General features: G+C 35.8%; 1 long non-coding RNA gene across 1 annotated transcript; it reads right to left on the reverse strand.

Annotated features, from left to right (window-relative positions):
* Positions 1-34,383: 34,383 nt before the first annotated feature.
* Positions 34,384-109,875, reverse strand: LOC138923957 (uncharacterized). The gene is made up of 4 exons (XR_011438335.1): positions 109,856-109,875; positions 109,491-109,608; positions 35,955-36,010; positions 34,384-34,521 (listed from the first exon to the last, which is right to left on the reverse strand). It is a non-coding gene; the product is annotated as an uncharacterized lncRNA (long non-coding RNA).
* Between the last annotated feature and the right edge of the window lie 31,255 nt (positions 109,876-141,130).

Here is a 141,130-nt window from a genome sequence, read left to right on the forward strand (position 1 = left end):
ATTTCAAATATAAAAACAAAATTTTTGAATTAGTCTTTCCTTAGAGGGGCATCACTGTTGAAAAAAAAAAAGTACTGAAACATTGTTAATTAGCACAATTGCAAAAAAGATTTTAGAAACTAAAATCCCATCTTTCAAGGATTACCTGAAGTTTCAAAGGCAAATAAATTCACTTAAACACACACAAACACATACACATTGCTATGGACACAAAAAGGGGAGTGAAAATACATTCAATTCTATTATCGTTAGTAAGTATGAATGAGTACCTACTATGATCCTAGCACTCATTCTTCTTGGTAATGCCTATCGTTTGCTTAGGCTCACAACAAATCTTCCAGATCGTTACTTGCAGTCCTATTTTACAGCGGAGGACCCTGTGTCTCAAGAACTAATAAATTTTAGCAATTCCAACCCAGTTTCTATCCATCACACCGTCCTAGGCTGTCTTGCTTTCTCTTGTGATATGAAAATTAATGAGATAATATAATTTAAGGCAAAAAAGGAAGATCAGGGTGCTGAAGTGCACCAGCTCCAGTAGAGGAAGAAAATCAAAGCTTTGCTCTTCGCAATGTTTGTTTTTTTCTTCTTCTTTTCCTGAAGAAGGAAGTGACAAAGTCCACTCTCCAAAAAGTATGTCTAGAGTAATTACCCATTAGATAATCAAATCATTTAATTAATGCTTACTGTAAATATTGCTAGCTAACTTTTTATTAGATCAACTAAACAATAAACATATAATTTAACAAAAGTAACGGAACATTTTTGTTCCATTGAATCCAAGTCCTGAAGGTATTTCCACCATTAACATAAACTGTGCAGTACAGTTAAGACACTTTCAGCAGCAATTCACAGAATCACCAACACAGATCGCCTTTTTCAATGAAGAGAAATTCCCTATCACATACTAGAATGTCCAGAGGTTAGTCTGGTGGGAAGCCATAGGCATAATATAATCAGCTGCTTTAAAATGTTGTTGAAAACCATTTTGCTTTGACTTGAACTAAAATGTTATAATTTAGTTTGAATAAATTTTATGCACTGTGACCATACATTTAGGAAGAATATACATCCTTAGCTATATCACTCAGTATTGGTGTGATATTGGGCAATTTGTGTACACTTTCTGCCCATTAGTTTTCTCATCTGTAAATACTAATGATACATACCTTATAGATCACTGTGAATAATTAATACAATCCATGAAGGGCGTTTACCACAGTTCCTGGCAAATGGTAAACAGAATTTAAAATAAGATACTATAATTGCTACCAATTTAATTTTCTAAAGTGATTGTATCAAGGTATATTGTAAACATATAAAATTCACCCATTTCAACTGTATGATTCAATGATTTTATTAACTCTACTGAATGGTTGCAACCATTACCATAATCCATTCAATTTTAACACTCTTATCTGGAAGTTTTTGGTTCACATTGAAAATCTGTAAAATGGAAAAATAGGATGGTTGCCAATATTAGAGATTTAATATAGAGATGTGCGTATGTATGTATATATATATATATATAGTTAGCTCAAAAGACAGATAACACACATAAATATTAGAACTTAGAAAGAATTAGCTAAAGTTTAGTCTCTCTACCATATCTGAATTGAATTTGCGAAATAATTGTTTTTTCAATGATTTAAAAATTTATCTTTCTCTGTTCCATAATGTGATAAACATAGTTTTCACTAAGATATACTCAAAATTGTGTGTGTGAGTATGACAACAACCAACATTTTTTTCCAAAATGAATTCATATATTTCACACCGGAGAAGCCAGAATTTGGTGTTTTCCATTGCAGAATATCCTGAAACTATGTTTGTTACTCCATCCTGTTCCCCCTTTTGCACTTCTTATTAGTAGTAAAAACCGTAAATAATTCTGAGATGTGGGCATGGAAAAAAGGGGGAAATTTGCATGTTAATTTTAACATCTGTCCTTTGATATACATGTCATTAATTATTATATATAATATTTTATATAATGCATAGCAATTATTTGGGAAACTAAGCAAATGAGGCTGGAAAAGCATTTATTCAGGACCCAAAGTGTATAAAATCCTATTAAAAATGCAGCTGTTTGCTCAGTTTTCCAAGGTTAATAATTCTCACTATTTTATGAGACATGGTTGCTTTTTTTATGCTATTATTACTGCTTTATTGGTACAAGAACATTGAAAAAAAGAATATTCAGTGCCTTATTTCCAGTAAATGACACAAAATGTAAGTCCTGAAAAATACAAAATATAATGGTAAAACAAATGTAGAATCACACAGACCACCCCATGAGTTCAATTTTACTGCCTGTTTCAAGCTTTCTTTGAGAGTTCTTTAGCTCTCTTTTAAATTTCTTCTTCTGCTGTGGTCAAAGTCACTAGTTATATTTAAGATTATCCTGCTCCAGCAAGGATTCTAATTATAACTTTGAGTACGTTAAGTAAATAGCAATTACACGTTAAGGGCCAAATTCTGGCCTTGAATTTAAACAAAGAATTTACACTTACTTCAATTAAACCAGAACATCTAACACATTTATTACAAAAAATCTTTAACGTTGAGATTCATCCACACATGTAATGATATAGCTGTCTAGGGAAATAAAACATTTAATTAAGTATGATTTGAACTGGCATCAGGTGTCACCAAAAAATATTCCATGAGCATCTTTCTATTTTACATTGAGCCCCTCAATGCTAAAATTCAAAGGCTAGTGTGATTTAGTTATAGAGAACTAAATATCATAAGTGTCACAAATTTTGTTTTTGGAATATTTTTCCTTGTCTTCATGTCTTGAGATTCCTTTAGCAAGAATAAGAGATGAATCCCATAGACAGAAAGGACGAGTCTCTCTTCTCACAAAACTTACAACTTAAAAAAGAGAATGAGACACATGAAAGGTGAAAACACAACAACTTGTACACTAATGCTCATAGCAGCACTATTCATAACAGCCAAAAGCTAGGGGAAAAAAAACAGTGTCCATCAACTGATGAATGGATAAATAAAATGCGATAATGTAGAAAATGGAATATTACTTGGCCATAAAAAGAAATAAAGTATTGATACTTGCTACAATATGGATGAAACTTAAAAATAATATGCTATATGAGAGAAGCCAGTCACAAAAGACTACATATTACATTATTCCATTCATATGAAAGTTCAGAAGAGGGAAATCTATAGAAACAGGAAGTAGATTCGTGGGTGCTTAGGACTTGTGGATGGGGTTAGAGGATAAGGGTGTGATAGCTAAAGGATTTGGGGTTTCTTTCTAAGGTAATAAAAATGCTCTAAAATTGGCTGTGATGACAATTGAACAAACCAGTGTATATACTGGAAATCATTGAATGGCACAATTTTAAACAGATGAATTGCATATTATGTGAATTATATGTCAATAAAGTTGTTACAAAATAAAAAGAATTAGAAAAAGAGTCAGTTACCTGCTAATAGTCTGATCCAAGTTTGATTTACAGCAATGTCCCAGGACATTAAATGCAGCCTTAGAGATTGTGTATGTGTTTAATTTAGTTGTTGGTGACGTTTTCCAGAAGTTGAACTGGACTTCTGTTCTGAACTATTGACTATTATGAACTATTATTTTAATACAGTGTTTCCATTTTATAGTCACCTATTTTTAGACTAGAATTCATTGAAAAATGACTTTAGATGTTGAATTACATCAAAATGACCTAAAGTGCTTTTCACACATAAATATTATTCGTCAACATGTGCTACATTCTACGTAATAAATTATCCGAATCTAATGCTCTGATCAGTTACACCACACCACACTATTTAAAGCTTGAAGCCCAGCAGGGCATTTTTTTTAATTTAGTATAATTTTAAACATTACAAAAATAGGTCTCTTCCAGCTCCCCTGCTGTGTCTTAGATTGTTGCCAAGGCTTTTTGTAATATGTTATCACTAGAGTAACATCCTTCTATAAATATTGCATCCTTGATTCTAATGTCACCCAAAATAGTAACATGATATACAGGATACAGAAAGAAGAACTGTAAAGAAAGAAGCTCAATTTTTCTGTATTTTATAATCATCATAACTTCCATATCATCACGCCTTTCGAAAGATCTGCATACCTTCTAAGTGTAGAAGTCTCCCATAGGATTCAGGATGTTTTTTTTCAAGGCCAAAAGACTTTTTCTTAGAAAATTAAGCTCAGTTAGATAGCTGATGTGTCATTTGAAAAAAATGTCACTGAACTTTGTTGAGTACTTCATAAAAACCCTACTAATCTCTACAGCTTGGAGATTTCTCATTTCAATGACCCATTTCACGAAGGAATTTCTTCACTGTACAAATTTTAAAGACATAAACCAAAAAGGCTTTGGGTACAGTCTGAATCTAGACATGAATTCTAGAGAGAATGGAATTGACATAGTTTGCTTTCATTTTTTTCACTCCCAAATTTTAATCCTTTATGTATTATGAGGAAAATGTAGTCCACATGTGACTAATTGTCAATCATACTTTATTCATCAAACTATATTTTAAAAGAGCTACTTGAGGCTCTAACTCAAATAGCTTTTGAAATAGACTTTGGACATTGTTTTTTAATAAGCTATTAAAATATTGTTCTTGAAAAAGAGAAAGTCATTATTCTGAGCCCAAAAGACTCAAGTTGAACTTAAAATATTAAACCCAAAATGCTCAATAATTCCTATATTTAATACAACTAATTTAAGTTCCCATTCTGGCAATCTGCCCCTTTGCAACAGCCCTCAGCACATGCGACCATGTGAACTGCCAACTTTTGTATGGCAAGAAGAAAGTGTTTTGTGGCGACTGCAGACTGACATTTAATCCCTGGATAATAACCTACTGATTTTGTCAGCTTAATTAGGCAGCTACATAGGCCAAAATATTTTCCTCAAGTTCCCATGGAGCCCCTAATAACTCATTATTTTGGAGCCCCTAACAATTTATTAGCAAAGGCAACCGAAAAAATGCAGTCAGAAAATTAATTCTTAGATGACACCATCATTCATCCATAACATTAGACTGAATTCTAGGAGCAACTGTATGCTTATTTGAAACCCCATCACCACCATCTTCCTGCACTTTATGAAGTAAAACTATAGAAGAATGGCAATTTTTAAAGTCCAGGAAGTGAAGGTACAGTAGGCAGGGAAAAATTAGGAGGGAGATGGGAAAGTGTTGAAAATAAGTTTGAGATTTAAAAAAAACCTCAACAACTGTAGGCATAAAAATAAGCTAGAACTGTAAGTTGTAGATATTTTACACACTGGAGAAAATTTGAGAATTGATAATAACATACCCATAAATAGTAAGGAAAGATGTTTCTTGGTTATAGATATAACTGTCATTTCTGAAGGATCTAATCTAGCTCATAAAAGCAGCAAAACCAAAATCAGTTTCCTATATTTGCTCATCCCACACTCCAACTTTCTTGCTCAAATGACAATTCCACATACATCTTTAAGGGTCTTAAATCCCATGACATTGAAGTAGTTTTTAAGTTTATTTTTTTCTCCTTACTTTTGGGCCTTTATTGTTTTTACAACACACCTTCTATCTTTTACTAACTTTAGCTACCTGACACTCTCACCTCTGAATGTTTCTTAGTTTCTCTGCATTTCTGCATCCCACGGGACCCACACTGCAGAAGCACATTGGCCATACCACTGCATATGCCAGAATGAATATGGTTTCTAGAATGCCATGACTTTTCCATGTTAGTTTCAGTATCTCCAGGCTTAACCTAATTCCAATAGCTGCCTTCAATTTTTATTTCTGAAATACTGAAGTGAATGTCCAAAGTATGGGAGAAAGAATAATGCTATGAAATTAGGTTTAAGTTTTCTTACATTCTTTATGAAGAGTGACATCTCAGAGAAATATTTTGTACTTAGGTAAACTGTACCTCCCAGAGTTATTGTTTATAGATGTGAAAGTGCTTGAAACTGCAAAATATGAGTTACAGAAACTGAAGACACATTTTGGAGAAGACTGGTCTTATCTCCGTAATACACACAATAGTGTCTTAGCCCAGGTTCTCCTAAAAACTAAGCCTGAGACAAAATTCACAGGCTCACGTTTTAGTGGGAAGTTGTAATCTCTGGGACACAAGGAAGGAGGAAAAGGGCAATGAGGTAAAGCAGAAAGCAAAATGAAGCCTCATGGATCTGACCAGTTTCCACAGAAAGCACATTTCGTTGCTCCATCATGCTGATGTCTGTGTCGATGTAGTGTGGAAAGGCTGTTTCTCTGAACATTCTGTTAGGGAAAGAAGATGGGAGTATTTATTCCAGGCACATTCCCATTACTGGCCTTTCACTGATTAAAGTCGTTACAGGGCTGTTAACTCCCCACACCTCTCCACTGTGTTAACTGGCTCCTTTGGGCTATGGAGACAACATCCCCTGAGAGCAGCAGTGCCATCTTCTTTGTTGTGAGTCATAAAGAGACAGGGTGAGCCAGCAAATGGCCATAAGTCAGTAACACTACTAGCCTACCTGAAGCCTACAGTTTGATGCAACAGAAGAGCATTAAGGATAGAGGCCCTTGCCACTGTGAGGTCATGACCTAGGTACCTGGATCAGCTGCTGCAGCAGGCCCCACAGACTGAGCAAGCAGAATACTGCAATGGATGATCTCCTCCATGATGACAGTGATGCCTCTCAATGAACTTCTCTAACAAAAATCAATACCTCCTCTCTACAGACTGCAAGAACGTGGCTTATCCCAGGTGACCTTCCTACAAGGCCATAAGAGTTATCAGCAAAACGCAGCCATGAAAAAATCTAGAGGGTGTTTGGGGAAAGACTTTAGGAATAAAATACAAGGAAAAAAATATTTATTGAAATTATTTTTTTTAAAAACCTTCAAATAAGAAAAAATAATTCCATTGACCATTCTACAAAAACTACAACCTGTTGACCCGCTACCTTCCACTGTCATCCAGCATTTCTAATCCTCTTTTCCTCAGTTTCTCTTTTTGCCATGACACTTAATACTTTCTATTGTACTATGAAATTTACCTAGGATCATGTTTATTGCCTGCCTGCCCCACTACACTATAAAGTCCACAAGGGCATGGAATTTTGTCTATTTTGTTCGCTGAATGATCCAAGAAACCAGAACAGTCCCTTTAACACAGCAAACATTCAATAAGTATTTATTAGTAAGTTCACGTGAAGAAAAATATTGTATTGAAAAATAGACAGATTCTGCTGGAAATAGAAGAAAACTCTACCTACAATACTTAAAGAAAATGGGGATTCATTTGCTCATATGGCTGAAAAATCCAAAATAGGCTTAGTTTCATGTAGAGCTCAAGAAAAACTTGAAAAGCTGTCATCATGCTCTGTTTCTATCAGTGTCTTCATTCCCCCTTTCCTGCATTTTCATGGTGATAAAATGGCTGCAATAGCCTCTCACAACTTTCTGGATCCAACTCCACTGTGAAAGACAAAATGCTTCTTTTGTGATGCTCAAAAGCCCCAGGATTAGCCATGATTTGGATTTGACTCAATTCCTTGGGGCCAGGACAGTATATAATGTGTCATCAGAGGCCTTGGCCACATGGCCCATGTGCCAGGAAAAGGGCAGCAGCATCAGAAATGCATGAATTTAGAGTGGTGCATTAGAGACTTATATATTTCGAATGTTTTGAATAAAGTCATGATTAAGAACACAACAGGAGAGGAAAGGCTTCCTAGTTAAAATAAACTACAAATTATTTCAGAGGTTGAGCAGAAATACCATGGAAAAGGGTATGCAAATAGGGAGGTCTCAACCAGCCCCAACCTCCTCGACCCTGGAAACCTCATATTTCATCCATAGTGTAACCTCATATATGTGACTATAAAAGCATTATACACGCAGTATGAAAATGCAAAAGAAATTGTAGAAGAACATAAGACTAGAAATTATAAAGAAAAAAAAATTCTATCCAGCGCAGTATTCTGCCTGAGTATAAAAAGAAGAATTTCAGTAGGATATTGTTTGCATTTCAACGTATAAATATATACTACCAAATATATGGTATATATTTATTGCCATCAAGCTCTATGGACTTCTGATAACTTGTTAATCTAGTGTTAAGAAAAAAGAACTCCTGATTTAATTTAAAGTGTATGTAATTTTACTAAAATCTTAATAAAAATTTTATTAAATTCTTAATAAGAAATATATAAATGATACATGTGACAAATTTTTCCCAATTCACATTTAGTCCATCTGCTATATTTACCCTTTCCTAATAAAGACCTTAAACCATTTTTGGAACAAAGCAAGATTAAACAAATAGCATGGGCAATACTTAATTTCCTCGTATGGTTCCCAGTAATGGTTCTCCCATGCCTTCTAAGGTTTTGCTCCTTCTAAACATTTATAAGTAAGTGTGCCCGCACAGTTGGAATTTCACCTTATACTATTCTATTTTAAGGCTACATAACCAGAAACAGATTGCATCTACATATAGAGAACAGTGCTATTATATTATCTTTAGCTTTAAAACTACCAATCAAATTAGAATTAGGAATCTATTTATTTATCTTAAAGTAATATAATGTGTCAGCTAAAGAGTTTTTCCTATATGATTGTCACATTATAATCAGCTAAATAAGGATGAATTCTTTTGGCATTATCTCCCACAGTTAATACTTAAATATAAGCCTCTGTTAAAACTCACTGCCCTTGTTAAAGAGTGGTTCTCTGTGTAGCTCAGTCACATCACATTAGCCCTTGAATGGACCCACAAATCATCTACTTGGAACTTATTCCTCTGACATGGAGATAACTTGTATTCACCTCTAACGGAACTATAGCTAGAAGCCAATTCTCATAATCTCATGCTATTTCCAATAAAACAGATTTCCTTCTTCTGACATTCCATCACTTTATAAAGAAGAGTAAAACCTATAGAATGTATTCAAGTCTCTTTAGATTTGGTTGGTAGTTTAAAAACAAAGTATCTACTACTTGATTGATATATAATCAAATATAACTCAGAGTTTTTCTAGGCCCTTCCAGACCAGATATCTTAAGTGGATCATGCTGCCAAGTGCATAACATCAGAACTTCACTTACTCTAAAATCTCACTCAGATATTTCTAGGAGTCCCTGGGGTGTCACATGAAGATGACTGAGTGTTTGTATACCCACAGGGTGTGAGCATCCCCACATGAAAACCACTGTGCAATGTCAACACCCCCCAACATACACACAAACATACACTACATACTTCCCCACCTGGCCAGACTCTAAGTAGATTTAGAATTTTTGCTTGAATACATATTCAAAGTTCCTTTTACTAGGCCTATGTAAATATTATTCACACCTGACCATGTAGCATATTATGACGACTCTTTCTTGGACAAACTTATGTGAGACCCAAATTTTTAAAATATTTTTTATTGAATAATAATAGACATATAGAAAGGTACATACGTTATAAGTGTTTATCTCGGTAAATTTTCACCAAGTGAACAATCTGAAAACCTAGAAACTATATCAAAAAATATAACATTACCAGCACCCAAGAAGACTCTGCATGCCTCCTCCCAGTTATTACTACCCCAAGAGGTAGTAATGACTGCCTTCACTTCAAAAAGAAAACCTTCTAAAATTTTTATCAGGATTGTATGGAAGCTAAGGATCAGTTTACAAAGTATTGACATCTTTTCAATATTGACCTAGCAATCCATGAAAATGGTATAACCTGGTATTTATTTGTATAATCTTTAATTTCTCTAAATATGTTTTATAGAGTTATAAATTTTCTACTAAATTTCATTGGAGATATTTAATATTTTTATTGTTACTATAAATGTTATTTTTCAAAATCATTCCATTTGCAATAACATGGATGGACCTTGAGGGAATTATGTTAAGTGAAATAAGCCAGCTAGAGAAGGATAATCTGTGTATGACTCCACTCATATGAGGAATTTAAAAATATGGACTAAGAACAGTTTAGTGGATACCAGGGGAAAGGTGGGGTGGGGGGTGGGCACAAAGGGTGAAGTGGTGCACCTACAACACGAATGACAAACATTAATACACAACTGAAATTTCACAAGATTGTAACCTATCATTAACTCAATAAAAAATAAAAAAATTAAAAAACAAACAAACAAACAAAAACAAAAAAGAGAAAGAGAGTTGGGGGTGGAGACTAGGAGAAGGAAGGAAGGGAGGAAGCGTGGGCAGAAGGATGGAAGGACAGAAGGAAGGATGGATGGACAGAAGGATGGGCGGAAGGGAGGAAGGATGAAAGGGAGAACTGGAAGGAGGGAGACCATCCAATCCCTGTGACCAGTTAAATGGATATGAATTAACACAATGTCCATAGAGCAGTTTCTCTGGTTCATTGAAAGACATAGGGTTTCCTACAGGGCCTTAAATCTACACCTGGTGATATAAATAAATATCTGACTTGTGTAAAAAAAAAATGTTATTTTAAATTTTATTTTCTACCTGTTTGTAGCTGGAATATAAATATAAAATGATGTATATTTGTCTGCTAAATTAGCTTTTAGTTTCAATAGTGTATGTATAGGTTCTTCGGACTTTCTACTTACCTAATCACATTCACCTGTGAATAATGTTGATTGTATTTGTTCCTTCCCATCCCTTATACTTTTTCATTGTTTTTCTTGTCTACTAGGAGCTATGACTCCCAGTACCATGCTGAATAGAAGTGGCAGGAGAGGGCATCCTTCTATTGTTCCCAGTCTCAGAGGAAATTTTTTTGAAATTTCACTATTATGTATGGTGTTTTCCAAAGGATTTTTGTACATAGTTTTTCAGATTAAAAGTATTCTTTTCTTTTCCTAGTCTGCTAAGAAATGAGAGTTGAACTTTATCAAATGATTTTATGTTTATATTTACTGTATGATTTTTCTCCTTTGTTGTGTAAGTGTAGTAAATTACATCGATTCATTTTCAGACATTAAACCAACGTCCCCTTCGTGAAACAGACTCAGTTTGTTGTGACATATTACCTTTTTTATGTATTACTGGATTCAGATGGTTATTTTGGAGGAGGGCATCATGAGAGAAATTGGCAAGCACTTCATTTTTCATAGCAAGCTAATTTAACACTAAACACACATTTTTAAAACTTTACTTGATCCTGTAAGAAGCCTTGACTGTCAGTCAACCGGTTTGCTTCATGATAAAAATGCTATCTTAAAAAAACAAAAAGACTTTCAGCAACCCCAAAGTTACTCTTGCAAGCATAACAAGATTATAAAAATGAAAACTCTTATCAGTTTAAAAATTTCTCTTCTTACTAAAACCATAATAGTTATTTTAACTCCTGGACACACATCTTTCATCTGCAGTTGGTGAAACTAAATAAATTAAAATATTGAGGCATAAAAAAGGGTAGAATTTGGTAAGGTTTTTTTGCAAGAAATTCAATATAACAATTTTTTTTAACTAAATTATGAATAGGAAGCGCTCCAAAAGTAAAAAACCTTATAGGAAAGATTGATATACAGTTTTCACTAGAAATTATTTAAAATGTTCTTATGATTAAAAAAATACCAGAATAAATGTTAAAGGCAAATTGCACACTGGAATATTTCCAACATATGTGACAGAGAAAAGGTAAATGTTACTCCTAGGGGATAAACAGCTTTACAAATACATTTTAAAAATTAATCACACGAGCAGAAAAACGAACAGCTGAAACAAATCAGTGAGACATTAAATAGCTAAATCTATGTATGAAATATGTTTTTAACAATCAAAGAAATAAAAGTTAAAGAAGAGAAACACCATTTTTTTAACTACCAGATTGAAAAAACTGTGTCACACTGTTGACAAGTAGAAAAAAAATGAACTTGTTCAAATTCTGATACAGATGTAAACCGTAAGAACATTTTTTTGCACCAATTATGGAAATTTGAACAGAAAACCTTAAAATTTTTATACATGTAGCTCTATCCAGTAATGCCACTTACAGAAACTAATCATAAGAAAAAACCTCATTGAAACTTACAAAAGATAGTATGAAACCATTAAGAGTAACATAGCTGAAATATATGTATCAAAATGAAAAAATACAAATACTATATTATAGCATTAAAAAATAAGATACTATTTTAGTTTTTTATTGCTGTGTTACAAATACCACAAATTTAGCAGCTTAAAACAGCATCCATTTATTAGCTCACAGTTCTGTAGATCAAAAGTGTGGCATGGCATTACTGGATTCACTGCTTAAGGATATTACAAGTCAGCTATCCAAGTGTTTGCGAGAGGCTCTGGGGAAATACCACTTCAAGCTCATTTGTGTTGATAGCAGAATTCAGTTCTTTGGGACAGTATTACAGGGTCCCTAGTTTCTTTACTGTTTGTCAGCTGAGGAGTGGGGGACACACTCAGCTCCAGAAGGCGCCCCCTCCAACTTCTAGCCAGCAGTGATGTAGCGAATCCTTCTCAGGCTTTGAATTTCTGACTTCCCCCTACATATTTGGATTTTAAGGACTCAAAGGATTATGATATACTCTGCATCTTAAGATCAATTGATTTTGGATCTTAATTACATCTGCAAAATCCCTTCACTGCAGTGGATAAATTAATTTTTTGTTGAATAACTGAGAAGTATGTGCGCCATTGGCAGAAATCTTGAGAGTTATTCTAGAATTCTTTCTACTACAAGCCCAAAAGAGAATGGTTGTGACCCCCAGTTATATATATATAAAGTTTTCACATGTCTGCCCAGTTTCTGTAAAGATAGATTCAACACTGTTAGCAGTATATATGTATACTATCAAACGGTGTTACCAATGTTATATTTCCAAACCAGAGACCAAATTGGTGGTGTCAGAGCAAGCTTATATGGGGGCGCAAAAATACACTTAGAAATTTTGCAGTTACTTCGAGCAGTTTTTTAACTGCATGCTCAAATGAAAATTAAAAGTTCAAATATTGATTTGCATAGGAAATTAGCAATTAAGTACCCATATAATTAACTCGCACCTGCCAATTGATACACCAATTAAGTTTGCAGATACCTTAAAAGAAACTTCTTAAAAATAAAGTTTCTAACATTTTTTGACATTAATCTGTTGTAGATGTTTGAAAGTACACAATTCTACAAAAAGGTACATGTGGTGGCCAGGAGAATGTTACCAAGTACAGGGAGGATAAGTGACCAAGGGCTCAGCTGCCATGAAATTCATCAACAGGTTGGCACAGAGGACAGACTTCCCATAGGCAGCTCGCTGCCAATGAATGAATACAATAGGGATGCTAAGGCAGATCTGTCCTTGGAGACTCAGGGCTTCAACTGCTGGCTTTAGCTCAAGGACTACCCAAAGGCCTTGCCACCTGTATTTGGCAGAGTTGAGTCCCCCCAAAAATATGTTGAAGGCCTAATGCCCAATCCCTGTGAATATGACTTGCTTTGGACATAGGGTCTTTGCAGATGTACTCAACTTAAAATGAGGTCATGCTGGATTAGAGTGAGCCTTAAATGCAACGACTAGTGCCTTTATAAGAAGAGAGATTTTCAGACACACACAAAGGAAAGATGCCCATCTGAAGACGGAGACAGAAATTAGCGTGGTGCAGCTACAAACCAAAGAATGCCAAGGATTGTCAGCTGCCACCAGAAGCTAGGAGGAGGCAAAGAAGGATTCTCCGCTCCAGCCTTCTGAGAGATCCTGACCCTGCCATCACCTTCCTTTCAGACTTCAAACCACCCGAACTGTGAGAGAAGAAATTTCTCTTTACCTGGGTGCTCACACCCAGTTTGTGGTAAATTGTTAGGGCAACCCTAGGAAACTAGTGTGCCACCTAACCTTCCTTTCTTCTGTACATGGTTCAGAGTTCAATTTCTACAGTGGTTTGACAACACTCCCAGCCTTGCTCAGCCCCTGCCCCATTTTCTCTCACACAGGTCTTTCCCCTAATACTATCCTTATGTGTTTAATTTCATTATGATATCTGTTTCTCGGAGATCCTGGACTAACACAGTACACTACACAGAAAATGAAGCAAACCATATTTAAGTTGTGTTAAATAACTTTTAAAACCATAAATGTGGAACAACTGAATTGGATTTAAAATATTTTTTGCATTTTCCTGATTCTTACTGAGGTTAAGTATATCTACCTTTGTGGGTAGGCCATGAGTACGAGTGTGTATTAGCAGTATACCGAAGTCAGGGCTATAAAGCAGGAGCTTGGAGTGGGGACACAGGCACTAATGGAAAACAATACCAAAAACAGATAAAGAAGGAGAAATACCGTGAATCCTTCCTCTCTTGCCATCCTCAGTCTTCTGCTAGTGCCTTCAACTGGCCAATCTACCCCCATCTTGCTATAAGGGAGTATGAGAAGCATAGTTTGCAGAAAAAAGGCAAGGAATAGATCTGATACAAAAAGGAAATAGCCAACAACTAGACCCTTTGCCCATTTTTATATGGAGTTACTGCTCTTTTTTTCCATAATAATTTGTATGAAATTTTTCACAAAGTTGCAGATGTCCTAGCCCCAGTGATTTTTTTCTTCAGTTTATTGAGATATAATTGACATTTAGTCCTATGTAAGTTTAAGGCGTACAGCATAATGACTTGACTTACGTATATTGTGTAATGATTACCACAATAAGTTTAGTTAACATCCATCATCTTATATACTTGCAAGAAAGAAAATGAATATTTTTCTCTTGTGATGAGAACTTTTTGGATCTTCTCTCTTAGACAATTTCAAATATACCATGCAGCACTGTTAACTATAGTCAACATGTTGTACATGACATCCCCAGTACTTATTTATCTTATTACTGGAAGATTGTAGATTTTGACCATCTTCATCCAATTCTACCACCCCCCACCTCCACACCTCTGGTAACCACAAATCTGATCTCTTCTTATGAGTTTGGCTTATTATTTACTTATTTTTATTTATTTTAGAGTTCACATATTAGTGAGATCATACAGTACTTGTCTTTCTCTGTCTGACTTATTTCACTTAGGATCTTGCTCTCAAGGTCCATCCATGTTGTTGTAAATGGCAGGATTTCCTCTTTGTTTTTAATGGCTGATAATATTCTATTGTATGTATGTACCACAACCTCTTTATCCATTTATCTGTCAATTGATGTTTCAGTTGTTTCCACGTCTTCTCTATTGTAAATAATGCTACAATGAACAAGGGGTGCAGATATCTCTTCAACATAGTGTTTTGTTTCCTTCAGATATATTCCCAGAGGTGGAATTGCTGGATCATACGGTAGTTCTACTTTTGATATTTTGAGGAACCTCCATACTTTTTTCCATTGGCTGTACCAACTTATAATCCCACCAACAGTGCACTAGGTTTCCTTTTTCTCTACATCCTCTCCAGAATTTATCTTGTCTTTTTGATGACAGCCATTCTAAAGGTATGCAGTGATATCTCGTTGAGGTTTTGATTTGCATTTTCATAACGATTACTGAGGTCGAGCACCTTTTCATGTACCTGTTGGCCATACATGGATCTTCTTTGGAAAAATGTCTATTCAGATCCTTTGCCAGTTTTTTAATTGGATTGTTGGGTATTTTGCTATTGAGTTATATGAGTTCTTTACATATGTTGGGTATTAACTCCTTATCACATATATGGTTTACAAATATTTTTTCTTAGTCCATAGGTTGTCTTTTCATTTTGATGATTGTTTCTTTTGCTGTGCAGAAGATTTTAGTTTGATGTAGCCCCACTTGTTGATATTTTATTTTGTTGCTTGCGCTTTAGGTGTCATATCCAAAAAATCATTGCTAAGATCCATGTCAAAGCCATTTTTTTCTACATTTCCTCCTAGTTTTATGGTTTCAGGTCTTACATGTAAGTCTTAATTCACTCCAAATTAATTTTTGTGAGTAGTGTAAGATAGGGGTCTAGCTTCCTTCTTTTATATATGAATATCCAATTTTCCTGGCACCATTTATTGAAGAGACTGTCTTTTCTTCATTGAGTATTCTTTGTTCCCTGTTAAGTATTAGTTGACCATATATGCATGGGTTTATTTCATGGCTCTTGGTTCTGTTCCTTTGGTCTGTGCATCTGTTTTCATGGCAGTACATTACTGTTTTGATTGCTATAGCTTTAAAATATAGTTTGAAATCAGGAGGTGCAAGGCCTCCAGCTTTGCTCTTCTTTCTCAGGATTGCTTTGGCTATTCAGAGTCTTTTGTATTCCATATGAATTTTAGGAGTTTTTTTCTACTTCTTTAAAAAATGCCATTGGAATTTGATAAGGATTGCATTGAATCTATAGACAGTTTTGGGTAGTATAGACATTTTAACAATCTTAACTTCTTTCAATCCACGAACATGGGATAACTTTCCATCTCTGTCTTTTGGATAAACATTTTCATGAAATTTCTATGTTTTACTTGACAATTTCCAGAGTTTGTATTTTACATAAGAATGCCATTCTGACATCAAAATTGTAAAAATATTATCCTTTGTTTATATATAGTTACTTTAATAGTTGATAGAATTTAGTTCACTTGGATTTAGGTACCCACAAACACACACAAACACGCACACGAAGCTTAAGCTTATTTCTTACAAGGACTGGCATGGCAGAGACAGTGGAGCTCATTAAATATTTTCTGTGCTCTCCTATACCTCTCAGTCTCCATAAATTTAGTTTTGACCAAGGGACTATGATCAGAGGTGACATGCATCATTTCTGGTCCCTGTTACTTAGGACTCGGTGGGAGTCCTCTGTGCACTCTTTTTTTCTCCTAATACAGGAACTTGGAAATCATAAGCTAAGATAGTATCATCACAAGCTGGTGGCAGCCTGAATCTCAGAGGCACCAAGTGGAATTGAACTTGCGTCAAATCGCATGGAACTTTATATAAATGAGAAATAATCTGTTGCTGTATTAGGCCATCTTAGACTCTTGAGAATCAAGCCTACAATGGGGATTCTTTTATAAGTGATTATTGAATGAGTGTCCTGGCGTGAAGCCTGTAAGGGAATGAGGAAAGAATAGTACGTGGAAAGAAGATAAGACACAGCACAGATATAGTTAGTTGGCATCTAACCTCAGCCTAATCCATTAATGGCACCATAGGGTTGGACTACCCAAGGTGCCCCCCATCTGAAGTTGAGAGATGTTAGGAGCTAACACTAACAACAGCTAGGGATGAGTGCACCACTGGTAAAGCAGATCTGGGCTATGTCTCAATAGAGTTTATTATAGTCTCTACTAAGGTTAATTTTCTACCATGTTGCAGCCTACCCTATCCTGTGTTGGCCAATAAAATTGCCAGTTTTCCTGAAGACATTAATTGGTAGTCCATTCTATCCACCCTGACTTGAAATGACACCCTCAGCATACATGAAATCAAACATGTAAGAGTGTTTCTGGGCTATCTACTTTTGGTTATTGATCTTTTACTTCTTCTTTTGCCAAATAATATTGTTTTAATTACTGCATGTTTCCAGTAAGGTTTTACATCTAGTAAGGCATTATAAGATCATTAGTCTTTTTCAAAAATTTATTGGTGGTTAGTATGTACTTTATCTTTTAAACAAACTTTAAACTCAGACTGTGAAGTTATATCAAAAATACCATTGGATTGGCTTGAATTCATAAATTAATCTGTGCAGAAGTTACATTCTTACAATATGGAGTATCCCTATCCAGGGACATAACATTGTATTTATTTAGGTCTTCTACATGACTTAAAATTTTACGTGTTTGTTGTTGTAGTTGCTTTATTAGTTCCAAATGGATTTATCAATTTCCATTGTTAGTTATTTTCTAGTGCTCATTATTATTTTATATGACACAATATGTCCAATTACATTTTTAATTGGTTTTGCTAGTTAGGGCAAATACCCCACTTATACATCATAATCACTTATAATCACCCAAAGTCCATAGTTTAAGAGAAGTGTTATACATTCTATGGGTGTGGACAAATGTATAATGACATATTTCCACCATTATAACATCATACAGAGGATTTTTCATTACCCTAACAGTCCTCTGTGCTCCATCTATTCAGTCTCTGGCAACCACTAATATTTTTACTCTCTCCATAGTTTAACTCCTCCCAGTGTCATATACTTGGAATCATATACAGTATGTAGCCTTTTCTGATTGAATTCTTTCACTTAGTAATATGCATTTAAGGTTCTTCATGACTTTTTGTGACTTGATGGCGCATTTCTGTTTAGCACTGAGTAATATTCTATTGTCTGGATGTATCACAGTTTGTGTATCCATTCACCTACTCACGGAATCTTGGTTGCTTCTAAGTTTTGGCAATTATGAATAAAGCTGCTATAAACATCCATGTGCAGTGTTTTGTGTGACAAAAGTTTTCAATTCCTTTGTGTCAATACCAAGAAACATGATTGCTAGATCATATGGTAAGAGTATTTTTAGTTTTGTAAGAAAACACCAAACTGTCTTCCAAAGTGGCTATACCATTCTGCATTTCCACTAGCAACGAATGAGAGTTTCAGGTGCTCCACACCCTTGTCAGCATTTGACATTGTCAGTATTCTGGATTTTAGCCATTCTAATAGATGCGATATATCATTGTTGTTTTAATTTGCATTTCCCTGATGACATATGATATGGAGCATGTTTTCCTAAGCTTGTCATCTATATATTTTCTTTGGTGAGGTGTCTTTTACGGTTTTTGGCTCGGTTTTTAATTGGGCTGTTCGTTTTGTTATTGTTGAGTTTTAAGAGTTGTTTGTATATTCTGCATAACAGTCATTTCTTACATGCATCTTTTGTAAACATTTTCTCCCAGTCTGTCTCTTGTCTTCTCATTCATTTGATGGTGTCTTTTGCAGAGCAGAAGTTTTCAATTTTAATGAAGTCCAGCTTATCAAGTATTTCTTTCATGGATCATGACCTTGGTGTTGTATCTAAAGTGTCATTGCTAACCACCAAGTTATCTAGATTTTCTCCTATGCTATCTTCTTGAAGTTTTGTAGTTCTATATTTTATGTTTAGGTCTATGATCCATTTTGAGTTAATTTTTGTGAAGAGTATAAGGTCTATGTTTAGATTTATTTTTTTGCATGTGGATGTTCAGTTGTTTCAGCATCATCTGTTGAAAAGACCAACTTGACTCCATTGTATTGCCTTTGCTCCTTTGTAAAAGATTTGCTGACTATATTTATGTGAGTCTATTTCTGGGCTTTCTATTGTTCCATTTATATGTCTATTCCTTCACCAATACCACACTGTCTTGAATACTGTAACTTTATAGCAAATCCTAAAGTTGGGTAGTGTCAGTCTTCCAACTTTATTCTTCTCCTTCAATACTGCATTGCCTATTCTGGGTCATTTGTCTCTCAACATAAATTTAGAATCAGTTTATCAATATCCAAAAAATACTTTGTTGTGATTTTGATTGGGATTGCATGGAATCTATAGATCAAGTTGGAAAGTACTGACATCTTGACAGTACTGAGTCTTTCTATCCATGAACATGGAATCTCTCTCCATTTAGGCAGTTTTGTAGTTTTTGTCACCTAGATCTTCTACATATTTTGTTAGAATCATACCGAAGTATTTCATTTTTGGGGTGCTAAAGAAAATTATATTGTGTTTTTAACTTCAAATTCCACTTGTTCATTGCTGGTATATAGGAAAGTGATTGACTTTTGCATATTAACTTCTATTAATAAGATATAATTGCTTATTAATTTCAGGATTTTTTTGTTGTTATTCATTCTTTCAGATTTTCTACATAAATGATCATGTCATCTGTAAACAAAGACAGTTTTGTTTCTTTCTTCGTAATCTATATACCTTCTTTTTCCCCATTTCTTGTCTTATTGCATTAGTTAGGACTTCTAGTATAATGTTGAAAGGAGTGAGAGGGGACATCCTTCTCTAGTACCTGATCTTAGTGGGAAAGTTTTGAGTTTCTCACCATTTAATGTGATGTTAGCTGTAAGTTCTTTGTAGATATCTGTTATCAAGTTGAGAAATTTCTCCTCTATTCCTACATTACTGAGAGTATTTTTTTAATCATAATACGTATTGAATTTTGTCAAGTTATTTTTCTACATCTATAGATATGATTTTTTTGTTGGATTAAATTAGCTAATATTTTTTCAAGGATGTTTGCATCTTTGTTCATGAGAGATACTTGTCTGTAGTTTTCTTTTCTTGCAATGTCTTTGCCTCGTTTTGGTATTAGTGTAATGCTGGGCTCATAGAATGAGTTTTGAAGTATTCCCTCTGCTTCTGTCCTCTGAAAGAGATTCGAGAGAATTGGTATAATTTCCTCCTTCAGTGTTTAGTAGAGTTCACCAGTGAACCCATCTGGGCCTGGTGCTTTCTGTTTTGGAAGGTTATTAATTATTGATTCGATATCTCTAATAGATATAGACCTACTCATGTTATCTATGTCTTCTTGTGTCAGTTTAGCAGATTGTGTCTTTCAAGAAAGTGGTCTATTTTTATCAAATTGTGAGCTTGTTCACAAGTTGTTCGTAGTATTATTTTATCATCTATTTAATGTCCTTGGGATTTGTAGTGATGTATCCTCTTTCATTTCTGAGATTAGTAATTTGTGCCCTCTCTCTTTTTTTAATGTTTAGCCTAGATTGAGGCTTACAAATTGTATTGACCTTTACAAAGAACCAGCTTTTGGTTTCGTGGACTTTCTCAATTTATTTCCTGGTTTCAATTTCATTGATTTCTGTGCTAAATCTTATTATTTCCTCCGCTTACTTTGGATTTAAATTTTTCTTCTTTTTCTAGTTTCCAAAGTTGGAAACTTAGATTATTGACTTTAGGTCTTTTTTCTTTTGTAATACACGCATTCAATGCTATAAATTTCCCTCTAAGCACTGCTTGCACATCACTACACAAATTTTGATAGTTGTATTTTCATTCACTTCAAAATATTTCTAAATTTTTCTTGAGATTTTGTCTTTGACCCATGTGTTATTTAGAGGTATATTTTGGGATTTTTCCACTTATCTTTGTGTTACTGATTTCTAGTTTAATTCCGTTGTGGTCTGAGAACAGACATTGAATGATTTCTATTCTTTTAAATTTGATAAGGTGTATTTTATGGCCCAGAATGTGGTCTATCTTGGTGAATGTTCTATGTGAGCTTGAGAATAATGTGTATTCTGCTGTTGTCAGATGTTGATTATATCCAGGTGACCGATGGTGTTGTTGAGTTCAACTATGTCCTTACTGGTTTTCTGCCTACTGGATCTGTCCATTTCTGATAGAGGGGTGTTGAAGTCTCCAACTAGATAATGAAAATATCTATTTTTCCTTGCAGTTCTATCAGTTTTTGCCTCATGTATTTTTGATTCTCTGTTGTTAGGTGCATACATATCAAGGATTATTATGTCTTCTTGGAGAATTACCCCCTTTATCATATGTAATGTCCTTCTTTATCTCTGATAACTTTACTTGCTTTGAAATCTACTCTGCAATTAATATAGCTACTTATGCTTTCTTGTGATTCATGTCAACATGATATATTTCTTCATCCATTTACTTTTTTTTAGATTCATAAAATATTTATTTAATCACATCTTTTTAGGTGACATAGGAGACACAATGATGAATATGATTGATATAAATGTTGCTTTCATGAAGCTAAGGCATTTTTAGGAAAGACAGATAAACACAAAAGAAGGAAATAAAAGGACACAGCAGGAGAAAACAATGATTTCATAACTTGTATTGGCTTTTGACAAAGCCCTTCAATTAGGATAGCAGAATTTAGAATTTAGGAAGAATCTAGACTAATAGAGATCTAAACCCAGTTACATTTTGTTACATTTTGTGAATGACATACACAAAATATCAGAGAGGAGATGTGAGACTGTTGTGTTATTTTAACTCCATATATGGAAACTGGAGTAGATCCCAGGATGAGAGTGTAAGAATTTGCATGAATAAAATTTATATGGATTAGTGATGTTAATAAAACTAAAAATCTATGGAAGATAGTATTTCTCAGAAAGAGTTTACACATTATGGAATGCTTTGCACTATTAATGTTTTCTATCCAAATACAGAAAAGTGCTGATGCACATTTTTGTCACTGTTAATTTTCATTTCAGCTTATTTGCCTTGAGCCCAAGTTACATGATCCTTTGTTTTTTCTAGGTGAATGGTATCAAAGTCTTATGATAGTCAGAATTTAGGACAAGAAATTATTTATAATGGAGCACATTTTAATAGCGGAAAGAGCAGCAAATTTTCCCTTATTTTAAATTTGAAAACTTTAGGTCTCGGTACACTTGTAAACTGTTGGAATCAATGGTTTATTCTGCTTACACATGTTGATAGGCCAAGGTAAGGGAGGATGTTATTCCCAAAAGATAAGAAATATGACTTTGAAAATTGTATTCGGCTATAAAGATCATCATGTGATAGAAAATGGGAAAACTAAAATACACACTATTTTTCAATGACATTTTCAGAATCACTAAAAACATAATACTTTAATTTCAGTTTCTTTTTTTAATTGAGGTATAATTGACATAACATATTAGTTTCAGGTATACAACACAATGATTCAATATTAGCATTTATTGCAAAAATGATCACTACAATAAGTCCAGTTAACATCTGTCACCATACACACAGATATTTTTCTTTTGATGAGAACTTTCCAGATCAATTTTCCTAGCTATTTTCAAATATGTAATACAATATTATTAACTATAGTCACTATGCTGTACATTAAATCCTCATGACATTCATTTTATTAACTGGAAATCTGTATCTTTTGACCCCCATCATCCATTTTTTTCATCCTCCATCCCCTGCCTCAGGCAACCACCAATATCTTCTCTATATCCATGAGCTTCAGATTTTGTTTTTTTTCTTTTTTTTAAGATTCCACATATAAGTGAGATCATATAGTATCGATCATTTTATGTCTCACTTATTCACTTAACATAATACCTTCAAAGTCCATCCATGTTGTCACAAATGGCAAGATATTATTCTTTTTATGGCCAAATAATATTCCATTGTGTGTGTGTGTGTGTGTGTGTGAAAACTTCTTTATCCATTCATCCATCAATGGACATTTAGGTTGTTTCCAGGTCTTGGCTATTGTAAATAATACTGCAGTGAGCAGGAGGGTGCATGTAACTTTTCAAATTAGCGTTCACATTTTCTTGTGATAAATACCCAGAAGTGGAACTGCTGGATCATTTGGTAATTCTACTTTTAATTTGAGGAAACTCCATACTGTTTTCCAAAGTGGCTGTACTAAGTTAACTTTCCCAGCAGCACTGCACAAGGTTTCCCTTTTCTCCACATCCTTGTCAACACTTATTTTTTGTCTTTATGATAATAGCCATTCTGACAGGTGTGAGGTGATATCTCATGGTTCTGATTTGCATTTCCCTAATGATTTGTGGAGCATCTTTTCATGTAGCTGTTGGCCATCCATATGTCTTCTTTGGAAATATGTATATTCAGTTCCTCTGCCCACTTTTTAATTGGACTGTTTGGTTATTTGCTATTGAGTTGTATGAGTTCTGTGTGTGTATTTTGGATATATGGTTTGCAAATATTGTCTCCCATTTAGTAAGTTCCCTTTTCATTTTGTTGATGGTTTTCTTTGCTGTACAGAAGACTTTTAATTTGATGTAGTCCCAATTGTTTATTTTTGCTTTTGTTGCCTTTGCTTTTGGAGTCAAATCCAGAAATCATCACCATGACTAATGCCAATGAGCATACTGTCTATGTTTTCTTCTAGGAATTTATGGTTTCAGGTCTTACATTCATGTATTTAATCTATTTTGAGCTACTTTTTATGCGTGATTTAAGATAGTGGTCTACTTTCATTCTTTTACTTGTGGCTGTCCAGTTTTCCCAGCACCAATTATTGAAGAGACTGTCTTTTCCCTATTTGTTATTCTTGGCTTCTTTGTTATAAATCAATTGACCTTCTACACCTGGGTTTATTTTTGGCTCTCTGTTCTGTTCCACTGATCTTTGTGTCTGTTTTTATGCCAATACCACACTGTTTTGATTACTATAGCTTTGTAAAACAGTTTGAAATCAAGGAGTGTGATGTCTCCCGCTCTGTTCTTCCTTCTCAAGATTTCTGTGGCTATTCGGGGTCTTTTGTGGTTCTATATAATTTTAGAATTGTTTGTTCTATTTCTGTGAAAAACGCTATTGGAATTTTGGTAGGAATTGCATTGAATCTGTAGATTGCTTTAGGTAGTATGAACATTTTAACAAGATTAAGTCTTTCAGTCCATCAACATGGAGTATTTTTCCATTTATTTGTGTCTTCAATTTCTTCCATTATTTCTTATAGTTTTCAGTATACAGAACTTTCATCTCCTTGGTTAAATTTATTCCTATGTATTTTATTCTTTTTGATGCAATTATAAATGGGATTTTCTTAATTTCTCTTTCTGATTATTATTAGTGTATAAAAACACAACTGATTTTTGCATTTTGACTTTGTATCCTGCAACTTTACTGAATTCATTAGTTATTTCTAATAGTTTCCTTGTAGATTCTTTAGGGTTTTCTCTATATAATATCATATTATCTGCAAATAGTGGCAGTTTTACTTCTTCCTTTCCAATTTGGATGACTTTTATATCTTTTTCTTGTCTAATTGCTCTGGCTAGGACTTCCAATGCTATATTAAATAAAAGTGGTGAAAGTAGGCACCATTGTGTTTTTCCTGACCTTAGCTTTTCACCATTGAGTATGATATTAGCTGTGGGCTTGTCATATATGCCCTTTATTATTTTGAGGTATGTTCCTTCTATAACCACTTAATTGAGAATTTTTATCATAAATCGGTGTTGAATTTTGTCAAATGCTTTTTCTGCATCTTTTGAGAGGATCATATGAATTTTATCCTTTATTTTGTTAATGTGTCTAACACATTGATTGATTTGCAGATATTGAACCATCCTTGCATCCCAGGAATAAATCCCACTTGATCATGAAGTATGATCTTTTTAATATATTGTTGAATTTGGTTTGCTAATATTTTGTTGAAGATTTTTGTATTTATATTCATCAGGTATATTGGCCTATGCCTTTCTTTTCTTGTGGTGTCCTCCTCTGGTTTTAGTATCAGGGTAATGCTGGTCTTGTAAAATAAGTTTGGAAGTGTTTCTTCCTCTTCTGTTTTTTGGAAGAGTTGAGAAGGGTTGGTATTAATTATTCTTTGAATGTTTGGTAGAATTCACCAGTGAAGCTATCTGGTCCTGGACTTTTGTTTGTTGGGAAGTTTTGATTACTGTTTCATTCTCCTTCTTAGTAATTGGTCTGTTCAAATTTTCTACTTTTTCCTGATTCAGTCTTGGTAGGTTGTACATTTCTAGGAATATATCCATCTCTTCTAGGTTGTCAGATTTGTTGATATAATTGTTCATAGTAGTCTCTTACGATCCTTTGCATTTTTGTAGTATCCATTGTAATGTCTCCTCTTTCATTTCTGATATTATTTCTTTGTGTTCTTTTTTCTGAATCCAGCTAAAGTTTGTCAGTTTTATCTTTTCAGTGAACCAGCTCTTAGTTTCACTATTTTCTATTGTCTTTGTAGTCTGTATCTCATTGATTTCTGCTCTGATATTTGTTATTTCCTTCCTTACTTTTAATCTAGATATATTTTATATTTAAACTGGTTTTCTTTTAGACAACATATAATTGTGTCTTGTTTTATCCACCCTGACAATCTCTGTTTTTTAAGTGGTGCATTTAGATCATTGACATTCGAAGTGATTATTGATAAACTTGTATGAACACCTACAATATTCATTACTATATACTTTTCTCTGGCTTTTTACTTTCTTCCCATTTTGTTTTCTACTCGTTTTTTGCCTTTTGTGGTTATAATTGGGTATTTTATATGATTCCATTTTCTCTCATTTCTTAGCATATCAGTTATGCTGTAGAGTTTGCAATATTCATTTACAACTAATCCAAGTGCACTTTCAAATAACTATACCACTTCACAGGTAGTGTGAGTACCTTCTAATAAAATAATCTTAATTCCTCCCTCCTCTTTCTCTCATTACTGTCATTCATTCATTTATATATAAGCACACATAAGCATGTACATATTTATATATTAATTCTAATAAAATAATCTTAATTCCTCCCTCCTCTTTCTCTCATTACTGTCATTCATTCATTTATATATAAGCACACATAAGCATGTACATATTTATATATTAATGTATACTTAGCATACATAATCTAATAAATTATTGCTATCACTATTTTGACAAACTGTTAGAAGAATTAAGAATTAAAAATTGAAAGTTATTTTTTTACCTTCATTTATTCCTTCTTTGCTTTCCTTTCTTTATGTAGGTTCAAGTTTCACACCTATATTACTTTCCTTCTCTCTTAAGAACTTTTAACATTGTTTACAAGGCTAGTCTACTGTCTGCAATTTCTCTCAATTTTTGTTTGTCTGGAAAGTCTTTATTTCTCTTTTACTTTTAAAGGATAATTTCACAAGGTACAGAATTCTAGAATGATTTTTCTCTCTCTCAACACTTTAAATATTTCAGTCCACTGTCTTCTTGGTTGTATGGTTCCTGAGGAGAACTCAGATGTAATTCTTATCTTTGTCCCTCTATAGATAAGGTGCCCCCCACAACACTGGCTTCTTCAGGACTTTTTACCTTTGACTTTCTGTAGTTTGAAAATAATATACTAGGTGTAATTTTTTTGGGCACTTATCCTTCTTAGTGTCTTCTGTGCTGTGTTTTGGTGTCTGACATTAAGTTGGAGAAGTTCTTGGTTATTATTGTATCAAATATTTTTTCTTTCTCTTCTTCATCTGTATTCTCTTCACATGTGTGTTAGACCTTTTGTAGTTATCCACATTCCTTGGATATTCTGCAGGGGATGGTTTCAGTGTTTGTTGTCCTAGCTTTTCAGTTTTAGAGGTTTAATTGGTATAGCTTCAAACTCAGATAATCTTTCTTCAGCTGTGTCCAGTCTCCTAAGAAGCCCATCAAAAGCATTCTTCAATTCTGTTACAGTGTTTTGGGTTCATTCTTAGGATTTCTCTCTCTGCTTACATTGCCCTTTGTTCTTGCATACTATCTATTTTATTCTTTAGAGACTTTGGCATATTAATCATAGCTGTTTGAAATTCCCTGTCCGATAATTTCAACATCCCTGCCACGTCTGCTTCTGAAGCTTGCTCTGTCTTTTCAAATTTTGTTTTTTAAACTTTGGTATGCTTTGTAATTTTTTTTCTTGATAGCCAGACATGATGTACTAGGCAAAAGGAACTGCCATAAATAAGCCTTTAGTAATATGGTAGTGAAGTGTGAGGGGAGGGAAAACATACTATAGCCCTATGATACATGATTAGTCCCTAATGAGCCTATGCCTCTAGATTGTGAACTTCACAAGAATTTCTCAGTTTTTATTCCTTCCTTGGGTAGGATAGGATAGCTAGAGTGGGCTGGAGTTTAGTATCTCCCTTTTCCCACATGGAAGGCTAGAGCTGACTAGAGTTGTATATTTCCCTTATCCCAGATCAGTTAGGGTATGAAAATACCCCAGAAAGTTAGGCTCTGGTTAAATAGTTTCTCCTGAGAGCAGGCCTTATTAAGAAGAAGAGATGCTCTGGTATATTTCAAAATGGTTCCTTTTCCCCTCCCCCTGTTAGAAGCACGAGGTGATTTATCTCCAATATTTACTGTGAGAATAAGATTGAGCTCCTAAAGATAAATTTCACAATGCTGTGAGGGACCCCCTATGATTGAGTTCCCCTAGAGTGTTTAACTCTCAGACTTGTCTGCACCAAGCCTCCAGCCATTCGTCAATTATAATTCAGGCTCTCCTACACTGGCACTGGTTCCTGGGGAGGTTTCCACTGTTGAGTCTCTGTTTTGTAAGCTACAAAGGTCGGTATTCACCTGTCTGTCTCTCCAGTCTTGGGGGCAGTAGTTTGCCCTGTTTCCTCCCCTTCAACAACAAGAAGAGTTGTTGATTTTTCAGTCTGTTCCTGTTTTTACTTGTTAGGATGGAGTGTCAACTTCCAAGCCCCTTACATGTGGAACTGAAAACTAAAAGTCCTAATGCTTGTTTAGAATTTTACAATTTGCAAAACTCCAGTGCAATATACTTCACACTGGCCTGCCATCTCACCTCTATAGTCTTTCCAGGAAATTTTTTTAAAGACACCTGGTAATATCACTTCCTACTCTAAAATCTCTTCAGTCTTCATTGCCCTCAAAATAAAGTCCAGTCCTTTTATGACCACATAAAAGATCCTTCAAAACTTAATTGTAGGTGATCTTATAGTCTCAGCTTCCATCATAAACCTCCCTTCTATGTACATTATAATCCAAGTTCTCTGAAGGAACTGTGCATTTTAATACCTCTGGCTTTTTCATCAGGTGCTTGGTATGCCTAAAATTCTCTTCCTATTCCTCATTGTTAATGACCTCCCATCTTTAAAGACTCATTTAGAATATTCTCTCTTCAGAGCAGTTTTCTATAATCCCTAGAAAAGTCTATTCCCTTAGCCCTTTGTAAATTTATGCCCCAAAAGGTATTTTGTAATGCATTATTATCTCTTTATGTGTCTATCTGTTCCACTAGGCTATGATCATCCTGAGGTGAGTCCTTATGTCTTCACATCTTTTGTGTCACCATTCAAACATGCTTCATGAATAAATAGATGGGTGCTGCTTACTCTTATGACTTGGACTTTTAAGTATAAGAAGGAAGTATGACTTGGTTTCTCATTTCATTACAAAACCATGAAGTGAAAGAACAGAGGCTACCTGAGTGTGTGCCCATTAACTGCCTATAAGAAACCTCATGTAACATTAATAACTTGAAAGTTCCTGACTTAAATAGTAATGACAGAGGAGGGATAATGATTGGCATAAAACCATGACTTTCTAAATGTCCAGGTTTCCTTTAGTTTGGAGGGAAGCAGATATTCTTTGGAAGTAGAATTTCCTAGTGAAGTATTGGAGCTAGACATGATTACTGATACTATTTGAACAAGAAATTATTTAAAGGAATATCTGTTCTCAAGTATTCTTATAATCCCCTTATTCTTTTTTTTTGTTTTATTTTTTTGGTGAGGAAGATTGGCCCTGAGTTAACATCTGCTGCCAATCTTCCTCTATTCTATCTGAGATGTCACCGCAGCATGACTTGACAGGTAGTGCTAGGTCCATGCCCAGGATCCAAACCTGTGAACCCTGGGCCACCAAAGTGAAGCATGCAAACTTAACCACTATGCCACTAGCTGATCCCAATCCCCTTATTCTTTTAATCCCTCCTTTTTTTATTGAATATAATTAACATACAATATCCTAGTAGTTTCAGGTGTACATTATAGTGATTCAATATTTATATACACTAAAAATAATCACCACAATAAGTCTAGTTATCTTGAAGCAGAAGAAACTATCATAGGCCTTATGTCCTTAACTATTTACCTTCCAAATTGTGACACAACTCCAATAGAAAGCTTTCTCTCTCCATCCTGGCCTGAGTTAAATGATCTCATGTCAATATGTAACTGTAATGTTCCATTCACATTGCTATCACTGTACTTACTACTTTATAACATTGTTTATACATTGTAGATTTCTCAAAAGAGGCTGGGTCTTAGTCATCATTTATTCCTACTTCCTAACACAGCTCCAGGCAAATTATCAGCATTCATTAATATGTGTTAGATGAAAGCATCAATCAATTGATCAATATTATAAAATTTAAGATCATAGACCAAGGATTATAAAATCTACCTAGCTGCTTAAATTAATCTTCATGAAAAATTTTCTGTACCCTTTCCCATGTCTAGAATAAAAAACAAACATTAAAAAATTAGAATTCCTAAATGTAAGAGTTAAAATTTCCACTTTCAGCTCTACACAGCATATTATTTATCATCCCAATGCTTTGGCTAGAGTACTTAAACAGGGTTGAGATATTCTGTTGTTAGGAAAGAAAATATTCAAAATAACAACGTATAGAGAAAATACATGGAGAAAAACAAAAATCGCTACATAAGCCACACTCTTTCTAGATGCTGACACAGTCACTGACCCAGAAATATTTTCACAGCTTGCTAAATCTTTGAGTATTTGGTGTACTGTTTCATTTCTATTTTCTTTTCTAAGTATTCTTGGTTTTGTTGGCTTTTTGTTTGTTTGTTTACTGTGTTCTATGATGACTACAGTAACCTTTTGGAGCTGTTTGTATATCACATTTGGACTTTATAAAAAACTTTGCTATAGCAGAGAGGCTAAAATTATTTTTGAAAAACAAGAACCTTAGAATAGATAAGCAGTTTCTATGAATAAGACTAGAAATATATATTTTTAAATCTTGAGCATCCTTGAAAGAAGAAAATGACCATGGATTTGGCACCATTTCTTTCTGCCAGAACCAATAAAACAATGAAGGAGTCTGTTCTCAGATAATCCTGTTAAAAGATACTAAAAAGGTAAGGATCTAGAATTCAAAGATGTGAGTGAAGCACCATAGAAATATTGCGAGTATATAAAAACAAGGTTGCATTGTTCTCAAGTTCCTGGTAGGTTAAGACTGGGATGTACAGAATAAGGAGCTGCCTTCTTTCAAAGTTTCAAATCTGAGAGGAACAAGACCTCTTAGCAGACACTTTTGCGCTAGCTGTTGACTCCTGCAGTAAACCCGTACTATTAGAGAGATCTACCAGTTCTCTCTAGCTCTTTTTTCCTCAGTCTCTTACCCAGCACAAAAAAAAAAAAAACAAAACTTGTTTTCTCTTTGAGGGTTAGTGCTCTGTGATATACTTCAGTCAGCCTCCCAGATGTAGTTACTCCCATGCTTTGCATATCATGAGTATTCATGAATATTTGCTACCTTTATAACAAAAAAGGTATAGGTTCAAGTTTAAAAGGATTTGAGCTGGATTTGAACACCAGCTCTAACACTATTGAGTAATTACTCTCATGTGGTTGAAATAAAAGCAAAGATTATATTGTTAGCAAGTTTAAAATTATTGGAATATTATTTTATAGACTTACTGTGATAGCTAAATGGATAGTACATGTAAAAAGTCATGCACATAATAAACAACAGATCCTTGTTATTGTTGATATTCTGGAAACACTTGTGTTAATCACTTGGAACTTAGAGCAGAAGTGCAATGCCTGTAGAAGAGTTCTCTAGAAATGGAGATGAGAAGGACAAGGCCCAGTTCTTTCCTTGCATACCTGAGAGGTATTGGGTTCACTTTTCTGTAGGGCGCAGTAACCACTGTGACTCCAGTTTACTCTGACACGAATTTGGAAGCTGTCACTCTTAGTTTTAAAGTGGCTGTGAAGTACAGAGATGAATGGCTCTTTTAGTACTGAATGGCTTTAAAGATATCTTTGCACAGGATAAACTTATCAGGAGTGGCAAGTGATAAATGAGGGTTATAAAAATTTAGGAATCTTTTACTTACCCTAATTGATGGCTCTCGCAAGAGGATTCATAACTTTTTTGTTAGTTGCTCTTTACTTTCTTCAATGTCTGAAGTCTTAAAATGGCAGAGAGTTTGGAGGGGTTTTTGTAAAGTTAATTAATGTTAATTGTGTCATGAATTACTTTAAGGGGTCTGTTGAGTGATGGACCCAGCGAAGGGGGTCGATACCATTTAATGTTCAATAGGGGATAATGCTGGTCTTTGGCACCGTTTTACGATCATTAGGGCTGTGCAAGAGCTTGTCAGGAACAGCTCGAAAGATCAGTTGCTCATGGCAATTAAAACAATTGAAAATGACCTGGTATTACATTATACATGATGCAACACTGCTCCCAGTATGAACAAACTTTCATTCCATTAGTGATTTTCAATTTCATACCAAGCACTGCAATTTATTTTTCTTAGTTACCTTACTATGGCTGTCTGTGTGCTTCTAACAGGATATTATTAATATTTATCCTATTATCTCATACAACATTTCGTGCTTAAAGCACTTTGCAATCTTAACTAATTAATCTCTATATCCTGCCTAAAAGGATGGTAAATACCCTTTTAAAGTCAGGGAAACTGAGTTGAGAGTGGTTAAAAATTGGCCATCAAGAAAATGACCTGATAAATTCCAGAGTCTGGGTTTAAGGCTTTTTTTTTCCCCTTGGAACTAAAATTAACGAAAATTCGGTCCTGAAGCCCAAACTCTGAAGTCTAGATGCCCCTCCCTCCACCCCTAGACGAAAGGTAAATGGAATGATTTAACAGAATTTACTCTTTTTTAAAAAAAATCCACCATGAGTAAAAAGAACAGAAAGAAGTTTAGTCATTTTATAATGTTAAAACCATTATCTAAAGGAACTCGGGAACCAAATTTTACTTAAAGCACATAAAAAAAGTACAAGTTTTTCAAAACATTATGTTCTGGAGCATAAAATAATGTAAAAATTGCCTAATAGCCAAATGACAGGTACTTTAAAAACATTATTAACCCATGCCAATAATTTGCAAATTTGGTACTTAACCCAAATTTACTGATAAGGCAACTGAAGCTTAGGGAGTTAAGTGACTTGCTGATTACCACACAGCTAATAAAAGACAACGCTAGAATTAAAGCCCAAATCTGCCTGATTCCAAAGTCCTTGGTGCTTACAGTACAAGAGCGCCAGTTCTCAAGTAAACAGAAACTAACGCCCAGCTAACAAATCCTGTATTTAACTCATTGATGATCTGCCTTTTCCAATCCACTGGAACGCTAGACACATGACTGAAGACCACTCTAGATGCCCTCAATATGCCAACTCTAGACAGAGATCGTGCTCCTCAACCCAGCCAGAACTCCTGCCTCCCTGTATTTCATCCTCCAGTATTCTGAAAAAACTGATACAAGATCCCCTCCTCTTAAAAATCTGATTTCTTGGGGCTGGCCCCGTGGCCGAGTGGTTAAGTTCGCGCGCTCCGCTGCAGGCGGCCCAGTGTTTCGTTGGTTCGAATCCTGGGCGCAGACATGGCACTGCTCATCAGACCACGCTGAGGCAGCATCCCACATGCCACAACTAGAAGGACCCACAACGAGGAATATACAACCATGTACTGGGGGGCTTTGGGGAGAAAAAGGGAAAAAAAAAATCTTTAAAAAAAAAATCTGATTTCTTCACTCCCGAGGGAGGCCCCCACTCTAACCTGAATAGGTTTGTTACCTTCATGGGGAAAGGTGTCCAAATTTCAAACAATGGACTTAAAATTGTGAAACCAACCTTCCCATGAACTGAAAACATACCGATATAATTATGTTATTGTCCTTCTCCCCCGCCTCATTCTTCTCTTCCACCTCTTCCTCATCTCATAATTCCAAGCTTCTAACATGATGAAATTAAGAAATGTTATTTTATATGCTCAGAGGTATCAAATTAAATAAATTTTATCTAGATAACTGATATTTATTCCAGAAGGACCCCACTTTGTGTTCCCTTTGGAAATGTTAAATAATGTGAGGCACACTTGGGAAAAGCCCTACTGCTAGTAGGGGGACTTGTCATTAGGAGACCATGTGCTGACAACAAATCTTGTCATGTTTGTAGGGTAGACAGTTGAAGCAGGTCAAGTGAGAGAACAAAGGAACACTGATAAGTCAATAGAAACCACTTCTATACAAGGTGGTTCCTGTTACCTGTAGATCTCTAATTCCTCCAGATTCAGTTATGTAGAAGCTAAATGGTTCTGCAACATAAAAGACCCAAGAATTTCAGGTAATGGGGGCAATCCGGAGAGATGGGGAAACCCAGCAAGGTTGGTGGTGTGTGGAAACACAATGAAAATGCCAAACAAGTAAATAAATAATCCTCATGGCTGTTTGGCCAAGGGGAAATTGGAAAGAACAAAATTGTGGGTTACAGTATTCTTCATAAAATGCTACATATTATGACATATGACTAAACTCTTCCATAAAGACTACAAAAATAAAATTCTTGCTGTGATAGTATATTTTTTTCTTCCTATTCATTGAAGTTCATTTTGACTATATCTACACAAGGTCAAAAGTATAAATTAAAAGGCAAAAAATGTAGCCAATAAGACAAATGCTTCTATATATGACATTATACTTTTTCAGTCTTCTCTCTTCTTTTCTGGTAATCCAGTTCTGTTTCTCTTATTCCTACTTAATTTACCCATTTTTTTTCACCTGCGGGGTACTGTTACTACTTTTATTTTTGTGTCTTTTTGGCAAGGAAGAAGGGAGAGCTGAGGAGCCATTTTCAATGTGTTTAATTAAAATATTTGGAGAAGTTAACTGTTTTGAGACCTACTATATGCATGACTCTTTGTCAAGCACAAAGAAGGATTATAAATGAGCAAAAGCCATATTTAAGCTTATTGGTAAACTTCATGCTTGCCTGAGTCAGCCTGGGCTGCCAAAACAAAATACCATACACTGGGTGGCTTAAACAATACGAATTTATTTCTCACAGTTCTGGGAGCTAGGAAGTCCAAGATCAAGGTGTTAGCCAATTCAGTTCTCAGGTGAGGGCTCTCTTCCTGGCTTGTTTGCATCTGCCTTCTGGCTGTGTCCTCATATACTAGAAACAGAGAGGAAGCAAGCTTTCTGATGTCTCTTCTTCTAAGGGAGCTAATCCCATTATGGGCACTGGTCACGACCTCATGACCTCATCTAAACTTAATTATCTCACAAAGGCCCAATAGGGAAGGAACATAATTGTCCCTCTACCCTTCTGAGTTCTTAGAGGAGGCCCTTGTAAGAAAAGACAGATTTACAAGAGAAAAACAAATCAAAGTTTATTAACGTGTATATGTCATGTATACGTGGGAGATACCCAGGGACAAATGAGTAACTCCCTACAGGTGGCTTAGAACTCAGGCTGAAACATCATCAATAATAGAAGAAGAGAAAGGAGAATGTAGCCCTCTTAGAGAAGAGCAAATGGTTTTTAAGGAAGATGAATGGGCCCTTAGAAGACTAGATGGGAGGTATGATAGTTTGTGACAAAGTTTATTTGGGTGTGGTGTCGACTTCTAGTCTCCTCTCCTGTGATAAGAGTCTTCCCTGGTTGGGGAAACTTTCAAGGAGGAGATCTATGACAATTGAATTCCTTTTGAAGGATCTGTCTTTAGGCAGATAAGGGGATTTCAGAGAAAGCCGCTCTGTGCATCTGCTGTTTCTCAAGTGCCTACAGCTCAAGATAATCAACATGCCAAAGTGCATACTTTGGGACAGCATATTCTGCTACCCTTCAGCCCCATCTGCAAACACCATCACACTGGGAGTTAGGGCTTCAAAGTACGAATGTGAGGGACACAAACATTCAGTCCATAACAATGCTTATTATCTACCTGAGACAATAGCACATTGAAATATAAAACCACAAAGAATGATTCTAATAAATAAGTGCCCGAAATGACTATTAGAGTCAGGGACTACTCTAGAAATCCTGAAGAGGCATTCTCATGACCCTTCTATGTTTTCACTTTTAAGATCTATTCAAGACAAATTAAAAGATTCAAATATATTTTTAGTTTGGGGTAATTGGGATAGTGATCCAAATTTTAGAATCATAGCTTATATACTTTCTGTGAGAAAATATACATACATTATCATGTCTGTGCCCATTGAGATGTTAAGAAAAATAATGAGTCTAATGTGATTGGCAGATATGCAACTATGTTTTGGATTTGCATCTACTTTTTCCAGCTTCTGGACTTGTGTAACCAGTAAGTGCCACAGCTCTCTAAAAACTGTGATAAACATGCCAGAGCATTACACAGGTGAGTCGTAAAAAATCAGTGCATTATCTATCACTGTCTTACCATTAGAGTAACCATGTGAAAGTAATTTTTCCTAATTTATGGATATCTAATGAAAGAGAAGTGATTTTGAAGAAAGCGCTCAGAAACATTTTTGGCTTAGTTCACTTTTTAGACAGTAGAAGATGATATTTAGATGTGCCATGACATAAAACATTATTATTATTGAATCTGACATTCCATATTATACCTGTTATTCATGAAAATGAGGTTGGACATTGCTTTCCTGGGCGACTGTTGACTCATCTGAAAAGACAAGTACATATGCCATAGTTATCTTCTAGCATGTCACACAAAACAGATGGTGTTTGAGCCTTCTGACACCATCAAAAATCAGGCCAGCTAAAGAAAAAAGGAGATAAATCCCAAGAAATTCACTTATTTTTGTCCCCATATCTTCCAGCTTATATCTTATATCAAATTATTCTATTTTTCCTATCAGCATTCTTCCATTCAAATTTCTTTTACAATTCATATTAAATATTAAGCTAATGGTCTTTATACATGGGTTTATATTTGATTTCCTACAATGTACTAAAGTAGTAGATTTCTACTATTAGATATGTTACTTCTTTTAAAGTCCTGCTTTCTGGTAAAGAGAACAAAATAACTTTTAAAATTACATCACAGAACAACATGTAAATTACTGAGAACAAACTAGTAGAACTCATTTTCTGAGTGAATTTAGAGCTGCGTATTTGTTCCTTCAGCAATACCTAGTAATGCACAAACAGCTCTGTATTAGATTATTTGTCAATGTTATTTTATGAAGAAATTTAATAAAATTTACTACTCTGCAATCCATTGAGCACTTCCTAACTTAATTGTCATATTCTGCATTTCCTGAGATTTACAATTAAAATTGTGATGAGCCAGACATACAAACCATTCCTTGTGTGACAAGACAGGTTATTTGTATTTTACCAAAATTATCTGAGATATTCACTTATAAAACAAAAGTTCTATGAAAAATTGATTTCACCCATTTATAAGTACCTGTATGGGATGCATTTTAAGTCTGAATATTTTTTCAGCCCAATTTTCTCTTAATGCCCACTACCAAAAAAAAAGATAGCTCAATTTACTATTTATGCCCATGCCAGATCCAGTTAATAAAAAATAATGGCTCTGACATTTTATATTTTCCAAGGATGATCAAATAAGAAATGGTCTCCAGACCAATATAAGCATTTATTTTGATTAAGAAATGTTTAGTCTTCCTATATTATTGTCACTAGTCACCAATATTACTTCCTAAATTTTTAAGACTACATTAGGCAATGTACTAACTTATAATATTTTATGCCATTGTTTTTTAAACCTAAGTTTAATTGGTAGAAAGACCAATAACAACATGAGAGACCACATTACTATTGGTCTTTTGCTATTTTGTGTGATAATTATGTGGTTTGTAAATAAGAAACAGCACAGGACTGAAAATGAAGGACTTGTTTTTACTATTTAACTTTGAAGATAAATTTATCTTTAAATATTTGTGACAATTTCCCACTGACTTTAACAAAAATAAGCTATCCCTTAGTGATACAAAAATCCATGTTTCCTCATATTCATTCTCCTGTTTGTTCTTTCCAATATCCTGGGTGAATGCAGTGGGAATGAAGAATATGGAAAGATTGATGACTTTGTAAGTGATCTCATACAGGCATTAAATTGAGAGTCAACTTTAAAAATCATTTGTTTAGTCATTTCACTAGACTTTGAACAAATACTGATTGAGTTCCACTACTGGACTGGGTGACAGGCTGATTAAGACAATGATAGTGCTGTTATTAAGAAATTTGAGAAAGGGAGACCATTTGCAAGTAACACTCGAAGGTCCATTTTACAAGGGTTTCTGACCAGTTTTGGACTTGCTTGGAGAAGTTTTGGACATGTTGAAATATCTCTGTGCATGACATCTGAATATTCTTTGCTTATTTAACTTATTTCATGACTTAGAAAATTAACTTCTCCGAGAGTCAGTATCCTAAATATAAAATAGAATTAATACCACATACCTTACATTATTGATATGTGGGAAAACAAGTACCTGCATAGTATATACGAAGGTGCTTCGTCAACTACACAAAATTATACAAATTAATTACATTGCTGTTAAGATATTTAACCGGAAATATCCTGAGGGCATTCATGTACATGGAAGCTGCGGGTACAGGACTGTAGATTCATAAATTTCAGTTAGAAAACAAAAAATATTTAAAAGAAGTCTTAGGAGCAATTGACCACTCCTAGTCAGAAAGGGAAGGAAAAGAAGCAGAAACCAAAGACGGAATCTTAGAATATATGAAGAATTACAAGGTTCATATGTTACAAGGTAGAAAGATAAAAGAACTTAGATGAAAAGTGAGGCAACATCCAGGATGTGAGAAAGAAATAAGACAATGAAGTCATAGAAGCAAGAGACACCAAACTAACTGAGGTCAGGGCCATGATGGAAAGCCACACACCTCATTGACGGATGTATAGGTATTTGTTTATATTCAAGAGGTTGTTTTCAGAAGAATAATCATGAAGAAAGATTAAGAATTTCAGAGGGAATAAGGGGTGTTGTCTTTCATAAGTCTGTTCTCCTTTATCTCTGAATCCAATCAACTTGCCAATTCTAATTGTGTCTATCTGAACAAATATCTCTTTAATCTACTCCTTCTTTTCCTCTCAACTGCCATGAGAACTTGAGAGGACTGATATTCTAATCGATACTTCCTGGTTTCTCATGCCTCAGACTTGAAAACCATATTCCTAGAGAGCGAGAAGAAAGCAATATGGAACTTGAAGACAAGAAGACTTTACTCTAGGCCTGTAGTAATTAGTCTGCTCTGGCGACCATAATAAAATACCATAGGCTGGATAGCTTAAACAAGAGAAATTGATTTTCTCACACTTCTGGAGGCTAGGAGTCCAAGATCAAGGTGACATCAGGGTTGGTTTCTGGTGAGACCTCTCTTCCTGCCTGGTAGATGGCCATCTTTCACTGTGTCCTCACATGGCCTTTCCGCTGTGTGCTCAGAGAGAAAAATCTCTTCCTCTTCTTATGTGGACAGCAGTATTATTGTATTAGGGCCCCACTTCTATGACTTCATTTAATCTTAATTATCTCTCTTATGGACTTTTTTCTAAATACAGTCAGATTAAGCGTTAGGGCTTCAACATATGAATTAAGCGGGAGGGTAGGGGGGTGGGACACAATTCAGTCCATAACAAGGCCCAAGATTATCAAGGTTATGTGGGACTAATGAATGATGAAAGGTGCTCTCATCTAACATCTGGGACATTGGTTACAAAATAGTGTTGAATTAATAAAAATACTTTTATGTGAAGGAAGCAATTCTAAACAAGATATCTATTTTTCTCCTACTGAAATGTCTAACTAGCATTTCTCTCATATTTTCTATCTTTGACTTTCCAACCTGTCCTCTACATAGCTATGAGTTACCTTCCTAAACTTTGTCAGAACTTTTTACTCTTCTCTTCAAAAACCTTCAGTGATTCCCCACTGCTTAATGAATAAAATTTAATGGTTTAATTATTCCTTCAGCTCTCAATAGCCTGGCTCCAACACGAATTTTCAGTCTCATCAATCACTCTACTCTTCAGCCACAGAGGATTTCTCTTGCTACCTAGACTTCTCATACTTTTTTATGACATTCTGCCTGTGCTAACACTGTTTCCTCAGCCCAGAATGTTCTCTCCCTGAGGGTTCACTTCTAAATTCTAGAGCTTCATTGAAGCCTTCCTTGATCTCAGTGAGAAGAAATCATTCCCCAAACTCTTTAAGCTAAGTTAACTGCCTTCATATCTGTCTTTCCCAAATACTCTGAGCTTTTTAGGGCAGGGAATGTTTTATTCATAATTTAACGAACGTAACTTAAAACACACACAGACACATACACACACACCCCATCCCATAGGAAGTGGTGAATAATTGCTCAATAAATGAGAAATGATGAGGAAATGGGAGAGGCTATGTAGAGTATTTATACAAAATGTCTCCTCGCAAAGAAAGGTCAAAAATAGAAAAGATCCTAAAGATGTACATGAAGAGTTGTTATTTTCTCCAAGAGCAGAAACTGTCTTCATTTTATAAAAAGAAGCTATGAACATGCTTCCTATGACCATCTGTATGGAATGGCCCCATAAATGACAGAGAACCAGACTCTAATTCACCAGGCATTACAGAATACAGCTTGATTGAAGAAGGTTTATATATCCATTTTCCTTTTCTAGCGACAAGAACACCAACAACAGAGGTAGGGATAAGAGGAAAACACTTAAAATATGCCCCAACTTCCTTGACCACATAAAGCAAAAATCTCTGTATGTCTCTTTATAACCCAGGAGAGAGGAGAAAAGTATTCTGTGAACAAATAGTCTATTGTACTAAAAAAAAATAAAATAAAAAAATCTTGTTCAGAGTTCACACTCAGTATCTTTTCATAAGAAATTTTATAGCAGCACAATTAAAATGAAATACTAATTGTAACAAGAAAAGATGGTGGCTGCAGACTGTAACTCAGCCTTAATAGATTTTCTAATGCCTTTCTTTATATCAAAGGGGAGTAGCCCTTTAGCCAATAAAGTAAATTTTCTGATCTCCAAATGGGTACTTTATCCTCATTCAGGCTGATATTGCAGCGACATCATGAATTTCCCCGACAGCTTTGTGAATCAGCAGAGTATTTCAGAGGAGAGCACTGACTGCTAAAAGCAAAGTCGTTATTTTTTAAACAGCCTTTAAACTAGTAGATGAAACATTTCATTTTGGGTCAAGGATGCATTTGCTCCAGCAACCTGGAAGAGCCAAGAGGGCTGAACCGGTTGGGTAGGAATAGAATAATGTTACTGTATCAGCCAAACCTCAAATTGTGCGGTTCTGCAGGTCAAACATTTTTGCCTTTTTCCTTTTAGTATCCATGTCTATAATTCTTATTTCCAAAGAGCTTAAACATTGATATTCCATGAACTATCACCCTATATTTCCAAAGAATCTTTGAAAAGCCATTAACTAATTTGCTCATAATAAACTTTGAGTCTAGAAAAAACTGTTCTCTTTCTATTTAAATAACCTCAAAAAAAGGAAATTAAGGCAAGAAAAATGTATGCTTCCTAACGCATCCATTCAACAAGTGTTCCAAGGGCTACCATATGCCAGGCACTGAGCTTGGTGCCGGGAATCCTGAAGCAAGACACAGTCCCTTTCCTCACTCCTAGTGATACCAGAAAACAATGACTAATGACAATATACAGTGTTCAGAGACCAAGCTAATTGAACTCAAAATATCCCCATTCTTCTCTCTTTCTTTGTTCTGGTGCATTTATGAGTGTTTTTGAATGCTTTCATGAGGTAAAATTGAGATTTAAGTCTGACTCAGTGTTAAACAACTTAGTATAGACTTGACTTAATCAAAACTTTGGATATATTTTACTTTCCACTTTTTACTGATGTAAATATATCTTAGTTTGGGAGCTGTGGTTTCATCAAGCAATATCTTTAAAATGTTATATTGTATATGGAATAGGATTGAGCGTATAGCATAGGCTATCCACAAAAATATCTAAGGCTGAAATTATGTGCATTGAGGGAAAACATTTTCTTACACAGAATAATTTTCCTAGATTACTGGTAAGTACGTTGATTGATTGCTATAGCTATGTGTATCCTTCAGTCTTTATATGCATGTATTCTTGCCTCTACTCACTCATGTGTGTCTGTATATATTTAGTATGGACAGTTTAACCCCCAGATTTCCTGTGGCCACAAACAAATCTCAGTCTTCAAATCACCATTCTATGGTTTTACTGTGGCTTACTGCCAACCTTTGAAACTAATCTAAAATAGAGAGAGGCTAAACTGCAGAATGTTTATTCTTAAAATAGTTTTGTCAAGTTAATTTTATTCATAATTGTCATATCTATGTCTCACCTGTACCATTGTTTATATATATTTTCAATTCACATTCTATTCTTTGTTTTATTATTGAGGTAACATTGGTTTATAATATTATATAAATTTCAGGTGTACATCATATTTTGACTTCTGTGTAGATTACATCGTGTTCATCACCCAAGGACTAATTACCATCCATCACCATACACATGTACCCTGTCACCCCTTTTGCCCTCCCCCCTCCCAGCTCCCCCTCTATTAACTACCAATCTAATCTCCTTGTCTATGTGTTTGGTTGTTATTGTTGCCACCTTAAATAAATTTAGATTTATCCAAAACAACAATAAATTGAAATTGATTTATTATTATATATGTGTGTGGATGTATATACATGTATACATACATATATAATACACATATATAACACACACATATATATTCTATTAAACAATAGCATTAATATGTGCCACTTAAGCCAAGGATCAATGAACTTTTTCTGTAAAGAGCCAGGTAACACGTTAGGTTTTGCAGGGCATACAATCTCCGTCCCAACTACTTGACTCTGCTGTTCTAGTGAAATGGAGACTACAGACAACAATGTAAACAGATCGGCATAGTTATGTCCCAATAAAACTTTATTTACAAAAGCAGACAGCAGGCTGGATGTGGCCCATGGACTGTAGTTTTTAGACTCTTGATCTAGACATATCCCACATCACCAATGATAGGCACACCATTCTTCGTGAAACAATGCTTTCACATAATTCTTGGGAGTTATGATGCTAATCTATATATAGCCCTTTTCTATTCCTTGAGTGGCATTCCTATTGCCGTAAGTATGGTGGGTTTCTGTCAAGTTTTGCTCAACAGTGAGGAGGTTGAAAGAACCCATGCTGATATTTTGGTTAGCAAAGGACAAAGCATGGTTTGCTGATTGGCATTTTTCCTGCTGGTAGATTAAGAAAAAGCGGTATAAGTGAGCAGGCTTAGAAATCTTAGGGTACAAATTTTTTATAATACTATCACATTTATTACATTCATTGATAAAGTGTGTGTGTTGGCTACATATCATGTCTTCATTATTAAAACGTAGATTCGTTAAGGGAAAGGACCTTGAATATTTTTTCTCGTTTCCCATGCATTCGCCCATATAGTAATTTTCTGACAAATTCTTAATGAATGAGAGTGATATTGAATAGGGAAGTAGGAACACAGAAAATGAGAGTAAAAGAAACGTTTAAGTAAGTGGTGTTCCAATTTATTTACAGCAGTAGGATTTCTGGTTAAGAAAATGAAGATCAGTCATGGCATTAGACAAGGACTGTAAGGATGTGAAAAGCAATAGGTCAGTTTTGTGAATTAGGAAGCAAACTGTACATAGCAGTTAACATGTGTCCCCAGAAAAATAGTGAAATAACATCTAAATGGAGACTTTACTATGATTAAGTTGATGCAATTTGAGCAAACTTTAATTTTCAACAGAATGGGAATATCTGAAAAATTAAGTACATTGAACTCCTACTGTTCTTTTAATTCAGTTTTTAACATGGCATGTAATTTTCTTATTACATTAACTAACATCTTATTCTTTTCCTTGTAGCAAGAATTAAATTTGAGTGACTATTTGAAGAAGCACAATATTTGTCAACTAAATGCTAAAGTACCAGAGGGTTTTTGTTAAAGTACTTTTATAGTTTTGAATGATTTTTAATATTATCATACATAACCCACCTAAGTTATAAGAAAATCGAGTTTTAAAAAAGGAATTCGTTTTGTAGAAGGACTGTTGATTGTGTTTCATTAAAATTGTATTTCATTTTTCATACTATATGCATATTTCCTACTACTCTAAAACTGCTTTTATGGTTTGTTAGGCAACTAACATAACATTTAAAACAGATAGAACTCTATTTATGCAAGATACTATATCAGTTTTAAATAGTTATGGGTAATGGTTAAAAAGCAACATAATTTAAAAGTAGTTTTCATAAATATTTACAAGACTGGGCTCTCAGGGAGCTGACAGATACTTCCACTAAAGGATTGTTTTGTTTTGATTTTATCTGAGGAAAAAGCTAGCACTAAAAATAAGGTAGAGAATATATTGACAAAAACATTAAACCAGCATTGCTCTCTACATTTTAATATCGTATTTGATGTTTAAAGAATTGACCTTCATTTAGTTCACAGTTACAAAATATTACTTGAACCAAGTGGTTAGAAAATAGAGTATTGGAAATAGTAATAATCTCCATTTCCTAAGAAGTACAGAAATGCCAAAATCTATAAAAATTAAACAGCAAAATTTTTTGTGTGTCTAAAATTTGAAATGTGAAAATGGATTGGACTATTTAGGGAAAAAGTGGAAAATTTAAAAACAACAGCACTAATAAAAAAGGATATTTTTAAATGAAAATGTAATACTATAATTATTAGTGAAATAGTTCTTGTAATTCATCCACTATATGTATATACGCATGTGTAGTATATATATATAAGATGTATAATTTGTAGAAATGCAGAAATATGGTTATACAAATACATATATATTTTATATATAGTTTGAAAAATATACATAATACAGTGATATATGTCACTATATTATTTCAAGACAATTGAACAGGACTATCTTTTTTAAAATGAACAATATATTCACAATTCATTTGCTGAACAGTGCATTTAGAGAGAATTTTCTGTTTCCTTTTTTTGCCTACCTACCTTTTCTAAATTTCCTACACAGGAAATATATTACTTTATAACAAAATGGGTTATATTTAAATACACATCACATTTCTTAAAAATGTTCACTAGCCACCTTTTTTTTTAAAGCATTAGTTAATATATCAAGACCATGACTGGCAGATATGACTCAAATGTTAGTGAAGTGTAAGATTTATCCATTCTTATTTCTGTCAGTAATACTTTGAAGTATTACGAAATTTACAATGTATGTTTAGTGGAATTAAACACTCAAAAAGTGTATAATTGTTGATATACAATTTGCATTAAAAATCAATTGATCCAAGTTAGATAACAGGACATCTCGTGGCAGCTAGTATCCAAAAGTATTCCTAGGCAGATGGTGAATACAAAAAAAGTTTTAAATAAGATCTTTACTGAAAAGCTCAAATAGGTAGCACTTGAGGAGTCAGCTGGTTGCTTTTGAACCCCACATCTACACATGCAATATCCACTCACAGGAGTTCAGCTGAAGGTATTAAGTGAAAGTATAAACCCATCTCCAGGTTTTGCACTAGTATTTATTTTAAGGTTGCACGTGCAAAAATTATTAAGTCGAAAGCTTAAATGTTTTTGACATTTACACAATTAGTTAGCAGACACCTGGACTTTTCTCTAATTAAATATTTAAGTTTAATGTGTGACACACAGCGGGAAAATATCCCAAAACAGGCCTAAGCTTCTGAGTAGTCCCAGGTCCTTGCCAGGACGCTACTTTCATCACTCTGGGTCCCATTTCCTCTCTGTAAGGGAGACACTGGGATTTAATTGCTAAAATTGTTTCCAGTTACAGAATCCAACGCCTCGGTGAATGATAAAAGTGTTGCCACTAAGAAAAATGCTCCTCTACCATTAAAATAAAAACATGTAAGTTATTCTGAAAACCCTTCCTTAGAAACCCTTTTCTAATTTTCAAATTTCAAATGTACAAAGTAGATGGTGTTTTCCAGCTTACATGTTAACTTGAAGAAGAAGGAAATTATTGTCCTTGAAGATTTATGAGATCATTTTTACCTAATGTTCAATCTTCACTCTGGATGAAGGCAAATCTGACTGCAGTAAGCAAATTGTTCAGACTCGTGAGCCATTAGTGGACACACGATTGAGCTTTCTCTCTTATCTCATGTCACTCCTTTCTCTAACATGGCAGTTTAGATTGGGAAGGGTGACGATAACAAGAACTTGTAAAACAAAATGATAAATCTTTATAAAAAGGAAACGTGTGTGTAAAATATGTGACAAGCAATATTTATTTTAGCTAAGCCAAAACCTGTTTAAATATAACATATCAAAGAGCTTTTTTCATAAAGTTTCTATGATGTAGAGGCTCTTAAAATTGACGTCTTAATTTATTTGATGAAAAAGCTTTTGTATATTTTCAAGTTCTTCTTGACCACTAAGTTTTTTGCCTACGTACCCAAATCAAGTCCTCCTCCAGAAGATCTACCAAGTTCAAACATACACATCACAAAATTATCTTTTTCTCATAGATTTCTATTTTGTACTATATAATATTTATTGTTGAAAGAGTAGAAAATAAAGTACATGAAAGAAAAATTTTAAATTAATTAAGTCTTGCAAATATGCTATTTTTCATCCTATAGAAACATATTTAAATACTGTATATTCAAAAATAAAGCGTATATACACATTATTAAATAAAAATATTGGATATAGTATTTGTTTCCTACTGTATTCATCATTTTATAATCTGCCTTTTCATTTATAATATTTTTCCATGATATTAAATACCACTTTGTTCATTGAATGGTTATTATACAAAAGGCACCATGCTAAAAGCTGATGTATATTTTATCATTTACTCATATGAACAATCTCTTAGAGCATTAAATTGACTTGCTGAAAGTTAAAGCATCAGGTGATGGCATTGGAATTCAAACCTAGGCCTATCTTCAAAGGCTAAATTCTAAAGCCCTCTCTATATTTCCTTCATTTAAAAAAAAAAGGCTCCACAATTTTCCATTATATCAATCTATTAAATTTAACTGATTTCCACTTTGGGAGATTCTGCTTGACTACATATTTCTTTTAATTGTCTCAATGTTTTTTATAAACATTTTATCATAAATTATTTTGTGACTATCTGATATTTCTTTAGACTGAATTTCTATACTACGCATATACTTTGTTATTTATATATAACTGTCCCCCAATTTGCACTTCCATCCATAGTTATATATTTAGAATTCAGAATGATTCATATCCCATGCCTGAAAACTTATATTTATTAAGAGCAGTAATATTTTAAACACAGGGTTAGCATCGGGCAGTATAAGATATTCTTCCTTTTTGTCCCCTCTTTTCAACAAAGAATTAGATAGCATCCATGAACAAAAGCACTTGTGTGGGAGCTGTGGGATCCAGCATTACACACCTAGAGACCCGAAAAGAGTCTTGCCTTCCTGTGCATCTGGTAATAGGCAGACAGAGCTCAGTAAGGGCTGTGGAACAAGCACAGCAGCAAACCTGCCCCAATCCCTCTCACCAGGGTGGAGAAAAAACCTAGAGAGTGCTGACCTGGGCAGAAAACCACAAACAAGACAGAAATAGAAGTCCAGCTTTCCCAAAGGCGAATTCAAGCATACCACTGGAGAAAGACAAAAACAAAAACCCACAATTTGGACATGGTGGAGATGGTAAGAAGAACCTTATCATCACTGCTCACCACGCCCCAACACAAGGCAACACTTCACAGAGCTGTACTATCCAGGCAGTGGCGACCTCTCCCACAAGGGAAAAGGAAAGCCATGAGTGAGTGCCCAGCTACTCCAGTGGTGTCGGATGCAGTTGGAAAAACCCATTTCTCTCCAAGAGCACTCAGAGTACTAAGGGAGGAGATCTGGAAAGAGGCAGATAAGAATATGAAAGGGCATTAAAGGGACACAGTTTCTGCTGATTGAGCTGAATATGAAATCCACCATGAGCATCAGGCAGTACCAAACCTGAGGATCTCCCTACCTGGTCCGCAAACACACCTAATGCCCTGGGTGCTAAACCCACACCTTTTCCCACTCTGTGGCCAGCTCCTTGAATGTGCTTCCAAGTGCAGCTGTGAAAAGAAGCTCTGGTAGACAGAGAGTTAGCTCAGAAAAAAGCCAGGGTCTGTGGGCAAGGGAGAAACCACAAACTTGAGCTATAATGACACCTTCTAGGAAAAAAAAAAAGTTTTCCAGTAGCCACACCGATGAGTTGCAAGAAATGGAGAAGAGATAAAAGCTGAAGAATTCTGCCACAAGAAGTATGGAGCAACTTATCCATACAAGGTTGGGGAAAGTAACAGATATAAGCAGGACAAACAGAATATCTCCCACCAGAAGACAACAAGTACAGATTTGAGGAGGCTACTACTTCAAATGTGAAGACAGTAATGCCAAGCTCCAAGGAACATGAAAAATCAAGGAAACATGTCATCACCAAAAGATAACAATGATCCTCCAATAATTGAATTTAAAAGCATGAAATTTTGTGATTTAGCTGATAAAGAATTCAAAATAGCTGTTTTGAGGAAACTCAATGAGCTACAAGAAAACACACAAAAATCAACAAAAAGAGGAAAACAATTCATGAAAAAAATGAGAAATTTAACAAAGAGATAGAAATCATAAAGAAAGAACCATATGGAAATTCTGAAGCTGAAGAATTCAATAAACAAAATAAAAAATGCAATAGAGTGTATCTACAGCAGAAAAGAACAAATAGAAAACAGAATCAATGATCAGAGGATAGGACTTTCAAAAAACCCAGTCAGAGGAGAACAAAGAAAAAAGAATGAAAAAGAACAAAGGCAACCTATGTGATCTATGAAACACCTTCAAATGTACAAATACTAAAATAATTGGGGTTCCACAAGGCAAAGAGGGGGAGAAGGTGGCAGAAAGTTTATTTAAAGAAATAGCTGAGAACTTTCCAAACCTGGGGAGAGACTTGGACATCCAAGTTCACAAAGCTAGCAGCTTACCCTATTATCTCAATGTCAAAAGAGCCTCTCTGAGACACATTATAATGACACTGTCATTATCAAAGATAAAGATAGAATCTTCAAAGATCTAGTCATCAAAGATAGAGAATTCTAAGAGCAGTCAGGGAAAAGAAGATTGTAATGTATAAAGGAACCCCCCATTAAGCTATCAGCAGATATCTCAAAAGAAACTCTATAGTCCAGGAGAGGGAGAAATGATATATTCAAAGTGTTAAAAGAAAAAAATTGCCAGAGGTAAATAATGACATCAAAAATATAAAAGGTAGAGGGTAAACGGATGAACCTTTTGTAGAGAAAGTTAAGTTGCTACCAGTTTAAAATGGACTGTTCTTTCTGTGGAATGCCTTATGTGAGCCTCATGGTAACTGCAAAGCAAAAACCTAAAGTAGATGTCGAAAACAGAAAGAAAAGGGGAAAAGATGAGGGAAAATCAGCAATTTAAAAAGGTAGGCAGTAAAACTGACTGACAGGAAGGACAAAGGGAAGGGAATTTGGGAGAGGGAAAAACGAATATCGAAATGCACCCGCTTCCACAGTTAGCAGAAGATATTTGGTTTTACAGCATTGATTTGTGGAAAGTGTTCAACCTCATTAAGTCCAGTTTTGAGATTTGGGAGAAAAAAATCTCTCCATCCCATCTTGGATTCTGTAGGATGCTCAGATGTTTGATTTTAGAAAACTTTTAAATGAAACTGTTATTAACCCTAGTCATCTTGGCCTTCTTTCTCTTCCTAGTGCTGAGAATTTTATGCCAGTGGTTGGAAAGTTGTGTCCCCTTGGTACTTGAGGCATGTGTCAGAGGAAGAACTACAGGGCTGCTGATGAGAAGAGATGGCAGCAAAGAAGCTTGGAGGTGGTCAAGGGAAAGATTGGATTTATTTCAGTCTTTTACACTGATGATACAATACTGACATCAAAACTGTTTTTGTATGTTTGTGTGCTTACATGCTATGAGTTGGAGCAACTACAAATCAAGAACAATTTAGGAAAAATAACATAATATTTCACTACCTAAGAAAAAAAAAGATAGGCAGAAACAGAGAGAAAAAGAAACAATGGAAATCTAAAACAAACAGAAAACAATAAGATGGCATTAGTAAGCCCTTAAATAGCAATAATAACTCTAAATGTAAATGGATGAATTCACCAATCAAAAGGCACAGAGTGTCTGGAAGGATAAAAAAAAAAAAAAAGACTCAACTATATGCTGACTACAGGAGACTTACTTCAGCTTTAAAGACACATAGACTCAGAGAGAAGAGATGGAAAAAGGTATTTCATACATGTGGAAACCAAAAGAAACCGAGTGTAGTTATACTAATACCACACAAAATAAACTTTAACCCCAAAACAGTAATAAGAAACAAAGATAGTCAATATAAAATAATAAAGGAGTCAATTCATCAAGAAGATATAACAATCATAAATAAATATGGACCAATGTAAAAGTACCTAAATATATTAAGCAAGTGTTAACAGGTCTGAAGAGAGAAAAATATATCAAAACAATAATAGGAGGGGACTTCAATACCCTCCTTTCAGCAATGGATAGATCATCCAGACAGAAAAGCAACAAGGAAACACTGAACTTGTATCATACATTCGAGTAAATGGACCTAAAGGACATTTACAAAATACTCCAGCCAATGAAAGGAGAATACACATTCTTCTGAAGTGCACATGGAACACTCTCTGGGATAGACCACATGATAGGACGAAAAACAGGTCTTAGCAAATTTAAGAACACTGAATTCATACCAAGAATCTTTTCCAACCACAGTGGTATGAAACAAGATATAAACAAGAAGAGGAATGCTGGAAAATCTACAAATATGTGGAAATTAAACAAAACTCTCCTGAACAACAAATGAGTCAAAGAAGAAATCAAGAGATATAAAAAGAATCTCAAAACTAATGAAAATAAAAGCAAAACATACTAAAACTTATCCAATGCTGCAAAAGCAATTCTTAGAGGGAAGTTGATAGTGGTAAATGCAGATAGTAAGAAAATAGAACTCAAGCAATCAAATATTACACATCAAAGAACTAGAGAAAGAAGATCAAACTAAGCCCAAAGTTAGTAGGAGGAAGGAAATAAAGATCAGACTGGGGGAAAAAAAATAGAGATGAGAAAAAGAATAGGGAAAAAAATCCCTGAATCTTAGAGCTAGTTTTTCAAAAGGATAAACAATTGAAAAACCTTTAGGTAGGCTAACCAAGAAAAAAGGAGAGAAGCCTCAAATAAAATAAAAAATGAAAAAGGAGACATTACAGCTGATAGTACAGAAATAGAAAAGATCATAAAAGACTACTAGGAACAACTATATGTCAAAAAATTGAATAGGTTATAAGAAATGGATAAATTCCTAGAATAATACAACCTACCAGGTCTGAATCAGGAAGAAAGAGAAAATTTGAACAGACCAATAACAACTAAGGAGGTGAAATCAGTAATCAAAAACCTCCCAACAGACAAAATACCCTAGGACTAGATGACTTCACTGGTGAATTCTACCAAATATTTGAAGAATTAATGCTAATATTTCTCAAACTCTTCCAAAAACTGAAGAAGAGGGAACACTCCCAAATTCATTTTATGAGTCCAGCATTACCCTGATATCAAAGCCAGGTAAGGACATTACAAGAAAATAAAATGATAGACCAACATCCCTGATAGATATATGAGTAAAAATTCTCAACAAAATATCAGCAAACAAAATTTAACAAAACATTAAAAAGATTATACACCATGGCCAAGTGGGGTTTATTCCTAGTGTGCAAGGATGGCTCAACAAATACAAATCAAGTTATGTGAGACACCACATTAATAGAATGAATGATGAAAATCCTATGATCCGATTTCTGGTCACTATGATGGTGACAGGTCATTTCTCATTTTGCTCCCTCTCACAAGAAGAACAACTAACAAGTATTCACGGACAAGACACTACTGAGGGAATCCTACAGCATAGGGGTGAGGCTGAGGCACCCACTGCACCACAGAGACCAAGACAGACTGCATTAGAAGGATAATAGGAGCAGCTACATGCTGACAAGATGACATTGCCCCTTTCCCAGGCCAGTGCAGCACCATGTGGAGAGGTCTCACCTGAGTCTACAATTCCTCCAATGGGAAAGAAAACTCAAGGGGGACATCCAGTTCCCCCAGCATTATGGGTCACTTCTTGGGAGCCACACTTTGATCTTACCACACAGGGATTGCAGAGGAATCTGAGGGGCTTGACCACTGGGAATCTGATTGTGACAGAGAAGAGGTGAGGAATTTACAGCAACCAGCACTCAGCTCTTGGCAGACTGAATTCCTACTTGGAGAGCCCATATAGTAATTCCAACCAGTGGCTTTGCTCATCTACAGAACCAGGTCAGTGGTGCAGTCTGACCAGGAAACTAGAACCCAGCACACTACTGAGCATAGCCCCTGGCCCTGTTTGACTAGAAAAGGTTGGCAAGTTCTCCTGGAAGCTGAGTAGCCCAGCAACACACAGAGTCCAGCAGACAGAGTTGATTGCCTGCAAAGTCAAGCCAGTGCAGGCATGGAGGATCCTCTGCTATACTCAAACAGGGGATTTGATTCAGATCCCCGCTAGCTGCTGAGGTTAGTTCCCAATCCCTCTCAGGAGCCTGATCAGGAAAATTTGGGAGGTGCTTGAACCTGCCCCTCCCATCCTTCTCAGGTAGGAAAGCTGAGTCAAGTCTTCACCCACTGCTAAGTAAAGCGCCTGATCCTGCCTGACCAGAAAGGCTGATCAGAACACTTGGAAAACTACATAGTCCAGGAATGCTTAAACAGAGTCCCACAGGCAGGGCAAAGCCACTGACCCTATTTGGCCAGGGAACTTGGGGCATGGGTCAGCTTGAGTTAAGACAAAGAGCCTTAGTAGCCTTGGAGCTGGTTCTCTTGTTGTGCCCCAGCAGGAAAACTAATTCATATCCCTGCTTATTGCTGAATACAGTCTTTTACAGTCCTACAAGAGAACCTGAATAGAGCACACAAGAATCTGCACAGCCCATCCAACAGCCCTGCTAACAGAGGTACTTGACTAGGGAACACAGCCCATGGTTTTCCCCATCTGCCAAGCAAAACTGGTGGCCTTGCCCGGCCAGGGAATTTCGTGCACACTCTTATCTGATTCAGGTCCCCAAACAAAAAGGTGTGCAGGCCCTAGTCCCCTTCCTGCCGCCCCACCAGGACAGTGAAGCTAATTCATAAGCCCCACCTACTGCTGAGTATAGTACCCAGTCCCAACTGTCTAGGAAGCCTGAGCAGAGAGTCCAGGAAACTGTGGAGGCCCTCCTGTAGCCTTGTTTGGGCAGGGCACCAAGTCAGAAGTCCTATCCAACTGTTCTCAGTCTGTACCCCTCCCCTCAACCTCAGAGCTTGGGCAGTGGTCTTACCCCAAAATAGACTCTGTCAGCAAGCCTCACCTGCCCAAGGACATTATCAGCAGACACATCCAGTAACCCAAACTGAGCTGACTGGTGAAGAACTGTCTCTGCCAAAGCAAACCTGTAAAGACTGGAAGAGGGGACCACCTACTCAAATGCACAGATACCAAGGTAAGGAATAAAGGGTCATGAAAAATAAGATAAATGTTACATCGTCAAAGAAAACTAATAAAGCTCCAATAACTGACCCCAAAAAATAGAGATTGATGAATTATCAGACAAAAATTTTAGAATAATCCTCTTAAAGAATTTTGGTCAACTACCAGAACACACAGACAACTAAACAAAATTAGGAAAACAACACATGAAGAAAATGAGAAGTTCAACAAAGAATAAAAACTGTCAAAAAAAAAAAACCAAGAAATCCTAGAGCTGAAAATACAATGACAGAACTGAAGAATTCAACAGAAAGCTTCAAAAGTAGACTTGATTGTGCAGGAGACCTAAAAGACAGGACATTTGTAATTACCCAGTCAGAATAGCAAAAAGAAAAAAAAAATGAAAAAGAGTGAAGCAAGCTTATGGGACTGATGGGACACAATCAAAAGAAACAATATTCACATTATGGGAATTCCAGAAGGAAAAGAGAAAGAGAAAGGAGCAGAAAGTATATTTAAAGCATTACTGGCTGAAAACTTCCCAAAGTTTATGGAAAGAGAAATCTATGAGGCCCAAAGGACCTGAAACAGTTGAACCCTAATAGGGCTATAATGAGAAACATTATAATTGATGTGTCAAAAGTCAAGGACAAAAAAAATTTTGAAAGAAGCAAGAGAAAAGAGAGAAATTACATACAAGGGAACCACAAGACCATCAGTGGATTTCTCGACAAATTTTTCAGGCCAGGAGAAAATGGGATGATATATTCAAAATATTGAAAGAAAAAGACTATCAATCAAGATTTCTATACCCAGCAAAGTTGTCCTTCAGAAATGAAGGAGAGATAAAGACTTTCCTGAACACACAAAAGCTGAGAGAGTTCATCACCTCTAGACCTGCCTTACAAGAAATGCTAAAGGGAATTCTTTGAGTGAAAGTAAAAGGACACTAATTAACATCATGAGAACCTAAAGTAGCATAAAACTTACTGGTAATGGCAAATACATAGTCAATGTTAGATTCTATAATATGGTAATGGTGGTGTATAATTCACTTACCTAGTTTAAAAGTTAAAAAACAAATGTAGTAGAAATAACCATAACTACAGTAAACTGTTATTAGTTACACAACATAAAAAATATGTACACTATAAGACCAATAACCCAAAATGAGGAGAGTAAGAGAATTAAAAGTGTAAACTTTAGGAATTCTATTGAAGTTATCAGTTTAAAATAGATTGTTACAGTTTTACAATATTTTATGTAAGCCTCATGGTATACACAAAGGAAAAACCTATAGTAATTACACAAAAGAACATGATAAGCAAGTCATAGCATACTGATACCAAAAGACATCAAGACACAAAAAAATACAGCAGGATAAGAAACAAGGAACAATGGATCTACACAGAGGCCAGAAAACAGCTAACAAAATGACAATAGTTAGTCTTTACCTATCAATGATTACTTTAAACATAAATGGATTAAATTGTCCACTTGACACAGAATGGCTGAATGGATAAAAAATATGATCCAATGATATGCTGCCTGCAAAAGACTCACTTTAGCCTTAAAGACACTCATAGACTGAGTGAAGAGATGGAAAAACATATTTCAAGAAAATGCTAAGCAAAAACAAAAGCAAAAAAAATTGCTATATCTTTCAAGAAGATATAACAGTTATAAATATTTATGCACCCAACATCAGAGCATGTAACCATACAAAGCAAAAAAGAACTAAAGGAAAAATAAACAGCAATACAATAATGGTTGGGACTTTAATACCCTGCTCTCAACAATGGATTGATCATCCAGAGAATCAAGAAAAAAACAGATTTGAACAAAACTGTAGAACAGACCTAACAGAAATCTATAGAACATTCTATCAGGCAACAGCAGAATAGTCATTCTTCTAAAGAGCATATGGAACATTTTCTAGGATAGACTATATGTCAGGCCACAAAACAAGTATTAGCAAATTAAGGAAGACTAAATTCATACCAAGTATCTTCTCTGACAACAATGGTATGAAACTAGAAATCAACAACAGGAGGAAAACCATAAAATTCACAAGTACATTGAAATTAACCAACATTTTCCTTGGCAACCAATGGATCTAAGAAGAAATTAAAGGAGAAATAAAAGTATCTAGAGAGAGAAAAGAAAAAGAAAACATCACAAACGCAACTTATGGGATGCAGCCAAAGCAGTTTTAAAACGGAAGTACATAAAAATAAATACCTACATTAAGAAGCAAGAAAGATCTCAAACAATCTAACTCTATGCCTTAAGGAACTAGGAAAAGAACAACAAACTGAGCCCAAATTTAGCAGAGAAAGGAAATAATAAAGATTAGAGCGTAAATAAGTGATAGAGAGAACAGGAGAACAATAGAAAGGATTAACAAAACTAAGAGTTAGTTCTTTGAAAAGAATATTCTAACGAACAGAAAGCCCAGGACCAGATGGCTTCACTGGTGAATTTTACCAAACATTTAAAGAAGAATTAACATGAATCTTTCTTAAACTCTTCCAAACGAAGTCAGAGGAAACACTCCCAAACTCATTTTATGAAGCCAGTATTACCCTGATACCAAAGCCAAAAAAGAACTATACCAGAAAAGAAAACACGAGCCAATATCCCTAATAAATAGATATGCAAAAATTCTCAATGAAATACTAGCAAACCAATTTCAGCAGCACATTAAAAGGATCTTACACCATGACCAAGTGAGAATTATCTCTGGGATGCAAAAATGATTCAACATACACAAATCAATCAATGTGATACATCCCGGTAGTAGAATAAAAGAAAAATAACTCACACAATCATCTCAATAGATGCAGAAAAAGCGTTTAACAAAATTCAACATCCGTTCATGATAAAACTCTTAACAAATTAGGTATAGAAGAAACATACCTCAACATAATAAAGGCCACCAATGACAAGCCCATATGATACTTAACAGTGAAAGGTTGAAAGCTTTTCCTCTAAGATCAGGAATAAGACAAGGGTGCTCACTCTCACCACGCCTATTCAAAATAATACTGGAAGTCCTAGCCAGACCAATCAGGCAAGAAAAAGAAATAAAAGGCATCAGAACTTAAAAGGAAGAAGTAAAATAGTCTCTATTTGCAAAGGACGTGGTTTTTGTTTTTTGAAGAAGAAGATTAGCCCTGAGCTAACTGCTGCCAATCCTCCTCTTTTTGCTGAGGAAGACTGGCCTTGAGCTAACATCCATGCCCATCTTCCTCCACTTTATATGTGGGATGCCTACCACAGCATGGCATGCCAAGCGGTGCCGAGTCCGCACCCGGGATCTGAACCAGTGAACCGAACCCCGGGCAGCTGAAGCGGAACGTGTGCACTTAGCCGCTGTGCCACTCAGCCGGCCCCTCAAATGACATGGTTTTATATGTAGAAAACCCTAAAGACTCCACCAAAAAACTGATAGATCTAATCAACAAATTCAGTAAAGTTGCAGGATATAAAATTAACATACAAAAAATCAATAGTGTTTCAATACACTAACAACAAAATTGTCTGGAAAAGAAATAAAACCATCCATTAACAATAGCATCAAAAACAATAAACTACTTAGGGTTAAATTTAACCAAGAAGATGAAAGATTTCTACTTTGAAAATCACAAGACATTGATGAAAGAATATGCAGAGACACAAAAAAATGGGAAGACATCATATGTTCATGGATAAGAAGAATTAATATTGTTAAAGTGTATATATGTAATTGAAAGCCATGCATATATTCAATGCAATCCTTATCAAGATTCTAAAAGCATTTTTTACAGAAATAAAAAAATACTAAAATTTGAGGTTCCACATAAAAGACCCCAAAGAGCCAAAGCAATCCTGAACAAAGAACAAAGTTGGAGGCATCACACTTCCTGATTTCAAGCTATTTTGTGAAGCTATAGTAATCAAAACAGTATAGCAGTGGAATAAAAAGACACATAGACCAATGAAATAGAATCGAGAGCCCAGAAATAAACTCACGCATATATGGTCAACTAACATTTGACAAAGGAGCCAAGAATACTCACTGGAGAAAAGACAGTCTCTTCAATAAGTGGTGCTGGGAAAACTGGATATTCACCTGTAAAAGAATAAAATTAGACCTCCATCTTACACCACTCACAAAAATTACTCAAAATAGATTAAAGACTTAAATATAAGAACTGAAACCAAAAATTTCCCAGAGGAAAATATAGGAGAAAAGCTCTTGGACATGGGTCACGTCAATGATTTTTTGGATACGACACCTAAAGCACAAGCAACAAAAGCAAAAATCTGCAAGTGGGACTACATCGAACTAAAGAGCTTCTACACAGCAAAAATAAAGATCAGCAAAATAAAAAGACAACCTACGAAATGGGAAAAATTATTTGCAAGTCATATATCTGCTAAAGTGTTAATATCCAAAATATTCGGAGAACTCATACAACTCAATAGCAAAGAAACAAGTGATACATTTAAAAATGGGCAAAGGACCAGAATAGACATTTTTCCAAAGAAGATAGCCAAACAGCCAACAGGTGCACTGAAAAGGTACTCAACATCACTAATCATAGGGAAATGCAAATCAAAACCACAGTGAGATATCACCTCACACCTGTTAGAATGGCTAATAGCATCAAAAAGACAAGAGATGACAAGTGCTGATAAGGATGTAGAGAAAAAGGGAACCCTGGTGCACTGTTGGTGGGATTGTAAATCGGTACAGCCAGTATGGAAAACAGTTATACAGGTTCCTCAAAACATTAAAAATAGAACTACCATACGATCCAGCAATGGGGGTGTCTATTAAATTCTACTGTTCTCATCTCAGCATTGCAAATTGAGTTTGTCAGGGTCAGATAAGTTGTCTCCTAGTTTATAGCTCTTTATATCAAAAGGAGCCTGAGGAACCTCATCCACACCTGGACCTGATTTAGATAATGAGATACTGAACTTTGAGCCCAAGGCAATTATGGGATGTGACTTTGGGAGTCCTAGGGAGTGGTGGGAATATTTTGCATCCAGGAAGAATTTAAGTAATTTGTAGCTGCACTAAAGATGGCCAAAGACTTTTTATTACTCTTTCCATCAACATGTGGAGTTTATTTCCCTTCCTTCTTGAATCTGGTTTGGCCCTGTGACAGCTTAACAAATAGAATGTAGCAGAAGTGACACTGTGCCAATCATAGACATACTTTTTAGAAGAACTTATAAGCATCTATTTCCTCCTTCTAGGAGTGTTCTCACTCTTGGAACACTTCTTGGAACTCAGCCACCATTCTGCGCAAAGCCCAAGCCACATGTATATGACATATGCTGATGTTCCAATTGACAGATGAACTCCCAGCCACTAGCTAACATCAAACGGCAGCCATGTGAATGGGCCATCTTGGCTGCCCAGTACAACTGAGCCCACAGATGATGCAGCCAAAGCTGATATCATATAAAGTAAGAAAGCAAAGCAGCTTAGCCTAGTCAACATCAAGACTAGTGAGAAATAATAAAATAGCTGTTGTTTTAAGCCACTAAATTTTGGAGTAGTTCATTACACAACAATAGGTAACTGAAATAGGAGTCTTCCATGTGTGGGAGATAATGAAGTCATGGGAATGGATGAGACTTAATAGGCAAGTACGTGACATGGAAGAAAAGAGGCTTAGAATAGAACCCTGCAAACTCCAAAACTGCTAGACAGAGGAAAAGAAGCCAGCAACAAAGTCTGTGAAATATGTCCATGAAGGTAGAAAGAAGTCTAGGAGATTGTCAGTGACCTGTAAGCCAATGGAAGAGAGAGGGGTCACAGAGGTGAGTGCTAATGAGAGATCAAATGAGATACAGCTGATAATTGCTCGTTACATTTAATGACATGGAAGTCAAAGGTGGCCATAGCAAAAACAGATTTGCAAACTGACGGAAGAAGTCAGGTTGTTAGAGCTAGAGGTAGTTGAAGAATGAACAGTAAATGAGCAGAGAGAAACAGAGTAGAGATTCTGTTAAAGAGCCAGGAAAGATGACAGGAGAAAGGTGAGGTGTGTGTGTGTGAGAGAGAAAGAAATCTGGAAAGATTGAAATTACTTTAAATGCTGGTGAGAAGGAAAAAAGTATAGAAGTCAGAGTAAGAGGAAAATATAAGTGAGTAATATTTTACTCTTTCCAGAAAGGATCCTCAAACCACAGAACATCCATTTAGGCGCTATCTATGTCCATTGTCCAAACACACAGTAACCTCAAAAGAACATTTGCTACAAAGCAGACTTCGTAATAACTTAACTGTATCGTGGATCCAAAGGAAATTATTTACTGACATATCAAAATGACCTTGTTAAAATGTATGTAATGGAATCTATAGTGCAGATTTAATCTTAAGATTTTATAGCTAAAAAATTATCTTTTTAAATTTTAGGCAAATTCTTCCTTCTGAAGCAAACAGTGAAATTTATCTTTTGATCAGATCATCTCTCATTTTGAGAGGAATTGTTGGAGTAATATTCAGCAGTACGAAAAATATCCACTTACTGGTGTGAAAGAGAGCATACAAAATTTGTGATTGAAAGGCTTCTGAGGAAGACTGCGGGTACACAGGTTAGATGTGGGTAAAGTTAGATGTCCTTCCCAAATGTACGTCTGTTCACCCATGAATTTATACGCACATAGAAGAGCCTCCTGGGAGCCGAATGGCTTGTACCCTGGTTCTTTCTCTAGGTGTTTCAAAGATGTGAAAGCAAGTTCGATAGAATGGCTTGCTGTATTCAACTAAGATCAAGGAGTGGCAAGGAAAAATGGTGCTGAAAGAATATACAAGGGAGGAAAGATGCTAGACAAGCGCCTTGAGATCAACCCCAGGATGGGGCGGTTAGAAAGAACTTCCTAAGCACAGAACGTGACTTGATGCAAGAAACTGTCCTGATCTAGATACGCCAGCAGTGTGAGGAGGGACCTTGGAGAAAGCACTGTGAGGGTGTGAAGTGAAAGATATGTTACACTAAAGACCAGTAAGTTGTTCTTCAAGATAAATGCAGTTTTCCTAGAGAAATCCTCACAGAAAAGAGACTCATCCTCCCCTTGAGATTCCTTGCAGTCTGAGGAAATCATATGCTTGAGCTTGGGGGAGTCAGGCCACTGGCCCACTTTGTTTTCTGTATCTCGCCCTTGTTCTAATTTCCACTTTCCTTGGTCATAATTTTCTTTGCCAACCCATTTTCTTCTTTAATTAAGTGAGTCCTACAGGAAATTAGCAAAATACAGGATTTTCATCCTGTTCTCTTCCCTCTTCCAGAATTTGGAAATTTCAATTTTTAGGAAACCACAAAGAACAAGAGAAGTAAAATTCTAAGACCAGTTAACAGGACTATATATGCTCATTTGTTTCTAAGATAAGCTTATGAGGCAAAAACCCAAACCAGAGCAGAATTTTTCATAATGCATAAGCAACACCTGCTTAGTTCCACCTGCTGCAGTTGAAGAAAAGTAAGCAAAGGGAACATGGACAAAGTAATTCTTGCAAGCAATCAAATGTCCATTCATTGATTTCTAGCCCAAGGAGAGCAAATCAAGAAGTTTCCATAAGCTCAGTGAGTCTCCAAAATATGTCTTTGTGCTGGCTCAACTCTTGCCAATTCCTACACTCCCTAAGCATCCTCAATTCCTCAATATTTTGACAATAATTGTAAGTGCTTTCAAAGTTAAAATATGTACTTCAAAAAATATGTGCCAGATAACTATACCAGAACACTTCTCACTAAGTGCTAAAAGATTTTAGTTTTGTGTCCTAATTGTTAACATGAATCAAACGCAATAAATAAAAACACAATTGCAATACCAAAAATGTTGTCTGGCTCACTTAGCACCAAACCATCAGTAATGAGAGAAAAACTTTAAAATAGTAACCAAATGCTCCAAATTAAAATGAAGCCAATCAATTTCCAAATTGTAGAATGTGTATATTTAGACAGTGGTTCCAAGCTGGGAGTAGTTTTGCCTCCCAAGAGACACTTGACAATGTCTGAAGACATTTTTGTTTGTCACAACTGGAAGGGGTGCTATTGGAATCTAGTGGGTAGAGACCAGGGATGCTGCTAAACATCTGGCAATACACAGGCCAATCCCTACAAGACAAAATTATCAGCCCAAAACATCAATGGTGCCAGATTTGAGAAATCCTGAGTTAGAATTATCAGAAAGTCCAATTTCGTTTTGTTTATTTATGAAGCCCCCTTTGGTTTGTAACAATAAACTAGTAGCATAGGCATGTAGGAAGAAAATGCATCTTCCAATCCATTCTGGTTTTCAGGGAGTGGAGAGGAGAATACTATTGCTATACCTGAAAACAATACCAGGTCATTAAAAATTTAAGTGAAAAGACAGTGCCCAAGACACTGGAATCTTTGTACAACTTGATCTTTTAGATAAATCTGAAGTCTAGGAATGCTTTGAAATATGGATAAACTCTCCAGTATTCTGAGTTTACAATAAACTTTCTAGAATTTTCTAAGAGTTGTTTTGCTAAACAAGATATGAAGGTACTTGGAAACAAACTGACTCCAGATTTCTATAAATGAGTCTAAGATCACCATGGTTGTTTAAAAGTTCTAGACTAAAGAAAATTAATAAGGGAAACTAAAGTAAAAGATATACTATTTAAATTAATTCAGGTAAATGTAATTAATTGGTACCCACTTCCATTAATTTTATTTTTCCAACCATTCAGACTTATATGCTAGTTTTCAGAGGCAACAAAAATGGAGAAAATGTGGAAATTCTTCACAGTGATTCTGTGAAAATGATCTCAAAAGGCCCAGTGGCAACAAGCAAATTTAGGGAGATAAGGGAAACAAACTGACTCTCTGGGAACTTTATCAGGTAAGAGGTAGACAGGCTTGGAAAATGGCCCTGGCACTGAAGAGAAGGAAAATCTTCTCTGGTGATGTTTTCTTTCACTTTCCAATCATGTGTTTTAAAGAAAATTCCATGCTCAAAATCATGGGAACAAGGTCTATGACCTATGTGCTTTATCATACGATAGGCTAAGGGTTAATCCATATTGAGCTTTATCAAGGATGTAACCAGATTACAAAACTTCAATTCTTTTTGTAATTTTGAATTTTAAAAACTCCACAGTGAATGGAATCATTGTTTTGGAATTCATTAAAATCTCCATTAATAGAGATAGATTTTTTCTGGTTAAAGCCCTATTCTTCAATGTTATATTAAAGTAAAAATAATCCAGAATGTTTAACACATTTTCTCCCAGCAACCATTAATATCAAAACTTAATTTATTCAACGAGCTCTAGTAGCAGATTCCTAGTTTGGAGAGAGAAGGGTAATGATTTTTAAACTAGGATGATGAATTGACCCAAAAGTTCCTTTCCCAAAGGGGATTCCTTAGAACACTACTTTCTTAAGTTGCCACATGGAAAAAAATGGTTCCAAAGAAGTTTGGGGCATAGTGCTTATGTTAATTCATGTTAGAGATTCACAGAGCATATTGGAATAGTAAAGCCTTTGAGAAATTTACTTAACTGTTAACTGCAAATCACGAGCTTTTCATTCAGTTACCTAGTGTGGTCTGTAACACCAATTAACATACATTGGTATTAATGTCCTGAGCAAAATTTAGGAAATAGATATCTAGGACAAGACGAGTAGTGTTGGATATATGCGTTATCCACTGCTATGTAACAGACTTCATTATATCCTAATTTCCATAGGTTGGGGGTCAAGGAACAGCTTAGCTGGGTTTACTGTTCAGGGTCGCATAAGGCTGAAATCAAGTGTGGATGGGGGCTTGGGTCATGTCTGAAGCTGAGGATCTTCTTTCAAGCTTGATTGTTAACATAATTCATTTCCTTGTAGCTGCAGGCCTCACAGTGGCTTGCTTCCTCAGGGCCAGCAGGAGAGGGTAAATCTCTGCTGCTTCAGGTCTCTGACCTCTAGTCCCTCCCACCTTTAGAGGGCTCACTTGATTAGATCAGACCCACCAGAACCATCTCCCTTTTGATTAACTAAAATCAACTGATTAGGAACCTTAACTGCATCTGCAAAATCCCTTCACCTTTGCCATAACTCATAAACTAATCAGTGGAGTGACTTCTGTTATATTAACAGGTCCCACCCACACTCAAGGGCAGGGGATTCATGGGGCCATCTGGGAATCCAACCTACCACATTGGGGAACTTCAAGAAAAGCAATAAACATAGTAGGGAGCTCAAAGGAGAGGACAAAATATCATAAAAGGACCTGAGACCCACAATTAGCCTGTTTCCCAAAGGCCTACCCATAGCCAGGGTCTCAATAGAAAACATTACCATGTCACAGACTGCATTCTTCACTCTGCTTCATTTAAAAAACAAAGTAGTCAGTTTTACTAAGACTAATGGCAAAATAGAGCACATACCTATTCAGGTACTTACTGCTGAAACTTTTAAGCCAGGACTGAAGTAACAAACAAGGAAATAGCAAATATTTTTCTAGCACCTTTTCAAATTTTCTAAGATAGTGTCTTTCTGGCATTTTCTTCTAATAAACATTTAGGCCATTAAATCACTACACAAAGGAGGAAAAACATATTGTGTCAAGCCTGGCCTGTAACGAAAAAAATTGTCATGCTTTCCTTAAGAAATAGAAACATAGGTAGATAGATAAAAGATCCATAAGTAAAAAGCTCAAAAGAATTTGTCAGAATTAATTTCTAGCAACTAGAATCTAGATTTCAAAAGTCTTTTTTTGTTAAAATTTATCTTCACCAAAAGAGTGTAAAACTTTTCTGATTATAATCACCATTTAGAATATTTTTACTATCTTGGCATTTATTAAATAATCCTTTTAAAATAATTTGCCTAACCCTTACATTAATAATAAAACTTGAAGAAAGAACATGATAGAAAAAGTGAGGAGATAAAATATTATCTTTATCACAATTAACTTTCTTCAGTAAACATTTTTAATTCAGAAACACAACCAAAGAAAATAACATAGACCAAAGCCTATTACTGCTTTTGTTGTTTTATTAAATTGTACATAATATGCTTTTCAAGTGAAAGTAGCATCTCATTCCGTATTTACAATCATGGTTTTTAGCTTATTGATTTAAAAAATATTTTGCTTCTCTTTTCAACAGGAAGTATGAGATCACTGATAAGCTTAAGCCCATATGTCTTGATAGAGCACTATTGTTTCTACCAGTTACACTCTGTACTTATTGCATATTTTAAATTATTTATATTTCAAAGGAAAGGGTTAGCTAGGTGATTTACATACTACTAGTAAAATCCCAGGCTGCAAAACTAGCTGTACAGAAGACAATTGAAACTCGCTTCTGAATATTTATAAATAGTTCCAGAAGTAGAATAATAATGTTATTCTCAACAATAACCGTGAAAAGCAAGAAAAGTTCCTTTTGGAGAAATAGAACAACAGATCCAAGTTTCAAATCCCACTGGACTAGAACATAAATCAAGTAGAAAGATATAATTTCATACAGAGACGATTTTCTATTAGAAAGGGGATGTGGGTTCTGGAAGGCATGCACTTAATTCTGACTTATGCACCACAGTGTTGTCCATGGAATTGTACAAATCGCCCTGTGAAAAAGGTTAATCAAATGTGTAGCGTGACTTTGGAAAAAATGCCTGGGATGGCTGACCAATTCGATTCATATCTCCAGGTGGAGATCCATAATGTCTCAATTCTTAATTATCTAGTCTTTTGTGCATTAAAAAAGTGGCCAATAAAATGTCAGCCAAGAAACACACTCTTCATTCCTTTCAGGTTTATTTTAAACCTATTGCACTTAGGCTCGAGTTAAATCAATTTTTCATGAATATCTACCCTGGTAGATTGCACCTCAAGCCAGTTCAGATCCCTGGAGAATTTGAAAAAAGAGATTTATCAAGTAACAAGTAACACCTCAGGAAAAAGAAACAGGGTTTTTAATTGCTTTGTGCGCTCCGTAATTGAAGACAGGCACCTTCTTGAGGCTCTTGCTGCCAGGAGGAGCGAGACTCCAGTTGGCCCTGCCTAATTAATCCTGTGATACAAACCTTCTGGCTTCAATTTTCACATTTCTGTCTCTTTTTAGAGGTGATAATAAAACTAAAAATTTATGTTGGTTACTGTATGACTATAACTGTGCCAGCAGAACACAAATAAAACCATATGGGCTAAGGAGACCTTGTCTCCACATTTCTGGTTTCACTGTGGTATGAGGCACAGGGCAAGCTGTGTGCTAACAAGGAAAGGTAGGGAAAATTCAGCAGCGGGCGGAAGTGCAGGTCAACTCCTTCTTGTGAGTTTGCTCTGTTAAGATGACTCATTCAAGCATATGCCTTTTTTATTGACAAAAAAAAATTTCTCAAAATAGAATTGTACGCTCTGAAATCTCGACGGCTCAGTGACTACAAATCACAGAACTGCACCAGAGCTTTTAATGAAAGACAAATTGGGCAGCTTAGCCTTTTAAAACACTGTCAGAGCGACAAGTGCAAGGTCTTTTATCTTAATAGCTTACATATTAAAACTAGTATAAAACACCCTTCGAAACGTTGTCTGTGATACCAGCAATGTCCGTAGTTGATCTGTGATGCATAATACATCTCGCATATGAATGGGCTCCATTGTTGACACAGGTCAAAATTATTTTGCTTTTTATGGAGAATCTTGATTTGTAATGTGACATTATTGTTAACTGCTCTGTGGAATGACACATATAAAGAAGCAGTGTCTTTAAAGAAGATGGTCCGTCAATAACGCATACGTAGACCCAGGACAAAAATCTGTAAGCACAAAAGCACATGATTTGTGCTTATACTAATTATTGTGTGCTTATATTATATATTAATATAAGTATGTCTTTTATTAATTATGAGGTACAACATTATTTAAAGCATAATATGAAAATACGAAAACCATTCTATCATATGACATTGTAAGCAGTTTTTCTTACGTAATATTTATTTTTCCATCTTGAAATACCAATAGCATGTTATTTTCAAAAATTGGAGTAAAAAACTTGAAAGGTACATTATATCATGCTGTTCATGTACACTTTATACATTTTTGGGACTTCAATGATTTTCATGCGCTTAAGAGTTTCACAGGTTATGTCACTTTCTTGACCATATTCCTTTGACCACCGCATTTATTTATTTTGAATAGAATGTTCACTCTGCTGAATTTTTAAAAATATGGGAGCCATCTGGTGGTCAACAATTATATTTTCTCTTAAAAATAAAAACAATTTTGTGTCTGCTGCAAAATAAAGTGTTCTATTTTAAAATTTGTTTTTTTAATAGAAACATTTTAACAAAGGCACTAATTCTCCATTCCCATATGCCTAGTTAAATGGACTTTGAATATGAAACTAACTTTTCAAAAACTCTGCTTTCACTGGACCTGCCACCCACTTGTTATAAATATCAAATGAACTATTCTTTCGAGATATTTTGTGTATTTACAGATACGAGCTGTGAATTATGCAAGGAGTGGAGAAAAATACAAATGTACTCTTAAAAGCTTTATAATAAGGAGGGTTTTCACTTTTTAAAACAAGTGATTTTTATAGAATATTCTTCATAAAGGGGAAGCTTTGGGAACTAGGTTGAAGATTCCATAAATATATACAGATGTAGAATGAATTTAAAAAGGAAAGATTGAAATGTAAAAACTATAAAGGTTCAAGTTCTGGCCAGTGATATGGAAAACATCAAAACAGAGCTGACATTAATAGCAGTTGTTGAAATTCTACATGCCTGTTCATACAGATTTATAATAAGCTGTTCACCTTCTAAAATAGTATATTGAATATATATACATATATATATACACATTATATAAATATATATGTACACACACATATATTATAAAATGAGGCCTGTTGTGAATATATTAGTAGATGACAGTTTCACTACCTCTATCTTATGACTAAAATATAGAATTCTTTTTGTTGTTATCATTAGACTTGGTTAATTGTTTTTAATGTTAACATGCATTGATTATTTACTATATGGCAAGTTCTTGACTAAAAGCTTTTATAAATGATCTCATTGAATCCATGTAAAACACTACCTCATAGGTGCTATTATTCTCCCATTTAACTAACTGAGGCATACGAGGCTCAGAGAAGTAATGACATTTCACTAAGGTGAGTGGCCTTGGATTAACTTCAATTTTAACTCCAAATTGTAGACTTCTATACTTTTATCTATCATTCAAAACCAAAATGACAGCTAGACACTTATAGTTTTACTATGTTTTTAGCAACATAACTACGTCCTCAGTCAGCTTCGAATTAGTAGGTAAGGCACCAACATTATAAGCCAAATCTGTTACTTATCTACCAAGTGATGTGGCGAGTAAATTAACATGAAGAAATCAAAAGATGCCCGTGTAATTGTCAACTATCATTTTAGTCCATCGAGCAGGCTTTCTTCTTCATTTTCTAGAACAAACTCCTCCCTTCCCATTCAGGCTCAGGCCCCAACCCCCATCTCTGGAGTTTGGGGGAGAGTGTCAGTCCTAGGACCCTGGGGATTGGGCATGTAACCCAGGCCTGGCCACAGTGACAGTCCAAGAGAGAGCACGGGTCCCAAGCCAGAACAAGCAGAGGCATTCTTTGGGATTTTTTCACTTTGATCTTGGAATAAGGATGGTGAGAGCTCTTGCCTGTCAGCTCCCTAAATTTAGATGATATAGACATGAAACTGTCCTCATCTCTGGGCCTCTTACCACCCCCCTTCACCACCCACACACACACACACACACATACACACTCCTCAGTACTTGAAGGAATAGAAGAAAATGAAGTGAACACACATGGAAATACAAGAAACAGAGAAAAACAGAAAGCCTAGAGCAGATATAGCCTGCTTGTCTGTCTCTAAGATCTCCAAAGCAATATCACTCTTACCACAGTTCCTTCAGTGTTTGAGCTACCCCGGAATCCTTCCAGTAAACCTGTGGTGGTTGTTTATTGAGGGGTTTTTTTGTAGTTGTTGTTTTGGCTTGAGCTAGTGTGAGTCGGATTTTTGTCACTTGAACACAAGATGCCATTAGAATTGTACAACAATTACAGAATGCTAGGTTCCGTATGGCAGAAAACAGGGATAACCACTGTTTAGCCAATAGTGTCTTCCGAGAGTGTTTTAAAATAAACAATTTCCCTAGGAAAAGAGCCAATGTGCCTGCATATGGCAGGGAAGTGTGACACAAAGCACCAGACTGGTTGCAGCAAACATAGGAATGAGCCAATTTCCAAAAGCTCAACAGTTTTAATCCTCACCAGCATGCAATTTTTGTTTTTATCTCACCCTTATCTGTGTAAAACCAGACTCAAAATTTGCACACTTATGGAACCACACACACACACATACCCCTCCCTGATTTTGACATGACCACATTCAGACCAGAAAGGAATTCCTCTTTGAACTCTATCTTCACAGTCTACTGATAAGTGACAGACCTATTAGAAGGAACAGTGTAAATCTGGATGAAGTCAGAACAAATTTAGCTATTGTGACTAGAGACACAGGATGAAAAAAGCCAAAAAGCATGCTTTCAAGTTGGACAACCCTAGCTTAGTGTCCCAGCTTTGCCACTTATCAGTTATGTAAGTTGGTTAGTCTCTCTGAAAAGTTTATTTCCTTTTCCATACAAGAGGAGAATACCAAAGTCAATTTCAAAAATAGAGATAATCTATGAAAAGAACCTAAAATAGATGATCAGGAAAGGGCAGGCGTTGCTGTGGTTATAGCTATTATTATTAACATCAGTATTATTGTCTGCTTTTGCTAACTAAAGCACTGAAAAAAAAAGTCAAAGAGAAAAAGGACTTTGATTCCTTATTTCCTAATTTTGCTTTTTCTGAATATTCTAAATAAGCTTCTTCTAAAGGCACTAACAATGAAAACTAACAGTGGAAAACAGAGCTGAAGCGTAACATACTATTGTCATTATTGAAAACATATTAAATATTCTATTGTAACTATTTTTTCCAGTGAATCTTATTTAAGCTTATGTTTCTCCAGATACTCCATTTATTTGTCTTCTGTTTTCTAAAATATGGTGAGAGAAATTTTACGGTCTCACAACCCAGCCCCAGGACATTCATTCATAAGACGCACCATGTATTATATAATCTCTATTCAATCACTGTAATGTATATATTTGGACAAAACTATTACATGAAAATATTTAAACTGAGAAGGATTTATTTTAAACAGAGTAAAGCCAAGTTTGAAAGTGACGCCCATTATATATGATAAAATAGCTCCGTGGTTCCCAAGCGTTTTTTGCTCATTACACTCACTGGGAAACTTGAAAAAGTACTGACAGCTGAGTCTCACTCCCCTTCTACCCGAGAGATTATCATTTCATTGTCTGGGGTGTGGCCTTGGCTTTCAAATCTTTAAAAGACCACCTGGTGAGGGGCTGGCCCCGTGGCCAAGCGGTTAGGTTCGCGCGCTCCGCTGCAGGCGGCCCAGTGTTTCATTGGTTCGAGTCCTGGGCGCGGACATGACACTGCTCATCAGACCACGCTGAGGTGGCTTCCCACATGCCACAGCTAGAGGGACCCACATCGAAGAATACACAACTATGTACCGGGGGGTTTTGGGGAGAAAAAGGAAAAAATAAAATCTTAATAAAAAAATTAAAAAAAAGACCACCTGGCGATTCTACCGGGCCGCAAGTTTAGGAAACACTGGACTAGCTTCCCTCCATGTCTCATCGTTGCTTAAGCAGTTTCTAGCTGTTTCATTTCTTTTTCTCGAAGTCCAAGCATTTACTAGAGAAAATTTTATTTTGTAAGAGACACTGAAAACAAAAAAACTCAGTTTTTTTAATCAAATTTTACTCTCCAGTACTCAACACACTCTGGTAAGGATGAAAGAGGAAAAAAAAAGTTGTTACAAGACACAGATTCTGTCTTAACATTTAAAAAATATAGTTTGCATAATGGATAGAACAAATACACATAAAAATATTATATTCTAAATGTCTCTTCAGAAATAATAATCCTGACAGGACTAAATTACTTGAAGATGATGAAAGTATTTTTTAAATGCAAGTGAACCACATAACTGTGGTCCAGATAATTTTTCTTTTACACACCAAAGTTTTCTTTGCCAAATATTGAAGTTTTGTTAAAATTAAGACCAATATCCGGAAAGCGCTTGACTAATTTTTATCCACATTGGAGGTGACCAGACAGCTACATATATGCAGTCTTTTTCTGATACATAACAATACACTCTCTGTTCCTTGAATCTGCCATTTATTCCCATATGTATGGACACATCGAAAGCTCATGCTGAGACTTTGGTGGCTGGGAGGCATTAAAATGTCCATAGTGTCCATATTCTTTATTATCGTATGAAGAATGGAAGGAAAAGTCCAAATTTATACAGATTTCTTTGCTGCTTTCTAAAATTCCCAACTAATGACACAGCTTGGCATTAGTAGAAGATTTCCACGTTTTATGTCCCAAGAATGCAATCTCTACCTCAGGCCTATGATGAGATTATGGGTGATAATGTAAAAGAGAGCACTTAGCATTGTGCCTGGGACATAGTAGTTGCTCAGTAAACGTCTGTTTTCAAAACAAAGATAATGTCCATTTCCACTGCCTTTAAATGATTGTGTTAATTTTAAAAGTATTCATAAAAGATTCCTTGAAGTCATTTATAAGAGGAGCACTATCTATCTCATTTTATTGAAACTACTGCCAACTCCTGACAAACTTACTGATTATTTTTTTTTAACTTGGGGTAGGTTTCCCTTAATCAGAGTTTAGTCTTTCAAAAGTGAATAGCTGTGGATTCCTAAGTGGTGGCCTGAGGCCATCTGAGGCTATCCTTGCCTAAAACAGGTTGTGAAAGGGACGCATAAATAATTGGAGGTAGAGTAATAATTTACTTCTCTGCCCGTCATTAAGTCCTCACTCTTTTCCAAGCAAAGACAGAGGAAACCAAAGTCACAGAACATTTGAAGTCTGTCCAAACTTCTGTTGTATTTTAAAATTTCAGGTTAGAATGCAAAATATATTAATGCCATACAACTGTTATTGGGTTCACTTTAAAATTTGTATTAAGTAGATTGCTACATTATGGTAATGTACTAAATTACCTAAAGCAAAGTAATACAATGATTAACTGACTATAAACATTGGTTTATGGTCAGATTATAAAGTATTACAATGATTAACATTATGCATTTTCATAACAGCAGAAAATTGCAGGATGAAATATCTGTGGATTGACTCAGTGCCATTAGGAATAATAAAACAGTGGTATAACTCAGTCTCAAGTTACATCTTGAGAGTAAACTTTGTTTTAAATCTCCTCTCTAAGTGGTTGAGAAATTCATTAATTTAAAATGCCCAAGGCTTGCCAAGGTAGAGAATGCAAGTATTCATGCAAATTTATGATATTAAGCAAAGTAGGGCTTAACGAACAGTCATCAAGAGTCTTTTTCTCTAATACTTTGCTATGGAGCAACCAGAACACATCAATTTTATTTACGTTCTTGCAATGATAAAATAAAATTGATTTACTCAAGATTTGGATCTTACATTGTTTCAAAAATAGATTTGAAAAGGGTAACCTTAAAAAAATACACTCTCAGATTTAGAGACATCTAGTTCATGGGTTCTAAACATAATGTAACAGACTGATTCTTTGTGGAGAAGTGGACAAGACAGAGAAATAAAGACCTGCAGGAGAAGTCATGGATGTATATTGTCCTTCGAAGGTGAAGTGTGGGAATGCCAATAGGCCCCAGTACGAAGGGTTTGAGCATCAGAAAGTCTACAAAAACTCATAGTGATGGACTCATGCTGGAGAACTCTACAGCAGAACTGTCTGCACTTGAATTCTCACATTGCCACATAACAGCTGTATAATCTTAGGCAAATTACCTTAATGTCATCATCTATAAAATGGGCCTATCCCTCAGTTGAATGGATTAAACAAAAATTGTAAAGGGACTGGCCCATAATGGACAATCAATAAATCAATTATTTTTATTAACAACATTATAATTATTACTAGTTGATTGCAACCAGTTAATTATTATTCGATTCTAATGATAGAGAATAGTCCCAAAGGAAAAGGAGTAAAGCAAAACTGGGAAGGCTGGTTTAAGAATACTGGCTGGTGAAAATGATATGAGCTTGGGAAATTGTATTAAGCCCTAAAACACATATATTGATCATTTTACACTACGGAGCCTCTGACTTCCCACAATGATATCTGGCTAGACCTGGGAGAAGATCAAGAAAAGTTCAAGTCTGTCCTAAAACTGAACTTCTATTATAGATACTGCTTCTTCAATGGTTAATTTGTCAGAGTTCAGTTACTTATGTTTTTCTCCACTTTTCCCTAGATTATGAGCAATTTTCACACAGGGGGTCATATTTTCCATAATCCTAGCTCCCAACACAGTCATAGTCTTATAATAGACACACAGTAAAGATGGGTTGATTTAAAAGGTAAATTAATGAATGCCTAAGAAAAAATAGAAAAATTTCAAATTAAGAACTTATCACAGGGCTGGCCCCATGGCCAAGTGGTTAAGTTTGCGTGCTCTGCTTTGGCGTCCCAGGGTTTCGCTAGTTTGGATCCCAGGCATGGACCTACATACCACTCATCAAGTCATGCTGTGGTGGCATCTCACATAAAAAATAGAGGAAGATTGACATGGATCTTACCTCAGAGGCAATCTTCCTCAAGCAAAAAGGGGAAGATTGACAACAGATGTTAGCTCAGGGCCAATCTTCTCACCAAAATTTTTGATATCGTAAAGTATATAAACTAATTTCTAATGCAAAACTCTCTCAAAATGTGGTGTGTGATCTACCTTTCTATTGGGCTGCAATTAGTTAAGTACAGAAATTTTAATCACCTACACACGTACTTTCAATGAGCAATGTGTACAGTTTTTATGACTCTTTCTTCTCTCCCTATATAATGTTGGTTCTGATTATATTTATGGAAATGTAATTTTATGTCTGTTCAATCTAATAATAAAAAGTTGAGGCCTATATTGCGTATGTATGTTTTTTAAGTTTATTTTCTAAGTAATTTATCTTTATTGCGTTTCATAGAAGCATCAGTCTGTGACAAATTGAAAAATAAAGAATGAAAAGGGACTAGCCCTCCACCACATCCTTTGAGAAGCACTGTCCTAGAATATTATGGCCTTTTCCCCATGTTAAATACTTTCTTTAAAAAAACAAAACTATTTTTAACTTGTTAACTAATTTGCAATACTCTCTTTTTTATCTTCTCTAGGCATCCCATTTCATTTGCTATTTATGTGGTCGCAAAGTAGATAGTACTTTTACAAACCATAGAGTTATCACGACTGAGTTTAACAAGAAGAGGAAAAATCTGACCATATTATTTTCCTGCTTAAAATACTGTAGTGGATTCTCCTTAACAAATATCTTTAATGCTTTTGAAGGTTTAAAGACCCTCCAAGATCTCTATCTCTGATTGCTTTTTGCCTGATCTCTTCAGCCCCATTCTTTCTGTCTCCATTACAGACCACAGACACATCTTTCTGCAATATCTCCTGTAACATTTTGAAGCTATTATAATTATATTGCTAACTTATAGAAAGAATACTACAACCTTTAGCCTTTTTTTAAAAAAATGTTATTATTGGGGTTGGCCCAGTGGCGCAGCGGTTAAGTGCACACGTTCCGCTTCTCTGTGGCTTGGGGTTCGCCATTTCGGATCCTGGGTGTGGACATGGCACTCCTTGGCAAAAGCCATGCTGTGGTAGGCGTCCCACGTATAAAGTAGAGGAAGATGGGCACGGATGTTAGCTCAGGGCCAGTCTTCCTCAGCAAAAAGAGGAGGATTGGCAGTAGTTAGCTCAGGGCTAATCTTCCCCCCAAAAAGAAAAAAAAATGTTATTATTTCTTAGGTCTTCTCTCAACAGTAGTTGCTAACAAAGTTTGTTGTTGAAAAGTTCAGCTTCTTATTTCTGGCAGGTTATTTTTATACCTCATCAAGGATATTTAAAATTCTAATTCTTTCCTCAATGTGATACAAAAACTTATTAAGGCAAATATTAACCTGGGAGGAAGAGTGGGATAAAACCTCTGCATTCAGTGTAGTTTGATCTTAATTTGAAATTAGACTCTTTACAACTCCATTATTTCAGATTAATTTACACTAACTTCAACTGTAGTTCAATCCTCAGTACATGTTTTTTTAGCTTTTGTCTTTTAAAATAATATCCATTTTTTTAAATTTAGGTATTAATTTAATTATTAATTTAAAAACATTTATTTCTTGCCCACCTACCAGGAGCCAGACACTAGGCTAAGGACTTTCACACAGACTTCATACACACTGTATGCCTCTGAGGCTGTTCCTATTATTTCTGAGAAATTGAGTCCTAGAATAATTAAGTGATCTGGATTAATTCAAGTAGCTAAACTCTGGGAGAGTAAAAATTCAAACCCAAGCTGATGACTCCACACCCAATACTATTTCAAGTGCTGTTATCATCATCAATGACATTTCCTAAAAATGTATGTAGTTTCTCCAGCAGCTCTTTTAAGATGATTAAAATCTAAAATAATTGTCCTTGAAGGTTGTGATCGAAAACACATTCAGTACATTCTTGAAATCTATTGGAAACCATATAAAAGCAAAACATAAAGGAAAAAGTTTAGCACATAGGGTGATTTTATGGTGCAAAATAAGAAATAATGAGTAAGTGAGTCACATATCATCACAGCTGGCTTGATGGGAAAGGAGCAATAGTTCATCCTGCTCTGAAGTGAAGTGAGTTGGCTTGATGGCAATGGCCATGGCCAAAAGCATGTCTGTACAATTTCAATTCAAACTTATTTTTAATATTTTTCAAATCAGGAAAATCTAGAAATCTACGTATTCTTCCCAAGTATAAAGCACATCAAATGTGAAACAGAGATGGATTAACTTGGTTTACCTTCCTTTCCTAAGCGACAATATTTGTCTTTGTGCCAGACTCATCAACTCTATCTGTTCTTCTACTCAAGTATAAAGGAATAGAAAGACACCTGTTGGAATGTGCTTCCCTCTGAAATGGAGGCCCCTTCCAAAGAAAGACTGGGTCTTGTCCACAGATCATCACATTACTCAAGTTCTATAATCTAAGAAAGTTGGTTCAGTTGCTAAGAACTTATTGCAAATGTGACCAAGTTAATTAGGCAATCACTCAGCCATAGAGTAAGTTTTCTCTTGCACGGCACATAGTGTGGCCAGCTGTGTCACTAATCTTTGCTATTGACCACAAGTGGATCAGATATGAGAGTCGAATTGGCCACAAACATAAGTTAAAATATATGCCCTTCAGTTATTTGCCATTACACTCAAAAGAAAACCTGGTCACACATCTGAAGAAACCCCACTGAAGTCATCAATTGTGGAATAGTCTCTTAAACATGTACCTGTTAATTTCATTATATATGCTCATATAAATAAACGAACATTAGCCTTCATTGCAAACAAAAACAATGGTTTTAAAACAAAGCACCCTTCAAACTAGCAAGTAGATGCTTAGTTTGGAAGATGAGTGTTTTGCTCTCACTATATAGCTTTGCCTCCATAAGAATAAAGAATCCTCTTACAAGAACACCCCTGATACATAAACAGGCAACAGAAATTTAAACTGAGTTATGTTGTAATAAGGCAGATTGGCTGTTGGAAAATATACAAATGTTCTTCAGAATAGCATTCACATGAAATGGGTTTCGATTGTTACTCTGATCATAGGGTTAGAAGTGATGAAGGAGGAAATCTTATCCACTATATAAGCTGTGTCTGGAAACCTGTATTAAGCAATCTGAGAAGCCTAAGTACAGAACATTAAGTCTCTAGAAATACCTTGTACATACAACTGAAATGGCCGAAAACAGAAATCTTCTGCCTTGCATAAATATATTTCCACTTTTCAATTTATAAGAGCAATTACTACTGCAGAGAAGGATATTTCATGGGGATTAATGACCAACTGGAGGTAATGATTCCTGCCCTCATGTTAGGCCATCAACTCCCTTCAGAAATGAAATCTAATCAATCCGTCATTATGAGCTGATGTTATATAGGTACTTAAAAAAAACTATCTCATTTGATGCCAATAAACTCCTGAAGATAAAGGAAGACACTCCTCTTCAGGAGGACTACTCTGATTGACTTTGTCCCCAAAATCTGCAGAGAAATGTGACAGCCTGACTATAAAGCTAAAATATTTGCCTATAGCCACATTCACATTAAGTCACTGACTGTATGAACTTAAGAAGCCAAAAATTCTCTGGGACTGAGAGGGTTATTTGTAACATGCAGTAACAATTGCTTTCACCCACTCAATAAACATTATTTGGGGAGACAATTAAGCACCAGGTACTGTCATATGGGCCAGAAACACAACTGTGACTAAAGCGCAGTCTCTCTTTAATGGATATTTTTAGTCCACTGGACGAGAGAGTCAAGTGAGAAAGGAATTTCAAAACAGAGTGCAAAACTCCACAATGGGTGGAGGTAGGGGAAACATACAACCCAGTCCTTGGAGTAGGCGTGGGAGGTGATTGTAAAGGCTTATCTGTAGGAAATGACCTTGAAATAGAAAATAATCAGTCTAAAATGAGGATCTCCCACTTAGAGGTGATAATACATGCAAATGCCTGGAGATGATTAAAGAAAAACAGCACATTCAAGCCACTGCAAGTTGTTCTGTCCCGCTCGATAATTCAGGGCCTGGGAGATGAGAGACAAGGGTAGGGAACTAAGGAGAGACTAGCATGTAAAGGTCCATCCTAAATGACATTAATAGGTCTTATCCTGAATGCAATGGAGAAACCATTTGTGAATTTGAGTGAAGAATTGATATGATCAGATTTTAAAAAGTTAACTTCGGCAAGAGGGAAGGGCGGAGCTCAGACTCAGCTGAGTCTCTGGAAAACCCCTCCTGCAATGCAAGCAAGAGATTATAGTGGCAGGGGAGATAGAAACACATGGATATGATCAAAGAATAATGAGGAAGTAGGACTGAAAATTTACTAGACGTGAAAGAATGGGAGAGGAGGTGACATTCTCTAAGAGAAGGTGAGAAGGAAAAACACAGATTCCTAAGGGTAGGTAAGACTTTCATTGTAGGACTGGTGAAGTTTTAAAGGAGGACATCCAAATAGAGCTGTCCCTTAGATATGTAGACATGAAGGCCTCCTCCCGAGGACAGAAAGCTGGATAGAAATAAAGACTTAGTATCAGCTCATACATATACTGATTAATTCATTCAAAGTGGATCAAATTACGTAAGGGCTATGGTGAAAAGAGAAGAGACAACAGGAGGAGATAAGCTGAGAAGTCAGCTACGTATTTGAAACTATTTGAGTGATGGGAAGGGATACAAAATACATAAAGAAATGCACAAAGACGTGTGTAAACAATCTAGGAAAATATTAATGAAAGTGTGTTGTCCTAAAACCTCTAGTGGAATTTGTTTATTTCAGTCCCCAAATCCACTCCCTCTGCTTATGGTAAAGCTATCTTAACTTTGATTTCATTTGATTCCATTCTCAGCCATGCTCTTCAGAGGAAATAGACTTCATACAGTTTGTACTTATCCCACAATTCAATGATAAGATTTTGAGTTACTTGGGAAATAGATTCTTCTGTTGAATGGGTGTTGGTGATTCTGTGAGGCTGAAGCATATAACTTTCCTCCTTAGAGTCTGAGGAGGGAGTCAACCTAAAGGTAGGCAAGGAAGATGGATCCTACTGGTATCACTTTGAGCTCTTAATCAGAGGCAAGTTGCAGTTTGAAGTTCATTATCCCCATCTTCCTAGCGACAGTCTCTGTCCCAAGCAGCCCGGTGTTTCCTTGCTTTCCTACACTTAAATCTACCTAGGAAACTGTTGTCTTGTTGATTTTCTCATTTTCATTATTTTAAAAAATTTCTTCTTACTATAAAAGAAATAAAAAATCATGGGAAAATTGAATATTAGAGAAATTACAATGAAGAGAAAAATCAGCACTAATCTCACCACTCATGGAAACAAAATTCCAATATAAAATAGGATTTTAAATTGTATATGATATAACTAAATTAAAGAAAAACTCTTCTGTCAAAAACAGAAATAGACCATAAGGATGTATGTTAAAATGTCAATTTAGGCTATTTTGAATGGCAAGAATGTTGATGAATTTTCCTCTTCTCCCTGCAAGAGTTAACATGTCATCTCTGCATATTGCCTTAATGTGAAGGAATTTCAGAGTTTTTTTCCTTTGCAATTTACCATGGCTCAGCTCTCCCTATCAGAGATGGGGGTGAATCCAGAAATGAGACAGTCAGCATCTTTTCTCCCTAAGGGGCACAAATTCTGTGGTTACAGTTATATGGGCTTCAAGAAGTGGTTGGTGTCATGAAAATAAAACAAGCACACAATATTTACAGAAAGTATAGAAGTGGACAGTTTCATGCCATTATCAGGTGCGCATGGGGAATTTGGAAATATCCAACAAGAGTTACATACAATTCCAGACCATGTGTTTTAAAAATGTTGCGTTAAACCAGAGAGTGTGTAGAAATTTGTTAAAGTTTAGATGGTAACATGCAGAACCACCCATGTGATCTTGACAAAATTACACAGGTCAGGAGTTTGTAGCTCTGGGTTTAGCTCATGAATCTAACACCAATCAATTTGGGCAAATAATTTTGTCCACTTTTCTAAAGTAAGGAGATTTTTTCTTTTTTGTCAAAATCAAAAAAAAAAAAACCTTTTCTTGCAAAGCTTAAAACAAGCTCAGTTTCAAGTATTCAATACTTCCAATAAGAAGCAATTATTTTTTACAAATCACATTCTTTAAAACTAAAAAGACTTCATAGAAAATTACACTGAAACAAAGCCCTAGCTTCTTTTCTGAATAACTTGAACTGCTAAGCAGCGGCATCTTAATTTACATGTAACTCTCCATGTAGTTGTTTGGAACTTAATAATGAAATAACATTTGAGCAACAAATAATATATCAAATGCTTTCTCTTCTGATAGCCCACACCTTAATATAGATTCAATGTGTACTACCCCAAGAGTCCAAGTGAGATTTAAGATGACTCCCAGATATTTTAATTCCATGAGATAAATTAATGGCTTCAGCAAATATTCTAATGTTACATTTCTCCTTACAAGAGTTTTTTTCAACAGTTGATGAGTCCTAACCGGAGCTGATATTAAAATCATTCTCTGGAGAAACATAATTTTAACCTGTCAAGTCGTTCAGATCCTTTCCAAGGTAGAACAAGGATTAATGTTATTTAAGCCAATAAAATTTACTGCATAAACCAAAACTTTGTAGAAATTATATGAGATTCACTCTCTAACTCTTGATTCAGAGATGCCCTTAGCATAAGGGGCTGTATTACCTTCCTTTTCTGTCTTCTCTAGTTCCTACCCACAATCCAGGGATGGGCTTTCCACCAGGTAGGTGTCTCAATATTTTCCCTCCTGAATGTGTGTGCTTGTCTCAACAAACAAAAGGAAGCACTTGAGAGTTTTGTTTTGCTTTTTAATGAACAGATGACAAACAACTATTAACTATTATTCAGCATATGTTTTGTGATTTCAAAACTCCCCAATAAAGAATTCACAACACTTCTCATGCTGCTGTGGATTAGCTCATTTCCAAAAGAGGTGTCTCTACTGCTTTAGATATTCTTGGCTCAAGTATTACCTGTGCTGTTTTGTTGCGGGGGGTAAGGAGTAGGGGTCAAGGGGAGGGATTGAGGGATGCTGGGAAGGTAGCTGAGATTTCTTCTTTTCAGGACCTCCTACCTCTTTAAAGCCTCTGGGTATTTTGGTCACATCAGGACTCAGATCATGGTGCGGGGTGAGGGGACAGTCAGGGAAAGGGGGACGAGTGAGGTCCTTCTATCTTATCATAGTTGTCCCATACCTCCCTCTGGAATTTGACTCCTGTTTGAACTTAGGGAGCAATTAAAATGCAATCATACCCAACTCTCAGCCCTAGCCAAATGCTTTACACTTTTCTATTAAAGGAATGTTCGTCTCTTAAGCCAAGATTCCAGCCTCTGTTTGTCCCCAGGCTGGAAAGGCTCTTCATTTACCCAGCTGTTTAGATTAAGCACAGATAGTGGTCTGGAGTTCTGACCTCTCGCTCACCCTCCACAGTAGCCCCTAAAGCACCTCTATGAAATTTTGGGGCTTTATGGAGCACAGTGAAAAACTACCAGTCTAGAATGGGCTTTCTCAGTCCTTCCACATCCCTAGTCCTTGGATTCTGTATAACCCAAGACTATCAGATTCTTTGGGTAACACATGTCCTTCCTTAGATATTTAGGATTTTAATATAGTCCCTCATATTCAAATATATGAGGGGTTAAATTAGGGACCAAATTTCCAATACATTCACCATGATTTGGGGACACAGTTATAAAGCAGATTGTGGCACTGGATCTCTAATCCATCAAAAATATCAAGATTTTGCTTACCTGCCAAGGCACAAAGTAAAAGATCATAATAGACAATATAGGTAAATAGAAGAAAAGGAAATTTAAAGGCATTTTGTCTGTTGGATATGCTAGTAAATTTACACGTTCTTTTAGATTAAGATCAAGCAGACTCTCACGGATTTACAATGGCGCCCTGATACCCAGGTCTAGGGCTTGGTGAATACTTGATTTTAATCATGTAACTAGACCCAACATATTTGGTTGGAGCTGATACTGCCCTCTGGCTGCCAATCTGAATTCAATCTTTACAGAAATAGATCTACAGTTCTTCACGAAGAAGCACCTTTAGCTTAGGAACCGAAATTCTCTTGGATAATATTCTCTGGGAGTTGCTCATCCAGGTCACGAAGTCAATAATCTCTTCATACTCTCCTAACAGTATAGCACTTCCAAAGGGCCTCATCTCCGTTCACTCTGTTTCAAGCATTCAATATTTCCAATGAGAGGGAATGTTTTTAAAAATCACATTCCGTAAAAATAAAAATAAACAAACTTCATAGAAAATCACAATGAGACAAATTCTCTTACCAGCATCTCTCGCTTTCACATGTTTTTGCATAATGAAAGGGCTAATATAACATAACAAATCCTAAACTGTTTTCACAAGGAGTGGAAAAAAGATGTGTAAAAGTATGCTCTGTCTTGCTTCCTTCTGTTCACAATGTATCTAAATAAAACAAATGGTGTTCTTGCTCTTTCTGTCTGTTTCCCAATCTGTTTGGATAGTAGCCACCATTCTGCAGCCAACCATAATATCTGACACTTCCTGACATCATGAAAGCCACCATCTGTCTATCACCAAAACCCTGTACTTTTTAAAGACTACTTGGCTTGCTCCTTAATGAAGCTTCGCATTGAATGCACAGATCAGTTTAGAAAGGATAGAGGGAATAATCGACACAAGGAATCTGTATAAAATCACGTTTTCATTAGATTCAGTCTGAAAACACGAAATGAAATATTAAGGTCCCTTTGCAGGCAGAAAAACCTTGGTTTAGTTTCAATTGTGTTTCATTTCCGATTTGCCTGTGAAAGTTTAGACAGGCTTGAACACCAAGAATAAACCTAAACTAAAACCTAAGCTTTAAATCCAATATTTTCAGTCTTGTAAAATTAAACAGTTAGACACAACTTTGCAGTGTGTATATTTGAGCTATGGAAAAAGAAGAAGAAAATCCATCAATTACTTTTCCAAGGCTTGAGAAAATCATGCCATTTAAAATTGAATCAACTTCTTCTTCAACACCTGAGCGATTATCCAGGAAACAAAGGAAGGCTCTGTATGTCTTCACTTGTAAATGTCACAGGTGAACACAAACAACCGAGTGCTGGCAATGTCAAGTTGCTCTTTGTTTTATTAAACTATTGTACCTCTCTATGTGCAACAAGGGAGGACGGTAACAAGGGAGACTGAGGAAGAATATTTTCCTAGGTAATGTGAAGTTCTTGCATAAAAAGTAAAGCCTTCCGGAAAGAAGACAGAATGAAAAGTTTCACATGTAAATTTCAGCACTGTGCTCCATTGTTGCGATTACATGATATGCTGATTTCCCACCAGTGTTTTTTTTCTCTCCTTACACCAATATTATTCCTATGATTCCTTTAACAATCTCATAAATCCAAGTTTTTTGAAGTCATGGCATTTCCTCCAGCAGTCAAAAAAAAAACTATATATGTATACACATACACAGAAGAGAAACAGACTATATTTATGTATATGTTTATGCATACATGGTATATGTATACACATAAATGTATATATAGAGAGACAGGGACAAAAAAAAGAGATAGACTATACATACATAGTCTAAAGCAGCCTAAGTTTGAGTCTTAAAGTGGGGAAAGCTACTTGTGGATTTCTATATAAGAATCCTTGGAGGAGTTGAAATTACATTTCTCCAGAAAATATCTTGGTAAAATAAGATTTACTAAGTATTTCTTCTATGCCAGGTACAAGGTCAAGCAATTCATGCTTGTTATTTCATTTGATTCTATGTTGGGCACTGTTATTATCCCATTTTATTGAAAAGGAAATTGAGACTTAGAGAGGGTAACAAACTCACCCAAGATCCCACAGCTAATAAGTGCTGGATCCTAGATTCAAATCAAGATGGTCTGATTCAAAGTCTGTGCTCTCTCCCACTACCATCCTACATTACCTCTTTGTTAGACTGCATACCCTGATACATTCTAGCTATGACATTATAAAACCTGGGGCAGTGGGAGGAGGGGGGTAGAAAAAAGAGGATGTCGGAATATCTTCATCCACATGAGTGACAGCCTTCAAAATTACTGTCATGAAAGTGTAAAGACTTATTCCTACAGGGATGCTAATACCCTGGAAACACAAGTGATTCCAAGCCAGTTTATCAGGCTTAAAAGAAAGGATCTTCCTGTATTTTGCCCCACACCCTATATGTAGAAAGAGCCCAGACTTCAATTTAAAAGCAGCCTTGTTGCTATTCTTTGCCTGTCCAACTCTACATCAATATGTTTTCAGATGGAAAGTGAAGAATGAATTATCCACTTGAAGTAACAGTGAGGGAGGCAGAGTGATTCACTTGAGTAGAAAGTCTGTCATAACACTAGACTCTTACTCCACTCAGACAGACTGAAAACCAACAGACGCTCAGGGGAGCTGTATTCAACACGTTACCCGAGGTTCTTCCTAACTTGTCATGGAAACAGCTATAAAAACTTTTCTATGAACAAACTCAGAATAAAGCATATATCTTTATATCACCGCGTCTTCTACTTTTTGCTCGTCACCTTACCTGGTGAACAAAACTGAAAAGTAAAAATATATCTTGAGCTGAAACAAGAGTGAAACAAGCAGTTAGTCCTTTTACTGCGTGTGTGTCCTGATAGGACTGTAGCACTGGGACTCTAGACATTGAAGTTTACCCTTCAGTTTAACAGCATTTAATTCCTTCTCATATTTATTTCACGTCACACTTCCCTCTAGTAGAGAATTCAGGTTCGTGTTTCTCAAACTGGAGATGGGGCATTGTAGTTTTTAGAACAGAAACAATACATGAGAAAAAACGAAAGCAGATTGTTTAAATAAAAAGTGAATAAATTATTTAGACCAGCTGTTTGGACTTGGAAAGAATTTTTCTGTGTTGATTAAAACGCCTTAATTTGTTCTGTGCTACTGTGAAAGAGCAGGATATGAACATGTTGGGGGTAGAATGCTGTTTGCTGAAATTACCGGGTCCAGCCTGAATAGACGTGGCCACCTCAATATATCTTAAACTTAATCTTTACAACGATATTGGGAAAACAGCTTTTTATAATGATGAACATTTTTACTTTAAAAAAGATCCAAAGTGTCAATGAGAATATATATCTATGTTTGACATTTTAAAAGGATGGAAAAGTTCCAGGGACTATAATATGTCCACCTTACAATTAAAGAAAAAAAATTCCCATGAGAAAAGAAAGAATGAGAAAGAAAGAGAGAGTTTGTTCATTATTCCTTCTTTACAACTGCTTTAAATCTCATCTTAATGCTGTTTTCTGCATAGATTTATATGTTTTGATCCATATTAATTACAGCCTACAAATGAAAGAATTAGCTTAAGAGATTCTCATTTATATGTCTAATACCATAAACTCAACCTCTTTTATATTCTTTTTAAAAATATTACATATAACAGATGATTCCTAAATAAAGCGTTTTGTGATTATAAACTGAAAGCAATGACTTCTCTCAACACCAGACTCCCACAGAATTTTCATAATACATGCGGTTTTTAAATACTTGTTTTATAAACATAAATTATTAATTTAAAAAAATTTTTTAATTAATTTACATTTTTTAAACAAAAAGTAGAATTATTCTTAGACTACTGATGAAAATGATATTAAAATTTACAGTGTAGTAATTTTTGTCAATTTGGGTTTTTGCAACATATTTTGGTTATCATTATAACTCAAAAGATAAAATAAAATGATTGATTTTTTTCCACAGAGGCACCCTGGAAGGGACCTTGTACCTAATATTTCTATTTGGAGGAAGCAACTGGAAAAAGCATCTGCCATCTCCCCCCCCCCCCCCCCCCCGCCGATTTGGTTCTTTGCTAAGAAGTTGCTGTACAAATGCCATTTATTGGGTATTCAGGCTATTTGAACAGTGCCTGTAGTGTACGTGTGGACTAGAGAGAGGAAGAGAGAGAGAAAAAAGCATTCATAATTTATAAATAATATTTAACATAAACAGCCCAAAGATATTTGTAGAAATACCTAGAGTATATGGAGTTGTGCTGTAGGCTGTCTTTCGTTAGTTATGCAAATTTACCAAAGTGAGTGAAAAAAAGCTTGTATTAAGTAAGAATGTTTACAACATTTGAAAATATGACCCATAACTTTGATGTAGTACCTTTTTAGGCTTCTATACTTCTTAATCACAAGTGGCAAATTGCAAAGCAGCTATTTTATAGCAAAATATAGATACTGGTGTCACTGCCTTCAGAGAACCCAGACAAACATAACAACATGAAAGGCAAAAAGGAAAAGAGGTACAAGACACTGAGGACCTTTAGATTACTATGACGACTGGACTGAATTAGGTAGAAATAAACTGACATTCTTAAGAAGAGGATTTAGACTGTGATTAGTATATTAGAAAATTGACATAGGAAATATGTAAAGTATATTAAGTGAAAAAACACAAAATAATTTATAGATATGATTTTTGTAAAAGAATGTAGATGATAGACTAAGATCTTAATAGTGGTCATTCATGACTGGAGAATTGATGGAAAATTTTTGTATTAATCTTTTTAGTTATCTATATTTCCTAAATTTGTGCTACATATACACACATATATACACATACACACATATATATATAACTTTTGAAATGAAAATATTTACTTACTCTTTCATTTATAAAGGGGGCCTTTATCTTATCATACTTAGGCTATTGCCCAGCAATGTCAAATTAATCTCTCCACTATTGTCTTTTCCTCCACAATTCATTTCACTCAAAATTACTTTTCTTTTTTTCCAAAGAAGTTTTCTTACTTTTTCTGGATTTTGGGGACCCTGACTCTTCAGTTTCTACCATGACATACAGACTCATGCCTTCCACAATTGTGCTTGGTTTTATTCTTAACTCTCATAAATATAATTGTGATAAAATGACTTTTTTTCTTATTTCTCTTTTTCTCTGATTCTTTTTTTTATTCCAAAGGCAATAATATAAGCATAAGAATTTGATATTATTAGGCAATAACCTAAGTGTGATATGATAAAGACTCCCACTTTTTAAAATTTAAAAGTAGATTTCTTTTCCTCATTTAAAAGTAGTACTCGCATATTGTTGGGCATTTAGGAAATACAGATAACCAGAAGAATAATGTAAGAATGTCCCTTTAATGCTCCATTCATAAATAATGATTACTAAGATTTTAGTGTTTATTCTGCTAGTGTTTATTTTTTCTCTTCTGTAAATTCTCCTAAAAAAGAAATCATGTGATCTTGATGGAACATAAATAACAATTACACTTACTTTTATAAATATCTACTTGACTCTCTGAATCTTTCCAAACAAACACCGTTAAATTACGTTCTTGATTGACAACTTATTCCCTCTGCCATGTGCAATAACTTTACCCCTTAATGGAATTGCTGCATATTTCAGTGATTCAAAAGAAAATTTTAATTGTAGAGCATTAATTCAATAATTCTTCATTATTTTCACTATTTTTCTGACTGTAATGTCCACCGTCGCAAATCTTTGCATTCTGTCAAGGCCCAAGTGTAAGACCTCCTTTATAAAAACTTTCAGTATTGTCCCAGCTTCCTACAACACCTTTTTGGCCTCCTGCCTTCTCGCATCAAGTCGGGACACTGGTGATGTCAGGATGCCAATTTCAGATAGGTCTGCAATTCATGTTATCTTTTCCTATTTTCACACAAAGTCTAGGTGCCCAGAGAATGACTGTCCACTAGAATCGTCCTTTGGTGCCCATGAGGGATTGGTTCCAGGACCACCCACAAATACAAGAATCCACCGATACTCAAGTCCCTTAGTCGGCTGTCTGTATCCCTGGGTTCCACACCCGAGGATACAGAAGGCTGACTGTGCTTGTAACTTAAGTTTGGGTTTTGGGGCTTTTTTGCAAAATTTTAAAGATCTTTTTTTTTTTTTTACAACCAACTCAATTGTGAAGTTCACGTGATATGATTTTATACAGAAGCAACTACATCTTTATTTCACAGTTAAGATATGTCATGCTAAGCCTCCTTGGCTTTCTTAGCCTAACAATAGTTTCTGTTTAATGCGCTTTATCCAGTGCCACACATGATTAACAGTAGTAAAAAGATGTTTCCAAAGACATTAGGTTTTTAGTCTGTCCCAAAATAAGGGAAATCTAAATGATGCAGAAGCTCAATTGTTCTTTTGACACTTCCGTGCTAACCTTGTAGAAATTACAAGTTTCATAAACTTTTGAATTAACTTCAAGACTATCTTATCAATGATTTTCTAAGCATAACTAAGTATCTTTTCCATGGAACTGTGTTAAAAATACCTTGTTATTTTAACACCAATACCTCAATAACCTCTCAACACTACAAAATAAACATATTGTTTAATGTAATTATAATGATGATTTATATATACATGGTATGATAATTATAGAATATTATTTGGAACCTCTACTATATCTTAATTCTAAGGAATTTAATATAGGCATTGTCATTCAAAGTTAAAAAATGGCAAAGAATTTAATTCAAATGTGGTCAAAGATGAAATATACAAATATGTACATGAACATATATATATATATATATACACACACACACACACACACACACAATATATGAGACTGAAAACCTTCCATCAAGTAGATTGGATATCAATGATTCTCAATACATGTATATACAACAGGTGTTTGTATTTCAATACAGAGCCATTATTCTTAAAAAGATAAGAGATTTTATTCTGGGGCCATAACTCAAAATGCTGCATCTTGTGAAATATATACCCAAACTATAAGTGTCTACCATGTTTTATATTACTTGGTTTAACCTACTCAAGCATTGAAGCACAAGGAGGAACCTTCTCTCCAAACTTTACATCTCCCAGTTTTTTTCTTTCTCTAATATTGTTTCATTTTATAAACCAAAACAATTGCAATGTGGACATCTGCATGTAGACACTCTCATTCGCAAGAAACTACGTTTACAAAAACAAAACACCAGGAAATGTACGAGGGAAAAGAGCTGCCACCCAAAATCCTGTAGCTAAGCAACAACGAGATGTCTTCTCTTCTGTAACCAAATTAACCAGTCACCCCTGTGGGCTCCACGGCTCTATAGGATTTCCATCATTTGACTTTAACTTAAGCCATTTCTGGGCTTTTTCACCTCAGGTAATCAACTCTGTCCTCTCAAGTTTATGAGGTATGGATTTCCATCTCAAAATTGGTCACAACAGTTCTCTTGGATGTCCACTCTCTAACAAGCCATCTTATGGGATACTTGGTAGAAAAGATAACAATAGCATGAATAACAAATATAAGTATCCATGAAGGAGAGCACCTGCAATGAATGAGGATTGTCTATACATAAGATGAGTTAATATTTGTTCTAAGTCTCAATGAAACTTTTTTCCACACGCAAATTTCCCAAGGTCAAACATAAGAAGGGATATTTATACCTAAAATTACATATTAGTGACAGAATTGACTGTAATGGTCCACCAATGATACTATTCTCTAGAAGAAAACACCCTAAGCTAAATTCTCTTGATTTTTTTTTAATTCTGGAAAATACCTTTAGAAATGTATACATATGCCAGACACCTAGGACTTCTGGAACCTGGCAAGCCACTTCTTTTTTTCTTTTAGGAACAATGCCATCTTAACAGATGGGTGTCAGTGTAGGCATGCCAGGGAATCAAAATGTACATCACATTCCACTACAAGGGGGCAGAATCTCATCCAGAAATGTCCGTCTGTGCCACTGGCTAAAGGAATATTCTGTTTCAACTCTACCTCAGAGCCAGATCACTTAAAATAACTTCTAAAGCCACAAAACAGTTTTTTTGTTTTTTTGGCTTTTGAGTATAAAAATTCACATTCCACTGGGAAAAGTAGGACAGGTGCCATTGCAATGAAATTTTAAGCAGCAGAAATGCTATTATGGCCCAGTTCATTTTTCGACTGGATGCCTTATCCAAACAAGAAAACCATTTTGTGGAAGCCAGCAGACAATTTTTGTTAAATAGAACCCAAGAGATCCTTTCTGACTTAACAACTATTTTGAAGTATATTTTCCCCCTCTTGGAACCTATAGAAACCCATCTTAAATTGGGAACAGTTTCACTAGAACGGCCCTACTGAGCAGAGTTGTATCAACAGCCATAATTGCACATGCTGCAAAGAACTCATCCACTGGTTCAAGGATGTTCACCAACTGCCGTATTAACGAGGCTCTTCACAGATTTTCTGGCATTGACTGGAGCATAAGAGAGATGTTCCCTGAAAGACTGGAAATTTTAAGCCTTTGTATTTTAGGTTCTTTGTCTCCCCTGAATTTATAACTTCGTAACACCTACCAAAGCAATCTTTCATTGATATCACAGTGACTCATTCATGTGTAATGGGTTTTAATTCTGATCCTGCTGCTGAAACTAAATGTTTTGGTCTTGGGTGATAATGGAAGTTTGGGAGCTAATATCAATTACAGAGATGATTTTTTAAAATAGGCCTAAAAACAATGTCATCTTAAAATTTGCACTGGCATATTTGTATTTGCGTCCCTACTAGTCAAGTTACGCCACTTACTACTATATTAAATTTCGCAAGGTATGAAAAGTAACTATTTTCAATAAATTATTTTGAGATCATTAATTAATATGTATTTCCTAATCATTGTCAATAAGATAAATACATATTTTTATTTAAGTACTTATAGTAAAATTTAAATATGTAAATTAAAGCCTTTTAGGATACATAGGGTCACAGAATACCAAGGAGCATTGTAATTTTATATCAATCCTCATAAGCCATATAGCCTTAAATGTGACTTTTTTAATTTGTGACTTTTCTTTTTACTTCTGCGGGGTTTTTTTTCTTCTTATCATTATTGCAGTTAGTGAGGAACAATGGTCCTTATTATAAACATAGCACAAAAGTTAGGTCAAACAAATTAACCAGATTGCAGTAAGAAGTTTAGTGCTTTAACTATTGAAATAATAATAGCTAAATATTCTTGGGACATGTTGTAATACTACATCTATAAGATCAAGGGAAAATAAAATTCAATATTAAGATACAGGGAGACTCTCTGGTCTTTGAATTAAGAGCAAATCAAAGATTGTTGGTGAAACTCCCAAAACTAATACCTTTCCCATCAACCTAATTACTAATTAAATATACTGCAGAGCTTTGAAAAGTGACATATTAATTAAGTTGTATGAACTATATAAAGGCATAAGTCTCCTTTTTTAAAATATACATATCCCAACTAAATTTCTTTCACAACGTGAACCATAAAATAACCTGGTGGTTAACAGCTGTAAAACAAGACATATTTTTTCATCATTTTCCAAATCTACTACTCCTTTCGGTAAACGACTGTGAAAAAAACAGGGCAGCTGTTGCAAACACAAAGTTATCTGCCATTGGCTATGAGAATTATCTAAATGTAACTTGCTTTCATTTACTCTTCTCATTTGCAAACATGCCAAGTTGACTAGCCTTTCCATTAAAATAAAGACTACCTTAGCCAAAGAAGAAATTGGACAGATTCTCAGCGTTGTCTGCAAACATGAAGAGGAAAAATACACTAATGGAAGCAGAGTGATTCTTCATTATGGACCCCTCCAGGTCTTGAAAACCATCCAAGGAGCCATCTCATCAAAAGTTGAAAATCTTCCAAAGATCCCTTCACACACACCCTTTTTAAGTGGTGAGTCCCAATCAAAGATTTCTTCACTGAAAGGGTTGAGAGGGGCTTCTGGAATGATTTGCATTTTCTGAATCTTATCCAAGTTCTATCAAAGCACTGATAAAGGGTTCACTATTCCTCACTCCATTTTTAAGTATGGAATACCTCCAAGGAAGAAGTGACCTATCGCCATGATTTCCAAGGACACGTCTTGCAGATCGTTTGGCGGTGGAAATTACCCAGTGGATTCTGTCTTTGCTTCTAAATATATGTTTTCCTTCAGCCCCAAGGAACCAAAGCCTTCCAAGGTCTCTTTCAGTCAAGAATCTCTTCATGTTTCCTCATACATTATAGACATATCCCCTTTTTACTACTGAAATATTTCCAACTAGGAAACTTAAAGCTGTGAAAAAGTTTTGCCAATGAGAAGAAATTTCTAATCATATTGTTTTTATTTTGATGAAGCATTTATGTTTCAAGAACTCTAAAGCATTTTTAAATACATCATAAAGAAAACTACATAGCATTTATCCATTACAGTATAGCAGAACAGTATCAATAACCCATTGTAATCTTTATATTTGTTTAAAGCAGTTTTGACTTATTTCTTCCTATTTTAAATGAAATTAATCAAATAGTATACCCCCAAAGTAAGAAGTTGAACTGGGATAGAATCTCTGGATGCAAGAAGAGGAGATTTGCAAGTTTCCTGAGATTGCGGAGATTGAAGACAGGCTCTAGATGGACCCAAAAGTGCTCCTGTTAATGATGCCAGAGTGTGCTCAAAGAGAGAGCAAAGCCATCACTGTCCTCTCAAGGTTACTTCCAGAACCACAGTGTGCCTTTTGGTTCGACTGCTCTTTGTTGGCAGCAATTTGTTCTTTGGGTTCTTAAACCACAGCAGTACTTTGAATTTGCACAAGTTACTTCTGGCTCCCTCTCTTCCTAAGTGGATGTGTCCAGGTAACAAGTTTTGCACCGGGCTTCCAGAGTATTCGTCTCTGAGAATAGGTAAAATTAGTCCATTTTGTATGAAGTCACGTTTGGAAGCTGAGAATATTTGCAATTTAAAAAAATGAAACAAATCCAGTATCCAAGAGTAAAGAATAGGGTATTTGTTGAATACGGTATATCCTTAAGATAAAACACCTGCTAAAATTGTTTTTTATTGAGATATAAATGAATATTATATTACCTTCAGGTGTACAACATAATGATTCAATGTATGTATGTATTGTGAAGTGATCACCATAATAAGTCTAGTGAACATCCATTATCACACACAGTTACAATTCTTTTTCCTTGTGATGAGAATTTTTGCTACTCTCTTAGAACTTTCCAATACACCATACAGTCTTATTAACTAGGGTCCCCATGCGGTACATTCCATCCCCAGGACTTAGTTATTTTATAGCTGGAAGTTGTAACTTTTGACCACCTACACCCATTTTGCCCACCCCCTAAAATTATCAAGTTTATCAAAATTGTTTGATAAAAACTTTTTTTATTGAAACTTGGGGAAGTTATGGTCAAGAATATTGTTTCCTTTCATGAGGGTTAGTTCACATCCCTGGAGTGTAAACTCAGTGGTTTGGAGCTTCTCTTTTACCTTCAATGATTATCAAGAGTAAAAGCTATAGAAATTTAGAAAACTGTGACAAAAAAAAAAATGAGTCAGAATCCCATTGTCCTAGCATGACCACTTTGATGTATTTGCTTTATCCTATTTTTTTATGGTCATGCTGCACACATACTGTTGTTTACATCTTTTTTTCCCTGCTTAATATAGTATGAAAACCATTTTGCATTTAGCTCATTTTTTATAATGAAACTGTTTAGTAACTGCATTATATGCCATTAAGAGAATATGCTGCTGAAAATCTAATGATCATTTCTTCATATTTTAAACATTTACCTTGTTTCTAGTTATTCACTTTTAATAACAACATTTTTAAATTGATTTTATTCCTTACTCATTTTTTAAAATAAATTTTTTGCTTGGAAATAATTTTAGATTTACAGAAAACTTGTGAGGCTGGCCCAGTGGTGTAGTGATTAAGCTTGCATGCTCAGCTTTGGCGGCCCAGGGTTCACTGGCTCGGATCCCGGGCATGGACCTACACATCACTTGTCAAGCCATGCTGTGGCAGGTGTCTCACATATAAAGTAGAGGAAGATGGGCAGGCACAGATGCTAGCTCAGGGCCAATCTCCCTCAGCAAAAAGAGGAAGATTGATGGCAGATGTTAGCTCAGGACTAATCTTCCTCAAAAAAAAAGTTGCAAAGATAGTACAGAGAGCTCCCTATGCTCTTCATCACAGCCTTCAGTTCCTCCTAATGTTGCCATATTACCTGGTCATGGTTCATTCATCAAAACTAAGAAACCAATTTTAGGACATTATTATTAACTAAACTCCAGACCTTATTAGGATTTCACCAGTTTCTCCAAGCATTTAATGATACTACACACCGATATGTAAGAAAAAAACAAGTCTGTGTTTATATAAGGCTACCAGAAGGCCAAAAAGTTGCCTATCAGGTTAGTGTGTTAGTTTTTATGTTAACATGAAACCAGTTATTACCATTAATTTTTAAGGCCAGCAATTTCTGCTGTAAAATCTAACAATAGTTAGTAAAAAGAAATAGATAGTAGTAATTAAACATTAGAAGTAGAGATATATTGAGCCAGCCCTGATGGTCTAGTGGTTAAATTTCACACTGTCTGTTCCGGCAGCCTGGGTTAGCATCCCGGTCATGGAACCACACCACTTGTCTGTCAGTCGCCATGCTGTGGCAGCAGCTCACATAGAACTAGAGGGACTTACAACTAGGATCAGAATCATGCTTGGAGCTTTGGGGAGAAGGGAAAAAAAAAGAGGAAAGATTGGCAACAGATGTTAGCTCCGGGCAAATCCTTCCCTGTAAAAAAGAAAAAGTAGAGATAGATTCCTATTCAAATTAGAATATCTAAAATGTTACTAGGGAGAATATACTTTAGCCACGTGCATGTACATTTTGGTGTATGTTTGTGCAGATAGTCGATCTTTATTGAACTCCAGTTACATGCTCAACACTCTCAAGTGCTACAAAAGGAAAATAAAAAATACCTAACTCCCTTCAGAAGCTTAAAAATCCAAAAGTCAAGAAAATAATACTAAATTCATAAAGTGGATATATAAGCATTGTGGCAATGGAGAGTACAGAAGTTTTCCTGACACATAATCCTAAGAGATACTGAAAAGAAACAATATAAACTAACAAAGATGTAGGTAAAGTGTCTTGCAGAAAAAATATTTTTACCAGAATTTCTGGCACTCTCTCTGGAGTTATGACAACAGTTACTGAGGATTGCCAGTGCTGTTGAGAGCTCACTACGTGCCAAGAACTGCTGGGCACGTCAGTCATTCTCCAAGCAAGAGGAAGTATATCACACTACCAAAGCACCTAATTCAGACTCCCCCATTCAGTAAATTGTAGGTCTCAACATAAACCTCTAGATCAGAATGAAAACAATATTTTTAGTGGGCTTCATAAAGATGTGTTTGACAAAAAAAAAAAAATGATAATAACTAACATTTATTGAGCTCTCAGCTCTGCCCTAGGCACATTTTTATACACTGTCCGTGAATTTACTCATATAATTCTCACAACAACTCCATGAAGCAAGATCTACTATTAGCACCATTTAAAGTTGAAGAAACCAAGTCACAGAAAATCACCTAACATGTCCAAGGTTATTAAAGTAGGAGGTAGAAGAGTCTGTATTCAAACCCAGGCTGTCCAATACTGAAGCCCGACTCATGACTGCCCTCTGCCTACTGGAGAGGAGAAACTGGGAGGTAGGGGGTCCTACCGGGGGCAAGCGATAGAGAAGAGGAAAATTAAGAAGTTAGTTGGCGGAAATGAAGTACTAGATGTCTTAGTAGTAGGCTTAGTGGTAAGTAGAAAAGTTTAGGTTTGAGAGACAATAGTATACCAATTTATATCTCATTTTCACAATCATCTCATAACCAATAGAAAAGCAGAATGCTACACTGGTAACACACGGCATTAGGTTTAAAGTTACGTGGACTCTCCTGTTGCATATAAATCTTCTGTTCATGTAGCCTGTTTTTATTAACAAACAAAAGAGAACCAATATTTTCACTTGTGCTCACACAGTGTAACAGCAATGGCAGGCATTCATATAGCTAACTCTACATCTTCAAGTTTTAACTGTTATGGAAATCTTTCCTTTTGTTTTTTTGTGTGTCTTCTAGGCCATTTTGAAAATGCTCAAGATATCTATGTTTCAAACCCTGTCCATTTGGTCCTAAATCTAATTAGGCATTCTCCCCTCTAATTTGGGGCATATTTCACCATTCAATCTTTCAGTGCCTAATACAGTGCTAGACACTGATGTGGATCCACAAGCAGGTAGTTAAAAGCATGGTCTTATCACTCGCCCAGGATTAGCATAACCCTCTCCCTCCCAGAACAATTTGCAGGTTGACAATATTTTCTCATGACCTAAAAACAAGAGAACTTTAATACAAGCCTCTATTATCAAGACCCTCTACTCCTCTTCCTCCTCCTCCCCAACTCCTTCCCTTTGCCCTCATTATTGTGCAAATTCCATATGATTTTAAATCATGTTTAATGTATTTCCTACTACGTATAATTAAGAAGTTGAATACGAGATATTTTTATAATATCTAATGGTCAAATTTGGCCCAATTTTTATTCTCTTGGCTCCACACTGTTGTTCATAAAAGTAGAACACATCATTTTTCATGCTTTATAGTCATCATCATTATTAAAGTTCATATTTATTGAGCAAGGAAATATGTTTCACAGGGACTAACATAATCCTCACTACTCCCTTTTAGGTAACTACTATTATTATCCCATTCTACAGATTGCCCCATAAACTGAGGCACTGAGATAAAGTAAATTGCCCAAGATTAAACATCTACCACCTTGTGGTGCCAGGATTCATCAGAGATGTTTTGACTCCAGAACTCATGTAAACATATCATTACCATTTTACTCAATGTGTAATATAATGAAGTTCCTTGACTGAGATACTGATCATTGACGTAGTTTCCAAAATATACAAACAGAAAACGTTATGCACACATTCAGAGAGAGTGAGAGAGAAGAAAAATTTTAAAAATTAACAAGGATGTTGAAACTAGTTTTCATTTAGAGCCAATGTTATACTTTCCCAATTACCCAACTGTTTGTGCTAATCTAGCATCCCTGGAAAGCAACCACCATAGGTACCACTGGGAAAGATGTTATCCAATGCTTCAATGGGTACGTAATGTTCTCAGTATTTACCTAAGTATTTGATTCCAGAATTACAATCTGTCCTGTTAATATTTTACCTTTAGTGTTCTTTGTAGGGGCACTTTTATTGCTTGAGTACTTCTCAAGCTAGTTAGAAACAAAATATATTGCATGTAACTCAAAGTGGCTTCCAATGTGCATATTGCTTCAGAAGCATCAAATGCCGTATTTGCTGATGTGAAACAAAGCACACCTGGGATTTATTGACAGTTCATTCTGTTCAGTCCTACATGTGGCCTTTTTTGTTGGTAGATACTCTAAGGCTAAAATAAAATAAGATCTGTTGACTATTTACAACATCGTTAAATGAATGAAAAATATGATCTGTTTTATTTTCTAATAGAATCAACCAAATAATTACAAATAAAAGAGCCAAGACAATAATTATTCCTAATGTTTGTAATCAGATGATAAAATAACCCACTATTATCGAAATAAAGTACAAAGAAAAATATATTTTTATCTTCAATATTTGTGTTGGCTAATCAATGACCCAACTAAAATTTCTGAATAGTTTAGGTCTACATAAGAGGTGTTTGCTCTTGGCTTTTACTTTTGTTTTGTTTTGTTCTGTTTTGTTTCTAAATGTCCTAGCAATCTAGACACAGGCAACAGGGAATGGTAAAAGATTTAATGGTCAAAGACAGTTCTCAGAGTTGAACTAACTAGAACACAGGAGTTGGGTTGATTCCCATACCAGCTCTCTGGAGTCAGGGCTTCCACAGAATAGATTATCTAAAATAAAAGTCTTTAGAGCATTCTTTACTAATGATAACATAAGGACAGGGATCTGATAAACTTTGGAAATCATATTTTTGGCTTTGAAAATGCACAGTTGTAACAAATTGGGCAATTTACCTAGTTTGTTAAATCCTCATTTTTTTCATTTCAGTTTTCTCAGCTATGCAATGGTAATAAAATTGAAGAGTATGTATAAGGATTAAATGACATTATACATGTTAAACACCTAGCACATATCTTGGAAATTAGGGGGTAGGGTATTATAGTGAAGACCTTCTGCCTCAGCTCCCAATGTTTGAGCCCCAATTCTTGCTCCATTCTTCACTAGCTGTGTGACCTGAGGACTACATAGCACTTAGAAGAGTGCTCAGTGAGACTGACACTCAGCAACATCACGACTTCTCCACATTCTACTCATTATTAACAATTCTATTCCACTTCTACTATTCTCTTTTGCCTTCCCTCTCCCCAACTCTTCCCTTCCTCCCCCTTTCCAGGACAGTAACCAAAATATGCAGGCTAATACATGGGGCATTGACTTACTCCCCCTGAAACAGTCCAACTCTGGCAGTTGTGCCTCATCAACAGAAGTTGTGCAATTTTAATCTTTTCCAATTAGTTCTCCTCAAAATAGCCAGATGTTTTATTTGGCGTCACCACTGGACAGATCAACTGAAAACAATAAATGCAATTCAAACTCATGGCCTAAGGAACATCATATGACTTTCAATTAACAAGGTTAACCACTGGAAACTAATGCTAACATATTAAGAAAAGGATAACTACTGAATACTGCTTGACAATCCATTTTTTAAAACAAATCTTTCCAAATCTATCCACTTTAGCTTCAGATTTTTCATTGTCAGAGACAATATTCTTACAGATAGCCTTGAAAAACAAAAACCGAGCTACAGTATCTATTTACTCAGAGAAGTTAAATGGTGCATGTAACATCTCTGTTACACAATACACAACAGTGACTGACGTTAGCCCTTAAATTACATTTGTCATTCACTTTGACTGCAAAGTGACCTATACTTATTTATGTTGGTTTTCAACAGATAATGCCCTTCAGTTTTCAACGAACACCAAAAAATAAACATAGTCTGGTTAAACAAGGATAATCCAAATTTTCTAAATTAGCCAAACACCAAGCAAGAGTTAGTCCACAAATGTCCATCATTACATATGTTGGCAGAGAAAAAGGCACCAAATGGTGGCTTCTAGATTTTTCCATTACTTGCCCTCCTTCTCTCATACTTAGTGGAAAAAGTATAAGCTTTTGATTCAGTTTGTATAAGCACAAATCTCAGCTCCATTTTTTAGTAATTTCTTAGTCTTTGGCAAAATAGTAAATCTCTCTGTACCTCAGCATCTTCATCTATAAAGTGGAAATGGCAATTACAGTAACCTCCTGAGAGACTTGAGACGGTTAAATGAGACAATACACATAATGCTCTTCAAACAATGATTGGGATACAGTAAGTGCTCAATATGTGTTAGTTACCAATATCCTCCGTAACACTACTTTAAAAACTTCATGCACTCTACTCACCACCGAGACATCCCTAGCCTTTAAGGGTAAGAGAAGAGTAATTTATTAAATCACCAGTGTATGTCAACAACTTGAACATTAGTATCACCTTAACCAAGAATCAGATTTTATGTCTGTATGCTACAGTTGCAACGAGGGTCAGGAATCAAACATGTGACTCAGAAAGATCCCTCTGCCAGTGTTTGAACAACAAACTGAAATAAGTCCAGATATGAGATTATGGCAATAATCAAAAGGAAAGATGTTGAGGATCTAAATACAGGCAGGTGCAGCTATTAGGTAAAGAGTAATAGAGACACGAAATATATGAAAGAGACAAAAACTATACAAGTATATCACTGATGTAATAAGGCACATCAAATAAATCTAATAAATATAGTACCAAATAAATCAAACTATATCAAATTATTTTTTAAAACTTTATAGATCAGGGGCCCATCTTACTTTTCTCTAGTATATACCCCATGCAACAATTATTATTAACCCCCAATTTTTCTCAACTCTTATTTTTTAAATAATTATAATATCTCTCATTGCAGAAGATAGAAAGAATGCTTACAGCTGGTAAAATATGATTAGCTTCATTAGTACATGAGGCTAAACTATCCATATGTTAATCAATATATTTATGTTAATTGCTAATTTTCATGTCTCGCACAAAGGTGCAAATTGTGGCATCATCTGACCTTCAAGGCACACATGATATCAGCGATGTTTTTTTTTCTTACTAAGTTGTGCAACTGCTAAAATTAATTGCACCCCAGGGCTATTATATTATGCATGAATTGTCACCGAAATGAATGACAATGTTTGAGAGGAGCAAAAGAATAGGGATTTAGATATGTTCTCAGGGAACGCTGCCAGCTACATGACAACTGACATGATACCCAATTACAAGATCACTAATGAAGGCTATCAAACAAGCCCGTGCATTTTTGCCCATCATTAGGATTTTTGACCTCGGCTTTTGAATTTTCTTTCAGTAAATGGGGAAAGAAGCTTTTCAGAATAGTTTTTTCTGGCTTTCTGACACTAGGATTTATCATTTGAATAAGTCATAAAATATGGTAATTTTGCTGTGCCCAATTCTAACATGTAACAAAATAGCAACAATATACTTTGATTTTATTTTTCCTATCTCAGAACTCCAAAAGAGCTAAGAAAGTCAGATATGTGGTTCTCCTTTTAAGACTGAAACAATAACAGTGAAATTCCAAAAGTTTGATTTCATGGGGAACACAAGATGTGTCATGGAGAAAAATATACTCTTCATTGTTATCTTTATCGGAATGAAATTTAGCTAGTTAAAAGTGTAGGTTACATAGCTACTTCGTTCAGAAATAAGATGAAGATGATGGTGTTAGTTTCTCCATATACAAAGTGGAGCCAACTTTTATTCCACAAGATAATCAATGAATATCTTAATCCTTTCCATGAAATTCTTAGAAGTGTAAATGTAGACACATATAGTATGACGTAAATACATATGTATTCATTTTATTATGTATGATTTAATACATATACTAAAATATATACAGATATATACATATTATTTAGTATATATTTAGTGCATGCATGTGTATGTGTTTGTCTGTCTGTCTAAGGTTTCACCAAAGGGACCTAGAATCTGTTTAATATTACCTTGTAGAAGAAAAGTTAGCACCACTTATGCCTAATACACACAGGCTCACACACACACACACAGAGGACCCGTTTAATATTTTTAGGGAGTGACGTCAGCATCATGGTGGCATAAGATGTCCCTCCTTTTTGTCCCCATTTTTTAACAACTAATTTGGTATCCATCCATGAACAGTGCCTCTGTGGGAGTTGTGGGATCCAGTGTCATATGCCAAGGGAATCAGGAGGAGTCTCGTCCACCTGGGCATGGAGGAATAGGCACACAGACCTCAGTATGGGCTGTGGAAGCAGCCAGAGCTTACGAACTGGTCACAGCCTCTCTGAGCCTCAGTCAGGGAAAACCAGGAGGGTGATGTCTTGGATAGACACCCATGGATGGGAGAGACTATGTACAAGTCTAGCCATCCCAAAGGGAGACTCCAGAACTCCGTTCAAGACCCTCCCCCAGAAAAGTACAAGTTTGGATGCATTGGAGAGGGTAAGAAGAACTTTGCCACCACCACCCCTCCCCCAAGGCAGCACAACATGAAGCCAGCCAACTGAACAACACAGGGGACCACTTCCGCAGGGAAAGAGAGAGTGCCTGGCTACCCAAGCTGTGCAGGAAGCTGCTGAAGAAACCCATTTCTAAGTGCAGCACCCCGAGATTTGAGGCAGGACCTCCATGACTGGGGAGAGGAAGGAGATCAGGAAGGAGGCAGATAAGAACATCAAAGGGCATTAAAAGGACATGGTTCCTGCTGACTGCTTGCAGAACCCCAGCAGGAATCTCACCTATAAGCCACTGGGAGAACCTCACTCAAGGATCCCCCTACCCTCCCTGCAGGCACCCCAACAGCCCAAGTGCTAAACTCATACCTCCCCCCACTCAGAGGCCAGCTCCTTGTGTGGAATCATAAGTGCAGCTGTGAGAGAAAGCTCCAGAAAACAGGGAGTCCCCTCAAAAAATAGGCTGGGGACTGTGGGCAAGGGAGAAACTACAGCCTTTAGCTGTAGTATCACCTTCTGGAAAACAAAAGAGGTTTTCAATAGCCAGACTGGTGAGTTGTAAGAACGAGAAAAGACATACAGTAGTCCCCCCTTTATCTGTGGGGTATACATTCCAAGACCCCCAGTGGATGCCTGACACCCTGATTAGTACTGAAACCTATACATACCATGTTTTCCCTATACACACATACCTATGATAAAGTTTCATTTATAAAGTAGGCACGGTAAGTGGTTAACAAGAATAACTAATAATAAAGTTGGCTCTGGGGCCATTATTAGGTAAATTAAGGGTTACTTGAAGAAAGTCACCACAATATCATGATAGTTAATTTGATCACTGAGATGGCTACCAAGTGACTAATAGCCAGGTAGTGTAGACAGCATGAATACACTGAACAAAGGCATGATTCATGTCCCAGGTGGGACAGAGTGAGACAGTATGAGATGAAACCACTTAGAATGCCATGGAATTTAAAATTTATGAATTATTATTTCTGAAATTTTCCATTTAATGTTTTTGGACCACGGTTGAAAGAAGATAACAAACTGTGGAAAGCAAAACAGTGGATAAGGGGTGAATATTATAAAAGCTTAAGAATCTGGACATAAGCAAGAAGTGTGGAACAAGTGTATTTGTATAGGGTTGGAGAAAGTACCCGAGATAAGCAGGACAAAGAGTATGTCCTACCAGAAAACAACAAGTAAAGACTTAAAGAGGTGTCTGCTGCTTCCTATGTGAAGACAGCAATGCAAAGCTCCAAGGAGCATGAAGAATCAGGGAAACAGGTCATCACCAAAAGATAACAATAATACTCCAGTAACCAAATTCAAAAGAATGCAATTTTGTGATTTAGCTGATAAAGAATTCAAAATAGCTGCTTTGAGAAAACAAGCAGCTACAAGAAAACACAGAAAGACAATTTAATGAAATCATAAAAATATCTTTCTTTTGAACAAAATGAGAAATTATGAAAGAGATAGAAATCATAAAAAGTACTAACAGAAATTCTAGATCTGAAGAATTCAATAAACAAATGAAAAAGGAAATGCAATAAAGTGCATCTAGAGCAGACGAGATCAAACAGAAGATAGAATCAATGATCAGAGGATAGGAACTTTGAAATAACCCAGTCAGAGGAGAAAAAAGGAAAAAGAACAAATAGGAGCGAAGGCAACCTACGTGATCTATGGGACACCATCACATGTACAAATATTACATAAATTGGGATTCCAGAAGGAGAATAGGGGGAAAAAGGGGCTGAAAGTTTATTTAAAGAAATAATAGCTCAGAACATTCCAAACTTGGGGAGAGAAATGGACATCCAAGTTCACAAAGCTAATAGATCACTCTAGTATCTCAATTCAAAAATATCCCCAAGACACATGATAATGAAACCATCAAAAATCAGAGACAAAGAGAGAATCCTAAAAGCATCAAGAGAAAAAGATATTCTGAGCTACAAAAGAACCCTGGTTAGTTTATGAGTGGATTCTCAGGAGAAACCCTACAGGCCAGGAAAGAGTAGAATGACATATTCAAAGTGTTGAAAGAAAAAAATTGCCAGCCAAGAATACTTTATTTGGTAAAGTTATCCTTCAGATATGAAGGAGAAATAAAGACTTTCCTAGACAAACAGAAGTGGAGCAAGTTCATCACCACTAGTTTGAAGGCAAGCTCATCAAATCTGCTTTGCAAGAAAAACTGAAAGGAGTTCTTCAAGCAGAAATGGAAAGATTCTAATTAGTAACAATGAAAACGTATGAAAATATACAACAAACTGATAAAAGTAAATACACAGTCAAATTTAGAAAACTCTAATCCTGTAATAAGAGGACGAATTAACCATTTAACTATAGTAGAAATATTGGTGGAAAACAATATTGAAAATAACAATACCCTTTATAATTTGTTAATGAATGCCCAATACAAAACGAGGTAAATTGTGACAACAAATACATTAAAGGGGGGAAGTAAAAGGTTAGAGCTTTTGTATACAATTGAAGTTAACTGGCTCTCAGCTTAAAAGGGACTGTTTTATCCATAAGATGTTTTATGTAAGCTTTATGGTAACCACAAAGCAAAAACCTATAGTTGATTCACAAAAGACAAAACAGGAATATTAGAGCATATTACCATGGAAAATCACTAATTTACAAACCTAGAAGAAAGAGGAAAAAGGGAACAAGGGGAATACAAAACAGCCAGAAAGCAATTGTAAGATGGTATTGGTAAGTCCTTATATATTAATAATTACTTTAAACGTAAATGGATGAATTCACCAACCAAAAGGTACAGAGTGTCTGGATGGATAAAAAAACCAATATCCAACTATATGCTGCCTACAGGAGACTCATTTCAGCTATAAGGACACACACAGACTCAGACAGAGGGGTTGGAAAAAGATATTCCATGCAAGTGGAAACCAAAAGAAACTGAGGGTAGCTATACTAATACCACACAAAATAGACTTTAACCCAAAGACAATAATGAGAAATAAAGAAGGTCAATATACAATGATAAAGGAGTCAATTCATCAAGAAGACATAACATCATAAATATATATAGACCAACATCGGAGTACTTAAATATATTATGCAAATACTAACAGATCTGAGGGGAGAAATAGACACCAATACAATAATAAAGGAGGACTTCAATATTTCCCCTTTCAGCAATGGATAGATCATCAAGACAGAAAATCAACAAAGAAACATTGGGTTTGTACAATACATTAGACTAAATGGACCTAAAAGATATTTATAGAACATTCCATCCAACAGAAGAACGAACATTCCTTCTGAATTGCACTCAGAACATTCTCCAGGATAAACCATATGATAGGACAAAAAAAAGGTCTTAGCAAATTTAAGAACACTGAAATCATTCCAAGGATCTTTTCCAACCACAATGGTATGAAACTAGATACAAACAACAAGAGGAATGCTGAAAAATCTACAAATATGTGGAAATTAAACAACATACTCCTGAACGACCAATGGGTCAAAGAAGAAATCAAAAGAGAAATAAAAAAACTCAAAGCAAATAAAAATGGAGACAAACACACAAAAACTTATGGGATGCTGCAAAAGCAGTTCTGAGAGAGAAGTTTATAGTGATAAATAACTACATTAAGAAACAAGAAAGATATCAAATAAACAACCTAACTTTACATCTCAAAAACTAGAAAAAGAAGAACAAACTAGGCCCAAAGTGAGAAGGAAGGAAATAACAAATATTAGAACAGAAATAAATGAAATAGAGACCAGATGGACAATAGAAAAGATCAATGAAATTAAGAGCTGGTTTTTTGAAAAGATAAACAAATACACAAACCTTTAGCTAGACTAAAAGAAAAGAGAGAGAAAGAACATTCAAATAAACAAAATCAGAAATGAAAGAGAGACATTATAACAGAAATACAAGGGATGACAAGAGACGACTATGAATAATTATATGCCAACAGATTGGACAAGCTTGAAGAAAGGGATAAATGCCTAGAAATATACAAATTATCACGAAGAAACAGACGATCTGAACAAACCAATGAGTAAGAAGATTGAATCAGTAATAAAAACCTACCAACACAGAGAAGCCTAGGACCAGGAGGGCTTTTCACTGGTGAATTCTACTAAACTTTTAAAGAAGAATTAATGCCAATCTTTCTCAAACTCTTCCAAAAAACTGAAGAGGAGAGAACACTCCCAAACTCATTTTACAAGGCTAGTATCACCCTAATACCAAAACAAGACAATGACACTGCAAGAAAAGAACAGAACAGACCAATTCATCCCTGATGAATACAGATACAAAAATGCTCAAGAAAATACTAGCAAACCAAAATCAACAGCACATTAAAAAGATCCTACGCCATGATCAAGTGAGATTTATCCCTAGGATGCAAGGGTGGTTCAACATATGCAAACCAATAAATGTGACACACCACATTAACAGAGTAAAGATAAAAAATCACATGATTCTCTCAATAAATGCAGAAGTATTTGACAAAATACAACATCCTTTCCTTATAAAAATCCTTTAAATTGAATATAAAAGGAACATACCTCAACATAAAAAGCATATACAACAAACCCACAGCTAACATCACACTCAGTGGTAAAATGTTAAAATCTTTTCCTCTAAGATCAGGAACAAGACAAGAGTGCCCAGTCTCACCATTCTTATTCGACATAATACTGGAAGTCCTAGCTAGAGCAATTAGGCAAGCAAAAGAAATAAAAGGAATCCAAATTGTAAAAGAAGTAAAATTATTATTTGCAGATGATAGAGAAAACCCTATAGACTCAACAAATAAACTGTTGAAACTAATTAATGAATTCAGTCAAATTTGCGGGATATAAATTCAACATAGAAAAATCAGTTGCATTTCAATAAACTAACAATGAAATATCTGAAAAAGAAAACTACCCAATTCACCATAGCATAAAAGTCAATAAGACACCTAGGAATAAATTTGACCAAGGAAGTGAGACATCTATACAATGCAAACTATAACTCTTTGATGAAAGAAATTGAATAAAATACAAATGGAAAGATGTCTCATGTTCATGGTTTAGAAGAATATCATTGAAATGTCCATACTACCCAAAGCAATCTATAGATTCAGTGCAATCCCTATCAAGATTTTAATGGCATTATTCACAGAAATAGAAAAAACAATCCTAAAATTTGTATGGAACCACAAAAGACCCTAAAGAATCAAAACAATCCTGACAAAGAACAAAGCCAGAGGCATCACACTTTCTGATTTCAAACTATACTTCAAAGCTATAGTAATTAAAGCAGTATAGTATTAGCACAAAAACAGACACATAGACCAATGGAAGAGAATAGAAAGCCCAGAAATAAACCCCAGCATATACGGTCAACTAATATTGGATAAGACAGCCAAGAATATACCCCAGGGAAAGGAGAGTGTCTTCAATAAATGGTGCTGAGAAAATTGTATAACTACATACAGAAAAATGAAATTGGACCCTTATCTTATACCACTCACAAAAATTAACCTGAAATGGATGAAAGACTTAAACATGAGACCTGATACCATAAAACTCCTAGAAGAAAACATAGAGAAAAATCTTCTAGATATAGGTCTTGGCACTGATATTTTAGATATGACACCACAAGCACGAGCAACAAAAGCAAAATCAAGCAGGACCGCATCAAAATAAAAAGCTTCTGCACAGCAAAAGAAACAAGCAAAAATTGCAAAGGCAACCTATGAAATGGAAGAAAATATTTACAGACCATGTATCAGACAAGCGGTTAATATCCAAAATACAGAAGAGAACTCAAAATATAGAAAGAACTCTTACAACTCAATAACAAAATCAATTTAAAAATGGGCAAAGGATCTGTATTGACATTTTTCCAAAGAAGACACACAAATGGCCAACAGGTACAAGAAAAGGTGCTCAACATCACTAATCATCACTGAAATGCAAATCAAAACCACAATGAGATATCACCTTACACCTGTTAGAATGGCTATCATCAAGAAGACAAGAGATAACAAGGGTTTGTAAGGGTGCAGAAAAAAAGAGAACACTTGAGCAGTCTTGGTGGGAATATAAATTCATACAGTCACTATAGAAAACTCTATGGAAGTTCCTCAAGAAATTAAAAATAGAGGAGCTGGCCCCATGGCTGAGTGGTTAAGTTCACGCACTCCGCTGCAGGCGGCCCAGTGTTTCGTTGGTTCGAATCCTGGGCGTGGACATGGCACTGCTCATCAAACCACACTGAGGCAGTGCCCCACATGCCACAACTAGAAGGACTCACAACGAAGAATATGCAACTATGTACCAGGGGGCTTTGGGGAGAAAAAGGAAAAAAATAAAAAATAAAATCTTAAAAAAAAAAATAGAACTACCATACCATCCAGCAATCCCACTTCTGGATCTATATCCAAAGGAAGTAAAACAGGATATTGAAAAGATATTTGCACGCCCCTGTTTATTGCAGCGTTGTTCACCATAGCCAAGATACAGAAATAACCTAAGTGTCCATCGATGGATGAATGAATAAAGAAGATGTGTGTGTGAATATTACTATATATATAAATATTATTATATATATGAATAATTATTCAGCCATGAGAAAGGACATCCTGACATTTGCAACAACAGGGATGGACCTTGAAGGCATCATGCTAAGTGAGATAAGTTAGACAGAGAAAGACAAACAGTATAATGCTATTACTTAGATACGGAATCCAAAAATATCCAACCCCTAGAAACAGTAGAACGGTGGTTGCCAGAGGCTGGGAGATGGGGGAATTGAGGAGATGTTTAAGGTTAGAAACTTGTAACAAGTAGATAGATAAATTCTGGAGATCTAATGCACAGCATAGTGATGATAGTCAACAATACTGTGTTATAAACTCCAAAGTTGCTAAGAGATTAGATCTTAGTTATTCTCACCACAAAAAAGAAATGATAATTATATGATGTGATAGAGGTGTTAGCCAATGCTACAGTGGTAATCATATTGCAATAGACAAATGTACCAAATAAACTCATTGTACACCTTAAACTTACATGCAATGTTATATGTCAATTATATCTTAAAAATAATCATAGTTATATATAATATTTTTTCTGTATTTATGGAAAATTATAACCATATCCACCTCCAGGTTAGGTCCCACGGTCAGGGAAATCAAATCTGATTGGTGATTTGTTTCTCTTATTTAAAAATTGTTTCAATTTTTCTTGAATTAATTCCATACCTCTTAAAATAGAGCCCAATGTTTATTCTTAAGAATGCAATTAATATCTTCTTAGTAGAGTGCTAGGTCATTTCGCTGGCCAAGCTCCTTAAAATATGATGAAAGGAGGAGGCAAAGGGGTATGGAGAAGAGGAGAAGTTGAAAAAGTTATGGAAAGGAGATGGACCGCTCAAGAAGCCCTGAACACCTACATTATAATGGCGGAGTTGTTGGTAGCTGTCTACCAACGACTTGGAAGCAATACCGCTGTTAATGGTTGGACTCTAACCTTGTCCTCCTTACAGATGACTCTGTTTTTGATCTTGGCACCCAGCTCACCACAAAAATCATCCATGTTGCTCCAGACCAGACTGTCTAGCTGACCCAAAGAATCATGAGAAATAGCAAATGTCTATTGGAAACCCCTAAGTTTTGGGGTGGCTGAATAAGCAGCAGGTGAGAACTAACACATTGCAGTAATCCACTGAGATTATGTATTTGATTCAACAGCTAGGTTTTCTTTTGCTGACAAATACAACCAATAACACAACTGACACAGCAGAGTATCACAATCCCATGGTTGAGAACTACTGGCCTGGGGAACAGGCGATCAAATTCTATAACTGAAAGTGCTGTTAGTAGATTTCCATTTCAGCGGTTTAAAAGCTGTTTTGTGGGTGCCCTGGTTTTCAGGAAAAGCTTCAAAGGCTGTTTTGAAAGAAAGGCCAACATTTTGTTCTGCTTCTAGTGGACCACATATGTTAAATATAGGGCTTTCATTTCAAGAAAGTTTTCATTTCATAAAAAAGGGTCACTTGAAAATAATTTTTTATAAAATTGTGAAATCACTAATTTTGCCCAACTGCACTAGAATTATTAAGCTAAGACCCAGAGAAGCCAGGTGGTTTGTTCAAGTTCATGTAAGTGGGGGTGACAGAGAAGGAATCCAAACTCCTTTTTCTATCCACCTGACTCGGGGTTTTGCCTCCTACAACACCCTGAGACTTTTAATTTGCAGGATGAAGATGCCTCTGCAGCTCCAAAGGGCTAGCACCCTATAGGCCAAGAAGTGTAAAATCTTAGCATCTATGCTTTGGGTTTTTTTTTTTATTCAATCAACAAATATTCACTAAACAACAGTCATTGTCACCTACGTGTAGGTCCCACCTTTCTCATGTTTCCCTTGGAAGGAGGAGGCCAACCTAAAATTACAAAATATCAGGACTGAGACAGCAGTTTTACAAAGCTCGAAGTCTCATTAGCCACTGTGTTTAGTAAGATAAGCAAAACTCTATTCCCACTCCCCCGTTTTTTTTTTTAAAGAAAAATCAGTCCTTTAGTCTTATATTGTATCTACATAGCTTTTAATATTCAGTGTTGTTTTTATGTAATTCATTAGAAAGTATAGGAACTTTAGCCCCCAAATAAGCCATCATTATACTGGATTGCCAACACACCAAAGTACAGTTTGAGTGTTGTAAATGAGCTCCATTCATTTTGCAAACTAAGAACAAGTCAATAGTGTTTGTTTACCAGGTCAGGACTAATGAGGGCACTGTATTTTTCTCTTTCTTCTACTCTGCAGTTAGTGAACTCACAGATGGTATATGTTCAGGGAAATATCTGTTTAGCATGGAGTAAAATCATAGGTATAAATGAAAACCTGTTATTCTTGGATAAGAACATATGTGTCTCACAGTAAATTCCACATCTGGTTTACCCAGGGTTCAGCTTTATCAAGCAGTCTTTCTTAAGAGTTACCATGCCCACTTCTCTGTGCAGGGTAAATGGATATGCATATGAATAACAACCGCTTACAAAGAAAATATCACATTTTCCAACCCAAAAAAACTGTAACGAAAAGTTTGCCAGAAACCATCACAGACAGAGCTGGAGCAAACCTTTAAAAGTCATACATTTAAGCCCCTTGGTTACATCAGAATTGTTAATAGAGGCCTTGCTAAATTTTAGATACGTTTTGGATAGGATGCTTCTCCTGGTGCCAAGGAGAAATTCACACATTTTAGACTTAATGAAATTGATGCAAAATTAAGGAAGTTTATCTCACAAATAATAATCACCACATTCCTACCTTGGAAGAAGGAGTTGTAGAAAGAGGGTGTTATCCCCTAGATCAGCTTCAGCTACCATTTTGGAGACCATGTGCCGTACACTGTTGCTCCATTTGGTCATTTAATTGTCTGTGTAATCTGACAAGGCAAACATTATTATCATCTCTTTTCTACAGGTAAGGAAACTGAAAGACAAAAATACATCAGAAAAATAGTAACTTTGTAGTAGAGAAATCTTGCAGGTACTACCTGTGGTTGGCAGACTAATGTATCCCCCCCCTAAAAAAACCCACATTCTAATCATTCGAACATGTGAATACATTATCTTACACAGCAAAAAGGGAATTAAGGTTGTAGACAGAATTAAGGTTGCTAATCAACTGACCTTAAAATAGGTAGATCATCCTGGATTAACCGGGTAGGTCGTGTATAATCACAAGGGTTGGTAAAAGAGGAAGGGGGAAACAGAAGAAGATATTAGTCAAAGGGACATTTGGTGATGCTGGCTTTGAAGATAGAGGAAGACAAGCCAAGGAGGGCAGCAGCCTCGAGAAAGTAGAAAAGGCAAGGAAGCAGATTCTCCTTCAGAGCCTGCAGAAAGGAACAGAGCCCTGCTAATACCTTGATTTTAGCCCACAGATAACTCTGTTGTACTTCTAACCTAGAAAACTATTGGAAAATGTTTGTGTTGTTTTAAGACACTAAGTTTGTGCCAGTTTTTTACAGCAGAAATAGGAAATACACTCCTGTAGCCAAGTGACAAGCTTCACATCACTGTTGATATCATGTGCCCCTAATACAATGTGATGAAGAGGGCACTCCGTCACCATGATATTCTTCCCTAAAACTCATCACCCCAGTCTAATCATGAGAACACATCAGATAAACCCAAATGGAGGGGCAGTCTAGAAAATACTTAAAGAGTCCTTTTCCAAAGTTTCAAGGTCATGAAAACAAGGAGAGATTGAGAAGCTGCCATAGACCTTCCTTGCTATATACCAAAGACACACGCCTGACTAGAACCCATGTCTTCTAGTTCTAAACTCTATTTCCTCTTTTTCCCCCCAGTGTACTGTTCTGTCCTCGGTCTCATCATCCACTCAGACTGAACTTGTCTGACCTATCCATACCATTAATTCAATTAAAGTCACAATTACCTGGAAAAAAAGAACAAGGTTAAATTATTTGCTTAAAATTACCAAGTGAATGGTTAAAAGAAAAACGAAAGAAAAATCTTAGAAGTTTGTAGATTAAGGATTTTTTTTGGCTCATTTAACAGCAATTGAATGAATTAAACTTTTTTTCCCCCAAAATTAGAGAACTTGTCTTATAATGCCTTTGAAAGGCTCTAATTTCCAATATATCAAAGAGTGAATCTTATTCTTCTCATTCCATGTTTAACAAATGTGAGTTAGTTGAGAAGATTGAGGAGAGGTAAGTCCAAACAGATTTACACGGGAGTGTGATGAGAAGAATTAGAAGGAGCAGAAGAGGCAGGAAGGGCGGGGTGGAGAAAGAGGAGGCAGAGATAGAGGACTTTGTCTAAAGTTTAACTGTAGAAATAGTACAAAACCGTAAGGTCATTAGAAAAGGAAAAGATTTTCGAAACTTAGTATTCCAACGCCCTTTCTGATTCACATATCTCTGCAAAACTGCTAACAAGCCCCACTCTTCCCATAATCCTACTTCCATCTTGTCTTAAACATAAATATGAGAAACTGTCAAATGGCTTGCCTTTCCAAAATCAAGCTATAATATGTCTATAGCAAAGCATTCCCCAGATTTTCTAGTCCAATAAACATTGCCTAAAAAGGAAATGACTCTGGTCTGGCATTAGTCCCCCAAAAATTTATTCTATGATCACTGCATTCTTTTCTAAGTATTCACAAAGTAACTGTTTATTAACCCAGTTTGAGAACTTAACCAGGGGGTGATGTTATGCTCACGCATCAATTCTATAGTTCAGCATTATCCTACTCTTTGACATTTTCAAGATTTCAGTCTTTGACACTAGGTTGTCAATGGTTTCCCAGTGGTAAACAATCCTAATGGTAAATAATCAAAAACTATTTTTTGCATGAACTTTTCACTGTATGGTAACATGAAAATTATTCTCCTTAGTGGAAAAAGACATTTTAAAATAACAGAACTTCCATCCACAGAAGTGTTCAAGCAAATTCCATCCGTGGAGTCATGGATGATTCCATGTCATAGAGTTAAGTGCTGCTGCTTTCTTTCTGTCACCTGTGGATTTTAGTCTTTCCAGTGTAGTGGTACATCCACCACAGAGATGTAATGTATTTGTTCATTCAACAAATAGTTACTGGAAAAAAACTTTTATTTGATTACTATGTACTAAATACTGAGCTGAACACTGAGGGGACAAAGAAAAATAAGGCAAAATCTGAGCCTATAGAGTTTCTCCTCTTATCATTACCACAATTCATTTTAATTAATTGGAAGACTTATTAAATAAAAGTGTTTTCTAAAAACTTTTAAATTAAATCAATAGGTTAGATCCAAAGTATGGTGCTCAGTATCAACATTAACACCAAGGATTAACTATTCTACTACAGGACTTCTCAGAGCCTTAAATATGCTAATATGCATTGTAAATCTGTAGGAGCAGAAGAGAACATAGTCCACCCTCTGGATCCACAGGTTCCACATCCATGGATTCAACCAACTGCAATAGAAAGGCCTAGATGGTTGCACCTGTGCTGAACATGTATAGGCTTTTTTTCTGGTCATTATTCCTTAGACAATATAACAACTATTTACATAGAACTACATTATATTAGGTATTATAAGTAATCTAGAGATGATTTAAAATATACGGGCAGTTGTCTGCAAATACTACACCATTTTATACAAGGAACTTGAGCATCCTGCCGGTCCTGGAACCAATCCCCTGCAGACACCAAGGGATGACTGTTTATGTATAGTGTTTGCCAAACTTATATGGCCAGGGATCCGTTTCTCCCCTTGAGACCTCTTAAGGGAGTAGAGTTTGGCAAAAAGAAATCAGTTTCCAATCAGGGTGGGAAATAGATCTGAGAAGTGTGTCTTTAGCACTGCACTATCTCCCATTCTCTCATCTTCACAGAGCAATTCAAGGGCAATTCTGAAGTAACCAAAGAATAAGTGGATGAGTGAACAATGCAGACCATATGCATGAGGGAATCAACATTATATAACAACTTTATAGGAGAATAGAAATCTACTTTTAATACGAACGTGAGGAGCTTCAGAATCAATTCTGTACCTGTGTATATTGATTCCTAAATTCAAGAGTGCCTATATACAAACTGAATGGAGAATTTTTGCATCTGCATGACCTAATTTTTGCATCACTCAGATGTTCATTTTTCTTCTAGGAAATCCTTTTGAACTCTTCAAATAAAGCTCAATTCTACCCCCTAAAACAGTGATTCCCACACCTGAGTCTACAGAACTCCTACATCAAAACTCTTGGGATGTTCATTAAAAATTGTAAATTTCATAACCTTACAAAAAATCTGAATCTCTGGCAGCGATACCCACAAATCTGCATATTTTAAAGAATTCTTCTAGCGATTCTTACACACAACTGAACTGGAGAAGCACCAAACTAGAGTCCACTCTTTCCTACTCTTGTTCCCTAATTTTAAGAAATGTCTCTTTATAGTACATCATTTGGAATTTCCATGGAAATGGGATAAAATGTCACTATAGGAAGCAGGAATCCACAGGTGAATCAGAAGCACTATTATATCAAGTGTAGCAACCTTATTAAAATTCAAACCTTTTAATGGGGAAAAAAATAAGAAAAAACAAAGATGGCTAGTTTGGGATTAATTTCCATCTCATTATTGCAAATTGGAAAAGCTAAGAAGTCAGAGGAAGGCAGAAAACAAGCTTGAAGATAATGAGATAATATATTTCTAAGCATCTTTAATACATATTTATTTCTTAAGATGTAGGAAATAAGTATCTGGAATGAAAAAAGATTCTGCGAAAACGGCTGTCTGAGCTCACATTCTTGGCCCCCTTGTCTTCCCATCAGCTCCTGGTTAAGGAGATTTAACAAATAAACTAACCTTGATGGTGAAAACTCCAGGGAAAAGCACAGTTAGGCATTTCACTGTCGGGAAGGCCTGGAAGAGAATCAAGGGACCAAGAGAACTTAGACTTAAGGCTACCGAGAGGTTTGGTGGCAGACACTGGTAGACTGTTTTTAGGGGAAAGGAAGGCGGTTTCTAGTCTTTGCTTTCTTCTGTGGGTGGCCTGTTTATCTATTAAAAAATCTAGAAGAAAGTATACTCATAAACTGAATCATTTGTGGTCCATTGGTCAACAGGAGCCATTTCTCTTCTACTTCGTCCAAAAGTGGCCTAAACTGAGAGGACCTTCTCCCTATTTCCCAGTAGAATACTCACAGTTTTTCCTGCCTGACTCACCTGCAGAAGGTTCTCCAGGATTGCCACAGACTGAGAGGTCACATAATCTGTCTGTGTACTGAGGTTACCTATACCTATGGGTAGGCAAAGACAATTACAAACCATGAGTGTAGACGCCATACAGACATTGACTGGGAGAAAATATTTACATTCCATGTAAATGACAAAGGTCTAGTATCCAAAATATATAATGAATATCTACAAATCAATAAGAAATGGTTAAATTACCTGATAGAAAACAGGGTCAAATAATATGCAAAAGCAACACAGAAACACTCACCAAGGAAAAACCCTTGCACATGTATGGAAGGAGACATGCACAGAAATATGCAATTCAGAATTATAAAAAAAAATGGGACCAACCCATTTTTAAAATTATTGTTTAGCCATGTAGTTGAATATTGAATTTAAAAGAATTAAGTAGAAACATATGAATCAATATGGATAAATTTCAAAAACCTAATATTATATGAGAAAAAGCAAGTACATAAATTATAAATACACTATGATACTATGTACATAAATTTTATAAACCATAAAATAGTATATTTATACTTACATAGAGAGAAAGGCATTTTAACATCTACAAAGGAATAACAACTTAAGAATTATGATTACCTCTGAAAAAGGAGAGAAGAAAATATGACCAGAGAGCTTAGTGAATTAAGAGATTCACTACTGAATCTCTCATGTTTTATTTGTAAAACAAATCAAAAAAAGAAAAGAAAGCCAAATTATGATTTTAGTAATGTGTTCACAGATGTATATTATACTAATTTCTTCTATTTTTCTATATGCATAAAATACATTATTTAACACAAGGAGGATATAAAAGACCTCAGCTTAGCTGAGTAACAACTCAAGTTTTCAATTTGTAAGAAAATCACCAAATCCCAGTTACAGCAAATAAAAAAGACACATCTAGATACGAATGATGAAGTAACTGAACTCTTTAAGGATATAGATCCAACTTTACAAGCTTTCAGATAGAATAGATGAAAACAAAGAAAGGAGAGTTAGACTAGAAACAACAAAATACATACATTTATAATTTGTTGTAAGGAAAGAACTGTGATTTCAAATCCTACTCTCAGCAAGGACATAATTCTTATATGAAAGCAAAAGGACTTCCAGTTTCCTGTTCCACATATAAAGAGCTTGGAAGACACCACTCAACCCTAACAAGTAAAAAGCTGAACACACTAAAAAGTCAAAAGTCCTTCTTGGATCCCTAAAAGAGGGGAAGTCACAGGGCAAACTGTTTCCCCCAGATCAAAGAGACAAACAGGCAAATACAGGGAGTCCAGGCTCACGGAGTCAGACTGGAGTGGAAACCGCTCAGAAAACAAGTGTCGGGGAAGGAAAACCTGAAGTGTATTTGATGAATTGCTAGAGGCTCAGTGTGGACAAGGCTGACAGTTAAAAACTCCAGGGGGACCCAGTCACCGGGGAGGGGACCGCGAGATTGTGAGATTTACCTCCAGGAGCTCGACCACGTTCCTGTAGTAAACGGCGTGAAAATTCACTTTGCCCTGGCAGGGGGAGGGGGAAAGGAACCACTTTTAAATAGGCCAGAATGCGCTGTTCCACTTAACAAGGCCTGCACCCAGGGGAAGCTAGTTAACCAGAGCCTAACCTGCCGGAGTGCTATCAGGGCCTAACTGACCTGGGAGAAGGGAATATTAAACAGAAGCCCCCGTTAGCCTTCCAGGTGTTAGAAGGGAAATACCCAACTCCAGCCCACTTTACCATCCTGTGCTAGCTAAGGAGAGAGAAAAAAACTGAGCAGCGCTGGTGAAGTTCACAGCTGACTGGCACAGGCTCACTAAGAGTGAGACCTCATCACAGGACTAGAAAAAACTCCCCCGCCCCGCACCCCCCTCACCACCACGTTACTAAAAGCCTATTCATAGCAGCTCCTTTGGCCCGGGACATCATGTGCAGCCATCACGAAAGCAAAAGACAATTTCCCACATGCAGGGAAGACCGTATATACCTTCCATAATCAACTGCATACCCTTTGAGAAAAATACTAGACATGCTTCTACCAAATGACAATTTAATGAGAACACAATTAACAAAATAAGGGAAAACAAAATTTAATAAGAATGGCAAACAATGATTTTTAATACATCTGTATGTATATAAATACTTGAACTTATGTGACTAGGAATTATAATAAAAGTATTCTTTTGAATATTTTTTGAATACATAAAAATGATTCTCAAAACATAGACATTACTACAGTTCTTAAATAAAAATTCCAAACTGCTTAAGCCCAGGAGTTGGGGAAGTAAATACATTCCCAACATCTTCCTCAATAGAGATTTTGGGAAATCGGTCATGTGAAATGTTCTGTGCAGGTTTAGGAAGTATTTAACATTGCTCTGATGGTAGATATGTATTTACATAGATGGTTACGATGGGAATGTGAGCAGTAATAGAATGAGAAATACAACAGTATTTCCAATTTAAAGCAGGGAGCAAAAGAGGAACAGAAAGAAACTTAATCGAGTCAGCCTAGGAAAAACAAGTTGGAAATGGGTCAAAAGGAAACAAAATGTACTCTATAATTAACATAAAATATGATGAAAATATTTGAAAATATCATTAATCACAATAAATATGAAGGATTGAATTTATTTATTCAAAGGCAAATACTATCTGATTGAATAAAATAAGGAACTCCAGCAAGATGCAATTTACAAGTGATACATGTAAAACAAAATATCAAAGACAAGTTGAAAACAAAGGAATGAGGAAATCATAGAGTTACAAACAAAAAGAAAGTAAAATGGCTACATTGACGTCAGATAGAGGGCAATTCAAGGTCAAAGGCAGGAAAAGTTACCAATCACTTCGAAGGGTTACTGCACACTTGCTATCTAGATTAAACCACATGAAACTGTCATTTTGGGGTCAATATTAGTCAAATATTGGCAATTTCAAAAGTGTCAACATCTAACTATTCAAAGTCTTTAAAAGTAAATCAAACCATGACTGCATTATAATTCTAGTAAGGCAAAGATTATTCAACATTGGGAAATGTTTAACATTGTTAGAAAAAAGAAAAGAAGAAAACGTATGATTATATTAATAAATACTGGAACACATTTGCTGAAATTCATCAATGATTTCTAACAAACTTTTAAGGAAAACAGGACTAGGGAAAAAACACTAAGATATAAAAGAATACTTATAAAAATCAATACATTTATTTATTAAAATATGAAATGAGAAAATCCAAAGAAAATCAGAAAGACATGAAGACGACCATTATCATCATATTTATTCAACTTGCTTTTAATAAAATAAAGGGAGAACAGATTTTTTTAAGTAGCATAAGTACATGAAATTGAGAGGAATCAATATTTTTATTTTGTTCTTATGTGATTGGTTTTGGAAAAGAAAATCTAAAAGATTTTTCTGAAAAATTTTATACTTAATAAGAGAGATTTGCACTGTAGCTGAATGAATTTGCAAAACTCAATTTTTTTTTTATATAATTTCATTGAGCAGTTAGAAATAGGGAGGAAAATCACAACAATAACTGCTGACTGCTAACACACTGAAGGGAGCATCAAATAACCTGTTTATCAAGCAAAGCCAAACTAGTTCTTCTGCGTTAAGGGAGGACACCACCTCCACGGACTCTTAGTAGAATCTTAGCAGGAGAAGTCAAAGGAGGGATATTTGTAAAGCTTGGGGGACTTGATTTAAGGCAGATCCTCCCAGACAGGACGGAGGTCCTGACTGAGATGGAACAAAGTTCGTGATAAAATAGTTTAGGATTGATGGACATAGCCAAAGGAAGATTTTGAAGGAAATCTTAAAGAGTAAAGCTCAAATGAACAAACTAATTTTGCAGAGAAGGGAGCTTTTTATCCTAATGACAGTGAGTTGAGTAGTCTTTGTTTTGAATAAATGAAATTTCTGAAAATTCCTGAAACAAACAATGCAATTATGTCCAATGTTATTATCCTGGACAAAAATTTCCTGGAATAATAATGTTCTGTCAAGGCAGATAATCAAATAGTAAAGTCATCTTGACATAGAGTCTTATTCCTAGTCGTATTAATCTGTGACTATTAATGGTTTTGTATTTCATAACTAAAATTGTAAAATCCTTAAGACTAAATTTAATAAGATAGGCACAATACATATAGAAACATAAATATGATAGAAAAGAGACTTGGATGGGAACACAAAGTAATTAAAATGTGTTCCGTTCTAATTGTAGTCGTGTACCACGCAATGACATTTCTGTCAACGATGGACTGTATATGGAACGGTCATCCCGTAAGATTAGTACCACACTGCCTAGGTGTGTAGCACATCTAGGTTTGTGTAAGTACACTCCGTGATGTTCACACAATGATGAAATCACCTAATGATGCGCTTCTGAGAGCGTACGCCCATCTTTAAGTGATGTGTGACTGTATTACATAAATTTAACACACTTTCCAACAAAACTCTTAGAGAATTTGGTCAGGAAGGAGGATTCTAAAAATTGATTTTAAGTTTCTTACAAACAAGTCTATTTGTGAAAGCTGCTTTAAAAGTTTCAAAAAAAATTCACGAGGGGTTATTATCTCTACAATATGGTGAAGTTTATTATAACTCTTTATTCAAAGCTGCATGAAATTGACCCAAGAATAAATAGCTAAATTACTAAACAAATAAGAGAGTCTAGCAAGAGATTTAAGTGTGTTTGGGCGGTAATATATTATAAATGTGGCATTCTTAATGAGAAAAGCACCTTTAATTTGCTATACAGTTCTTGCACAGTAGCCATCCACCCCAAAATAAACCATATAGATTACTTCCTCACGATATACACGAACACAGTCTAGATGAAATAAAGTTCTAAGTGCTCAAGACAAAAAGTGAATTTAAAGGTAAGGAAAATTTTGGAAAATGTTCCATAAACTTTAGGTGATGGTAAACTTTTACCAGGCCAAAACCTCAAACCAAAAGAGAAAAAGATATATATATATTTGACTACTTTTTAAAAAATTATATTAAGACAATTATTAAAGTCAAAAGACAAAAGGGAGATTGGAAAAAATTGTTCTGCATATGAAAATTTAAAAAATTAATATTCATAATAAGATGAGAAAAAAGACAAATCACCCAACAGAAAAATAAACACAGGATGTGAACAGGCATTTCACAAAAGAGGAATGGCAAATGGCCAATAAACATGAGAGGATGCTTATTGTAGATAGTCGTCAGGGAAATGCAGTGAGACCTCATTTTACACACATCAAATTTGCAGATACAGAAAGGAAACACTCAATGGGCTACGTGTGGAAATAGGCACTCATATTCTGTATGTAGGATTATAAATTTCCACAGCTTTTTGAAAGTCTGCTCAGTTAAAAAGACACACACATGAACAAGCAAATATCCTTTTGAGAATTTATCACACAGATATAAATGTACTAGTTTATAAGTGATTTTTAGTTGTATTTCTAGTAATATTATATTTTTACAGTGTATTCCTATTTATTCCATTTCCCTTACCATTTTAAAATAATAGAGACACAAACAGGACAGCTATGAGACAATGAGCAGTTGCCCACATTCTGGTACATAAATTCTATAGAATATCAGAAAGTATTGTAGGGAAGAAAGAGTTTCCTCTACCTTCTTTGGGTCTCTGGCTGAGCCTAAGAACTAAACTGATACAAGACAGATTAACAGGAGAAAAGCGTATAAATTTTATTATATTTTTACATGTATATGAGAGCCTTCAAAAGGCAACGAAGACCCAAAAAAGTGACCAAAACAGGAAGACTTTATGCTTTTTAGACCAAATTTGTGAAGAATTTATAAGAAACGAGATTTGGTCTAGGGGTAGCAAATGGTGAAAAAAGTAGGAAGATAAGAGTAAGTTTAACAAGGCTTGTTTGTACAGATTTCTCGGCTGCACATTCGCTAGCTCTGGTGACAGGAGTGCTCTTCCTTCCAGGAGGATCAAGGAAGGTACCTTTCCCAGGAGAGTTTTATCTTCTGCTTTCAGGAAAACAAAGGATGGTCAGAGTGTCCTTCTTGTACCTGCTGTTTCAATGCCTTTAATTCAAAATTGATTAATATGCCAAATTGGCTTATTTTGGGGTGACACATTTTGTTTCCTTTCCTATTTAAAAGAATTACCTAGATTTATATGTATTGATAAATAAATATATTTGGGTTTGATTAAGTAAAAAAAAAAAGTTGCGGTATAATTTTTACTAAGAGATTGCGTTAAAAATAAGGGGAGGCAACAAATATATTTGAATATTTTTTGTGAAAGTTCATATAAGCTTCAACCAAAATGTGGAAAGACTAACTCACGCAACCATATATTAGTTTCTTGGGTGTGGCAGGGGGTGGCAAGGGGAGTTTCTTCTAGTGCATCCTTTGTTTGCGTACAAGAAGGAAAAAGCTCTCCTTAACCCTCATGGGTTCCCTTGCTGGGTCTGAAAATTAAACTGACTAAGACATTTAACAGGAGAAAGTATACAAATTTATTTAATATTTTATATAGGTTTTATGTAACATGGGAACCTTCACAAGGAAATGAGAACCAAAAGAAACGGTTAGACCTGAGTGTAATTATGCTAGGTTTGATGACACGGGGACAGATGTGTTAAAATAGAAGAGGACGAGGATTATGAGGGAAGTGTAGTAAAGTGGGAGAAAGAATCAGGCCTTTTTTTTAGGACTCTTCTCGGCATCCCTTTATCTTTGGAGCTAATGATGCTCTTTTCCTCTGTGTGTAGGGAGGGTGCCTCTCCCAGGAGAGTGTTATGAGCTATTTCAGGAGGGAAGGGCAGATCAACCTTCCTGCTTCTGCTTTTTTTTTTTTTTTTTAAGAAGATTAGCCCTGAGCTAACATCTGCTGCCAATCCTCCTCTTTTTGCTAAGGAAGACTGGCCCTGAGCTAACACCCGTGCCCATCTGCCAATACTTTATATGTGAGATGCCTACCACAGCATGGCTTCCCAAGCGGTGCCATGCCCACACCTGGGATCCAAACCGGTGAACCCCGGGCTGCCGAATCAGAAGGTGCACACTTAACCGCTGTGCCACCAGACCGGCCCCCTGCTTCTGCCTTTTTCTCAAGCTCCTCCAACTTAAAATACTCCGTATGCCCAGGTGCCAGATTTTGGGGTAGTGTATCCTCGACCCCATCATTTGACTAATGGCAAAGAGCAGATAATGCTTCTATGATTGGAAAGAAAGACTTAAAAATACAATATAAAAAATGGACCAAATAACCCCAAATAGTTTTTAAAGTTTTGTAGTTTTTATTTTTTATGGTGATTCATTGACAAATGAATTTACTACAAATATTATGCTTTCTCTTCCTACTAAATACTAAAAGACCTATTCTTCATTGTAGATTAAAATTATACAAAGTGGTTGTTTTCTCTAAAATGATCCCCTGCTGTGACTTTTGCTATAATTTAAGAGAGAAGTTAGACAAATCTAGCTACTTTTCTGAAACAGAACCATGTTAACTCTTACTCATGTCACAAGTATATCATCCAAGAGAATGTGGGCCCTGAAGCCCCCCGCGCTGAAGGAAAGTCTCCATGAACGGGGAAATCATTTGCCAGAAATGTGATAGAATAGTGATTAATAAAATAAGTCAATGCATACGATGATTTTAACTCTTTCTGTAATAATGTAAAGTTTATAAGTTTTCATCAAGATAGAAATTAAAAATAATATATGTACAAAGCTATTACTTCATATTCAATTTATCTGGGAATTATCTACAACCATTTTTTCACCTTGTCAAATGTCATTCTTTCCTTAAATAATTTCTAAACTATGGAAGTATTACAACAAATTAGCCAACATTAGACAAAAAATAGCTCATGGATATCCCTTTTTCAATCTTAATTCCATATATTCAAAGTCTAACATTATCTTCTCACCAAAGGTCTCTTTCCAGCCATTCTATTTCTGTCAGTCTTCTTGACCAAAAACTTCAAAAATCATCCTTGATTTTTTACTCTGTTTATATACTAGCTAACTCTAAACCCAATTACTTTTTCATTTAAAAAATTCCTTGGGGGACTGGCCTGGTGGCACAGTGGTTAAGTTCGCATGCTCCACTTCTATGGCCCGGGGTTCGCCGGTTCGGATGCCGGTGAGGGCCTACGCAGTGCTTGGCAAGCCATGCTGTGGCAGGTGACCCACATATAAAGTAGAGGAAGGTGGGCATGGTTCTTAGCTCAGGGCCAGTGTTCATCAGCAAAAAGAGGAGGATTGGCAGATTGGCAGTGGATGTTAGCTTAGGGTGAATCTTCCTCAAAAAAAAAAAAACCTCTTGCATTTATCTCTTTCATTTCATTCTGATAGTCATTATTGTTATGAAAGTATCACCTTGCACCTAAATTTCTTACATAGTTTATACCCAGTCTCATGATAGCTGTTCTCTCTCTTAGCACTCCCTCTTCCCAAGTTCTTTTTCAAACTACTGCTGTACGGTCCTTTGCAAGTGCCTACCATCATCACTTAACACAACACATCCCAACAACTCGTTCTTCCCGGCTTTTAGGTTCTTCTGTGGTACGCACTCATTCTCCCTTACTAGGCTTGGTCTTTGCCAATAGCAGCCTTCCACTTGCATCCAGAATAGCATTAAGAGCAAAACATGGGCAGGGACATTGCGGTTGCCCCAGTCATGCCACCAATTGAGTAATCTTTTAAAATAATAGATTTGACTTTCATTTAGAGAAAAAACTGAGTGCAGTTTTGAGAGAAGGTAGAAAAAAGACTATTGTCCCAGAGCCAGCCCTGGTGGTCTACTGGTTAAGACTCAGAGCTCTCACCTCCGTGGACTGGGTCCCCATCTGGTCGGGGAACCACACTACCCATCTCTCAATCGGCATACTGTGGGGGCTGCATATTGCTGTGATGCTGAAAACTATTCCACCAGTATTTTAAATACCACCAGGGTCACCTATGGTGGACAGGTTTTTTCAGTGCAGCTTCCAGACTAAGACAGACTAGGAAGAAGGACCTGGCCACCCACTTCCCAATGCCCCAAAAAGATTGGGCAGGTTTCAGGCCTGCTGTACACAGGGCTGCTGGGAGTTGGAATTGACTCCACAGCACTAACAACTATTGTGCCAAGCAACTTAGCTCTCTCTCAAACTTGCGATACCATCCCCCACAAATAAGTCTTGATGCTTACCTAATCCATCCTCCATATCTTCCACAGAACTAAATTTAATGGTCATCCACATTGTCTCCAGTTTTATCAAAGTATTCTTCCGAGAACATAGAGTATTCATTCTCTCTGATAGAAATTCTAGAAAACATCATTTTCTCCAACATGTTATATTTCAATGATGTTTCTCCCCTTCAGTGTTGTTTCAGCTCTACTTATACGTAGGTATCAGAGTGACTACCTGTTTGTCCTACTGTTTAATCTGCCTTGATGTACAATTCTCTTTGATTCCATACTCCTGCTGTCTCCCATATGGAAGGCTTCCCTCTTTCCAGTTCACCTGTGGAAATGCAATTTACTCACAAGGCCAGACTCAGATTTCACTCTTGCTTAAAGCCTTTTCTGATTAAATCAGAATATATTTCTCGGGGCCAGCCCGTGGCCGAGTGGTTAAGTTCGTGCATTCCACTGCAGGTGGCCCAGTGTTTCATCAGTTCAAATCCTGGGCGCAGACATGGCACTGCTCATTGCGCCATGCTGAGGCAGTGTCCCACATGTCCCAACTAGAAGGACCCACAACTAAGAATATACAACTATGTACCGGGGGGCTTTGGGGAGAAAAAGGAAAAAATAAAATCTTTAAAAAAAAAAAGGAATATATTTTTCTCCCCCTTTGTAATTGTTCTGTTCCTGTCTCATCTATGCTAGTTTTGTCTCCCAGTGACGACTGCAAGTTATCAGTGATAAGGCACCCTATGTTTTCTTTCTCTCTTTTGTGTCTCTCTAATCATGTGACACATGCACAGTGATCTGTATCTGTTGATCGACTGAAAACTATAAGCCACAACAGTTTTTGACAGATCAATGTAAAAGCAAGTTTATAAGCAAGAGTAAACTTAATTGCTAAATGATCATTTTTCATTTTCAATAATCTAGTGCAATGTCACACCAAAAAAGCCCTGAGCAATCAATGTATAAATCTGTTCATTATTTACCCAATATACTTGACAGTATCACAGTAAAGTGGAATATTATATGTTGGAATCATATTTTCTGCCCCAGATATATTAATTCAAACTGCCTAAAATCAAAGTTCTTCCAAGATGCCAACTCTTCCTTTGTACCTGAAGACACCTAACAACCAGTCATTGTGTTTCAGTTGTAATAAAATGGCACTCCATGGGGAAATGCAGGAGTCTGAAAATGCCCGGGAAGAGAGAAAACAAAGGAAAGTTTCTATTAAGAAATTCTACAGTAAGTGTTTTTTATATTTTAGATATTCCCAGGAGTGCTAGAAGAGTGGAATTAGTGATGTTCCATGAACACGATGACCTGGGGAATTCATATCAGAGCACATTGACATGCATGTTATATAACAGTTCTGAAAATTTTTCCAGATGTATTCATATATTGGAGAACAGATGTTTCCTCTTCATGATTTTCTTTTCTTTTCAGCATTAAAAAAGTGACTTTAAAATTTGGCATCAGTTTATAGTTTTCCCATAATGTTAATTCACTCTCTATAATAATCTATTTGAAGTAAAAGTAATCCTTATTTTTTATGGCAAAGAAAAATTCCTTTTGGAATATAAAATGGGATAGTCCGTATGACAAGGAAAATATTTAAGTAATACATTTTGTTTAGGGACAATCTGTTTTGTTTTGAATTCATAGAGAAAAAGAAAAGAGTCATTTAGCAAAAATTACTTATAAAAACAGTGCTAATTTAGAATTAATTCTGGTTCTTATTGAAAAAATTGTTTTTGATTTTTCCATCACTTTCCTTCAACTCTTCTAATTTAGCTATGCTTGAGTTGTTTTTAGAATCACGTTTCATGAGTGTACCTCAAAACCTCAGGTTTAATGATTCAAAATTGTGAATGTTACATCTACTAATTTATAAAAATAAACTCAAAATCTATAACAGACACTAATACCAAAAAATAGGAAATGAACGTAGAAAAGCAGTGCAAATGAAATTTTACCACAAAATAGAAAAAAAAATCCACATTGCATTACAAAACATGGATAGGAAGCATTCATAGTTTTACTGGCCTCTAGTGAAGAGTTTTGATACTTATCAACACAAGTCAGCATTTTATTAAAGCAAGGATTTTCCTAATAAAGTGTTAGATGTAACGATGCAAGCAGCATGATCTGTATTAAACAAATTTTGTTTCTTAGCTACCAAAGAACTCCTCCTTCCTTCCCTAGAATTGTATTAATTAAAACTTAAGTTTGAGGGGCTGGCCCAGTGGCACAGCAGTTAAGTGCACACGTTCTGCTTTGGTGGCCTGGGGTTCACCAGTTCGGATCCCAGGTGTGGATATGGCACCACTTAGCAAGCCATGCTGTGGTAGGCGTCCCACATATAAAACAGAGGAAGATGGGCGTGGTTGTTAGCTCAGGGCCAGTCTTCCTTAGCAAAAAGAAGAGGATTGGCAGCAGATGTTAGCTCAGGGCTAATTTTCCTCAAAAAAAAACTTAAGTTTGAAACCTTTTGTGGCTCATTTTTAGATGTAAAATGTTATGACTATATATTTACTATATTTTCCTCTCAATAACTGAAATCAGTTTTGTAGATTATTCCTCATTTTGCATGAGACAAATACCCATTATAGCCATCAACCACTTACTGAGGATATTTTTAAAATTTTGTTTACTCAATGACCATTCAATGACCTTTCAGTTAAGAATTGTTCAAAGGTGGAGCTGAATCGAATGGAGCTTTTAGATATGTTTTTATAATAAATATCATTAATTCTCATTAATACCTCTATTCTACTTACTTTTGCCTTTTAACAGTAAATACTTAATATTGCAAAAGCAGTTCCAAATGATACCAGGAAGGTGGAAACCTATGCCAGTCCTAGCCACCTTTTAATAATTAAAATCCAGGAATTCGTGGGACCTTTTGTTCTGAAATTAAGCACCAGCTTCCACCTTTGGCTGCTAATTGATGGCAACATGAGCAACGGCAGAGTAAAGAGCAATTATCACACAGTGGTATCCATAACATAAGGACATCTGCAATTAGGAGCCTCTAAAAAGCAAACTCAGTCAGATTTTGTTTCTCCTCTCTTTTCAATGACTGAAGAAGAAATCTTCCCTCCCAAACCATGTATAATTAGCCATAAAAGGTGGCTTAAGGGGCTGGCCTTGGCATAGTGGTTAAGTCCACTCAGCTTCAGCAGCCTGGGGTTCGCAGGTTTGGATCCCTGGCAAAGACCTACATTAGGGCTCATCAACCATGCTGTGGCAGCATCCCACCTGATGAGCCGTTTGTAGGTCCACACCCAGGATCCGAACCGGTGAACCCTGGGCCGCCAAAGCAGAGCATGCCAACCTAACCACTATACCACCAAGCTGCCCCCCAGATATGCATTTTTAAAAGATATTGGAGCAGAAGAGTCAGAGATGGTTAGGAGTAGACCTTGGAGTATCAGTCAGGTAATAATTATAGGAAATAATAGTGGTTTGAACTAGAATAGTGACAGTTCACATGAATAAATGTAATGGGTTCAAGAGATAATGACCATATTAAACTGACAGGACATGTCGATAGACAGATGCCATGAAGTGTATAATGAGCTATAACGATATTATACCAGTTGGCTATCTTATATTATTTTCTTTAACTATGCTGTTCTACTCAGGTACTGGCACAGATAAAGAAGTCAGTTAAGCCTAACCAGAGGTGGTGATTTGGCTGGATGTAAGGAAAAGGCAAAGGTGTAGGAAAGTTTAGGTCATTGGTGAGAGAGTTATTTCAATAACATATTTCGATATGTTCAATAACAGTTATTTCAATAACATATTTCAATACGGACCAGACTGGACTAAGAGGTAATGAAGAAAGGATGGGATTACAAGTGTGGAAAGAGAGAGGCATCTGGAGCTAAGGACTGAGTAGCATAGAGATTTGTCCTACCAACTATGTAGAGTTAGGCCAGTTGTTCTAATTGTGAAATTACCCAAATTAAATGAAGTTAATAGCAATGAGTCGCTGGAAGAATACATCAAGGAAATTAAGGGTAATTTTACACAAGAAAAAAAATTTTAGTTATCCCCTATCAGTGTAAGGATGTGACTTCACAATGTAGTGGTACTCAAAGCAAATTCATCAGCAAGATGGACTATGAAATAGTGGGTACTAGTTAGGTACTAGTTAGGCAGTATGCTCATCATGATACTTACTGGGACTGTATAATGAGCTATTCATTGGAACAATAAAATGGATTAAAAGAAATTTGGAAAACCAGTAGAGACATACAAGAAGGAAAGTAAAAATAACCTTGGGATGTGCCAGGGAATGAATTCTGAAGTCCCGGTGATCTTACCGTTTGATCTGCTTGGATAATTGCTTCAATTCTTCATTTTTAAATGTATACACACAAGCTTTGTGAGTTTTGTGTACATTTTGGAGTCCTTGAAATCCACTACTGTCAAGTAAATGGAAACAGGAGTGAAATCAGGAAGAGAAATCTGCAGTGTGTTCTCTGGAATGGTTTGGAACTGTCTGACAGACTGCCCCAACTGGCAGTGTGGATCTTGGATCCGTGAGAAACGCAGCTGTGTAGACCAGGGTATAGATCAAAGGTTAGAATGCCTATTTTTATTTTAATGTTGTGAAAAATTCCCTGGTCCAAGAACCACATAGATTTTGACATAAAGGCCGCATAGAGAGAAGTCAAAGGCCTTCAGTTCAGATCCTTGGAAGGATCACATATTAGCGAATAGGTGGAAATGAAAGTGCTCAGATTTAAAAAAAAAAAATCACATAAAATTGCAACATGAATTTTGGAAGTCTAAAAATACTTTAATGCAAGCAGAGCAGATTTTAAAAGGGTCTACACTAAACTTTTACTTCTGAAAATAAATAGCATGCTGTTTATAGCAACAGTGAGTTGTTGTTCTATGTTTCTTAGAGGTGATTATAAACGTGTCAAGTTACATCTGGGGTTCCAGAAGCAGAGCTGATCTCATTATCAGAACCTTTTTTTTTTTTGCTGGGCTGGGACTGCCTCTGCATTAATTCTAGTTATGAACAGATCAAGTATAAAAACATGGTAAGGCTCTGATCTGTGCTACTCAAGAAATTTTTTTTTTAAGGTAACAGTGCTGCATTAACTGCTCCATGCCCCTTTTCTCTAATATGACATCACATCGTCCCTCGCTGCCTCAAACAGTCCAATTTTTGCCTCAAAAGGTCTCTTCTTGAAGCCAAGAAAATCTACAAAACTGTTTCTGATGACCAGATGCCTATTTATCTACAGCCAAAGCAGGGTCCACCCTATCAAAATTGTAGTCTCCTGCAGTTGGAAAACCATTATTGCCCAATCCCCTTTCCAATAGGATCCAACACTGTTGAGTTTTGTGTTAAACTATGACACCAGATGTGCCAGAGTCAATACTGAAAGGAAGAACCGCCAGCAAATGAATATTACAGAACTTTCTGCTCTAGAGTGCTTTCCTGAGATTTTGAGGGAGATGGCCAGCGGCTTGTAGAATTAACTTGAGTAGCTTTCTGTATCATTTATTTTTATAGGTTCCTCACTTTTACCAGGATTTTTTGTTGTTGTTCTTGGCAGTGTTTTCAATTCCTAGTGAATGCCAATTCTTAAAAATACCTGGTAGGAACTTTAAAAGTACAGTAAGATCAATGAACTTTTAAAATTAGCTTCTAAAAATGTCCTGGATTTTTTTCCACCTTCTGTAATCTATGTGATATTTAGGGAAGTCATAGCATTTGGAGGTCATCTGTGACTTTAACGGGGGCGGACCTTTAATGCATTACAGACATAGGTCTTAGTATATACTGAGCCTTTAAATTGATGGGTGTATCATAAAAGCAATTTGCTTTTAATTTGAATACATTACTACCAGAGCAATGTATAGTTAAAAGAGTTTTATCTATAGTTAATTATTTAGCTCAGGGATTTAAAACTGTGGTAAATGGGTTTCTCATTTTCTTAACAGAAGGTTAGATCAGGCATTTAAATGCTATCACAAGTTGGCAGCCAGGAGATCTCTGGTTGGCCTCTGTTCTTTCAATTTGTTATACGCTACCTGCTATCAGCGTCAATATCCAGGTTCGCCAGCTGGTCTAGCGTATTCTGTGTAGCATCACGCCATGCAACTATTATGTACGATTACACGACCCTTCTCAACCACTTTAATCTAACATGGCCCCAGAACAACAAAGGCAAATAGGTTCAAACCGATCCCATTCCATGAGCGTACTAATATGTCAAATGATTTTAATAAAGGTTTTCTATCAAATTTATTAGGTGATTGTGAGAAAAATAAAACTTTCCTCTGTCTAAAATCAGAATTGCCTGCCTCTCTCTCCGCGTGTGAATATGAATATTCTGCTGAAAACTAGGGTAGCTGTTGCTTTCTGTTGCTCTCTGTCTCTCCTGTTTTCCGGGCCTGGGAACAGATGGTACACCACCTGACTCAGAATAGTCTAATGTAAGATTCATTGTGCTTCACAGGAAACCAAAGACCAAGCAACATTACAGAAGGTGGCGCAGCACCTCAGCAACCAGTGGCGCAGTACGACACAGGCAAGGAGTGGAGGGAGCGGGGAGGAGAGCAAGAAATGAAAAGGAAAAAAACGAAAAGACCAAGCGAAAGACAGAAAAATAAGGCAATCTGCTTGAAAAATAAAACCTTTAGTACTTGAAGGCTGGTTTTTGAAAATACTATCAACCTCCATCCCAAACCTTTAGCCCAAGACAGTAATAACTTTCCCTCCAAGGGACTTTAGTTATCTGATTGTTGTCAACACTGAAAGATTGTTCTGATGGACTTCACGAAATATCTTAAATTCAAATCATTTTTAAGGCACAGTAGTGGAGAATGACAGTGGCAAGTGCGTTAAATTTGTAACTTTACTAAAGCTGTGCAGAAGGGGCCTAGGACAGAATATCTTGGATTACATTGGCAAAGACATCCTCACTGAGATTTAAAAAGAAAGACAAGTGCAGTGGTGCACGCATCTGCAAATCTGCAAAGCCCTCCTCCTCTTAACCTAGAAAAGGAGTTGGCCCACTTTGGCCTGTGAACTAAATTTGTCCAACTGCCTGTTTTTTTTAAATAAAGTTTTATTGGAACACAGCCATGCTCATTCATTTGTTCATTGTCTATAGCTGCTTTTGCATGATGCTAGCAGAGATGAGTAGTTACAACAAAGAATGTATAGCCCACAAAGCCTGCAAATGTTTACCATCTGACCCTGTACAGAGATAGTTTGCTGAGCCCTGGTTTAGAACATATTTCCCTCTTACAATCTACATATGACATGAACCTCCCTCCAAGCTATGAAGTCCATGAAAACTCCTGGAATAAGAGTATCCTACACATTTGAGTCACTTTCTTTGTCTTTTAGAAAGCAACAAGTTCCCATGAGTATAAATGCCCCGTCCCTTGGAGGGGATATTGTTTCTCCCGCTCTTCCTGCGTCCTTCCCCACCCCCAACACAGCACCACCACCAGAGGTTCAAATCAGCATTAGCAGAAAAGATGTTCAAAAGGCCTCTTCATGCTCTAATGTCAGCTTCTGACTTCCTTATAAAAAGAACCAACGTATATAATGCCTTTGGGCAACTATATGCTAATTTGTGGCCTCCCTACCCTTATGCTGCTAAATCTTGTTGAATCATTTGTTCCTGTCAGGCTGTCACAACAAAAAAAAGTTTCAGGCCCTAGACAAATACCACGTAAGGATGTATTCCTAACCTCGTTATCTCTGTAACTGGTTGTAACACAGACTCACCCCCAGAGACAGAGTGGCATTAAAGTGCAGTCAAGACATTTACAAATAAATTACTGCCTGAAAAAATCATAATAAGTGAAACAGCATTTCATCCACAAAGAGCACACTTGAAAATCCGTTATCAAAGTCAATTTGCTATTTCCACCCTACATTAGCCTAATACAATGCACACGAGGCACAGTCGGTGGTGTTCCAGCACAGGCTCTCCGAAAAATAAGCCTTTAAGGATTTCAAAATATCTGAGAAACTGCATTACTGGTCAAGATAATGGCATTTTTGTAACAAATGAAAAATAGCAGCCGAAATGCATAAGGGCATGAGATTGGGCACGAACAATCCGGTTCCAATACAGTCCCACCATCTGCCATGTCGTGCATCATTCTCAAGCAGGTCAGTGCTGCACCTATTTCATGTTTTAAATCAGTAGCAGCTACAGGGAAAACCATGAGACACAAGGACACCTCTCCTCATCATTCTTCTCCAGTATTGCATTGATAATGAGACTGCCGCCTAGCGTACCAACAACCAATCTTTCCCCCGAAACCTAAAGACACTTTTCTTCCAGAGAACAAGATGGTGATAGACAGATGCTGACTAGTTGGAAATATTGAGGACAATTTCTTCCTAAAGAAAAACTTTTATACAGTAGGACAAAGAAAAAGTTAAAAAAAATTAATTGAATCATTTGTAGTATATATATATATTTCCCTCTGCCAGTTCAGCGTTCACTCATGCTAGGTAACAAAAACATCAAAGATCATTGAAGAAATGGTGAACCTCCCTGTTTCTCCTTTTCAGCCTTCTCAGCAGGCTCAATAAAAATCTAAGTGGCTCCCTGTACTGCCTCTGTGGAGTTAGAGCTGGTACTAAGGGAGTTTTGTTGTCAACAAGAATCACCCTGCCATGGACATGCGCAGCTTTAATAATATGCTCCATGACTTACATACATACTTTACGTGTATTCTTCTGTGTATCAAATATTTCATTATAAAAACAGGGAAAAGGCAAAATTTTAAAAATCCACTTCAAAAGGCAATGATTTGACAATTTTAACTCACTGACCTAATTGAAATGGCAGGAACAAATCAGAGCATTTCTTCAGCATCCTTGCTGAAGTGGACATAGTATATATAAAGATCTTTGCTTTTCTTCTTAAAAGAATCATAGTCTATAAATTTTTCAGTCTGTGAGACCGAAGACCTTCAAAGGTATAATCCAAAGAGCAAACTTTTTCTTTTAAATAATGAAATGTAAGCATTTTTCTTTTTCCTTTGCTCCCCAAAGCCCTAGAACGTAGTTGTAAATCCTAGTTGTAAGTCATTCTAGTTCTTATATGTGGGGTGCCACCACAGCTTGGCTTGATGAGCAGTGTGAAGGTCTGTGCCCAGGATCCGAAGGGGCAAGCCCCAGGCCACTGGAGCAGAATGCATGAACTTAACCACTCAGCACGGGGCCACCCCCGAAACTTCCAAATAGGGTAAATCATAACTCAAATGGCACATCAATATTGTCTTAGTAAGAAAATGAACTGCTGAACCTATCAATGTAATTGAGGATAAATAAAAACAGTTACTGGTGTCTCTGTGACTTTATATCACCATCTCAATGACATAATATGGTTTCATCTCGAGACTGAACCTACTAAAAAGGCTATTAACTTGCCTAACAAAACAAAAGAACAATTTAGATTACAGCTTTTAGCAAGAATTTAATCTTTGATTTTCCAAATTTAAACAAATGCATATATTTAATTTGTACCTTTTATAGGAATTCTATATAAATATTTTCTATTTACTCAAATAATAGCACATGAAGCTAACTTCTGATGATATAATTAGGGACTAATTACACAAAGGTTGGGAAAACAATTATTCCAACAGGAGAAAAGACCTCAGTCTCACTTTCAGAGCTCCATATGGAATAAATCAATATAGGAATACTAATTTTACATTGACCTAGAAATGAGTATTAGTGGTTCTAATATTATGTTGATATGTTTTCAGATTGTTCACCACTTAGATCAACAAAACGAAGTGGAGTAATTCATTCAACAAACATTTACTGAATACTTGCTATACCCTGTGGGGAACAGGAGATAGTTTGCAATGAAAGGCTTCTGGAAGAAAGTAACACCTGAGTGAATTCTTAGGAATTAGCTAGGTCAAGGGTGGAAAAGGAGACAGACTTCTCAATACTGAGAGCAAAGACACAGAGCAGAGGAACTAAATGGTGTCTGAGAAAAATGCAAGCAGTTTGGCGTTGCTGAAGCAAGAAGTACAAGACAGTAGGTAGCTAGAGGTGTGACTGGAGACGTCGGGAAGGACCAGATGATAGAGCTTTTGCACCGAATTAAGGGGCTTGGGATGTATCTTCTAAATTATAAGAGGAAATTGAAGGGCTTTAAGCAGTATTATATGTTTAAATCTGCATTTCTGAAGGATCTTTCTAGCAGCTGATGAAAGATAGATTTCTTGGTAGAAGAATGGGGAAAGGAGACCAATTAAGAAACTAATAAAGAGAAAGTAGCCAGATGAAAGATAATAGGAACATGAACCAAGGTGAGACCATAGGGATGGATTAGAAAAATGGATTGGGTCTTAAAAATCAGCAGGATTCTATAATTAATTATATATGATTGGTGGGTAAAGGGGAGGAGTAAATTACTTACAAATTTCTATCCAAGTTTCCTGGCTATGATTCCATCAAGGAAGCTAGAAAATGCAGGGTGAGGAGAGAAGGTTGGTAGGGGAAGACAAACTCACTTGTTTTTTTTTTTTTTTCCTGAGGAAGCTTCACCCTGAGCTAACATCTGTGCCAATCTTCCTCTATTTTGTATATGGGTCACCACCATAGCATGACTGACAAGTGGCATAGATCCCCACCTGGGATTCAAATCTGCAAACTTGGGTCACCAAAGCCAAACTTGCCAAACTTAACCACTATGCCATGAGGCCAGCCCCCAAATTTACTTTTTGACATATTATAGGTAAGTTTCCTACAGGACAATCATTCGGTGGTACCCAATAGGCTGTGGGTCATATAAATCTAGGGAGAGGTTTGAACCATATATCTAAGTTTGAAAGATAAAACTATGTGAGTAGACAGGATATGCCAATGAGTATGAGAAACCGATGTGGAAGAGATGAATAAGAAGGCAAAAAAGAAGCAGTTAGAAAGATAGTAGACCCAGGAGAATGCCTGATCACAAAAGCCGAGAGAATGGGCAATAGAAAGATCAACAATGGCAAATACAACAGGTAGGGCCACAAAATAAACAGTAGGAAAGGGCTCAGTTAGCAATGAGGAACAATTAGAAGCCATATTACAGTGAATCAAGAACTAAAAAGGAGGTGAATGTGGAGTACTATGATCAGGCAAAATGACTGGGCAGATTTTCAAATATCAGTAAAATGAAAACAAAACCCAACATTACTTTTAGTTATTTTGTCAGAGACCAGGTACTATGTCATAATTTTTCCAAACTTCTGACTCTGTGCTCAATGCACGTTTGGTTATAAGAAGATGAATTTTGAAAGCCAAAGAGATACTAACGTTAGGAAGCAGATGACATCGCTACTTAATAGAAATGGCAACTAAGAATAATGAGAGTGAAAAGGTAAAATAAACAAGGTAGAATTGGGGCTTGAAGAGTAGTTAACATCCACATTATAATTCTTGAATCCTCTGAAAGTACTTCTTCATGAGGACATTCTCACAGAGTCGATTTCTGTCCATCCCTCACTTGTGGAGGAAGTCTTTCATGTTTACATACAAGAGGAAAGACTGCACAGTGCTTGCTTTGGGCACATGTAACATTCTGAATGAAAAGGGCAATACTTATCAAGCCACATTATATTCTGAGCAAATGCGTCTTCTAAAATGCGACCATAGATTATGAGTCACCATATTTTCTCCCCATTTCTACTTTTTATTAAAGAGTAATAGGAGACAATAATAGTTTAAAATCTGATTCATAAGCAAAAACTACTTCCTTAGAAGAGTCAATTTCACAAAGCCACTGATGAAGTTCAGATGATTGAATCACCAACCTCAACTTTTAAGCGAAACTCTTATTTTTCCCCTCACTTTGACCAGAATATATTACTGCTGCAAAGCAATTTGCACTTTGCAACTTTAAAGAGAGCAGAAAGGACTAGACTTGCCAGAGGCACTTGGGCAATTGTCACAGCAGATTGTTTATTCCACCTAGAGGTTTATTATTATTTTCATAGCATTCTGCACAGATCAAGCAAAAGTGTTAACAGGCTCTGGTGAGGGATTTTTAAGGTGGAGTTTAAAATATTGCAAAGCAATAACCCATCAAGTTGCTTGACAGGTTATCCACGTAGCTTGTTCATATAACTATATTAGCAGGGAATACACTTTATTTTCATTAATTTCAGAACTGCATGGCCCAGCCAAAAAGACAATCTGAAGAGATTTTGTTAAATTTTCAGCAGGGCTCTGCAGGTGATTCAGTGCTGGACTGGAAGTAAACCAATAGCATCTGAAACAGGAATCAGCATTAGCACCAGAAATCATGATTCTGTCCTTTTTCAAGTTCAAATACAATTGATAAGAATAGTAGAAGTTCGCTAATGAAAGCAACAGCCTCAGAACTTCTGAGAGAGGCAAGAAAGGCAGGAATTTTCTTGGTAATGACACATAATGGGAAGAAATCAAGTTCATATCATGTTTCTTGCTATGAAATAAAATTGCTCAAGCTGGGAACCTGAGAAGCATCTGTATTAGTTTCCCAGACCTGCTGTAACAAAGTTCCACAACCTGGGTTGTTTAAGCCACCGAGAAATGGACTCTCTCACAGTTCTGGAGGCTAGAAGTCCAAGATTAAAGCGTTGGCAGGATTGGCTCCTACTGAGAGGTGCGGGGGAGAATCTGTTCCCTGCCTCTCTGCTGGTTTCAGGTCGTTTACTGCCAATCTTTGGTGTCCCTTGGCTTGTAGACACATCACCTCCATCTCTGCCTTCATGTTCACGTGGCATTCTTCTTGTGTACATGAGTCTAAACTTCTCCTTCTTATAAGAACACCAATCATATTAAATTAGACGCCCACCCTACTCCAGTAGGACCTCATTCTAACTAATTACATCCAAGGACTCTATTTCCAAATAAGATCACATTCTGAAGTACTGTGGGTTAGGATTTCAACATATTAATTTGCGGGGTGCGGGGCTGCACAATTCAACTCATGACAACATCCTAGATGTCTCTATCTCTCCACATAGTATTATCGCAAAGTCAGTTTCATCCTCCTTCAATCCTCTCTCATGTTTACCCCTTCCTCTCCAGCTCTGCTATTGCCCTTGCAGTATCATATTCATCATCACTGAACTGTGATTCCGCAAAGGTAGGGCCCATGACCACTTTTTTCCTTTACGTATGCCCAGTGACTAGTCTTGTTCTGGCTTGCTCTCAAAATAATACGTTTAATTAATTTCAGGTGTAAGATTCCTCATTGATTATTAAAATTAAGTTCTAATTAGATTTCCTGTTTTTAAATCTAATCTCCACTTCGAACCACTCCCTTCACTTCTATCAGAAAGATCTTTGAAATATTTTTTACCAGGCTCAAAAATTTTCAGTGGCTTCTCATGACTTACAAGATAAAAATCTAAACTCCTTAGTTGACACAAAGGTACTTCATCTTTGCTTCAGCTTACCCCTTCAGTCTCATCTTTTCAACTTCCTCTCCTATTTCTTATCCAATAAGAGCAATAATAGTAGCTTCCGGAAAACCTCATGGTCCCCCATCCTCCTTGTGTTTGTAAATTTTCTCTTTGCTTAGAATATATTCCTCAGTCCATTGGCTCAAACGCAACCTCCTGTGTGAAGACTTTATCAACCCCTCTAGTACACTTTTAAGTATACCTGTATTAGAACAGCTCGTATGTTGTCTACTTAAACGCTTGTTTTTCCGTCTCACTTTCCACAAGACTCTGAACTCCCTTTGCTTCTTGAGGACCAGATACAAGGCAATTTTTCATCTTTGTATTCTCAACACATAATATAGGGCAAGGGCAGACACTAAACAAACATTTACAGAATAAATAAACATATGGGAGGAAAACTATATGGTCCAATGTTCATTTACAGAGCTGACTTGGGACACTTTTGTTGGAAATAGAACCTGAAGGTGACTGTAGCTGTTCTAAATCAGGAGCAGAGTCAACAGCACACATACTTCAATAATGACCTCCATGTCAACATTCCACCTGTCAAATCCAGGCAAGCCGGTGAAGACAGAGCAACTTAGAGGCTCCCTTTGTTCCTAATGCTGTACCAATATTTCCTGAGACTGAAGCAAGAAAGAAGGCTCAATATACTTTGGCTTATAATCTAGTGATGCCTAGAAAAGTCCATGATTCTAACAAATCAGACAGAGATGTAGGGCAATATTTGCCCTTTCTTTCTTAAGCCATGTTAATTGAGTAGGCAGTTACTGACTTTTGGCTCAGGTAATAAAATCAAACCAAACCACTAAAATTAGCAATAGAGGGAAAAGTTTTTATGTGTCTGTGTGTGTGTGTATGTGTGAAGAAGTAGCTATGCTATGTAGCCTAATCGTGGCCCATAGAGATTTTTCTGTTTAGTGCCAGTCTTCAGATGGAGAGGTTTGAGTTTATTAAAGAATACATGGACTTCTTACATATGAAGGCGGCAGTGACTTTAGCAAAAACTCTCTAAGAAGATGGAGAATCTGAAGGTATGTAGCTATGAGGCATAGGCATTGCTACCATGGACATTTACTCTATTTCAACTTTTGTCATTCAGGCATCTTTAAATTATGGGAGCTGGTAGATTAATTTTCTATACCTCTCTGTGTACATGGTGCAAGGTATATACAAGATGATATTGCAGGCATTGGAAATGAAAAGATACCTTCTCTCCTCAAGGAGATCACAACCTATTGAGGGAGACACATCTTCAAGTAATTATGACAAAATGTCTGTCAAAAAGTTTTGCAGAAAGTATACTACAATCTCAGAACAAGAAGTAACTAACAGGGTCTCCATTGTCCATAACAGAAAGTAAATCAGCGTTTAGGAACCTTCCTCATTTCTGCGCTGTATCATTAGCAACATTTCTCCATGTGGAAGCCGGGGGAACAAGCAGAGGAATCCCGTGGTCCTTCTGTCTGAGCTGCTTCAGGGTTAAGTTCTAGTGGGAGATTGCAGGGAAGAAGGAAGATGGAAGCCAAGTTATCTGTCCTTCTCTCACTGCCTTGGATAATGTCTTCAGTAGCGGCTGTCTCCTCCATAGCTCCACGCAGGCCAAACAGTCCTGCCATATTTCCCAGATTCCACATCCCCTGACCCTCCATACCAGAGGTGGCCTTAGCCTCCTCCTGGTACTAATCTCTGGGTTGCCTTCCCATCCTCTTTATAGCTCTCACATCCACCGTGTAACCCTTTCTGCGCATTTCATAGCCTCTATTTTAAATATCTTGTGATTTCTGCTTTCCCATTGGACTTTGACTGACGTACATAATATAATACAAAGCAAATTAAGAATGGAAAAGGTGACCTTCTCTCTCCAAATCTGAGATCTTCTATGTGCAAAGAATTGAATAGTTGGAAAGGTTACTAATAATTATCTCGTTTCTTATTTCACTCTTTTATACTTTAAGATCAGCTTTTGAGTCCAAATTAGCAATATATTTTTTGAAAAAATCAAGGCCAGAAATTCTGGGATTTTTAAAAAATATGTAATGGCAAAAGTTAGGATTCAAGGGCCATGTACAAAACGTAGCATGGTAACAGAGTAGAAAATAAACGATATTTTAATCTTTTTTAAATAAAAAATGCTAGTAATTTCCCTTTTAATTTCAAAATCTGCTATAACTTTGATACTAATAATAATAATCTAATTTAATTCTAAGAAGAGGAACTGAATTTTCTTTATTGCCCCAATTTAATAAGAATAATAGAGATAATATGAAACAAAAATTTAGTAATAATGTCAATAATATTTAAAAACTACTAATGCCAATAATAGTGATGACATGAAACAAATATCTATAGTTGTTTTTGTGCTAAACATCCAACTACCTTTAAATGTTTGGCAAAAGCATCAGCTCTTTGGGCCTCAGTTTCCTCATGGGGAAATTGAAGAGTTTGGATTAGAACAGTTTTTCTCAACCATTGGCTCACAAGTCTAACAGTTTCTATAATTAAAGACAATATTGATCTCTATTGTAATTTCTATTACTTGGATCAAAAGTAAAATACTTATTTAAGAAACGTTTTCTTTAAAAAAGAACAGTTTAAGAGGCCTCCATGTGTCCTCAAGTGAGCACACTCGGTGCTTAGAGGAGGTCAGATGGGCTGGCTTATGACTTAGCCACTTCATTTCTGACTCAGTTGATAATTCTAGCTAGTACATTAGTTCTAAACAGCACATTGCTTTTTTAAATTCTCAGTCAAATGTTGTTTAATTTATATCCATAATTGACCATTCGTTAAAGGCAGGAAGCACACGGAACACTGATGTTGAAATGCAATAAGGAAACTAGGAGCATAATGATATAATTCTGCAAATTTTGTTCAATTTTCCCTTCATCAGATCAAAATTCTTGTGTATGTTTGCTACTTCAAAAATCAATTTGAAAAGCATAAACTAATGTAATGATTATTTAATATGGCTTTGAATTATGGAAAATAAAAAAAATTACACTGCATACAATATGGTATTTGCAGACTTTTCAAATAACAACTTGAACATCCTCTCTTTATCTATCCAGTTTGAAAACAACTGTAAAAACTATAAAAATAAATCAGTTAATTTGCTTTTAAAGTAAAGGTCAAGAATTCTGCATATATGGTCATGATGGTACTTTTTTCTCATATTATAACATACGTTTGAAAAATGTATATTTTGATAGATGTTTATTCACAAAATCAAATATGATGCACTATTAGATTATTAAATTTATTTTTCAACAAATTATAAGCTTTAAAATAAAATTAAATGAAAACCTTTTAATGGAAGAGGTTGAAATTTTTATTTTTATGTAGTATTTCTCAAGAGTCCGTGAAAGTATTTTATACATTTGGTTAACATGTTAATCCAAAGCTATATATATATTATAGTATGTTACTATAGGCCACTCAAAAATTATTTTAAAAATTAAAACTCTGCAGACTATGTGAAATTGTACATTCCATAGAAAAGTTTTTTCAAGTCAAAAGAGTTTGGAAAATCCTTACTGTGGCTAAACTCTGAGATCTTTTTATTTAAGACTTCATGAATCCAGTGCCTTTGATGAGTCAAAGTGGACTATTTTCAAGGGAATTCTAATATCATTATTTGGGTCCTTAAATGCCAAACTCAAAGATAAAACTAAAAGGAAAGAAGAGAAATATCTGTAAAAGAGTCATCCATTACAAATCTCTGTCTTCCACTTTCCTCCCCCTCTCCTCTCACCGTGCCCTCTTTCTGGGCTTTGTGATCCAGTTTTACACAGCCTGACACAAAATCAGGCCTTATGAAAACATTCATGTCTCCCAAAGTTTTTTTATAGAAACCTACTTTTTGCACATTTGGAAGATAAAACGTTTTTCTTGGAGGATCTGGTACGGGTATTTAGGATGTCCATTTGCTCTTTCCTGCTTTCATTTCTAACTTTGCAAAACTCAGACACCAAAGGAAACAGTCTTTAATCTTAGTCATAATGGGACAGAACTAGATAGAGTATAAATAAATAGATGTAAAATGGTCTTGATTTGAATGTTTATATGGAATTCATGGGATGCAGGAAAGAAGAAAGAGGAGCCAGTTCTCCTTAGGAGCTTGTTTGCCCTTTGGATTCCAGTCGTATGTAAATTGCAGAAAAAATATCAATGAATATATACTTGACAAAATTTCTTTCTAACATCATTCACTTATTCTTCCTAGAAAAATCTCAAATAAAAATATCTAATATTATGCTTCTAGTGCTAAGCCCTTGTACCTTGAGTTTAAATCATGACTCTCATGTAAAATTGTCACTCTTGAAGCTGAGTGGTGAGCTGCTCTCTCGCCTTCTTGGAGAATGATGAAGAAAAGAAGCTATGGATCAGAAGTATTGCCTATGTAGTTGAGACAGTAGTTGGTTTAACAGCAGGTGTTGTAGCATTTGATAATTATTGCCAGCGTCTAATCTGCTGCCTATCTTTTTTAGTGAATGGAAATTATGATAATTATGCTTTAAGAGACTGCTGGGAATAGAGTTAAGGTAGTGTTATGGACTGAATGTTTGTGTACCCCCCA

This window comes from Equus caballus, chromosome 4, assembly GCF_041296265.1.
Source record: "Equus caballus isolate H_3958 breed thoroughbred chromosome 4, TB-T2T, whole genome shotgun sequence".
NCBI lineage: Eukaryota > Metazoa > Chordata > Mammalia > Perissodactyla > Equidae > Equus > Equus caballus.